Genomic DNA, 121,221 nt, shown 5'->3' with positions numbered 1-121,221 from the left:
AGGAATTGCGCGCCCTCCTTGTCCTCACAAACAAAGAGGCCATTAACCGTCAGATGACGGGACCGAGAGAATCACCGAAGGACTGACCAGCCGCGGCTTCCCTCCCACGTCACTGTTTATGTCACACGCTGAGCTACATGTGCCCTGAAAAAGGCACATTCTGTATAAACAAAAGTAGGTAGGCGGCATTTTGCTGCACTCCCTGATTTTGTTTTTATACTGCCAATGCTGATTTGCACAATTCCTGTTTAAAAAGGGCTTTTCCGTACCGTTTCATATCATATCATATCATATGAAGCAGCTTCCTTCATTCATGCTTCTGATGATGTCACTTGTAATTAACAGCCCCGTCTCTTCCACATGACCTCACTCGTGGCTGATAGGAAAACCCAGAGTTGACTGAACTAGTTGATAACCAGCTTTGTAGGAGCAGTTATCCAGACAGCCAATGTTAGATAACGAGCAAATATCCTGGGTAAGTTGAACTGGCTTTATAGTGCAGGCCTCTATACTCACAGAAATATAGAAAATGACCACGACCTCTAAACGCAGCATTATGTGGTGCTGCTCAGGATCGCTTCCTTCTTTGCAGCCATCAGCACACTGATCACGTGATTACTGCCATCCAGAACACATGGGTTACACAGGAATGGCTCATCATTATGTGGGATATGCACAAATTCTGTAGGAATACATGGTGCATGAGAACACGTTTATCTGCAGGAACTCACATTTCGTACGATGCGGCAGGACCTGATGCTGTCATTGTAGCCCATCCAGCGCTGGTAGTTCGCGTACTCCCCCTTGGTCAGGATGTACTGGTAACCCAGGTAGTTGGGCCTCTCGAACAGAACCCAGGCGCCGCTGTCCACACGAATGGAGTTGCAGTGGCTGATGTGGGTGTTGAGCTCGGGACAGTCAGCGGTGCACTCGTAAAATCGACCTTCGAAGTTACTTTCTTCGTAAAACACGATCTGGAAGAGGACGAAGGGTGATCTGAGTTTACGTTCAGTGTTTTATTTGAAGATAAAACAGAAAAAGTAAAACCAACTACAAGCTTTACTAAAAACTCTTCTTATCAAGTTATTCGTCTCTAGACTCTGGATATTGATATGAACATGGATAATAACACACCAAAATAATACCTATTATTTTCTTTATGTAAGGCTGCTGAGTGATATTCTAAACCAATATATATGATTTATTGCATAATATACCCAAAATAATGTAAATGCAAATACAAATTACGCAGCTGCGGCAATTTCAGGTACAACTTGAGTGTAAAGAGGCCAAAAACGACTGTAAATATCCACAAGAGCTTTTTTTACTCACAGTTCCAAGCTGAACAATCCACAGATATATGTAACTTTATCACAACTAGGCAGCTTTTACCACTGACTTCTACTGAAACTTAATTACAGGTATCTATAATTCAATCTTGGCACGTTAGACTCCCAAACCATCATGTCTATAATGTAATTTTGACAAATATCAGTTCTAATTAAAGATATCTATGATTCAGTTCAGTCAAAATGTGTTTTCTTAGGGCCTGTCCCATTTCTACGCCTTAAATCTTCCACTTGGTATTGAGTGCCCTCGTTTTCGAGATAACCCTTGATGAGGGAAGTGAGAAATATTAAGGTAGAGATCTTTCCCTAAGAAATGGGACACCACTTCATCCTGCAGGCATATGTCACGCGTAGTAGCGACGCAATGAAACTGCCAGCTCCAGCACTTGTGTTGTGGCGTGTGCTATGTTTATTCTTCTCCGTCTGATGAATCAACGGAGAAGAAATGCTGAAAACAGGAGGCTCCTCGACGTCTTCTAGTTCTGATCGATTTTGTTCGGGTAAGTCGATTTGTGTAAATACTTTGACGAGTTGCTGATGAGTTTACGCTAGTCCAACCATCTGCTGTTTGTATAGCCTACATTCCGATCATACAGCAACAAATTGTTTCCCAAAACTTGCTGAAGTTGCTGACGTCATCTTCCACTTCATTGAAAGTGTGGGTCGGGGCCCCCTTGGAATCTAGGGCGGGTTTTAAGTGTTGGAAACCACTTCCACTACCTCAATTCTGTTTTGGGACACCACTAGCCTAAACGTGAACGCGCACAACCAAGTGCAAGTGTTTGTAGGGGAGGTGTGGGTGTTGGGACAGGCCCTTAATATCAATTAATTTCTTACTAGAAGAAATGTTCATGGCAGATGCAGCAATTTTACTCATAGAAATCTACAGTTCATTTCACACGAGTCAAAATGTTAATTCTTGATATCAACAATTAATATGTGGAAATGTTCATCACTTTTTTTTACTTAATTCAATCTATAATTCAATTCTGACATGATATAATTCCAAACCAACACATCCATAATGTCATATTGACTTGTCAAAACTGATTTATTGATATCTTCGTTTTAATCATAGATATCGGTCATTTGTTTTGTAGTTATAAGAACAACGATTGCAGATATTAACAACTGAATTACGACATGCTGAAAAAGGACTGCAAATAGAAATATGATGATCTATTTCACATTTCAACAACTGCATGTTCGATATGTCAGACATCAACATACCACTTTGTTACTGCTACAGAATAAGACTGAGGGTTGGGGTGACTCAGCGGTCTGAGCTCGCAGGTTAGATCATCAGTTAATCACATGAGGGCAGCTGCAAACAAGTGCTCCAGGTTTCAACTGCCAGCCAAACCCAGCCTGCACGCCAGGTAAGATGCTACATGCTAACAACTACGCTCTACTCAACGACTTCATGGTGGAAGCAGAAAATGGCGTCCGACAGCAGAGAGGGCGAGTAATGATGAAGAAGATGAAGATCTGTGAGAGGTAATGACACGGTGACCGCTCTGCTGCCGTGTGTCAGTCCTGGATCGTCAGAGGTTTTCTTTAAATACTTAGATTTGTGGAGACGACCTTGTTTAATGTTCAGTCTGTTTTTAAGATGGTGCATTTACTTGCACTATTACTTACAATACTTCATTACATTTAATATAATACAGTTTCTTTTGTTACTTAGCACAGTTAATCTCAGACACTTTATGACTCAAGCAAGGTGACTTTAACGTCTACCAAAGTCATTTTCTGGTAAGAAATCTGTTCTTTGCTTTCAGGCACCGACCAGTGACGACTAAACTTGTCAGCCCTAGTTATTAAATCTTAAAAGAAGAAAACTTTATTGCGACTGACGCTGGAGTTTCGACCTCGACAGTCGGTCACATGCTTCATCTGCTCGTCTGCTTACCTTTCCCACACGTTCCATGTTTGGGCCTCACACCTACTTTTGATGTCTGTTTGTTAATCCCACCTTTCACATACACAATATTGTCTACCGGTCTGGTCCAGATTTATATATACAGTGTATGTGTGCACACTGAAACGCACTGCCAGGACCATCATTGTCATTTTAATTGCCTCAGCATTTATATGTGTGCAAAGGCTGATGCTGCAAGTGTTTAAAAAAATGCTGTGCTTTATACAGTGTTTATTCACAGCAGCTGACCTTTTGATCGGCCGATGCCTGATTCCAGAAAACATTTATTGATCCAATTAAATTGTCTCCTCTGCAGCTGAAGCTGAGGCTGATGCTCTGAAGTTGGCTTATGGCCACACGCTGCTCTGGTGCAGGCTTTAACATCTGTGTTACATGTGTATCCATCCACACCTCAGCACACGGTCAGCTGAGCTCTGACTGGACGGCTCATTATTCTGTATTCAGCCATCAAGCTGCAGGATTCGTCACCAGAGACTGAAGACGTTATTCTCGCTACTTCAGTCCTGTCAGATTGTGATCGATGATTCAGAGTTGGCTTACTTCATTGTGCAAGTAGAGCACAATCAGTGCGCTTCATTAATCCACAGCTCAGCCCACAATAACATGCATCAACAACTATGATGAGAAATGTTTTGTTTGTACAAACAGTACAGAAGACATTTGATATTTCCAGCTCCTCAAATGTGAGGATTTGCTGCCTTTCATTAAACTAACAGCCAGTCATGTATCAGTGTAAAATCTGACAAGTTGATCTAACTTTAAAAAGAAAAGAAAAAAAATTGCCTTGAAAAAGTGATCACACATAACTATCAGTTTAGACTAACATAGCTTTTGAGTTAGTTTTCTCTACGAGTAAATGTAAGTAAGTAAAGACAAAAAAAATGTTTACTGCCAGTGAAATAAGAAATAATTATGACTGAAGACTAAATTAAAAGAAGAAGCAATTTGGTCAATCTGCTTATTTCCTGTCGTCACCTGCAGCACGTCATGAGGACTGACATCACTGCACGGAACATGTGCTTTTGAATGAGATTAAAAATATTTATGTGCACTTTATAAGTAAGCATAAGTGAGTAAAGACAAAAAACAATAGCTTACTCTATAAGTAATTATAACTGAAGGCTAATTGGTATCTTTACTTTATTGGTAAACCTAACTTCAAACTAATTATGTTGACTTCACAAGTCAACTAAACTAAATGTTATGTTGTGCATGGTTATGTCGACTTCACAAGTAAACAGGTAAATAAAGACAAAAAACATCACAGTTGTGATTACTTTATCGGTACATAAGTAATTAGATACAAAAAAAACAGTTAAGTTAGGTTAACTCATAAAGTAATCTGAAGACTAATTGTTTTATTCACTTATGAAGTAAACATAATTTAAGACTAACAGATATATGTACATATATACTAACCTTTTTCAAAGCAGTTGGTTTTCTAGATTATTTAAGTGAGATGATGCATCACAGTAAATTCAGTCTCTTTGGGTTTTGGTCAAACAAAAGACATCATGGCATTTTACATGGCTTCTCTGACCAAATGATTATTTGAGAGAGTATTTAGCAGATTTTGTTGCAGCTTTGTGCACAAGTAGTTCATAAGTTGTACCACTACTCAGGCAGGAATCCTTCAGCTTTGTGAGAACTTGTAAAACAAAACCAGGGCTGACTGTGTGTGTTGATGTGTTGAAGAAATTTAATTCATTTATCTTGTCAGGGTGAATCCACTGGTTTGAGACAAACGCTTCAGTATTTGTAGTCGGGCAGAAATCTGCCAGTTTTCCTCGATCTGTGTGCAGACATTTCTTTTCAATATTTGTGTCTCACAAACTGCATCCTGCACAGTGACCCTGAAGCTGACTCAACATCTGTCAGATAGTTTCAGTACAAACTGAACATCATAATCTGGCTATAAGGAGGGTTTATTGCAGGGTTGTTGTATTAAACTGTGTTATTTTGGCTTCAGTGTGGCTATACATATATACATGATATACATTTTCCTTAAATCTTTAGCATACAGAATAATATACACTGAATAATGATGCACTGTATGGCCAACATTGATATGTATTGTTATTTCTTTACATTATGGATCAGAGCAGATCTGAATTAAACTTCACACAGACACAAACTTTAGCATCAGATACATTTATTGCATTTATTATAAGAAACTTGAGCTGGTTGAGATCACAGCTCCATGATCCTTCTGATGGAGCCCACCAATGATTTCAGAGCTCCCCACTCCGAGTGGTGTCGGTACTCTCCTTTCTCCAGCAGGTACTGCCGACCACAGAAGTTGGGGTGTTCATAGAAAATCCAGGAGCCCTCCAGGACTTTGCAGGACTGAACTTCTTGCCTGACCCATTTGTCCTGGATAGACTTTGAGTTTTCTGTCAGCTCCAAGGACTCCCCGCTGAAGTCTGGCCGATCGTACAGCCTCAGCTTGCACGGCCCTTTGGCCTGAAACCACAGCAGTCAAAGACGTGATGCATGACGAAGAACAACAGGTTTATTTTTATTTGTTTTCATCATGGCACTGTGAGGACTTACATTTTTGATGATCCTGCAGGATCTGACACAGTCATTGAAGCCCATCCAGCGCTGGTAGTCATTGTACTCCCCTGGCCCGATGACATACTGGTAGCCCGTGTAGTTGTTACGCTCGTACAGAACCCACCAGCCACCCTCCACCTTCACCGAGTTGCATCGGTGGATGAAGGCCTGCAGGTCGGCTGAGTCTCCTTTGCAGTCGTAGGACTTCCCTGCGAAGTCCCGGTCCTCGTAGAATACAATCTAAACAGAACAGATACGTGCAAGATTATTCATGTGTAAATACAAAGTGAGTTTCATCTGCATTAAATTCTCACAGACAACATCTGACGTCTACGCTCCTTGCGCCAAATCTGGAGAGTTATCAGCTCGTGCAGCCACAAGACCACATTCAGGACCCTGCACTCACCTTCTCCATCTGTAGCTCTTAAAAAACTAGATGGCGTAACAAACGCAGTACTCTTTATACATGGCAGAGACAATACTACCAAATGCATGGTTAGCAGTGCCTGTAACAGTTATTACAATTGAAATATTCATCTAGAGTCTGCCCATTGTTCTTACTCACTGAATTGCCTGTCCACACACAATGCTTGTTTAGCAGTGCCAAGTACCAAACCTCAGTCCCGGCTCAGTCCAAGCTGATCTGGACCGCTGCAATAAATGTCTTTTGTTTATGCAATTTGATGTAAAGCTTTATGTGAGCTGTCGACTCGGAGCTGCTGTCTATTAACAGAAGGTGCTGGGCAAATAAATACGATCAACCTTAGCCTTTATTTATTTTCTACATCACTGAGTGTGAGATATCGCCAAACAAGCAGTGAGATATTACTGACATGAATTAAACATGCAGGAATACACATGGCTCATAAGATGTTTATTAACACAATAATTGTTTAAACTGCAGACACTGGTAACAAATCAACCCAACTGGGCTTTCCTCATGCACTGTTTACCTATGAAACATAACGCACCAACATTTGTACATATCCCACGTAATCATGAGCCAGTAATGAGCGTATAATCCACATATTTGGGAAGGCTGCAGTCACGTGACCAAAAGAAGGAAGGCTGGGGCGGTGGATGAGTCACAAAACATGGGACGTTCCCAAGCGTTCAGAAACTAACTGAACTTTGAGTGATTTTAAGCGTCTCTTTTCATAAACCTGACTGATGCAACTTTATGTTAAATGCATAATTTATGTAAAGTACATAAGGTCAACTGTGGGGCGCTAATTCTTCAGATAACAAACTCCTGCAAACCTGCAGGCCTACATACACTGTTGTATGAGAATACGTTGAACCAAACGCCCGAAAAAAAATGTTGCTGAATGAATGAATGAATGAATGAAATCTTATTTTCACAACAATACATTTTCAGGTGCCATCACACCAACATAAAATAGTAAACATGACATATACGCAAGCTGCAAGTAAAGATCAATAAAAATAAATAAAACAAAATAAAATAAAAAGGACAATCTTTAGAGCCACGATCTATCTGTGTGCATAAGTTGCTTGCTTTCTTCTATTCCACGCTTTATGGATATAATTGGATATTGCAAATATATGATTATCAAATAACCATTTAATTATTTGGTAATCCTGGGACAGACCTACATGTGTTGATACTTTGTTACCCCCCACATCCACTCTCTATCTGTGGCTATAGAGATGTTGAAGCCCATGCTCCTGAAGCAGATCATACATCTCTGACGCCCATTCTCCTTCCACTGAGAGATCCCACATGAAAATCTTCTTCGCCATTCTATCATCCGGTAGATCAAGCATTCTGTTCCACAAGTTAATCATATTTACCTTCCACCTGACTTCACACGGTACCCATCCCATGTCACCGTTAACGGCAGATATAGGGACAAATTTATGGACACCTAGAAAGTATCTTTGTGCCCTATTGTGCACACTTACACTTTTATTATAGTGTCTAAACCCCCACACTCCAGAGGAGTAGTCCAGAATAGGACAGACACATGCTTGATACAACTGGCTATATGTAGCATAACCCATATTTCTTATGTCTTAGTTTTCCCAATGATACCTCCTAAAGCTCTGCTACTGTGCATTTATGCAAACTCTGGATACATTACATTTTCACGTACATTTTTCATGTTTTGGGTTAAAATACCAGGTAAACGCAGCAATGTCTTGGTAAAGAAACACAACTGCTTTCCCAGCAGGAAACACAGTGATGTCTCAACTGCTCTTCATGGAACTGTCCCCAGTGGAAACACAGCAACACATCACCTAGTAACAACCAGGTTGGTTATTCTTATAGTCTCAAACTGTGTCTGCAGCTAACATGCCAACATCTTCTTATGGTGACTGGGCTGAACATAAACTGATCCTTTTTTCCCTTTTGGTCATATTAAAGCCGCTACAAGGAACTTTTAACTGGATATGCAAAAGTCTCTGGTTTCTGCTGATGTCTGTGTGTGACCTACAACAGCAAATGAGACCATCGGTGTGAAGATAAGCTATTTCTATATAGTGTATATCCATACCTTTAGGAAACTGTCTCCGGGTCCGCCCCAGGTCGCTTCCAGGATGAAACGATTTACGGCACTCAGACGGCACACGTCATCTTACCTAGCTGCTTACATTTATAGTGACTCTTATAAATAGTCGCTATTCCTCCTCCTCGACCCAACATCCGCGGGGAGTTAAAATAGCAGCAATCATCAGGTAAAAGTTCTGTGAAAGCACTGGACTCACCAACAGTCAGCCACGTCTCAGTCACACAGAGAAAAGTTTTCCATCTTGTTGTTTCATTCATCCCTAAAACAAACACAGGTGCGAGCCAGGTAAGCATCTTTACGACAGTACGTGCTAGAGCTCATGGGAAATGTAAGCTTCATTCCGGCAAAACACTACCGCTTTTGTCAACAGGGTCGGCAAAATCAACTCAAAATGAAAGTTCCTATAGGGGGCTTCAAACAATTTTGGAATCGATAAAACTAAAATGCTTTCCAGTAGAAAAATAAAATCAATTATAAAATTGAAAGTTCTTAAACGGTGTCAGAAATTGACACAATTTATTTTATTTTGTTCTTTTGTGCAGCCATTTATTTCTGTGCTCAGTTTGGGGTTGTGAACAGGTTTGATAGTTCTGTGTTGATGGGACGATTTGGAACGCAGAAACATCTGAAACTGTCGTCTTCTACTTTGCAGAAATAATATGCAGCAGGAATTCTCAATCCGCTGCATACAGTTTTATTAAACAAAGATTCACATAAACACAGTAAATACTGTCTCTGGTCTGTGAACTATTTAAACGAGTTTTGACCCTGCCAAATTTATAAAGTGTTTAATCATAAAACATCAGCCCACCTTTTTGGGCAACTGAAAATATGTCTAAATGTCACTGATATAAAATTAAATATGAATCCTTACTCACAGACAAAATGAGCATCTCTGCCAGTCAGCCTGGATTCGTCCCAGTAAGCAGTGAATTGGTTGTAGTGGTTGCGATGATACTATCAAATTATATATAATAAACAGGTAAACAATAATCATCATTTTTATTCTACTGTGTGTTAAACAAGGTCTTTTCTGTACCTGAATGTGGAACATTGTGAAGTAAGTCAGGACCTGCACCAACATCCTCACTGTCAACGTGTTGATGTTGAAATGTTTTACCTGTTAATGTTGCAATCGTCTCAGCTGTGGGAGGAATGAAGGATTATCTCTATCTCTTAATGTCTAATTTTCATTAGTTGTCTCGTCCTGTCAAAGTTTCTTACTGTATAACACAGCTGATGTTCAAAGGTGGGTAAGTCTTCGACTGAATGTATTAGTGAGTATTTTGTAATAAATATTTTGCCACAAAAAGGATGTAATTCGTGACAAAGTAATTTAACAGCTTGTGTTTGTGTGTTTAAAATACTTAAAATACAATGCTGACTTTGACTGAGAGAGACCACTCTGCAGGCGCCCCTGAAGTCGCAACCTTCCACCTCCAAGATCTCCTGATTGATCCACTCCACATTTATGATGTGGGAATTTGGCAGAGCTCCTCATTTGGGGGATTAAAGTCAGATTCATATTGATTATATGAGTTTGAACACATGAACACTTTTTCTCATGCCAGTATTTTGTGTTTTAAAGTCACGTGCACTGAAATTTTAGAATTAACTTTATTCAGAAAATATTTAGTGACGGGAGCGGGGTTATAATTTAAGAGGAGAATTTAATTTTAAAAAACAGTGTGGTCATACAACAAAGAGGAGTGTGTGTGTTTCAGTGTGTGGGGTGGACGTGAGGAAGGAGTTGAAACAAAGCACAGATATAAGTCAATTTGAAAAACTATACTAAAAGATATTTTTGGCAGATATATAGACGAGGAAAGGTGTGTTAGAGTGGAGCATATTTATTCTGTAACACAGGGTGGCACTTGGACTGTGAATAAACTGGGCTTATTACTTATGTATTGAACTGGGTGGCAAACAGACTGGGGATAGTCGTATGTTAGTTGGCAATAAAAAAATCAGGAATTTGTTGAAGTAATAAATGTGTTAAAAGAAGAAATGTAAGAAAGGGGCAGGGACATATAAGTTTTACCTCTACCTACTCCTTTTTGGTTCTAAATAAAGTTCATTCATTTTATTTTGAAACATTTGATGAGAAAGTATTTTAAATTCTATAAACTTTATAGAAAGTTTGTGCCCATCTCTGCTGATCTAACGTCAGTCTGTCATGAGATGTAAACTGTACTGAACAATGTTTACTGGAGGACGCTAGAGGACAAACTAAAAGCCGTTAAGTAACGTAATGAGACAGAGCACAGGCAGCACTGCTGTGGGTAAGAAATACTTTTATTTATTTGAGTGCAGCGCTCAGGGTTCTGGGGAGAAGGACAGATGTCTGAATGGAAGAAGCAAGTGGGAGGCTGAAGGGCTCTGGAATCGTAGCCTTCCTGAACTCCGAACTTTTGGAGGGGTTCTTGAACTTCCTCAAGATTCTGGAACGTTAGGACTCTGGAACGTTGGTTGCCTTTGGGCTGCTGTGGAACCTTGTGTTACATTTCTGGAGCATTCAGGTGACTGTGTTAGGGGCTGCAGAACCCTGCGTGGTTGCTGCTGTTCTAGAACTCTGTGATCATGCGGAAGGATCCAACAGCAGGGGAGGTGGCGCCCCAGTCTGTATAGTTGCGGTACTCGCCACGTTCCAGGAAGTACTGGTGTCCGTGGTAGTTGGGCTGATCGTAGAGGACCCACGCACCATCCATAACCACAGAGGAGTGGACTTCCCGGAACTTGAAGGCCTCGTAAATCGATGGGCAATCCTCAACGCACTCTGCCGCCTGTCCTTGGAAATCCTTCTTTTCGTAGAACAGGATCTTCCAGGACTTTCCATACACCTTGAAAGAGTCAGAGAATAAAAAGTTGATGAAATCATGTCAGTGTTTGGTGTCTGAATCCTCTGACCTATTTCTGTTCCCTCAGTCACTTTGAGCTCACATCTACAAATGGGCTTCTTGGCTGTTTTCCTAGTTTCCTTCAATAACTGATGTGCAAGGGCACGGACATAAAGCACCCTGCTGCCAAATCATGAGCCTTTTATCTCCTTTTTCTCTGTTGGCCTTTGACTGATTATTGCTTGGTTGGCGCACTCTGTGGTATTTGACTGGAGCTGGGCACTGCCTCGCAAAACATTAACCCAAAAAGTTTTAAAATCATGCTGTGTCCTCAATTTTATGTAAACTACTAAATAATGAGACGTAATGTTTTAGCTAATCTGCAGCTTGGTGCAGTGAGTTTATCCCAGCTCGATGAAACTGGTGCTTTGATAATATCATGATATAAATACAACAGTGATTGCCAAAGGATGATTTTCAAATCTTTGCTACCTGTTGGTTACGTTCTTAAAAGCATCTAAGGAGCTTACGTTGTTGATACAGCGACATGACTTGATGCTATCATTGAATCCCATCCACTGCTGGTGATCAGGGTATTCCCCGGGGCTCAGGACGTACTGGTTGCCAGTGTAGTTGGGATGCTCGTACAGTACCCAGCAGCCACTTTCCACCTTAATGGAGTTGCAACGGCTGAAGTAAGAGCGCAGGTCCGGACAGTCCGCGCTGCACGTGTGGCATCGCCCTTGGAAATTCTTATCCTCGAAGAACGCAATCTGGACGGAAGGAAACAGACACATCCTGGTAAACTCAACAACAGCATATTGTCGCGCCTGGCTGCCATTAAAATGACAACAAACTAGACAGAAGACGGTTTGCATGCGCTGCAGTTACTGCCTGACAGATCTTGAAACCCTTTAGAGGACAGCGTTTGCTCCTTACCTTCCCCATTGTTAATGATATTGCTTGCCTCCCACCCAGCTGCAGCTGTGTTGTGGTTTATATCGAAATGCAGAATGTGCAGACGAGGGAAAGCTTTTGTCATCTAAATGAGCCTGATTTGCATATCAGCAAAATGGTTTGGTCAAGTTTGATTTCCCCTTGTCCACATGTGATAGCCTCTTAGCAAAGAATTGCTAAAACTAACATGTCCAACTTATAAAGTCCAACAGCCATCATGATGATTGTGTGAATCGTCTCCATTGAGTTCTTCCCTGTAAAATGGCTGTTTACTTGGTTTTTATCTGCAGTTATTTTTTTGTTTGACAGGAAATTATCTGGTGAATTGTCTTCGTTTTGTTGCCTTACAGGATAAGATCAGAGGGTATCATCATTACTCTTGGATGATGGGTGGCAGCAGCAAACTTTACAACTGTGATATCTTGTCTCGTCTTTTACTTTCTTCAGGAGACCAGTCGGCTGAACAAGTCGTTGGTTGCACTGTCAGTTAAGTAATAGCATGCATGACATGACAGGACTCCTGGGTCGAAACGAATTCTGAAAACATATGAAATGCAATTACGTAACATCTCTTCCATCACACCAACAATCCTTTTCCACACTGACGGTGACACTTCCTCCTCAGACATGAACTCACAGCTCAGATCTTACAGCAGGAGCAGCACAGGCGCAGCTAATGACGATAACGATGGCCTCGTCAGCTGGAGCGCAGCCATGATTACTGTTTTCAGTTACGCCTGTGTTTGACACGTCCAGAAGTCTGCAGTGAACCAATCTAGTTTAGACGAGTCATTCAAAAAAGATTTATTGTTTCTAGGGAATTTTGTTTGGTTGACAGCGAAGGAAACGTGACGTAGAGTGAGAGGCGATGTCATGATTTTAACATAGTGCTACTGTATGTTGTGGTTTAACTGGAAGACCTGGAAGTCCACTGGGACTCCAGGATGCACCATAAAGCTTTTGCACGTTAGTTAGTAGGCACATTAAACCCCAGCCAGCTTCAGTCCCATTTATGTTACTGAGTTGTGCCCACTGCACATGAACTCATGGCTTCACAGGATTAGCTGGATGCATTTTTGTGTATTTCTTTCAACAGGCCAAGTTCATCACAGCTGGAAGTATTCTGAGTATTAGGATCTAAATTAACATCGTAGTGTAAATCTATACGACCAGTTTGACATAAAATGCCTCGTCATTCTTTGCCTCACTTTTAAAGTCTTATCTTTGGTCTCATCTCCTATCTTTTATCTCTCGTGTTTAAAAATTTTACTTTTTATTGTTGTAACTCGTGATTTTTTTCTGCACTGTTTTAATGCTGCTCTGTGAATCACTTTGGGCAGCGTGACTGTATGAATGGTGTCATATAAATAAAGTTGGATTGGACTGAAAAACTTTATACGTGTTGTTATTTAAGTCGTCACATTTGATTTGGTTCATTTCAGATCCATTCAATTCAAAACACACTCCACAGAAAAGTGTTTTACAGTCATGACAAAAGGTTTTAACACAATAAACATAATGTTCATTTTAAAATGCTGAATAAAGCCAAACAGTGACACTGACCGTATAGTAAGTTCCTTCAAACCTGGCTCCTAAACTCAGAGTAAATGAAGACGTACATGCAGATATTCGTTACTGTTTAGTGATGAAATGAGTGTTGGCTGAATTCCACTCAGCTGCTTCAGTTTCAGGGTGCTGGTTTTGTGCGTGCTGGCTCACTGTCCTCACTGGGCCAGCTGAACTCAGTAGAGCCATCGTTAATGTTTATTAGTAACAACTGCTTTCACAAGTCAAAATGTCTGATTTAAAAAAGCGTACAAAAGAAGTAAAAGAAATAATAAATATATATATATATATATATATATATATATATATATATATATATATAATAAGCCCCACTATAAAACGACTGTGTTAAAATTACTCCTAACAGCCTGCTGCAGATTTTATGAGTCGCTTTAGATACATGTCACAGGCATTAAAATGAACAAACACAGATATTACTGAGATTAAAAAAATATATTTCTGGGCATCCCTTTGGGATGAGTGTTTGTATCAGGGGATCAGAAATAAACAAAAACTGTTCACTAAAATATTTAAATTTTTCCAAACAGGCTTGAGCACAAAGCTCTGGAACATTCACAAAAACACAACATTCCAAATGTGTATTAAATGTGACTTGTAGTTATTTGTAAAGTGTCATCTCTGTTCTTAAGACATCCGTAATCTGAGCTCGTGACGCATTCAAGCAAAGCATGAAAAACCCATCCAGACATTCGGCTCAAGCTGCGATCTAACGCCGTTTTTTTTCCTCGTCACTCTGATCGTCTCCTGTCTGAGAAATGTATAAACTGCAGCCCAGTTCTTCCCCCTCCTCTCCTGCCTTGTGTCTTCCACCCATTTCCCCTCCCTTTGTTCTGGATCATGATGGCACAAATGAAATTAACAGCGATCGCAGAGCTGCTTATTCATCAGCTTCCAGATAATTTGAATAACAAAACCCTGTTACAGCGCGTTTAAAGTATAAAAGCCGCCTGGCAGCCACAGGTTGTTGGACAGATTCCCACAAACACAGATCATCAAACATGGGCAAGGTATGTGGAGAGTAGAGCAGGAAACAAACACGTTTTAGTTTGGGCAGAGTGAACAAGTGGACAAACAGATAAAAGAGGGGGACAGTGCAATGGTATATTTATAAAAGTTAAACTTCAGGCCTGCTCTAAATCGGTTTGTGCTGTTTCTCTTTCCCACAGATCATCTTCTACGAGGACAGGAACTTCCAGGGTCGCTCCTATGAGTGCATGAGCGACTGCTCTGACATGTCCTCCTACCTGAGCAGGTGTACTTCCTGCAGGGTGGAGAGCGGCTGCTTCATGGTCTACGACCGCCCCAACTACATGGGAAACCAGTACTTCCTGAGGAGAGGAGAGTACTCTGACTACATGTCTATGGGCATGAGTGACTCGATCCGCTCCTGCCGTTTGATTCCTCAGGTATGCATAGATTTGGAAAAGATAAACATGATTCTAAAGGAGTAATCTTTCATGTTGGATTGAGTCAGAGTTGTCTGGTGAGCTGCTAGCTTGATTTATTCTCCTGCTGTGCTGTTAGAAAGTGAGTATCTGATGTGACTGTGAGTTCTGGCATGGTAAAGTCCTTCAGTGCTGACACGTCCTCCTCTCTGTGTCCCCCAACAGCACAGAGGCTCTTACAGGATGAGGATCTACGAGAGGGAGAACTTCCAGGGCCTGAGTCATGAGCTGATGGACGACTGCGAAAACTTCCAGGACCGCTACCGCATGTCCGACTGCCAGTCCTGCAACGTGATGGACGGCCACTGGCTGATGTACGAGCAGCCCCACTACAGAGGCAGGATGATATACCTGAGGCCTGGAGAGTACAGGAGCATGAGAGATGTGGGATACAGCGGCATGAGGCTCAGCTCCGCCAGGCGTATAATGGATTCCTGTTGAAGCAGAGAAACAGAAAAATGTGGTTGAATAAAATCAGAGAGGAATCAAACGTCAGCTGGTCGTCGTTGTCTTTTATCAAAAAGAGGGTGGGCTTTGTGTTAGGTGTGTGTGTGCGTGTGCGTGTGTGTGTGTGTGTGTGTGTGTGTGTGTGCGTGAGGGTTAAAGCTGCATGACTGGTGTTTAAAGTGCATCATTCATCCAGCTCAGTCACACACTGTACGGCAGTATTACAGCTTTAATGTGCACACACCAAATTACACATCTGCTGAACAGCATGCCAGAGAGGTACAGATATACAACTACAGAAAAGATGCAAACATACATGCAAGTATTTTTATCGTTTCAGTTACTCTGCAGTGATCGTAACTCAGATGATCGTACATTCTATAACTGATGTAAATTTTGTTTTATATCCTTTTCATTCTCATACCATACAGTGACATATTAGTGCAAAACAACATACGATCTGTTCTTTTAATCCACATCCAAACACAGATGAATGTTCAGCTCATTGCACTGACCACACGTACTACACAGGCAGCTGCTGTCTATACTGTACCACGCTGTCACTGTGCAGTCACGCTGCTCTGATCTGCAGGGAAGTTTCTAGAGTAACACAAAAAAACTCTCAAAGGGGACCTCCACCAGTGTTACACAAAGTCCCGTTCACGTACTTTCCTTTGTGGCCCTGAAAATAACTCCCAGGGTTCCACAGTCCAGGACAACCTGGAAGAGTCTTGGAATTAGTAAAAACTCACTGAAAGTTTTGGAATTTTGCTGTGAAATAAATCCTCTGTGGATAATCTTCCACATAATGTAACATCACAGCAAATTCATGTTACAGACGCAACACGTTCTCACTGCGACCTCATCGAGATACAGTGAGGTCAAGACTTTCCACGTCCACATATGACGTCCAAGGTACCCTGGGTGTGTTGGTTGTTGACGTTCTGGGACGCCTTGTCAACTTCAGCCTGTTACATGCATTGTCTGTCTTCAAAATACACTTCTGTTTTCACAGGAAATGTACAGTTTGCATACAGTCTCTTTCAAAATAAAAGCACTACGTCGCTACAACACCACCACAACACATGCACATGGTTGGGTTTAGGACAAAAGAGCAGGGTTTGGCTTCATAGTCTTACAGGAAGTAAACACCGGCCTCCTGGGTGAAAGCTGATGGTTGTTGGACCCATCCACCTCCCCCCCCCTCCTGCTCTCCATACTCTGACTTCTGCCACCTTGATTTTTGTTATTGTCCCACACATTTCCTCCTGACGCCACTGTTGAATAATAACGGCGCCTGGTGGTGTATCATGCTGACATGAAAAAAAGGCATTTTTTTCATCTGTGTTTGACGCTGGAAGTCACGACCAAGTGCTGGATTTCGACGACTTCAGAGTGAGACCGGGTTGGCCAGTGTAATGTAGCTCCAATACGTGTCAATGTGTGACATTTTATTCTCAAATATTTCTTTATTATTTTTTCCCTCCATGTTCGCAAGCTAGCTGAAATTATGTTTAAATGGAGTTTGAATCTGATATGTCTGAAAAACGTCAGGCGAGTAGAGGTAAAGGTCCTTGAAAAGTCACGGAGAAGTCTTGAAATTCTGTCCATTAAAATGTGTGGGAACCCTGAACCCCTGACCATGTCATCAGGATATACATGTAGATTTCGAGGGGGGTGCATGGGACACGCCCCCCTCAGTATCTAGAACATGTTCATTTCCCCCACAAAAAAAACATAGAATAATAAAGTTTATTAGTGGATAGCTCCTTGAGATGAACCATCTTGTTTTCAAGGGGGTCCTACAAATGTAGTGGAGGACTTTTATTCTGACACACATTTGCATAAAAAAATTGTTGCATAAAAATTGACCAGAATGCAAAAAAAAATTCTGTCAGAAGGACCCCAACCCCCCGTTTCATTTGTATAACTTGCATAACTTGTATTGAAACCTACGTGTTTACAGGACATCATCAGCTAGGGATCAGGGGTCAGAGGTTCGGACATGCATGACTCATTATGGGGACTAAAAGTCAGACTATTTCAGCCTTGTGAACTTTGATGTTGACCTGTCTTATAACCTGCGTGTTGTGTGTCCTCCTTTAAAGTAAAAAAATAAAATAAACTGCTGGACTCCACCTTCATGACGAGGGTTTCAATATCTGACAAAACACTTCTGCACTAAATGTACACTCACTTTATTTGTGACATTTTTCTAAATACACGTCATTGCTACAATTCATGTTTGGTGAGCACAGGCGTAGATGTAAAGGCAGGGCAGGAAACACATCCACATTAATATCTAGAACATGTGCAGACGCCCTCGCCCTGAATAAAAACCTGAAAGTAAAGAGGACGTTTGTTTTGACAATAAACTGATGCAAAAAAAAAATAAAAAATGTGCAAACTGCATAAACTTCACCAGAATGTAGGACGCTATGTTACTCTTCCATGCCACGACTGCATCTGCCCACCCCCTCCACTGCCAGCTGTTGAGACCTACACCCTTCATCAGTACATCATCAGTCCAGGATTACGGCTCACTCACCAAGAAATGTGTGACCAGGCAATTTTTTAGGCTTGACTCATGTTAGGGACCAAAACTTGTGCACTGATTCTAGTGAATCATTCACCTTTGAAAAACCAAACACCAAGGGGTTTGTCTGTGAAAATACTTCCATACTAGTTTTACACTTGTTTTATTTTTCTCAATACACTTTGTTGTTGTGTTTGGTGTTTTATTTTTTTCTGTCTGCAGTGCCAAACCTAGCAAGCCCCGCTCAGGCCCGTACCCCCCCAAATTATTACTATTATTTAACATTAATATTAATATTAGTCGTAGTAGCTAATGACAAATTAACACAAACAACTTAGCTAACAAACAATGATTATAAATAATCAAAGAATACAAAAATGTGCAAATTTGCTCTTCTTCTTCTTTTTTCTTTCTTTCTTTAATTTTGTCCTGAGCCCCCGATTGCTTTTTTCTTTTTTAAAATTTTCTCTTACTATAATTCTCTCCACATACGCTCCATCGCCTCCCTGATTTCCAATCTTTTAATGTATAAAAAAAAAAAAAACATTAAAAAAATAAAAAACAATGGGTCACTGGGCGGCTGTCTGTGTTGCCAATAGGAAGATTTGCCACTGTCTGTCTGCTGTATATATATATATATATATATATATATATATATATATATATATATATGTATGTATGTATATATATATATATATATATATATATATATATATATATATATATATATATATATATATATGTATGTATGTATGTATATATATATATATATATATATATATACATACATACATACATACATATATATCAGGGTCGTTTATTCTCTTTGGATTACCATCACTATGTACATAAACAGCACACATTCAGATCGCATCCCATTTTCATGTCCAGTACTTCCAGTGGAAATTGGACATTGATTAATTAAATTAATTATTAAATAAGAGATAAGATAAGATAAGATAAGATAAGATAAGATAAGATAAGGTAAGATAAGATACACCTTTATTGATCCCACAATTGAGAAATTCCAGTGTTACAGCAGTCAAGGGGAAAGAGTCAGAATAAAGATTTCAAAATTTAAAAACGTAAAACGACGTAAAACAAACTAGGCATGCAAAGTACAAAAAATACAAGAAACAGCAATAAATAATAATAATAATAATGAGCAGTGAATAAAAAGTGAGCAATGGATTAAAGTGAACATATTTAGTGCAAAGTGTGTATTGTATGTGCAAATAAACAACAACAACATGGGGGACAGTTATGCTTATAGTGGTGTTTATAAGGTGTCCATAGTGTCCCTAAAGTGTCCATGGTGCAGTTTACTGTGAGCAGTGCTGGTTATGTAGCCTGACAGCAGCAGGCAGGAAGGACCTGCGATAGCGTTCCTTCACACACTTTGGGTGAATCAGTCTATCGCTGAAGGAGCTCTCCAGAGCTTTTATCTCCTCCTGCAGAGGATGGGAGTCATTAGTCCTCCTTTCTCCCACCACCTGCACAGAGTCCAGAGAGCATCCCAGGACAGAGCTGGCCTTCTTGATCAGCTTGTCCAGTCTCTTCCTATCTGCAGCCGAGACGCTGCTGCCCCAGCAGACCACTCCGTAAAAGATGGCTGATGCCACCACAGTGTCAAAGAAGGTCTTCAGGAGCCCCCCCTGCACTCCAAAAGACCTGAGCTGCCTCAGCAGGTAGAGTCTGCTTTGGCCTTTCCAGTACAGTGCTGTTATGTGATCAGTCCAGTCCAGTTTATTGTTAAGATGAACACCCAGGTACTTATAAGATGTCACCATCTCAATGTCCTTTCCCTGGATGTTCACCGGTGTTGGGGGGAGGAGTCTGCGCCTGCGGAAATCCACCACCAGCTCTTTGGTTTTCCCCGCGTTGATCTGAATGTGGTTCCTCAGGCACCAGTCCACAAAGTCCTGGTTCAGTTCTCTGTACTCCCTGTTGTCCCCATCTGTGATGAGGCCGACTATGGCAGAGTCATCAGAGAACTTCTGCAGATGACAGGTGGGGGTGTCGTATGAAAAGTCTGCAGTGTAGAGGGTGAAGAGGAACGGTGCCAGCACCGTCCCCTGTGGGGCCCCCGTACTGCAGACAACCAAGTCCGATACACAATCCTGGGTCCTGACATACTGCGGCCGGTCCGTGAGATAGTCCAGGATCCAGGATGTGAGGTGATTAGCCACCCCTATGTGCTTCAGTTTGTCCCTCAGAAGCGCAGGCTGTATGGTGTTGAAAGCGCTGGAGAAATCAAAGAACATGATTCTCACAGAGCTTCCAGGCTTCTCCAGGTGATGAAGAGCTCTATGCAGGAGGAAGATGACGGCGTCGTCCACCCCAATGCCAGGCTGGTAGGCAAACTGCAGCGGGTCCATTGAAGGGCCTACTGCGGGGCAGAGATGAGACAGGACCAGGCGCTCCAGAGTCTTCATGAGGTGCGATGTTAATGCCACCGGTCTGAAGCTGCTGAAGTCCTTGGGGTGCGGAGTCTTGGGCACAGGTACCACGCAGGATGTCTTCCACAGCTGTGGTTCTCTCCCCAGCCTCAGGCTCAGGTTGAAGATGGTTTCAACTATCCTGCAGAGTTGGTCTGCGCAGGACTTCAGGAGCCTGGAGCTGATGCCGTCTGGACCCGCAGCCTTCCTCGTCTTTATCCTCCTCAGCTGATCTCTCACCTGACAGGTAGTGAAGGACAAGCTGGAGCAGGGGGGCTGTGTGCTGGGGGATGAGGTGATGAGGTGGGGGGAGGAGTGGGGGTTGGTGAGATGTCCAGGGGAGTAATGAATCATGCGAACATACCAAAAACCACCTGATTCCTTAAAAATATAGATTTTGTTGTCCGATAATATGATCCTGTACAAATACATTTTAATGACAGATAATGTTAACATTAATAAGTCCATATTTTCCTGTTGCATTATTTCAAAATAACAGTCTAATAGAAAAACAGAAATGCAGGAAATATTCAGATCCTTTAAGTAAAAGTAGCAAAACAACAGTGTAAAAATACAAGTATGATTCCTGCAATATGAATGAAACATATATATAGCATATAAAATATCTGACTGTACATTTACAGTAAATTACTGGCTGCTAGCATCATTTTCACAGTAATTTACTGTGAACTGACAGCAGTGTACTGTGATCTCACAGCATGTTACTGTGATGTAGCTGTATGCTCCTGGAAAATAACTGTATTTACCTGCGTGAATTTCACAGTAAAATTCTGTATTTAGTTAAATATCACAGTAAAAGCCTGTGAGGTGATGATAATGCATTTTATTGTGAAATATTACAGTTACATGTTGTAACTTCCTGGAAATGATTTGCGGTAGACTTAAGTGAAAGTATTAAAGCTAAAATTAAGTAAACTTTATTTCTGTAGCGCCTGTCAAAACCAAAGTTACAAGGTGGTACAGAAAATTATTAAATAATCCATTATAATAATATTAATATATTTATTTATGTAGCAAATGTCAAGCAAATATGCTCAAAGTGCGTTACAAGACAGGATCATATAAAAAGAGCTTTATATCTGATGTATTAATGTCTACGTAGCATTTTACTGTTGTAGCTGGTCAAAGTGAAGCTAATTAACTATTCTATACAGTTTGTTTGTTTAATCAATACAAATGTTTCATATTTAAAGTAACACATACATTTCCCTGCAGAGCAGAGGTCTAAAGTAGCAGAAAATGTAAATACTGTGTGTATGTGCGCCTCTACTTTAACTGCTGTCGCCACACACTGAACACTGACAGCACAAAGAGTCCCAGCTGACACATTTGCTGCTGTCACCCACTTGTATCCCATAGGAGAGCTGCTGCACTTGGCACTGCATCAGATGCACATTCTGGAATGATAACCATTTACAGAGCGATTTAACAAACATCATAGCCCTGTATGCTACGCTGCTGAGTAAGACGTTCAAAACAATGGCTCCATAGATCATTTAGCTATCATGATGGGTATAAAAGTGACACAGAGTTTGGCTGGGCGACGTACCAGTGCAATCAGGGATAGGACTGAACACCAAAATGGGCAGAGTAAGGGAGTATTTTTATTCTGTGGTAAAGGTTGATTAATTCTGTAATTAGATAATGTACCTGAGGTTTAAAATGTGCTGATTTGTTTTCAGATCATTTTCTACGAGGACAAGAACTTCCAGGGTCGCTCTTATGAGACCAGCAGCGACTGTCCTGAGTTGACCTCCTACCTGAGCCGCTGCAACTCCTGCAGGGTGGAGAGCGGCTGCTTCATGGTCTACGAACGTCCAAACTTCATGGGCCACCAGATGCTGGCCAGGAGGGGAGAGTACCCCGACAACCAGCGCCTGATGGGAATGAGCATGAGTGACTGCATCCGTTCATGTCGCATGATCCCCATGGTAGGAAGCTTTGGTTTGAATAATGATAGAAGCAGACTCTCCAACACAGCACGGACGGAGCCATTCTTAATCATAAAGTCTGTCTCCTTATACTTTACAGCACAGAGGTCCATTCAGGATGAGGATCTACGAGAGGGAGAACTTTGGTGGTCAGATGCATGAGCTGATGGACGACTGCGACAACATCATGGATCGTTACCATATGAACGACTGCCTGTCTGCTCATGTGATGGACGGCCACTGGCTGATGTACGAGCAGCCCCACTACAGAGGCAGGATGCTGTACCTGAGGCCCGGAGAGTACAGGAGCATGAGAGACATGGGAATGGGTCCCATGGACATGAGGATCGGATCCATGCGGCGTATCATGGACTCCTGCTAGAGAACAGCACAGGCTGGAGGCTTAAAAAACAAAATCAACAAATATCAATAAATCAATTTAGCGTTGAGTTTGGTACCAGTGAGCCGGGAGGAAAATTTGGCCACAAAATTAGAATCTAAAAAAATTTTTTTTGCATGAATCATCAGCATCCAACTGATCCGGTACGTCAGAGGACAGTTCAGGCTGTAGTGACTGCTGCTATTTTAATAACTGTACCCCATAGCCAGGTCAAGACTTCTTCTTCTTCTACCTATGGAATGTGTTATGTCATATATGATGCACGTGACAATAAAGATGAATTTCAAATGATGGAAATGGTCACTGTGAGACTGTGCATGATTTCCTGGGAACTACCTATTGGTCCGACAACCCATTATCCCGACAACCCATTGGTCCGACGACATCCCATTGTTCTGACCATATTAAACCCGTTGTTCCAAAGTCCCATTGTTCCGAAATCATCACGATGCCCTGTGGTTAAGGTCTGGTTAGGTTTAGGCACAAAAAACACTTGGTTAGGGTCAGGAAAAGATCATGGTGTGGGTTAAAATAAAAAAGAAAGTGGCAAACACATATCGGAACAACGGGATGTCAGACTAATGGGCTGTCAGACAAATAACATGGACCTGATTTTCTACATGTTTCCTGAAATTACTGCAACAAATACAAGACACGCTGTAGTTTATTTGACTGTTTAAAAAATACTATTCAGTCTTCAAGTGCTGACATTCAATTATCTCTCAGTTAACATTATTGACCCTTTTTACAGCACACATTATTGACATATAGCACTGAAATTACAGGTGTAAGAAGAAACGTTACCATGATGTTGTGTTCACTGGCTCAGTGAGACACTACAGTGAATAAGTGTTTTAAAAAGTGGTAAATTTGTACTAAAAAAAAACATAACTTGTAAAAAGAAATTTGGATTTCTTTGTCATTACAGCGAGCCCACACTGTTTCAACATACGGAAAAGGCAGGATAATGTTATCTAAAATTGACAAAACCTATTCTTAAATGGACATATTAATTACGTTAATGTTCCCCAAGTACAAGAAGTCAGTTTGTGAACTCTGAATGAGGCCTTCTGTCAGATCGACGCAATTCAGCTTGTGACCTTTTTAAGGATCATCAGACCAAACACTTTCAACACAAAAAACATTAACTGACTCTTCTCATTAAACCATATTTGTTAAATTGATCATTACATGAATGCACACTTTGATCAGTGCTGTTTAAAGTGGGCATTCATATGATAAGTAATGAGTTATTATAGTTTTGTATTTTTCATTTTTCATCGTAATTTCATTTAGTTTAAGTTTAAGTTTTAAGTTTTATTAACACATTCTTAAAGAAAATTCAAATATAAAAGCAACAAATACATCACATGTGCAGGTGAGGTAGAAACCCATTACGGGCTTATCTAAAAACCCCACCTAGGAAAATTAAAATACAATTAAAATAATAACAGTAATAATACTAACAATGCAGTGTGAAGCATCAACAAAATATCTTCTACCTAATTAATATTAAATTCAAACATTGAGAAAAAACATAAAATCACAAAACAGCAAAAAAACTTCCTTGAGTTTCATTTTATATCTAGATAGAGACATAGAATCGGTTAATAAATGCAAATTTGTATTCCATAATTGGACTCCACGGTATCTTAATGAAAACTGTCCTCGAGATGTATGATACATTGGTAGGTACAAGTTATTGATTTGTCTGGTTGAATAATAATTGACTTGAGAATAACAAATGAAAAGTGTTTGGAAACTTTGTGGCAAGTCTGTACCCATGTACTTCAAACCTCTTTTATTAGCTTAAGTTTTTGTATCTTACTATATAATGACAAAAACTCTGTGTGTGTGTCTGTTCCACGTTTTTCTCCGTCACAGTTTCAGCACAGTGGTAGAGGGTCATGGGAGGATGTGAATGAAGCAATATTACATCAAAGGGGGCGCTATAGCAACCGATTGAAATGTCAAACTTTGAATGGGCATATCTCATGCCCCGTATGTCGTAGAGACATGAAACTTTGCACAGAGATGCCTCTCCTCATGAGGAACACATTTGCCTCAAGAACCCATAACTTCCGCTTATATAGATTTTCCGCCGTTTGAATTTTTTGAAAAACACTTCAAATGGATCTCTTCCTAGGAAGTTTGAGCGATCTGCATGAAACTGGGTGAACATAATCTAGGGACCAATATCTAAAGTTCCCTCTTGGCAAAAGTTGGAAAATTTACTAAAACTGGCTTCTATAAGGCAATGAATATTGCGGAGGGCGTGGCTCATCACATAAAGGTGTATAACATCTCAAGGGTTTCACCCATCACCACACAACTTTGTAGGCATATGACCACACATAATCTGAGGGGACCCCTCCATTATTGACCCCATCAAACAAAATGGGGGCGCTAGAGAGCTCATTTCTTATCTAGGCCTAACCGCCATATGGATTTTTACTAAACTTGGTAGATATGTAGAACAGGACGCCTCAAGGTGACTGGAGAAATTTAACTCTAATTGGCAACTGGGTGGCGCTATAACAACAGAAAAATGCTTCAAAATGGCTAAAATGTGACCGATCGCTGTGGCTCCCCCTGTGGACCAATGTTGGTGTTTTCTAATGTTTGGTATGACTAAGTCATGGTATGGTATGCTGCTGCAACAAGGGCTAGCTGCACCTTTCCCATGTGAACTACCAGTGCGCCCCACTTTTAAGTCAATACAATATATAAACACTTTAACTATCTGCCTTTCAACGTGCTGCCTCAACTACTAATGTACAGTTTTAGCCCACTAACTATCCCACTACTGGCAATGGTACTACTGTACTTTCAATAAAGCAGTCGCACTATCAAATTCACAAACACTCTGTCTGAATACATTGCTCTTCTTAATGGGTTCACTTGACTATTTAATCTGCAATTTCCTATGACCTGTATCCCAAACACACACCATGTGAAACTGCACGCGGGCAACTGTGTACTCAATGGGTATGGACTAGTTATTATTATTGTACTTGTTAGTGGCAAGATTTAAGATGTTCAGAACAGGTATTACAATACAAACACACCTGCTGAATGTCACATCTCACAGTCATGTCGATATCCCAGTCTCAATAAACATATGAACCAGTGTCTCCTGATGTTTGTTGAAAAACTTGACCAAACTGTCAAAGACTAAAACTGAAGACATCTCCTGTGCACTTTTATTTTAGTAAGTTTTGTAAGTTTAGAGACAGAGAAATAAATGGTTGTGATACTTATCTGTGAGAATCTGAATAAATAATAATAATAAAAACATGGATGTCAGAAAAGTGGGCTTGTTCACTCATTTAATTTTGCGTTGGCACTGCCAAGGGCAAAGGTCAAGTCAGATGGCAATGAGGCTAATTTGTGTCATCGATCAGGGGTGGATACATGGACTTATATGAAATTATAAATACTTAATTTCCATCACAGTGAAACAGAATCATCTCACAACAAAACTATTTATAGTTCAAATCATGCAAGAATATCAACGTTATCAAATACGTTGATCTACGTGCTACATTTAATTAACTAAAGCCAAGTGGTAATAAGTTCATACAAGCACCGATGACTAAAACTCAAAGTCTGTAACACAACACATTCTCACTCCGATCTCGTCACATGTTCAACTTTGGTCCTGGACTTTACATGTTGAGATACAAAATGTAAGTACATCAAGTATGGCAGATGTGTCTGGTCTCCCTCCTGTTCAGACAAATTTCCAGCTGACCTGACCCTGGTTGGGCCAATCACAACTGTTTGTCAGATATGAGGCGAGTTTGAGACTACAACTGAAAACTTGCAGAGCCTTTGCGCCTTGCACAACATATGTGATGACGTCATTTTTGGCTCATGCACCCTCGTGCCAAGAACACTACTGCGAGTATAAGCCAACCCATCCTCACTATGACCTCGTCACATGTCCACGTTTGGTCATGGACTTTCCACGTCCACATATGACGTCCAAGGTACCCTGGGTGTGTTGGTTGTTGACGTTCTGGGACGCCGTGTCAACTTCAGCCTGTTACATGCATTGTCTGTTTTCAAAATACACTTCTGTTTTCACAGGAAATGTACAGTTTGCATACAGTCTCTTTCAAAATAAAAGCACTATGTTGGTTCAACACCGATAATTAATTTTTTTTTTTTTCCTTCAACAACACACACGTGGTTGGGTTTAGGAAAACAGAACAGGGTTTGGCTTTACAGTATTACAGGAAGTGAACAGCAGCTTCCTGGGTGAAAGTCGGTGGTTGTTGGACCCATCCACCCCCAGTCTTATTTGCTTTTTGATAGGTCAAAGTGAATCAACCAGTTGAGAACTTTTCAACTATGTTACACTATCATCAGGTTTCAATGGCTGTTAAAATATAATAACAGTCATACTAATTATATATATTCATTAAGATCAGTCTAACAAATATAATTTAATCTTTATCAGCAAAAAGTTTTGTACAAACGTTCTTTGTTTCAGAACATTCTCTAAACCTAAAGTGCAATAAAAGTGTGCTTTGCAAAATAAACCTGATGAGTGTGAAATCAGATTTATGTAACTGTTTTCTGATGCACCACATTTAAAGTTAATGTTTGGTTAACTCAAACTATTTTGTTAACAATGAACTAAATGATCACAATTATAAAAGTCCTGTCTCTATAAACTGCAGTTATCACACATTAAGCCACGATGAAAGGGTCACCTTTAGAGTATGAGGCAAATATCCAGCACACAGTGAAAGACAGAGGTGTCATATTGCAGTTGGAACCTTCTCTTTATATGTTAACAATAATGCATGTGTACAGTACATGCATTTCCACCAGAGTGGTATAGTGCGAGATAATAACCCTTTAGCGCCCTGACTGCTCAGTAGGCTTCTCTTGCATGTTGCTGGCTCAGGGATTTGCACAATAGAAGCCCTACATACTTTTTCCACATTGAGCACGTATAAAAGTAACGGTTACCCCTGCCAGGGATACACAGCTGCCACGACTCAGTCCTGAGGACAGACCAAATACAATCATGAACATGGGCAGGGTAGGTACTGGGGATGAGCCCTCCATTAAAATAATCCACTTCAGGCTCAAATTTAAACTTGATTAATTGTCACTGCATTGTTATTGTGGTGCTGATGAAGCATTGTTGTGTCTCAGATCATCTTCTACGAGGACAGGAACTTCCAGGGTCGTCACTATGAGACCAGCAGCGACTGTCCTGAGCTGACCTCCTACCTGAGCAGGTGTCACTCCTGCAGGGTTGAGAGCGGCTGCTTCATGGTCTACGACCGCCCCAACTACATGGGAAACCAGTACTTCATGAGGAGGGGCGAGTACGCTGACTACATGAGCATGATGGGAATGTCAGACTGCATCAGGTCTTGCCGTATGATCCCCATGGTACTGACGGTTATTTATTCATATCATAGTATTTCCTTCAGATATCTTTGAGTGGTTTTCTGACCTTTCTTTTTCCCATTACAGCACAGAGGATCCTACAAGATGAGGATCTATGAGAGGGAGAACTTCGGTGGTCAGATGCATGAGCTGATGGACGACTGCGACAACATCATGGACCGTTACCGTATGAACGACTGCATGTCCTGTCACGTGATGGACGGCCAGTGGCTGATGTACGAGCAGCCCCAGTACAGAGGCAGGATGATGTACCTGAGGCCCGGAGAGTACAGGAGCTTCAGGGACATGGGCATGAGCGGCATGAGGTTCATGAGCATGAGGCGTATCATGGATTCCTGCATGTAAATGGTCATTAAATAAAAAAAATTCCATTCCTCTATTTTGACTTTCTGTTTCACTGGTTGTTTTGAGGCCTGGGTGGTTCAGGAGGGGACGTTAATGGGGATGAGGTGGGCATCAGAGGGTGTAAATGATGTTGAGAAAATCCCTGTATGTGGTAAACTTTCATGCATAAAAGAACTGCATAATAACAGAAAATAAATATTATAATCTGTTATTAATTTAAGGTTAACACTGCACATTTGCAGTTAGATGGAATTCAGATTTATTTGGTTTCACAAACAAATTCTAATTCCCACACATTTAATTTACATTTAGAGGATTGTTTCTGCAGCACATGCCACCCTATAGTGTACACCGTCATCCAGAACATGTAGATGCAAGTGCTTCTAGCAGTCACACATTACAAATATTGTATTTGTAGTTTGATTACAATGCTTAAGTGTCTTGGTTCAAAGAATAGGGCACCATCCCATCTCATGTCTACCTTTGAATCAGTTATAATTTCTTTAAATTTGTTCTGAGCTCTTGAAATTTGGCTTCTCAGACAATACTGGACATGTGTTTTTCTTTATGTTATCTGACAGTGGGTTTAAATCAATGTATTCTCATAGGACGGTTCATATGATATCCAATGAACAATGCATGCACAACAATTTGCATGATATCCTACAAATTAGTGCCCCACCAATGACATTACATCCTTAACGTACCGTTACATAATTAACGTAAAGTTACAGAGGTTAGGTTTAGGAAAATAAACATGGTGAAGACGTATCTTAAAATGATTCACACGGTTCCAAACACGTGTCTCCAGGGGAAAGTTGTGAGGGAAAGTCTGGGTTCAGTGACCCATCCGCAACCCAGCCTAACTCCTTATAAGACCACTCGGGACTGCTTTCTTGTTAACTCCCGTCAGTGCATTGGTCACATGATCGCAGCCTGTCAAATATGTGGGATACGTAAAAATTTGAGTGCATGACAGTCCGTAGAAAAACCATTTGTGAGAGCAGCATGTTTTAAATATATTTTGCTGAAGCTGTGTGATCTACAAAGTCAACAATGTCTCGTCAGTTTATGAGGTATGGGCAGTAAGCATTAGGGTTATCTTGTGCAGGCATAGAGAATTCCTTGTTGAAACAGTCCAAGAATGGCTGCCACACATAATTCTTTTTTAGTACAGCCTTGAGAGGAGTATCTCAATTTCGCTAGCTTTAAATGGGCCAATACTTTCTCAAGCCAGCGTTTATGTATTGGAGCCTAAGCGCTCTTCCAATTAACAAGAATTAATTTTCTGGCAAGGGAGTATAACGAAAGCAACCACACTTGCTTGCTTTGTTGAAAGTGTAATGTAATGTACAGTGTAATGTACACTGTAAACAGTGTAGACAAATGTGTCAATCACAACATCCCAAGCCCATCATACGTTGGCGTCAACCTTTGCATTCTGCCATCCATTATTTCTATTTTGGAGACAATGTTAAAAACGACCCTCTCGCCCACCTTTCTACTTTTTCACCCATGACCGTGCACTTCAGAGGATTCTGAGGAGTTCAACTCATGCTGCATATGCAGATTTCGAAGAAGACCAGCCACTTTGAGAAATGTCTTTTCAATAGAGGTGCTCACGGGTCTACCCAGACCTGAATCTGACCCAGGATCTGTAAAGAATCAGGTGCACGTTTCATCAAATGGGTCCAGGTTGTGTCCCATTCTATTACTTCAGGTCCTTAGATCTGTTTATCATGATGGGTCACACTTGAGTGAATCCAAGAAGACCTGTAAGTAAGGTAAGGTAAAAAAGAACTTGATCAGCAGGGGCCAGTGAGTTGGAGGCAGAGTGGATATTATACACATATCTTGGGCTTAGGTAATTCATTTTTCCGTAATCGCTTTTCCTGTGAGAGGTCACGGGTGTGCTGGAGCCTCTCCCAGCTGACTATTTTTTTTCCAATTATCTAACTGCTACTCTGTTTAGCAACAGTCCACTTCCATGTTTGGTACAACCGGTGTCTACACCTGATGCGAATCATTCCCAACTGTGCCCAAGTATGATACACTGTGTTCACACTAATCAAACAAACTGGACTTTGGAGTTAAGTGTACTCGACTCCAGGCCTGAGTACCTGATGTGGAAGCCTCCTTACAAATTTCCAGCACTTGAGAGGAACTAGACTCAGGCAGAGTCTGCAGGTGGATGCTGGGCGGAGGTAGGATGGATTAAATATTTGTCCAATTTGTATATATCTTGAGCTAGTAATTTGTGTATAGCCCCCGAAATTATGAAGGAATGCATCAAGATAGAAAGTTTGTGGACTACCAGCTTTTAACTGTGGAAATACAGCAGTTATAGCAGCAGGCAGCGCTGCAGCAGCAACGCACAGTAGTTTAACAAGGTGGCTGCCATGCACTGCTCACGCGGGCAGTGTGGCCTGGGGGTGAGGAAAGAAGTTGCTCTGTAATCTGATGACATGACATGCAGAATAATGAGTATGTTGAGTGGAGCAGCACAATTTGAGTCTTCTCCCTAAACTGGCTCACAGTATTCTGTAGACTCTGTAATAAATAAATATCTTAATCAAGATATTGATTTCTATTATTTATTATTATATTAAATACTCTGTATTTCAGATCAGCTTTTTCAATTTATGTATGCAATATGCAAATAAATCCTACAGTAAAAAATAATTATAAAACCATAACCACAATCATGACCATCCATATTATTATTTCTATCAAGAGCAGTGTGTGCTATTAGTTGATAGTGGATATTCCCAGTATGACAGCGTCTCTTTGTCTATTTACCACTCTTTAGTTCTCTGCAGTTCTGTGTCTTCCAGGAGTGCCAGTAGGTCCCTGGGAGTTGGTTGGCTTCACCTGAAGAGAGAAGGGCCTAAGGATGTAATTGTCATCCTAGGAGACCCCCTTTACTTGTACTGAGCAGCCAGGATGCCTTCCACATCACCACCTCTTTAGATTGTTTAGCTTTACTTTTACCATCCTCACTTCACTCATCTACACACAATTCACACCACTGATGGCAGTCTGATTGGTCATTGTGTGTTTTTAATCTTAATTTAATAAGTACCCTTTTCACTCTTTTATTAGTGTGTGGACTCTGCCATTTGTTGCAAGCCCTAAGTCAGGTTTGTAACACCAGCATATTACCATTCCCATTTCAGATGACAATAAAGTAATGTGCTTTTGTTTGAAAACCCCTCTGTCGACAGATTGTGCTCCTGCTGTTTCAGGGAAATCAAAAGCGAGATCAAGCTACAATTTAAGTAACTGTGGCTTTTGATGAGTCTATTAATGGAATCAGGAGTTAAATCGTGCAGCATCCAGCAACAATTTTCATACTGTTCACAGAATACACGCACGTGATCATTTTGTGAAAGAAATATGTTCTATTATTGTTAAAGGAAAATTCTGTTTAGAGGTTGTGACCCTGTTGGTATATTGGTAAGCAACTCAAAACTATAGGCTTCTATAGTAGGTTGCTGGGTCAGGACTTTGAACAATAGAGGGGCACACAGTCTTTGTCTCTGGCCAGGTATAAATGTAACTTGTTCAGACAGGCAGAGTATCAGTTCAAACACAGTTCTCTGAGAGATCTGGGAAACCACCACAATCATCATGGGCAAGGTAGGAAAAAAATAATAATAATGTAAATAATATTAGATCAAAGTTAATTTGACTCCAGATATGTCAGGAATATAAGTAAATACTTTGATATGTAATTATGACTTCTGTCATTAAATGGCTTAATTTTTTTTTTTTTTTTTTTTTTCAGATCATCTTCTACGAGGACAGGAACTTCCAGGGCCGCTCCTATGAGTGCATGAGCGACTGCGCCGACATGTCCTCCTACCTGAGCAGGTGCCACTCCTGCAGGGTGGAGAGCGGCTGCTTCATGGTCTACGACCGCCCCAACTTCATGGGAAACCAGTACTTCATGAGGAGGGGCGAGTACGCTGACTACATGAGCATGATGGGAATGAGCGGTGGAATCAGGTCTTGCCGTATGATCCCCATGGTAGGTAGAAAACACACTAAAAAAGGTGATCTTTGAGTGTTAATAGCTTTGTAACTCTGGAAGAAAAAAACATGTCTTGTTTCTGCAAAACAGCACAGAGGCCAGTTCAGGATGAGGATCTATGAGAGGGAGAACTTCGGTGGTCAGATGCATGAGCTGATGGACGACTGCGACAACATCATGGACCGTTACCGTATGTCCGACTGCCAGTCCTGCCATGTGATGGACGGCCACTGGCTGATGTACGAGCAGCCCCACTACAGAGGCAGGATGATGTACCTGAGGCCTGGAGAGTACAGGAGCTTCAGGGACATGGGCATGAGCGGCATGAGGTTCATGAGCATGAGGCGTATCATGGACATGTGCTAATTGTACATTCTGACTTCAATAAATAATGCAACTTTCTAAATTTTGGTGTCCAAGTATTTAATTCAATTACTGGCCTTTAACTTTACTGGAAATGTAAGTTTTCAGTAATTACAAAGTTTTAAGCATTATTTTAAAAATATTATTGTAAAATTGGCATTTAAATCTTCTACCATAACATAAATCAGTCATAGTTCTTTTTGTTGTTGTTGATTGTTTTTTGTTTGTTTTTTTGTCACAGCAAATATTCAGCCCAACTTAAGTGTGTATATAATATACTGTATATACATCTACAAAATTTTAGAAAACGTAAACATATGATTATGTATGAAATTTTAAATATATTAATACAAAACAAAAAATAATTTACTATATTTTCTAGCCTGGCGATCCCCATGGATCTGGGGATGGCAGTGTCTGTCTGTTTGTCTGTTGGTACACCACTTTGGTCCATATACACATATATATATATATATATATATACATATATATGTGTGTGTGTGTGTGTGTGTGTGTGTGTGTGTGTGTGTGTGAATACGGTGTATTATTTTTCATAGGTTTACATACAGTGCATGAGAACAGCCTGTATTCCCCTGACTTCTCATTTAGCACCACCATCAACCCAAGTTTGTCAAATACTTTGTTTTATGATCAAATAATTGTAACATTAATGACATTTCCATCAGCCCTAGCTGAACTTTGCCGATTGTGGCAAATGGTACACCACTTTGGTCCAGACTGAAATATCTTAACAACATTTGATGAACTATTGATCCCCAAGCATATCCTCATACAACAAATTGTATAATACAAACGATGTTGAATGAATTTGCATCCCAGGAATGACGTTACATAATTAATATAAAGTTACTTAGGTAAGGTTAAAGCAAGTAAAGTTGCTGTGGTTAGGTTTCGGGAAAGAATCATGGTTGGGTCTTCAGTTATGTGGGTTAGGTTTTGGAAAGGAAACATGGTGACTGCATACCTTGAAATTATAATATAATTAGGGATGTCTATCGGCCGCCGATATTAGCAAAAAACGGGCATTGGCATCGGATCGGACTGCATGGAAAAATGCCGATCCATGAACTCCGATCCAGTTTTTCACGGAGTCTGTGCCAGGTTTTCCGGCCAGTCCAGCGCTCCGCGATTCAAGCAGTCCATTCCAGTGATCCGCTCCAGCTCTTACTATCAATCCACCAGGCCAGCATGCAGACGGCAGACACACAGAGGGTAGGAAGAGTAGCCGTCAACTTAGTTAACTGACTGTTTGTTTTCTGCTCTGGTTTTTTGAGAGTGATATTTTTATATGGTTTACACTCTTACTGTTTAAGTAAAGAGCACTGATGGCACTGTTTTAGGCACAATTAGTGAAATTGGAGCCATGGATGGACTACAAAAACACTTCAAAAATAACTGAAAAGGAAAGGCTGCATTGTTTGTTAAATGCCAACAATGTCTTGTGGTGTTAATCTGTTTTTTATTTATTAGGGGGCCAAAGCACAAGTGTGTGGAGTCTTGCTGCTATTTTAATTTCATTGTTAGACATTTTAAAGATTTCTTGTGTTGATTCATTTTCTATTTATTAAGGGGCCAAAGCAGCCAAAGCAAACCAGCTATATTTTTTATTTAATGTTAATGTTCAAGTTTAAAGTTTGTTTATTTAACCCTGTTAACAATAAACAGGTCAGTTTCTTATACCAACTGTTGTGGATCATTCTAACTAACCTGATTATGTAGTTGTTCTTTGCTTGATCAAACCTTTTCTAACATGACCGACAACAAAATAAGTGAATATGTATAATACGCGCTTGGATTGGATCGGTATCGGTATTGGACAAAACTCAAGGCTGTAATATTGGTATCGGATCGGAAGTGAAAAAGCTGGATCGGGACATCCCTAAATATAATACAGTATTTATGAAAAATATCAATCCGGTCTTCGGACTAATCACAGTACAGAGACTGCACTGGTTGAAATTGTTAATGAACTCAGGTGCAATATGGGTATGAAAAGTCCTTCCATATTAGTACTACTTGACTTAAGTGCAGCATTCAATACAGTAGACCACTCAGTCCTTCTAGACAGACTCTGCAGTGTGATTGGCATCTCTGGTACTGTTTTTAACTGGTTTAAATCTTATCTTAGCGACAGAGTATTTTTTGTAAATACTGACGAATGTTCATCAAAAAGCTACAAAATGAACTGTGGGATTCCTCAAGGTTCCACTTTAGGTCCTACTCTTTTTCATCTTTATATGTTACCACTGGGAAACATCATCAGAAGGCACAGCATCAATTTATACAACTATGCTGATGACACACAGCTTTACACTGCCGTGTCTCTGAGTGACCCAGGTCCAATAGATGCCCTTATTAACTGTATCTTAGATATTAAATCATGGATGGCTAAGAATTTTCTACAGCTCAACCAGGACAAATCTGAAATTTTGGTCATTGGCAATGAAGCCCAGAGAGAGAAACTCAGTGAGAGATTGCATGCACTGGCACTGAACCCTTGTCAACAGGTGAATATGGTGCATTATTTTTAGCAGGTTTATGTTTGAACAGTGCATTAGAACAGCCTGTGATCCCCTGACCTCTCATCTAGCATCACCACCAGTCCCAAGTTTCAATTTGTCCAGCCTCAGCTGTACTTTATGGTTTGTGGTAATTCACAAATGTTGGCATGTAAAATTGTTAAACTAGGGTTAGGGTTACTAGAGGTTTAAAATTGGACATGGAGCTTCATTCTTCCATATTCCTGCAATACTTGTTGCAATGAATTAAAGTTAGCTTCTCACTGAGAAGGATTACTGAGGTCTGATAATTTGAGTTACCTTTGATCGATATGGAGATTGGTGCAGAGTACATCACATCTGGTGGTCCTGGCATCAGGACAAAAGTCAGTCCTCATTCTGATACATCATTTTCTTAATTAGTTATGGTGAAGCCAGAATAAAGATTTATGATGATGGATATAAAGGGAGTTCCAGTCGGGAGCTGCTCCCCCTCGACATGTTTAACTGATCAAGCTACAACTTTAAGGTCTGCTGTATCTCTGGTCCATTGGATGGGATCCCAAGGTTCTGTCTTGATCTCAGGAAGGGCATCGTTTTTCTTACTTATTAGCTGATTCAGGGTTTCCAATGAAGCTTTCTTTTCTCTATCAGGTCTGAAAAATGAGAATGTACTATGCGGCATGGTGGTTTTGATATTGTGTTTTCTCTCAGCAGGTCTGCAGACCTGGAGGTTAATCAACGGCAAGGGACACACCTGGCCCCAGTGTGCTCCATACATATAAACATAAGCAGCAGGTAGTCAGGGGGCAGATCTCCTCTCACCACATTTAATTTCGTCATTGTTTTTGGTTTCTTCTCCCTGTTTTTACAGCACAACACTCATGTATCACTTTGTCACTCATCTAGTCAGTACTGTAGGAAAAACAGCCTTTTGAACTCTCCCAAAACCTAGATTGTAAGTAAATGGACAGGTGAGATGGGCTACTCTGAGGGTCAAATGTTTATAACTTCGTGCGTCTAATGTCAAAGTTGATGAACTCTTTCACCGTCATCCTGGCATCCAGAGTGGTAAAGGTGTCAATTGGAAACCATCCAGATCCCAGTTTGCTGGTTACCATTGTAGGGGAAATACCTTTTTGATAATGTTTGCACTTGTAATAAAGTTTTGGGCACCACCCTCCTAATGAGAGAAGCGACTAATCAAATTAATAACTCCATAAACCAATTATTAATTCGTCAGCACACTTATCAATAATGAATCAATCTCAATATCTGGGTTATGAATTCTCCATACAGTGATCTTAATTCCTGCTCAAAAGAAATCTGGAAATCTCTGTCACCTGATGCAGCCGCTGTGCTGTGATAAGAGTTGATGTCGAATAGGACACTTAGTTATCCTGATCTTAATTTAGGTTTCGTTAGGTAAATGGTTTTGCGCATCCCTGCCTCCCCAATTTATCTATAGTCACATTCTCTCTCACTATCACCAAACTAAATAACTGACAAAAGTGTCACCTCTTGTCTTAATCCATTTATACAGACTGTTGATTTTGTGTCATTTCATATCATCCTCATTTACCATTCATTTACTCAATTGTTAAACATTTAGCCCTAAATAAATCTTCATTTATCACCAAGTCGTTGTCTGTGGATATTTCTTTTGAGCAGGAACTAAGATCACTGTATAGACAATTCATAACCCAGGTATTGAGATTGATTCATTATTTATAAGTGTACTGACGAATCAGTAATTGGTTTCTGGAGTTATCAGTTTGATTAGTCGCTTCCCTTCCCTTCATTGGAGGGTGGTGCCTCTAAATTTATGACAAGTGCAAACATTTCCTAAAGGTATTGCTCCTACAGTACTAACTTTACAAATTCTTCTTATCTATTTGCCTTGTTTCGATTAGTTTGTTGTCCAAACCAGTCCAAAGTCTCATGGACTGGACAACCTAGCACCCATGGATAAGCAAATTTTCTCGAGCGTCTGAGGTGAAACAGTATCTGCTTTGCTTTTTTCACCACTGAGTCAGTATGTAGCACCGAGGTCAGGCCAATAGTGATGTTGACACCAACTACTCGAAGCTGTCCGCCCTCTCCAGGTAAGGACCCACTGATATTAAGGGGGGCACAGTTCCCTCACTGCGTCCTCTTGAAGTCCATTATCGGCTCCTCAGTCTTGCGGATGTTCAGGAGTAGGTTGCTGTCCTGACACCAACAGGTCAAATCCTTTACTTCCTTCAGATGGTCTTGCTTGTTTGTCGATGTGGTAGCGATCATAGCTGGTGTTGATCTCCACCATTACATTAATGTTAATTCCAGTGTTTGCGTTTGAAAAACTCGACTGGCCAGGTAGCAGAGTTGGCAGAGGGAGAATTTTAAACTGGTGAGTTGACTTTGGTATCCTGATGAGTGACTCATAGTCATATGTTATCATGGTCTAATACTATTCACAAAAATCACAACTAATATTTGTAACAATACCTCTGTAAGCTAACTGTAAGCTTGCCAACCAACTATCTACCTATTGGTAGGCCTGTGACAATAATTACATTATCAACTTACCGTACGATACATGGGCAAGACGTCAGTCATTTTGCTGACCTCTATATTGCTGTTGTGTTTACACTTGTGTTTGCTTACATGAAAATGTCACCAACATTTTAGCCAACATGATGCCAGAATAAACAGCAGGGTTTTACCAACCATCGTGATTCTCCCTTTTTCTCTCCAACCCTGCCTACTTGCATTAAGCATAAAACAACTCTTCAGAGACAAGACAGTGTAGCTTACCAGTATCCTGCAGCTGCACTTTTGGAACAGAATAGGCGCAGTCTTGACATTCGTTAGCTTGCCAACCCCTGGCAATGAGCCAAAGAGTTGGTTGTTGTTTTACCCTGCTACAACTTCATCCTGCACTCAGTAAACCCACCAGCAAACTGCAGTATACCAACTGGATTACGGAGGCATCCAGTTAGCCAAGATGTATCCAGGGACAGATCTATTACGCAACAGATGTAGATCAGTTACAGGACCCCTCATTCATACTTTTTCAACTTGTCCAAATCTTAATAATTATTGGATATTTAATACATTTTCTGTGGGTTTTGGAGCCAAATTTTTGCATTTTTTGCAGTAGTTCCAGACAAACTATTAGAATGCTATTGTCCTTACTTTCTTAACTGCTAGACACCTTATACTTATAAAGCAGAAGCAGGAGCCCTCTCCCACACATGTCCAGTGGGCTGGAGATCTCATGAGTTTTGTACACCTGGAGAAAATAAAGTGTTCGCTGGGTGGCTCTACAGATAAATTTTATAGGACAAGACAACCATTTCTGACACGTGAAAATGCTACAACTGTTTACTGAGTCAAATTACAATGTAGATTGGCTATAGACAACTGTGACTGATGTATACATCTATTTAGGTATGCTTGTGTATTTATGTTTACATTTTGATTTATTTTGCTGTCTGCTCATGTATGATCTGAAATGCATATCTGCACATGTATGCATACATACATACATATCTGCACATGTATGTATGTATACTATCATTTCTAATTTTCAATGGACAACATGCAAGGTTTTGTATTTCGGTATTCCACTCTGAATGTATTACAGTTGTTATGTTGTTAAAAACAAGGGAAAGAAAATAATAAAAAAAAAAAAATCCAGCCTCACACAGAGTATTTGGTATCTTAGGAATCTTTGCCATCTCCCATAGAATATAAAATTAAGTTAATGTGGTTTGACAAAAAATCCATGTGATGATGATTATCCACAGTTGTATCTTATTAACTTGGATAGACGGCCTTTTAATTATCTCCCTTCATGAGGGTTCATCTTTCCACTTTACATCCCACTGTTTGGCATTTTTCTGTGGTCTATAAACTTACAATTAATAATTTTATTTTAATTTATTAATAAACACTTCAATGTAAGCAGGTGCAAATCTTTATTAATCTATTTATCAACAACTTATAACTCCGTCTTTGTGCTGCTGTGTAAACAGATAAAGGATGACAATAAAATAAATAATTTGTAATGTATTCAATATTTCTTTATAGGAAAAGTTGCTTTTTACAAATATTGTAAACTTAAATTTTTCTTATTATTTTTTCCTGATTAAACAGCAGGTAAATACTGTACACTGAATAATCTATAGAGTTTACGTTTGTTAGTTATTTTTTATGTTTACCATATACAGTATATGTCTCTACAAAGAGCTGGATGAACAAGTTTTGTTCATACAAATGTGCATTATAGATCGGCATGTCAGACTTTTGTTGTCACACAAAAGGACACTCGTGTCTATAAATTGTCCACTTACCGATCAGAGGGCCGCACAGTATGTTTTTGAAATGTGTAAGAGAGTCTATTGTTTGTTGTTCTGTATTGTAACAGCAAAAATGCTCATTGTATTGACTTCCCTATGGAAAAATCCATTCTAAAGTCTTCTAGGGCATCCAGTCACATGGAAATGCACCCCTGAGCACTCTATAGGCCTCTATACCATGTTGCTTGCTCAGGGCTTTACACAATGGGAGCCACAGATTCTGTGGGTTTGGTCAGGTATAAAAGTAACAGTTAAAACAGGAGCGACATCAGTGTTCCAGCAACATAGTTCTCTGAACTACTCACACCACAATCATGAACATGGGCAAGGTAAGCTCACTCACCTAAACAACTATTTTTTCTTTACTTTTTTTAATCAGTGTTTTATTTTTCAGCTTAAATCAGCTTAAATCCTTATTCCTTACAATTTATGTCCTTTACCAGATCATCTTCTACGAGGAGAGGAACTTCCAGGGTCGCTCCTATGAGTGCATGAGCGACTGCTCTGACATGTCCTCCTACCTGAGCAGGTGCCACTCCTGCAGGGTGGAGAGCGGCTGCTTCATGGTCTACGACCGCCCCAACTACATGGGAAACCAGTACTTCATGAGGAGGGGCGAGTACTCCGACTACATGAGCATGATGGGAATGAGGGACTGCATCAGGTCCTGCCGTATGATCCCCATGGTAGGTAGAAAAACAGCATTTTAAGGCTCTTCTCGGGGTGATGACCCCCACAAAACTTAAATTAATCTAATTTTATTCTCTACAAAAACAGCACAGAGGCCAGTTCAGGATGAGGATCTACGAGAGGGAGAACTTTGGTGGTCAGATGCATGAGCTGATGGACGACTGCGACAACATCATGGACCGTTACCGTATGAACGACTGCATGTCCTGTCACGTGATGGACGGCCACTGGCTGATGTACGAGCAGCCCCACTACAGAGGCAGGATGATGTACCTGAGGCCCGGAGAGTACAGGAGCTTCAGGGACATGGGCATGAGCGGCATGAGGTTCATGAGCATGAGGCGTATCATGGACATGTAAAAACTACTGTGTAGAATATGTCTAAATAATAAAACTTTTTTGACAAAATATTTCCAAATGTTGTGTCCTTCAGTATCACATGAATACAGTTAGGCAGCCATTCTTATATCTTTGGACTAGGGCTTAATTTTCAGGGCACACCACAAACATACCAGGAATGTTTTTTTTAATATATTTTCACATCATTAACAATCCTTTAAATATGTGAATCATTACAGAAAGACTGTTGTAATTGGTGCATGCAGTATATACGCAAATTAACAGAGGTTTGCATATTTGCTGGATACTAAAGTTCCACAAACTATAAATAACATCCAAGTACAATTTGTGGTTTGAACAATGTCAGCCCTACTTTTGTTTTTAAATTACTTTTATAAAACATTGCTAATTACTATTAAAAATGAGATAAATGATGACACTGAAAGCCGTGTTATAATGGGATTATTTGTGTTTTAGTAACAGTAAGGTAGAGTTATACCTAAGTGATTCTTTACAACAAATATTTTAGTTACCTAGGACTTTGTAAGGAAGGAAATAGACCCAACACACGATAATGAATGAAGGTATATCAACATATGACTTTACCCTTTACCCTGGTAAAAACTAAAAATAAATAAAAAATAGAAAAAAACAAACATTCCGTCATTTGTGTTGTAACCTAAGTCATATTTAAGACCATAATAAAAAAAAAAACTTACATATTATTTCACCACAAGATACACAGATTAATTCTTTTAAAGATCCAAACCACTGTTTTGGGGAGGATTAAGTCAGAATAGGAAAGTAGGAATATACTCAGGACCTCTTGACCTTTACCCCAGTGCCATTGTCAGTTCAGAAATGCACCTCACCTCTCTTTATTCTATTGTCTGCTGTGTGAATCTAAAGGCTTTTGTGACCCTGACCTTTACTGACCTTTTCTTTGGCACCACCATCAGTCCACACAAATTATCAAGATCTAATTGGCTGAGCATGATTATGCAAAGCTCAAGAATGAACTCTTTACAAGCTTCTATATAAGTCATGTAAACAAGTTGGCTGGTTGCTATGAAACTTGTTGAGCACAATTATGCTCCAATGGACAGTTTAATGTAGAAATTCTAGCACCACCTTCAGGAAAACATTTACACAAATTAAGGCCAGAGCATATCTTTACATTTTTACAAGTCCATACTAATGAAATAAATTGCTGAAAAGTCATTTTTTTCACCCACTTCCCAATGTCCTAGAAGGTCGGGGGTGGGCTCTGTCAATGCGGAAGGGCCTAAAATGGGGGAGTAGAGCTTAGTTTCAAGTCTATACCACCTTCGTGGTACAGGCAACCAATGAAGGGAAGCTAAAATAGGTGAGATGTGATCATGTTTTCGTGCTCTAGTTAAAAGTCTGGCTGCAGCATTTTGGACACCCTGAAGTAATTGAATCAAGTTTTGTCCCAGGCAAGTAAATACAGCATTACAACAGTCCAGATGAGACGTTATCCAAAATAACTCCAAGGCTCTTAACAGTGGGATCGACCCGTTGAGCTAAAGAGCCAAGAGCAGGCAAAACTTGGCTTTGAGAGTGCTCAGGGCTTATAATAAGGACATCTGTTTTAGAAGCGTTAAGCTGGAGAAAATTCACTGCCATCCAGTCCTTAACCGCAGCTAAGCAATTATGCAGGGCAGATAATTTAGCTGATTCTGATGGTTTGCAGAAGAAGTACAGCTGAGTATCATCAGCGTAACAATGAAATGAAATATCATACTGCCTAATAATGTGGCCCAAGGGAAGCAAATACCACCTCAAGGGGATTAATAAAGTATGTAAAACTAAACAAAATAATAAAAAAATAAAATACAGAGAGAATAAAATTGGACCAAGAATGGATCCCTGTGGCACCCCAAACATAGACCGGGCTTGAGATGATGTGAAACCATTGACAGACACAGAAAATTTTCTTTCTGAAAAATATGAAATGAACCACTGGAGGGCAGTTCCAGAGATACCAACCCAAGTTCTCAATCTTTCAATAATGATGCTATGGTAAAAAGCCTGTCTCATGGGCAGACGTGGAGTAGTGAGGAGGTGCAGGCGCTTATTGATATATAGTCAGAGGACAATATATTGAAGTTGCTTGTTACTCCACACAGTGGATTTCCGTTTTCAGTCCTGGCCAGTCAATGAGCCAGGTTTTCTTCTTCCTCGTGCTTTTTTTCTTCGTGGTCAGTGGTCGTTTCAGGGAATACCGCCCCCAAACGAGCAGCTGTTGTAACTGCGTGACATTGTCCAGGCAGTGTAGTCCGCTTTAAAAAGTGCAGTGTGAAAGTGAACCGAACCAAATGAAGGTGTGAAATTTTTCGGCATTCCCCGCCCAATTGAACCAAGTCCCCCGGGCTATCCTGGTGTGAATGCGCCCTAAGTCATTACCTTAGATCCTCAAGTCTACCCTCACTAGTCAGTCAAGGTTGGTAACCAAAGATGATCAGGCTTTTGTCATCGAGGCCTCTGGAATTCTCTGCCTGAGGTGATCAGGCTGGCTAGCACATTACCTGTTTTTAAATCATTGGTTACAACATATTTTTACAGGAAAACTTTCCCCTTCAATGCCTGATTTGTACTTTTTGATTTGTAACTTTTATGTTCATTTTCTTTTGTATTATTTTTACCTTCGTGCACACTATTTTTCTCAACTCTTAAACATTTTTTTAAAAAATGTATTGTTATTGTCTTATTTTCATGTACTTTGTGAAGCACTTTGTAACCTTGTTTATCTAAGTACAAATAAAAATTATTAAATTATTATTATTATTTATTATTATTCCTGGCCCACAGTGCCAACAGCCAAGAGTCACTGTTTGCATGATTTCATTTCTCAAATATATCAAACCCACAAAATATAAACATTACATAACAAGAAAGCATAAACTTACAAAAGCCACACCACAAACAAAAAAGCCCATTACTTAAAGCAATAATTTCATATTTTCGGAAATATGTTTTTGATTTCTGGTTCCCAAGAACAAATACGTAGATTTTCAAAAACAATTCCTTCAATATCTTGTTAGCTTAATCATTGTATGTATTGACAAATTTTTGATTCATATTTTTGGAAATCAGTGTTTCTAAATTAAGGAGGACGTGACTATATGAAATATTATTTATATCAGTGTTAAACAGTATGTAGTATACAGTTTCTTTGCATTTTTGTATTTTAAGTTTGTTTCATAACAGGAATCATACGGCTTGTACTAGATGCATCTCTGGTGTATAATTCAGACATTTTTAAAACTGTTACATAACAGCAAAATGTTCAATCATAGAATATCTCCCATTGTTCAAATTTAAAGTCCAAAATTGTTTTTGTTTTTTTTATGTTTAATTGAAGAACAAAAAGATACTTTTGTGTGTGAAACCTACATTCACTTTCTGTTCATGCAGTTATTCAAATTTTGGAGAACCACCACAGTTAAAGTTACTATGCACACTTCTATCACAACTTTAATACCTCTTTGATGGGCTGTTTAACAGAGCCATGTAAAGCATATTTTCACTAACCAAACACAGAAAATGTTTTTTACCAGTCACATGGGCCAACCTATTCACGTAACACGAGCACTGTTGGGAATGTGTTCTGTGAATGAGAGAAAAGGCCTCTCTAAAGACTGAGGTCCCCAGTCCCTGAAAAAATGGACATAACATCTGCATTCTGTTGGTTTCAATAGTAAGCTGCTGAGTAAGGGGGTCCTCTGAGGGGGAGGGGTCACTGGTTCTTTACGTTGGGTCAGGTATAAAAGGAAAGGGTTAAACCAGGTAGGAAGGCAGTTCAGGAGCAGCACAGCACATCTACAGCTAATATGAGCAACACCAGCATGAACATGAGGGGCAAGGTATACAGAAATTACTTTTTACAACACTAGATCACCACATTCAGCTTTCTAATTTGTTTTCTAACCATTACGATTCACTGTTTTCAGATCATCTTCTACGAGGACAGGAACTTCCAGGGTCGTTCCTATGAGTGCATGAGCGACTGCTCTGACATGACCTCCTACCTGAGCAGGTGTCACTCCTGCAGGGTGGAGAGCGGCTGCTTCATGGTCTACGACCGCCCCAACTACATGGGAAACCAGTACTTCATGAGGAGGGGCGAGTACGCTGACTACATGAGCATGATGGGAATGAGGGACTGCATCAGGTCTTGCCGTATGATCCCCATGGTAGGTAGAAAACAGCATCCGTCATACTATGTTTCTACTACGGGTAACAGCCCCTAAAAAACTTGATATTAAGATATCTCTTTCAATTCTCTACAAAAACAGCACAGGGGCCAGTTCAGGATGAAGATCTACGAGAGGGAGAACTTTGGTGGTCAGATGCATGAGCTGATGGACGACTGCGACAACATCATGGACCGTTACCGTATGAACGACTGCATGTCCTGTCACGTGATGGACGGCCACTGGCTGATGTACGAGCAGCCCCACTACAGAGGCAGGATGATGTACCTGAGGCCCGGAGAGTACAGGAGCTTCAGGGAGATGGGCATGAGCGGCATGAGGTTCATGAGCATGAGGCGTATCATGGATTCCTGCATGTAAATGTTCACTGAATGTTCACTGAATGTATCAAATGCCACTAAATAAATAATTTCTGCACTATTTTAAATGTTGCCAGGCTTATTGTCCACCTGTCACAATGAAATATTATGCAGTATTACACCAAACATTTATATATAAAGACTCATTAATTTAATGCATTTTTAAACCTTTAAAATCTGATGAGAAATTTGGCTCTATAATTCCAGGTAAATCCAACAGACAACGGTTCACCACTGTTACTGAAAGCAGGATGAATATTCTGGACAGACATTACATATGTGCTAAGGATTATCCAAAACTGGGCAATAAAATGTAAATTGCGATTCAAACCAAGATAAGAAATGTTTTAGTATTTACTTATTCCACTCTATACAAATTAGCACGTTCATTAATTAGCTGAATGCAGGTGTTGGTGATAAGTACAAGTCACTCCAAAGTACCATTACAATATTTACAGTTTCAAACCTTGAGTCACTACCTGCTACTCTGTCAAGATGAGAGCCAGCAGTGATCACAGTGTCACTAACTGCACTCCCTGATAAAATATCTAATTTTTGGAAAAACAAAAAAGCAATTTAACTCAAAAGGCCAAAACACACGGCAAACACCACACATCCAAAAATACTTCCCTATCATTTTCAATGTACAACCCCACACCGGCAGAAGCAAGACACGCTCCTGGACACGCCACCCCACAGCACTTCACGCCACTGTCCTATTTCCAGCCTCACCAACCCAGAATTAAATCCTTTTTGTCCCCCACTTTCTCTCCGCTTGTACAGACCAGCTCCCATAGAAGCTCTTTTCTCTGCTCCTGTTGCAGCTCCACTCCTCTTCTCACCATAGGAATGTAAAGAGAAGTCTGTAGCTGTTGCTGTGTCTGGTGTGTGACTCGTTGAGGTCGAGAAATATCTCGAGCTAAAGGACCCACAATCCTCTTATTATAAAGACAATGGCCAAAAAGATGGCCATTCCTAGCGAGTCATAGCACTGGAGGCCAGAAATCACAGGTGCCATTGTTTTCAGCTTAAGTAATTTCTTGCCTTTTCAAGGTTTTATTTGATGATTTGTGATATGTAAACAACTGCTGTATTTTCTGTGTTTAAATTATTTACTCATACAACCTTTCATTAGAAAGCTACAGTCCTCGTGGTTTAACTGATGCTGTCCATTTCAAGAAACAGCCAACACAACAGGCTCAATAAACTCTTCTGCTGAAGAAAAAACAGTTAAAACTTACCTATGAAGCTTTGTTATAATCCACAGATTGATATTATGCCAACAAAAAAATGCTGCTCAAGCAGTCCTCGCACAAGAGGTCCAGATGATCTATATTTAATCCAAATACATGATTACATCCACAGATATCCACAAACAGCTGTTGGATTGTTTTGTTCATATTTCTCCACATATTAACCATAGTCTTTTCTGTTTTCATGTAAATATGCTGACTCATTGTCGCCAAATGGTAGCGAACTCCTGACCTTTTGATTGACACCTCACTTGAGCCAAGGAGCTTCCACACCAACAGTCTGGGCTTCAATAGACAATGAGGGCCTGTGTTGAAGGAAGTGCCTCCTCTGTGTCTGTGGCCTTACAGCCAATCAGTAACTAGCAATTGGCCTGATGGCTCATGGGTCTTGTAGTTAATGACACTTGTCACCTCCAAAGGACTTTTAAACCCTTTATTGTCATCATAGACTGTTATGAATGTACATATGATAAACACATGGCCCTCTGTTGTCTTAATGGAAGAGCAGTCTCTTTGATTTAGGTCTGTAGAAGTATTTTTTATTTACAGTAAGCTCCTCAATAGATATTTCTGTCTGTTATCAGTTTTTCACTCATAATCACACATTCAGTTCATTGTTTTACCCTCTTTTTTTTTAAAAAAAAAGTGCCTTGACAAAACCTCAGAAAAACATGTGGAAAATGTTTGTTTTCTATATTGTTACTTTGAATTTGGACCATGTAAGGTTTCATGCTATGGTCCCGTTGTGTTTTCCAATTAATACCCCCCAGTTCTAGTCATCTGTACCATCTTTTTTCAAGAAAATATTTGGACGAAAATAAAACAATCTTTAATTTCAGTGTGTTGAAACATCCATCCATCCATCCATCCATTTTCAACCGCTTATCCGCAGCTGGTCTGTGGTGGCAGCAGGCTGAGCAAAGTATTCCAGACGTCCCTCTCCCCAGCAATGCTTTTCAGCTCCTCCTGGGGGACCTTGAGGTGTTTCCAGCCCGGATGAGATAAATAATCCCTTCAGCGTGTTCTGGGTCTGCCCCGTGGCCTCCTACCAATGGGACATGCCCTGATCACCTCCAATGGGAGGTACCCAGGAGGATCCTGATCAGATGCCAGAACCATGTCAACTGGCCCTTTTTCTATGCAAAGGAGCAGCGGCTCTACTCTGAGCTCGCTCCAGATGTTCGAGTTCCTTACCCAATCTCTAAGGCTTTATGCAGGGTAGAGAAACGCCTGCAATGTGTTCAGATGAACAAACTACTCTTTGCATGGCTTTGTAGTCCTGTTCAAAACTGTTTCTGTACCAGGCAGTCTCTCTCATTGGTGCAGGAGTACTTTACGGGATACCCAGAACTGAGGTAAAACAGTTTCTGCCTTGCCGTTCTCACCACTTCGTCAATATGCAGCGCCTAGGTCAGGCCCACAGTGATACTGACGCCAAGGTATCTGAAGCTGTCCACTCTTTCCTTTGAGGTAAAAGGAAGAATCATTTTCATTATCCTCATCCGACACCAGGAATTCTTTGCCTGGTGACTCCTCCTCATCATCATTATCCAAAAGGATGGATGCCCATTTTGCGGGTTTAGCATGTCTGATGATTGGCACTGCTTCCGCATAATTGGGCCAATAGAACAAGTGCACTAGAGACTTCTGTCTTCTTGTGGTTAGGCATTTTAATGATTTCATCTTGCAGCTCTTCTTTTTTTTTTAAGATATTTTTTGGGCATTTTGCCTTTAATGGACAGGACAGGTAAGCGTGAAAGGGGGAGAGAGAGAAGGGGGGATGACATGCAGCAAAGGGCCACAGGCTGGATTTGAACCCGGGCCGCTGCGGCAACAGCCTTATACATGGGGCGCCTGCTCTACCACTAAGCCACTGACGCCCCCATCTTGCAGCTCTTCTGGATGTTCCACCGTTATCGGACCAAATGGATCAAATCTTGATAGTGAAAGTCATTTCGCAGGGGTTGTGACACTAAAAAAATATATCCACTGATTTACATGTTTTTTCACAATGTAAGTCCATGGGATAAAGTCTTTTGGAGTCCAATGGCATCACGTAATGCACGCGAGAGGTGTAATTTCCACTGTGTGGCCACTATGAGAATTGGCTTCAAAGCCCATCGCGCTTCCTGGGGGCCTGGATTATATTTATAAGTTCTTATCATTACTTGACAGAGACAGCTGACTACAGTTTGGTCACTCTGGTCATAGTTTGCTGTCTTGTCGTCTCATGACCTGCATGATGTCACCAGGAAAGAGGTGCTGGGGACTGACTTCCAGGAACAACACTGTAAATAAACAATGGAACCCAAATCAATATATTTGATACTGGCTATCTTGCCTTCAGAAAAGCCCAATAGTGAAAAGGATGGATCTTTCCTCCATTTCCCAGAGCATTACCAAAAACATCATTCCTCTTCACCATGTTAGCAGTTTTGTGTTCCTATTGATCAACATCACAAAACACATAGAGTTTGTCATTCTCAGCGAGAGAAGTCAAAAAAGCCAGTCTTTATGCCAGGACAACTTCAGGACTCACAGGTGCAGCGTCAGTCATCGTCCATTACTGTACATGGTAACAGAGTCCACAGTCCCTGAAAAACTGGACAAAACCTCTGCATTTTGTTGGCTTCTATAGTAAATTGCTGAATAAGGGGGTCCCCTGAGGGGGAGGAGTCACTGGTCCTTTACATTTGTTCAGGTATAAAAGAAAAGGGTTAAACCAGGTAGGGAGGCAGTCAGGAGCAACAGCATATCCACAGCCAACACGGGAAACACCAGCATGAACATGAGGGGCAAGGTACTTTTAAATATCTTTTTGTAAAAAGCAAAAATAACTGTGATCATAATAACTACTACAATTCACTTTCTTTTTCAGATCACCTTCTACGAGGAGAGGAACTTCCAGGGTCGCTCCTATGAGTGCATGAGCGACTGCTCTGACATGACCTCCTACCTGAGCAGGTGTCACTCCTGCAGGGTGGAGAGTGGCTGCTTCATGGTCTACGACCGCCCCAACTACATGGGAAACCAGTACTTCATGAGGAGGGGCGAGTACTCCGACTACATGAGCATGATGGGAATGAGCAGTGGTATCAGGTCTTGCCGTATGATCCCCATGGTAGGTAGAAAACGCCTAAAAAGGTGATCTTTGAGTGTTAATACCTTTGTAACTCTGGAAGAAAATAATGATTTGTGTCTTGTTTCATCAAAACAGCACAGGGGCCAGTTCAGGATGAGGATCTACGAGAGGGAGAACTTTGGTGGTCAGATGTACGATCTGCAGGACGACTGTGACAACATCATGGACCGTTACCGTATGAACGACTGCATGTCCTGTCACGTGATGGACGGCCACTGGCTGATGTATGAGCAGCCCCAGTACAGAGGCAGGATGATGTACCTGAGGCCCGGAGAGTACAGGAGCTTCAGGGAGATGGGCATGAGCGGCATGAGGTTCATGAGCATGAGGCGTATCATGGATTCCTGCATGTAAATGTTCACTGAATGTATCCAATGCCACTAAATAAATCATTTCTGTGCCACTGACTTTTTTCAAGCTCTTTGTAAGTTTCATAATGAAATATTATACAGTAGTATACAGTATTATATCAAAAGAAAAATAATATACCATAAAACTTCAGATAGTAGCCCGGGCTATTAGTTGCTTATATTATTGAAATCAACAGGCCTATGTTTGAGACAGGCCTTTAATTCCTTTAACATAAAACTGTTGCTCTGCAAAGATCAGGAAATACAATCAAATTCTTTATTTAAACCAGTATTAAAATTACTTGTATAAAAATTAGGCTTCAAATAACATCAATTATGCTATGACACTTATTTCATGGCACTGGGCACACTGACACAACACCACTGTATCCTGTTAAAACAATATTCATAACTTGGATTCATTTTTATAAATACACTTCTGATTCTTTTGATTGGTCAACCCTCACGGACCAAAGGAATATGAATAACTTACTGGTTATTAGAGAAATGGACACATATTCTGACTTAATGACATCATCAGAGGAAGGGCGGCATCACTTGTTTTTCATCCTGCCAGTAAATTTAAATAAATTACATTCTTCTCTGGTGCTCATGGTTTCAGTAAAATGAAATGAGCAAGCTAACAATGTGTCGCATCTCCGTATTGACAAAGGTTTAAACATTTATATTTATATGCATGATCTAAGCAGCCAACCAATGTTAGCTCAAGTAGGTCGTCAATTATATGGTTTTATACATTCAAAGAACTTCTATAAAAATGTCCTGCTTGGCAGCCAGACAGGGCCTCTGATTGAGACAGGCCTTTATTTGTCAAAATGTGTAGCTTCAGCAGGCTAGTAAAAAAGACTGGGCTTGTAATTGGGACAAGGCTTTTAATTGACCTATGGCTAAGCCACGCCCCCTCCACTCACTCAGACAAACTATCAACATTCAGTGCCCGGCGCTATGGCAGGTGTCACAGTACACGGCATTTCACAGGAGGCAATTGATGATTTTTGGAGACATAACGATCAGATGTCATTGATAATGTAACCAAAAGGGCCTAAACTACGCATTGGAGGGATATATTCATCATTTTATTGTTGAGAAGGTCGATGAAAAGCTTAAATTACAAGCCAAAATTTACAGGTCACAGTGTACGCTTGTGAACCGCATCTGGTTGCCGTCACCATCAAAGACAACAAGTTAAAGTGCCACTGAAGTTAAGGTTTTTGGCTCAGAATATGAGAAAAGGATAACGGCCTTTTTACCATCTTTACCAAGAGTGTCTCTCCGTTAGTTTGGTGCTACAGTATTTACACTGAATCATTCAGCATAACGTTTGCCAACCTTTGTTATCTCTGCCATTACAGATAAGTTAATGAAGCTAAGCTCCAGAAGTTAACGTTAGCTTAACTAGAGCCCTTTGGACAACAGCTAACAATGATGTACGATCACCAAAGTACAAAACTAGAACAAAATAGGCTAATGAACTCCCAGCAAACAAGGTGACATGATGAACAACGCAGCTAGGAGCTAACGTTAGGCTAACTTTAGCTAACGTTAGCTAGAGATGTTAAAGATAACTTTATATTTCTTTCCAGCAAAGTGACAATATGTTGCCTCAAACACAATGTTGACTTACCTTAGAACAGATGTAGACATCATTGTTAATCTTATTCACGTTGAGTTGATGTTGTGGTCTAACGTTACCACACAACTTTATCCAAAGGAGACACTTTTCTTGGTTGAGATGTGGTTTAAAGTGTAAAAAATACACCTGGTTGCCCAGCCTCTCAGGATACCTTGTGTCAGAGGGGGTCATCCCTATGTTCCCTGGGTTCTATGTTCCCCATTTAACCCTGCAAAAAAGGTTCTATGTTTCTCGGGTTCTATGTTTCCCTCTTACTAAAAAAAAGGTTCTATGTTTCCCGGGTTCTATGTTTCCCTCTTACTAAAAAAAAGGTTCTATGTTTCCCGGGTTCTATGTTTCCCTCTTACTAAAAAAAAGGTTCTATGTTCCCCGCTTATCCAAAAAAGGCAGGAAAAATAGCAGTTGCATTAATATGTTGTTTAACAAACAACTGGTAAGAAAAGAATAATTATCATGGCCGAAATAAAGACAAATATGCTGTTAAGTGCAGCGTTTTTTCGGGAACTCTGTTCAGTAAATCCACCATGATTATTTATTAGTTTTGTGATAAAAAATAAATGCGTCTATGTTGTTGATCACGGATGTTCATATCACCTGTTCAGTTCGGTCCTTCGACCAATCAGATACTCAGATTTCTTCCTCTCTTGTTTTTATGACGGTAGCCAGGAGCAGCCAAAGACCACCTGGTGGCAAGATAGTTATCTACCAGTGTTCGTAAACAAAAGAATAATTAGATATAACGATTTTTTAAAAATGCCTTACTCATTTCAAAGACAAATTTTATTTTTTCAAAAAAAATATGCAATCACTGTGCTCTGCTCAACTGGCACATAATAAAAATATTATTATGAAATAATATTATGAACATTAACATTACAAAAATAATTATAACAGTGATACAAAAATAGTCTCACAATAATAACCGCAGCAGCAGCAACAACATAGGCCTGGCGCACCATAAAAAACACTCCTCTACCCTCTTTGAATGGTGTAATGTGTCGTACAGCCCATCAAGACACGAGGGTGTAGTTTGAGAAGTTTGACTTGTTTCATGGCCGCGATGTTGAACTTCCGGTTGTGAGAGTAGCATCACTTCCTGTTTTTGTCCCGTCTCATATTAACGTCCATGCCTGTAAGTTCTGCTTTAAATAAACTAAACTATGTAAACTATGTGTTTCATACATGTTTCCCTGTACCCATAAGCAAACGGGGAAACGCATTAACTGTACATAATTATTTATCTTTATTTCGGCCATCAATATTCTTTTGTTTACAAACACTGGTAGATAACTATCTTGCCACCAGGGGCCTGTATCACGAAGCAGGATTAATGTCTTAGCGAGGTAACTTCAGGGTTAACCCTGGGTTTTCGATCTCACGAAGCCAGTTCAGTTCTTATCGGGGTAGATCACCATGGCAACTTACTCTGAACGGCTATCCTGCTCTGGAGCAGGGTAAGTTCAGGGTTGAATCTGATCCTATAAAAAGCACCACCCACTGGCCAATCAGCTGTTCGGAAAAAAATGACTCTGCTGACAGAAATGCAGCCCAGTCATGACGGGAAGTTTAATTCATTTGATTGATTTTGATTTGAAAGTTTATTTTGAACATTAAAAAAGAAAAGAAAGCACCAACAACAGACAATGAAAAGATTGTTCAAAAAGGAGTGGAAAGAAGTCGAAATTTCATCCCACCCCTTCATAAGAAAGAAACTGATTATTTGCGGACACTTAATAGCACCATTAATTAGTGCCAACATTTTTTGTTGTTGGAGGAAATGATCCCTGACTAACCTAGTCAGGGTTTACACGGGAGCAACTAAATGTTCATATTTACAAACGATAACTTTGTTCTTGAGAAAAATGTAAAGGCTCCGGTAATGCTGAGAACAAACCTTTAACACGTAGTACATTCTTTCATTATCTAAATATCCTGCTGTTGCTAATAGATTTAAGTCAAATCTTGTATCAAGTGGAGGCTAAGGTATTTTCGTTTTTCAAAACCCAAGCGAACATGCGTACAGAGAACGAAACCGTGAAAGGGGCTTTGGGCTTTAAGCTAACAGTACGCTCTCAGAATAAAATGGTTCTTTATGGAACCTTTAAGGGTTCTGTAGCTTGGTTCATGTTTGACACCCTCAAAAGGCTCTATATACCATAAAACCACTTTGGTTGTGCAGTTCAAACTTAGGACCAAAATGCAAACACAACCAGGAAACTGAATGGTTAGAGGCAGTTTATTGTAGGTTGAAGATGTGGGGCTGAAGGCTTGCGTGAAATGATGGTTGAGGTGGGCAGGGAATGGCGAAGCACAGCAGACAGAGGGCCTGAAGATTGAACAGTCGAAATGAGAACGAGGCTTGACCTGGCTGGTTGTGGTTGAAGCAGGTGTGGTGAAGCTGAGGCACCGAATAGAGTGTGAGTAAAGGTCCAAGAAGCACAAAAAGAAGTGTCAAAAAACAGAAACCGGCATTGACGTCCGTACCACAGAGGAGACTGAACAATCTGACAGAAGCTATGTTTCCATCCAAAAGCGATTCGAATCATTGGGAAATGCACATTAAAAGAAATATGAATGTGTGTTTCCATTAAATGTACAGACTTTGGTGAAAACTACGAACTCACGTGAGTTTTCCGCAGAACCGGAAACAAAACAAGTCTCGCATTCTTCTTCTTCTACGTTTTCTGACGGTTGGCAACCAGCTTGTAAATGCATTACCGCCTTCCCGACCCGGAGTGTGGATATCACCATGGAGAGAGGTGTGCTACGTCAGACTTAATTCAAACATAACTGTTTCGATCCCTCGTTCTGCGAATCAGCAATTTTTCGAATCAACCAAAACCCGGCTAAAGCGAGCATATTTTAGTTTGTGTGAATCAGGGGATTTTAATTCAAATTTTGGCATTTCCATCATAATTTTCTGATGCGATACTTCTAGATGCGCATCTAAACAGGCTGATGGAAACATGGCTAGAGTCTGGATGTCTGAGCCGTGGTTTTACACTGCAGTGGACTTATTGTCGATGAGGTTCAAGTGTGCAGGTTCAGCAGCTGCTGGCACTCAGGAGGATCAGCAGGAGGAGGGAACCAGAAGGCAACGCCCAGCAAACACGTGCGTCCCAAGTCTCTTATTTTTATAGTGCTACTGCTAGCTCCTCGCTCGAACCGGAAGTCGTTCGAGGTCCGCCATCTTCTAGGCCGTCCCAAGTCTCTTATTTGTGCAGCGAGGAGCTAGCGCTAGGAGCTAGCAGCAAGCTTTAAGCAGCTATGAGCTAGGATGGTCGAGAGCTTCCTATCTGGAAGAGTTTTTCATCGGAACGCCATGACGTATAAATACCGGCCCCCTACATCTGGCTCATTTGAACGAGATGGCGGAGAAACAGCGCAAGTGTACCCATTACATGCATTCTTTGCAATGAAACGCTGTAATCCACATGCCTACGTGACTACAAAGAGTAACATTAATGATATTTTGTGCAAGACTGTCATGTTGTAATTGTTTATTTCATTCACAACCCGTTGCGTTGTTCAGCGGACTGTCTGTGATGTGTGGCTGTTAAATGTGCAGCTGCTCATGTCCAGAACCACACGTGTTATTATAACACCAGGCACACACACACACACACACACACACACGAACACACACACACACACACACTTAGCTTGTAGATAATATTAATTAGCCTATTAATATTAATATTAATATAAATATTAATTAATATTATTACTTTCATTAATGTTGTTGTAAGCTACTGTCATTACCGTCTGTCCTGCATTTCTCTCTCTGTCTCTCTCATTGTGTCATACGGATTACTGTTACTGGGGGTTACGGCTTTGATCAGCGAATATAATGTGACTTGGGATGTACGCCAAACGCTGGCTCCGTTATGCAGCAGATCCAGCTGCACGTGGCGCTTCAGAGTAAGGCCGTCTCATGTCTCTTAAACTGACAATGCTTGCTCATCACATTTTTTCGTTTGTGGTGAGAAGGTGTTCCGACCTGGATGTGAAGCAACTGCAGTCACATGACACATTGTTTGGGTTAAACATGAGCATGTTACAGTCCTGGAGGATTATTAATGTGCACCTCCTCCTGTACTGCCTTAATATGCACATTCAGCACATCCAATGCATCAAAACATTGTTTTCTAGTTGGAGCCGCGCCTCGTTTTCAAACTGTATGGTTTGACTAAAATGAACAATGACAGCAATATAGTCCACGATGAGCAGCGCTAAAATCAACCTGCGTAGTTGTCCCTCCATTGTGACATTAGAAAGTGTCACATTTATCTTTCAAGTGTACTCTTCTTCAACGTTTGCTTTACTTCCTGGATTTTTCCCACATGGAAATTCTGACCAATCAAGAGCAGCTTTCTCACACAAGGCATTTGATCTGGTCCTCTTGTAAATGCTGCCGTGAGAACATGAACCAACTGGCAACAGGCAATTATACAACTTTGTGACAACATGAGTCCCTGATTCAGACCAAAGGAGATGACTCTAGGTCTGAGCTCCCTAAAAGTGAATTATTTTAACAGCATTTGTATAGGAATGATTCTGTCCCAAGCTTTTTTTATCCATATAAGAAATTCATCACTATAAACATGATAACTGTAAGCTGTTTCCACTGTAGTCCTAAATTCTTACCATGATTTAGCCATGAGACATGACAGACGATACGTTGGTCCCTGACCAGTCAACCTGTGTGATATCACTGAGAAGGAAGTTCTAGGGTCCAACTTCTGGGAACAAGAACAGTCCATGACATCTAAAGCATTATGTGGCTCTCATTCCTTTTGAAAAGCCTAAAGAAAGAAAGACAAAATTACTGCGTGTTCCTCTGTGTCACAGTTGATACCATCGACACCAACATAATTGTGTGATCCTGTTGGTCAACGCCACGAAACATGTGGAATTTGTCATACTTGTGAGAGAAGTAGATGTCTTTTTGTCGGGACAACGTGAGGTGTCACAGATGCAGCGTCAGGTGTTGTCCACTACAAGGTCCCCAGTCCCTGAAAAATGGACATAACCTCTGTATTCTGTTGGTTTCAATAGTAAGCTGCTGAGTAAGGGGGTCCTCTGAGGGGGAGGGGTCACCGATCCTTTACGTTTGGTCAGGTATAAAAGGAAAGGGTTAAACAGGGAAGGAAGGCAGTTCAGGAGCAGCACAGCACATCTACAGCTAACATGAGCAACACCAGCATGAACATGAGGGGCAAGGTATACAGAAATATCTTTTTATAATGAGCAGAAATGAGATGTTCATCCTGCTGCTTTTTTTTTTTTACTAACAAATTCACTTTTTTCAGATCATCTTCTACGAGGAGAGGAACTTCCAGGGCCGCTCCTATGAGTGCATGAGCGACTGCTCTGACATGACCTCCTACCTGAGCAGGTGTCACTCCTGCAGGGTGGATAGTGGCTGCTTCATGGTCTACGACCGCCCCAACTACATGGGAAACCAGTACTTCATGAGGAGGGGCGAGTACGCTGACTACATGAGCATGATGGGAATGAGGGACTGCATCAGGTCCTGCCGTATGATCCCCATGGTAGGTAGAAAACAGCATCCGTCATACTATAGTTTTACTGCAGGTAATAACGCCCACAAACTTGATACTAACGTATTCATTTGTTCTCTACAAAAACAGCACAGAGGCCAGTTCAGGATGAGGATCTACGAGAGGGAGAACTTCGGAGGTCAGATGCATGAGCTGATGGACGACTGTGACAACATCATGGACCGCTATCGTATGAACGACTGCATGTCCTGTCACGTGATGGACGGCCACTGGCTGATGTACGAGCAGCCCCACTACAGAGGCAGGATGATGTACCTGAGGCCCGGAGAGTACAGGAGCTTCAGGGAGATGGGCATGAGCGGCATGAGGTTCATGAGCATGAGGCGTATCATGGATTCCTGCATGTAAATGTTCACTGAATGTTTCACTAAATAAACACTTTCTACGGTACTTCAACTCTTGTCAAGCTCATTACCTATCTGCCACAGTGAAGTATTTTCTGTATTATACCAGATATATGCACTGGGTCATGAAGTTACATTTTTGAAAATTTTCTTGATAGCACATGACTGTTACCTGCACATTTGAACCCAAAACTGTTTTAAATACGATGAGGAATTTGGCTCTACATTTTACTGAAAACCCATCAAACAAAGGCTGAGCATTGTTCTGGAAAGTAGTTAATATTCTGGGTGTAACGAGTTGTAAACATTACAAACTATGGATAATCAAACATTGAACAATGAAATCCAAAGTCGGCTGATATATTTTCAAAGCAAAGTACAAACTGTATTTACTATTCTATACACAAAAGGCATTTAAATCGTCATTGTCTACAACTGAAAGGTTACTAGGGATGCATGATACTGGACTTTTTTGCCGATGAATAACAACTCATTTGACCGACGATCAATACCAATATCAATATATCCACTTTTTCACACCTAGTTGTAGTGATTATCAAGTCAATACTTTTCAGCGTATGTGATATTCATTCATTGTGCAAAATTAAAAAAAGAAAAAAAGAAGCATGTTGGCTGATTCTGATCATTCATTTTAAAGCCAATATCGGCCGATACCGATGATGTGCCATTATTATCCTGCATCCCTACAGGTTATAAAGGAAGATTCAAAATTTCTTGTAATTTAAAAAACAATCTTAAACAAACAGCGGATTCAGTAGCTAAATAGCCTACTTACAAGTGTTGCTGATCAATGCCAGAAGGTCTGGAACCCATTGTGACCATCTAGAGTATGAAACATGAAGGACATTCGGACTTTAAAACACATCTAATCAGAGATGCAATTGCAGTGATATAGCTAACAGTAGTCACTTGAGCTAGCTTGTATTAGCTAATGTTTGCTCATGCATGCTAAATAGTATCATGTTAGACATGAAATATTGCTCTAATTATGCCTTGTTTGGCTGGATAGTGTTGGTCGACTCCCGAAGGACCACTTTGGTAAAACAAATTGTGGTCTGGCGTAGTCAGACCTGTCTCCACAGCGCTGTGTCATCTCGAGAGAAAAGTCCGAAAGCAGCCATCATAATTCTGGTACAGATGAAAACAACAAACAAATCCAATCACTGAGCTTAAATTTTGTTTCATCCCAGATAGCACACATACATCTGGCTGACGTTGGCCTGAGGATGACACATCGACCCTGAATTTATAAAGTTTAACAAGCATCGGCCGCATGGGCAGATATCTTTAAATTTGATACTCTTTTGTCCCAGCTCATCAAACATCTCTGTTACATCAGCTTTGGAATTTCTTCCCCGTGGTCTTCGTTTGGAACTGAGCTCGCAGGTTGCAGCATCTCATCGCAGTTGCTTTCAGGTAAGCTAATTGGAATAAATTGGAAGAAAATAGCTATGTTGTTTATTCTGTGACCGTTAAAAGAGGTTCGTGGCGAGGCACAACTGGATGTATATAGTACATGTCCCCACCAGCTAACGTTATCTTTCGTTAGCTGTTAGCTAGTTTAGCTCATGTTAGCTAACTCGCTACAACTGTGGTGTTTTCATTTTATTTTCCCTAGTGGATGTTATCTGCTTATCTGGTTATCGTGAGCACTCGTTTTGGGTTAAAGTGGAAGTGCCTGGAGCTGCCACCCGTGGTCCCGGGAAGGGCTCGAGACTTGGGATCCACTCACCTATGGTCCCGCCTGGCCTGACCTCCACAGCCCTGGACGGATGCTCAAGTGTGGGTGAGAGGAGCGGAGAGGAGCGCGGAGGTGAAATAGTGAAGTTTAAGGATGCCTTCGGTATGTTGTTAATGTGATTTTATGGGCAATTTATCAGTCGAGGTCTCCTCCTCTGCAAAGCAAACTGACCCGGTGGCTACAGGTAATAGAGCAAACCACAGTTTTTCCGAGATGAAGGACTGATTGTTGAGCTGCTGTTAACAGTTAATGGAGTTAACGCCGGATCCCGTTATTTAACAGTTTCAACACTAAATGAAGCAGAGTGACGGACCCAAAGCCTTCAATCTGGCTAAAAGACAGCTGAAATGCTTAAAAAAAATACAGTGGTGAAGTTGGGATTTGTGTCTTGAAGTTACGTGCTCATCGTCGTTTCTGTCTCTTGCTGACTGCCAGGAGAAGCGGGCTGGCCATCAGATATTGTTTGTGGAAATTTGAAAATAAAGTTTCTCAAATTGACTTTTGTCTCTTCATTGTGCACACTTACACACGAAATAGGGTAACAGTCAGCTATTTTTGAATGTTAGCATTGATTTCTCACATTGACTGGTGAAATATTTGTAGTTTGAAAGGTCCGACCTAAATGAATAGAGGTCGTAGATAACAAAGCATTTGAATATTGATGAAGGAGCGACCACTGAGCGCAGCTTCTTTAATTGATCGTTTGAACGTCGTGTGGTGGTCATTTTTGATTAAAGGCTCAGCGACATATTGGCAATGAACAAACGCTCTCCCTGCTATGTCTTAACAATCGAAACTTGATACATCGGGCCGATGTCGGCCAGATGTATGTGTGCTATCTGGGATACACCACCAACAGCAAGTGCAAGCTTAAGATTACTTTGCAGTTAAAGTCACTTAATTTAAATCCTGGTTAAATACTGATGGATTCAGCAGTTATGGTGCGGTGTTTTGTTCGACAATGATGAAGCATTGTGAATTTCCTATCACGTTACCTCTTAGTCACGTCTCTGACGGGGTCCTTTAATGTCTGCTGAGGCTTATGTCCACAAGAATGAAGAAACAATGGTGTCCACAGCAGTGTGTGTGTGTGTGAGATATTCTGGAGTTCAGAACAGCCTTAAAAGAGAGGAAATAACATCTGTGACTTTTCCTGTTTCACAGTTCACAGCATCAGCATCACTCCTCTTTTGCTTTGCACTTCTGGGCAACGACACGGAACACATCATGGAATTAGCCCAAAAAATTCTGATGCTTGTCTTTTTGTCGTGACGTTGTAAGGCATCCTAGATGTGGCATCAGTAACTATGATACACTACACAATTCAATACCATCAGTTGTTGCGCCTGACACCATTTACACTCCACGTCTTTCAAGTCGGACTTTATTATCATGCTGATGTCATGCAGTCTGAATAATAAGTCTTAATTATTTTCTTTTATATGAACATCCACAGGGTTACTTTTTACACATCAGATGCTTATTTTTATGCATCATAAAGTACAGCAGCTACTGTTAGTATTACATTCAGTATTACAGGGTGACATTCACCAACTATTTAGGTTGTCAGTGTAACTCTAATTGAACTGCCCCTGGCATAATGGTGACACACTGAAACAGACATAACCTTAGAGGTGAAAAAAAGGGCTTTGTGCCATCTGGTCAAAAGGGTAAAATTTCTAAAGTCTTCGAGTGCCGGGTCATATGATTATTCACACTGTAACACAGGCCTGTACAGCGCTCTATACCATGTTGCTGGGTCAGGGGTTTAAACAATGGGGGCCCACTGACTGTAGGGTTTGGTAAGGTATAAAAGCAAGGGTTAACCCAAACAGGACAGCAGTGCAGCAGTAGCAACAGCAGCAGCTCATCTACAAGTATGTCCACCACTGATATGAGCATGGGCAAGGTAAGCTTCAGGATCATATTACAAATGTTGTACTTCATACAGAATATACAGTAGACTTGTTAGATAAAATTATGTCAGTGCTTTTACTGTCAACTCAAAGTGTACCGCTTGTTTTCAGATCATCTTCTACGAGGACAGGAACTTCCAGGGTCGCTCCTATGAGTGCATGAGCGACTGCGCCGACATGTCCTCCTACCTGAGCAGGTGCCAGTCCTGCAGGGTGGAGAGCGGCTGCTTCATGGTCTACGACCGCCCCAACTACATGGGAAACCAGTACTTCATGAGGAGGGGCGAGTACGCTGACTACATGAGCATGATGGGAATGAGCGGTGGTATCAGGTCTTGCCGTATGATCCCCATGGTAGGTAGAAAACACACTTCAAAACTGTGATCTTTGAGTAACAAAACATTTCAAATAAGATAAAACATTGGTCTCTTGTTTCTGCTAAACAGCACAGAGGCCAGTTCAGGATGAGGATCTACGAGAGGGAGAACTTCGGTGGTCAGATGCATGAGCTGATGGACGACTGCGACAACATCATGGACCGTTATCGTATGAACGACTGCATGTCCTGCAACGTGATGGACGGACACTGGCTGATGTACGAGCAGCCCCACTACAGAGGCAGGATGATGTACCTGAGGCCCGGAGAGTACAGGAGCTTCAGGGACATGGGCATGAGCGGCATGAGGTTCATGAGCATGAGGCGTATCATCGACATGTGCTAGACATTTTCATTTTGAAATTAAAAAAATAAAAACATGAAATAAGATCTTTGTTCCTGGTCTTCCATTGTTTACAAAAAAATGTTGATTCTGTGTGATACACTAAATATACCATGAGGATTACTAAACAACATTAAAATGTGAAGAGGTGCCTGACAAAGCATGTTCACATTACAGATGGGTTTTTTTTATTTTTTGTCACTTTCAGCTGTTTATAAAAAGAATGAAAAATAAATGACACACACATTACATACATTACCACATCAACATTAATGAGCACAGTCTGAAACAAAAAATGTAAAAAAATAAAAATTTAAAAAAAAAAGGGTGCTGTGCATAAAACACAATTTAGAATTATAGCTGCTGCGCAGCGATGGGTCAGGTCCGGGCATTTTTAGGCAATTCTGAGCAACAAGCAGAAGAACTGGAATCAATTTCTATCTCACAGAGCTAATTAGTCAGTGACAATTCACGTGTAGCTTCAAAATTGACTAAGCCAGACGTGCAGGTTTAGCAGCCGTCCATGCATGGAAAAGCAGATTTCAAACCACTGTAAAAAAAATTCAGTTATCGAAACAAAAATCTGAAAATACACATATTGCATCTAGACAGCATGGAGATGTTGGTAATTTGTTTGTAACAATGACTGATTTGTTCCATAAGTGAAAAACTGATGTTTAAAATTGCCATTTTTACATTGACTCCAATTGTTCACATTAGAGCAAAATTCAAAATTCTGTCAAAAATTCAGTTATTGAGATAAAATTCTGAAATTTGCCACACATCATCTACCATGACTCTAGAATTTTTTTTTTTTTTTCATGAACATTGAAGATTTATTTAGCAAGAATTTGCATGTATATGTTTACAGTACCATTCACAGTCAAACATTTTGATGCACTGTAGGCTCAATTTTTGATAAATCAAAAATCTGAGAAACATAGTTTTTGTAGGACAGTCTGAAGATGCTCTGTAGCAAGTTTGGTGTCAATTGAGCAAAAATTGTGGGAGGAGATAGGTTTAAGAAGTTTTACAGTTTTTGAAAAAAACAAAGTGATGAACTTCATAATTTTAATAGGTTTAAATGTACAAAAGTTTCTTCAGTATTGGGGCTACAGTTTGATGAAAGTTGTGAAGCTGTAGCACGTATGGTTGATTTGTTATGAATTTTCAAAGTTTTGAACTTTAGACGCTTGCTGTAGCGCCACCATCAGGACTATTGGCTTGAGTTTACTGCTGAGGATATCTGGCATGAGACTGGACCTTTGTGCAAAGTTTGGTGAGTTTTCACCCATGGGAAGTATGATTTCCTCAGAAGAAGAAAGAAGAAGAATACCTAGGATTACAATAGTGTCCTGGCAGCTTAGCTGCCCGGACCCTAATTATTTTACAGAAGCATCAGACATGTCATTTTTATTCTTATGGACCATCATGTCATCATGTCAAATTTCACATGGATTGACCAAGTCAGTGAGGAGAAAAATGTGGAACAGACAGACAGTTTTCATCATTATATAGTAAGATAAAATAAATAGTGAAGGTTGCCATAAGTCAAACAGGTGTTCGCTGCAGCCTTCATAGAATTCATGCACACGTTCAGCAAATTTATGAACACTTTAGATCACTGACGTTCAAGGTTACATTATTGTTACCAGCTGAAACAGCAGAGGGTCTATGTGTGTGGTCACGCCAAAATGTGGTCCTGGGGACACGCAGGATGCGTTCTGATCACTAACACCGGAGCGCACTCTGGCACAAACTGGACCATTTGTAAATTCGGAGCAGTATTGGAATGTACGGTTCAGTTATCCCAGGGGTCAGCAACTTTTATTACCAGAAACAAATCAGTTAAATCTGTCTCAGTGTAAAAGTCCATGGTACAGGCAGGCAATCCAAAAATATATCCGAGGCTCTTTGACTGTAGTTAAAAATCCTTTACTAATACATGGACAAGCCAACATGTTTTTTAAATTTCTTGTAGGCCTATTAGGTTACACATTTTTACAGCTGTATAAAGTATAAAGACTCACTTTAGGCCGACAACAATGGTAAAAAATAAAAAAAATAAAAAATGTTCAAAAATAACCGTGATTCAATTCCATGGAGCCAAATTCATGGTCAAAGCCACGGGTAACTGGAGGAGGGGTCAAAGAGCCACATGTGGCTCCAGAGACGCAGGTCGCCGACCCCTGGGTTATCCAGAGCAGCGCACTCTCAGAGTGGCAGAGCGCACTCTGGACACTCGGTCTGTGGAGACGGAGCAACAGAGCGCCGAGCGGAGTGAATGCGTGATTAACTTAACCATTCGTTAATACATGTACAAACAGAACGCTCTGTTTCTCTGGGCTCTCATTTTAGTGTAGAGCGTCAGATTGGGTTAATGAACACACTTGTACTGTAGCGTGAACTACCACAGAAGCTAGTAGAGCAGTTTGCTGAGTGTTTACACACAGACTTTGTCACTGTGATAGCGTCACAACTGTGTAAGATGCAGTCACCAAACTCTACAGGTGTGTCGCTGAGATCACAAAATGGCTGCGTTTGAAAATAGGTGTTGGCTGAGCGACAAAGTTAGAAGTGGGGGGGAATAGGGTGTCACCACTGGTCCCCCCTCTTTACACCCCTGGCTCACATTTTGTTTTAAGAGCAGATCACCGTATCTCAGCTGGTGTGATCCTAATGCAAGATGGTCTGTAGTTTGAAACAGTTTTTAGTGCCAGTCCAGCATGAACATTTATGACAGAAAAAAATCACAGTAAAACCATAAAGATGATTCAAATGTACTTTATATCTTATTTAAAGGATGTCGTGTCTGAACTGAAAAGAGTTTAATCACCCTGATGATGCTCAAAATGATCACAAAGACACAGACGCCATTTGATCTAGAACGATAGAGCCCGAGAGAGGATGCATAATAACCCTTTCCCATCAGCATTCACAAACAGAGGAGCCAACATTGCATGCTGCTGACTCATGGCTTCCATACAATGGTGCCATCGATTGTTTGGATGTCACGTTAGGTATAAAAAAGGCTTAAATCCGGGATAGGATTGCTATAGCATCACTCAATGTATCAGCCACCATGCACGGCAAGGTGAGTGTATCATGGGCATTTTACAACCAGTGTATCTTTTGCTTTCACACATTCAGTTCTTTGCTTGATTGTGATTATATGAAGTACAGTGTTGTGCAAAGACAGGCTGCATTGGTGCATCTTTTTTTAGATTCTGTAATGATAACCAGTCATCAGGATGTGTGGGACTGAACTCTGGCTGCTCTGTTGGATTCTAGATCATCTTCTACGAGGACAAGAACTTCCAGGGTCGCTCCTATGAGACCAGCAGCGACTGCGCTGACATGGCCTCCCACCTGAGCAGGTGTCACTCCTGCAGGGTGGAGAGCGGCTGCTTCATGGTCTACGACCAGCCCAACTACATGGGAAACCAGTACTTCATGAGGAGGGGCGAGTACTCTGACTACCAGAGGATGATGGGTTTCGGTGACTGCATCAGGTCCTGCCGTATGATCCCTATGGTATGACTTCTATATGATGAGATTCAGATGCTAATGAGAGCCAAGTTTCTTAAGAAATAACTAATTACATGTCTGTTAACAGCACAAAGGAGCCTACAGAGTGAGGCTCTATGAGAGGGAGAACTTCGGTGGTCAGATGTATGAGCTGATGGACGACTGCGACAACATCCAGGACCGCTACCACATGTCCGACTGCCAGTCTTGCAACGTGATGGACGGCCACTGGCTGATGTACGAGCAGCCCCACTACAGAGGCAGGATGATGTACCTGAGGCCCGGAGAGTACAGGAGCTTCAGGGAGATGGGATACGATGGAAGTAGATTCAGCTCCATCAGACGCATCACTGACTCCTGTTAACCTCCACGATGAATCAGTTTTAAAACAAAACTAAAATAAAACTTTTTCCATATTCAACATGGTGTACAGGATTGTTATTGTTGCTCATCTATTCATTTGTGTTATTTGAATACAATCTTTTAATAGGCAACAGAAAAAGGTAATAGATCAGGTTAAAGATAATAGATAGTTTTTGTTGCTCATTGACTGGTTCTGTTATTGACTGCTCTATATGATGATTTATCAGAGGACAAAATGGGAAAATACCTCTATTTTTCTTCTGTAGATTAAAGTTAAAATATAATGCATTTTAAAACTTACTATTAAATTAAAGTACTAGTTTAAGTAGATTAAAAAATGCACTTGTGGAAACACTAGTGAAAAATGTACTGCACATATTGTTACTGACTTTAAAAAGTTTAAAAGTGTAGCTTTCAGTATGACAGTACTGGGTCAGAGATGTCAGAGGTTGTTTTCCCACTTATCATATCACATGCAGTGTGACAGTACCACTCAGGGAGAAGTAAATAAGTCGGTGCACAGTTTCCTTTGTCGTGTAGCATTTTTTTATTTCTGCTGATGCTGTTGTTGAAGGCACAGTCCATGAGCGGTGTGCAGCACACATTCCATTATAACATCAGAGAGCACGCAGACGTGTGGATTAACGATTGAATGAAGACCGTGTGTACTCCATTCAAATGGTGATGTGCACTTTACATGAACTGGGGGTTTAAATTGACGTCAATATCAAAGAGGCGGGCACGTATAGTACAGTATTCAGTCACCTCTCACTCACTGTTATCCTTACCATAATCATCATTTTGGGGGAATGTCAATAGAAATCAAACTGGACAGTCTTGGAGGCTTCACAGTTACTAATCTATTGTTGTTTCAGATCCTTTGACTTATGAACTCATTATTATTATTCCAAGCATCATTTAGCCAAACAAGAAATCTGATTACATTTGTCAGTTTTCTGGGTTTTACCACATCACATGCAGTTCTGAATAATAACAGCTGCTGTTATCGACCACCTCTTCACTGAGCCTGTCAGGTATAGCTGCTCGGTCAGCGGACTTTGACGTCTGGCTTTGTCTGTTATTGACATTCTGTTTCACAGGAGATGTACAGTTTGCATACAGTCTCTTTCAAAATAAAAGCTCTAAGTCGGTACAACACCGCATATTGACTTTTTTTTCCTTCAACAACACACACACACACACACACACATGGTTATGTTTAGCCAAGAAAAGCACATGTTTGGGTTTAGGAAAAAAGAACAGGGTTTGGTAAAAATCCACCACCCCTCCTACCTGCCCTACTCGGACCTCTTGTTGTTTTCCCGTTGCATTTACCCCTGAAAGTAAATATTAAATAATGGTGACCGGCCGCATTTCATGAACATGAAAAGATGGCTTTTTCATCTGTAAGTGCGTTTCCATTAACCCTAGAAATGCGCAAAACCTAAATATCACAATAAAAAACAGGTAATGGAAACACCTCCATTTAAAAAAAAACTCTGAAATATTGAGAAAAGGTTTTTACGCTCTCATGAGGTGGTTTTTCAGACGTGTCGATATATTAGTATATCGCAAAAGAGTAATGGAAACACTTTTTTCGCAAATATACGTCACTGGACTTGACATTGGTGAATTCCTCGTTCACGATCCTCTCCCAGAAATCCTTTATCCGTGGTCGCTGCCACACATAAGGACTTTGCCTTTAGAATACCACTCGCTCTCTTCGTCTTCGGTTGTAGACTACTGCGGCAGCAGCAGTGGAAATCGAGATGATTGTTCCAGCTCGCAAGAGATTTGGAATGTTCACCTTACTTCCGCAAACAAAGTGGAGTCTCGCAGGACGATATTTTACCTGAATTACGGCTCATACGCAAAACACCTTTTAATGGAAACACCTGCAAGTCGCAATTGTACTTTGTCAAAACTTTAGAAATATCACATTTATTTTGCGACTTGTGTCTGACACCAGAAGTCACTGACCAAGTGCCAGACAGCCCACAATAACACAGTGTTTACCAGGCTTTATGTCTTGTATGTTTCCCTTTGCAGGTGTGTCTGCAGGTAGAGACTGGCAGAGCTAATTAACCTGATGTCTTGCACCTGTGCAGGGTGGGTCACAGTTATTTAGGCTGGTTCCTCTTTTTCTCTCACATCACTATCTCCCCCCTTGGTTTGGGCTTCCTGTCACACCTGGGCTCACACCTGTGTAGTAATGATGCTGTTTAATCAGCAGCTTGATACGTCACACCTGTCAGGTGGATGGATTACCTTGTAAAAGGAGAAGTGCTCACTAACATGGATTTTAACAAATTTGGGACCAAAATTTGAGAGAAATACATTTATTGAGGTCACTTAAAAAAACAAATTAAATATTTAACTTAAAACTGTGAAAAATTACAGCCAAAAAAACAGTGTTGCATTTAAATTTTTGATCAATGTACATTGAACACTGCCTCTGGCTTACAGACTACAGATTAATTTATCATGATGCTTCTGTTTTAGGCCTTGTTTACACGGATACAGATACAAATAAAAATGGATTTTTATTGATCCTGTATAAAAAAAAAATTCCGAGTTTACATGATCAGTTGTGAAAACGATGTCCCTGTTTACATGAAAACGCAAAAGCTTTTTGCTGCAGTTAGCAAGCCAGGCCAGTAGGTGGCAATACGCCATATGTCAAACACCAAAGAAGAACGTTGATTTGCTTTCCTCTTGACGCTAGTGATAAAAACAATGATAAACTACATTTCAACGTTATGTAGCATAGTTAGCTGCTGTGCACTTACTAATATTGGGCACAGCAGACGTCTTTGTGCGCCGATGTAGCGGTGATGTTGATGCAGCAGTGCTAAGTTCATTTGTTAGCTCGTAAGTAGTCCCAAAAGTGCTAACAAAACGTAAACAACCCGGCATATATCTGCCATTGTTGTTGTGGTTACCGAGCGCCTAACTGGGTTGCAACGTCATCGTTTTCCAAAATCTCCATAGGAATGGATATTTTTAAAAACATTCACTTTGGAAGCCGTTTTTGAAAATCTCCACTTTCATCGAGAAAAACGCCGGTTACGTGTAAATGATAGGTGCAAACGCAAAGATAAATACCTGTTTTCAGAAATATACAGAAGCGTATAAAGAGGCCCTTAGTGTCAAATAAAATGTTGTTTAAGTTACTTTAAATCTTGTGTGGCCTCCATCTTTGTTCAGTTCACTGAGCTTGGGCCGCGACGATAGCAACTAGAGGCCTTCTTAATCCATAGAGGTTCATTCTGTCTAAGTGTTAAATTGGTGTTTTTGTTTTCTTTTATATCGGACATGATAAGGTTTGTTTTACCTTGACATGTTTCGACAGGTGTCTTCCTTCTTCTTCAGACACGTCACCAGATGTCATTGGTGACGTGCCTTATGTCAGCTGATGTTTCGGAGCCGCAGTCGCCCTGTCAAATTTAACAGGGGCACTGCGCGTCCTGCTGTCAGGTCGCTCCTCGTGGACGGCGCTCCAGGTATGTGACAGCGTATATGCTCCCTCATCCTGGTTCATCGTCCTGTGGGCCTGCTTCCTTATCTCCACTGCCTCCATGATCCAGCATTGGAAAAGATTATCTTCTGTGCGGATGACTCTGGCTTCCTCCCAGTTCATTATGTGGTTCTCTCTTTTGCAGTAATCGGTAATGGCTGATTTCAGAGGCCATCTTGAGGGATCACACAGTGACATGAGATTAGTTTGGTGAAGTGGGTGAACGGTGCCTGATTTATTTGTAAATTATGCCATGGATTGCACAGAATCAGACTGGGATTGAGTGATCCGTGACTTAAAAAAATTGTGGGTCAATGTGGGCATAAAGTACTAATCCCCACCCCCGACATAAGGCCCGTTTCCACCGCAGGAACTTCGGGGTAATTTTACGGGGCCGGGGCCGTTGGTGCGTGTCTCCACCGCAGGAACCACCCCCGAAGGACAGAGTTCCAGAACTTTTACAGGGGCTACACAAGTCCCTGCCTCAGAGTAGGTACTCAGAACGCTCCGAGAAACTCCTGGCTGGGGCTTGGGATTTACTTGGTGCTGATTGGATATACTCAAGGAGGGATGTGACGTCAACAGAAAGCAACAAAATAGCCGGCATTTTTAAAACTCAGCAGACGAGGGTTAGCTCGTTCATATAGCTTCCGCCGCCATGTAAAAAAACTCACTAAATGGTCCGTCAAAAAAATATTTTTTCCAGCGGATATCTTAGTTACAACATGATTGAGCTAGCAAAGCAGTTTTGTGTTGCTGTGTGTGGTATTTATTCAGTTTTGGAAAATCACAATGTCTAGAAAGCATCAGCTGACAGGGACAGCTAACAGCAGCATCAAAGCTAACATCAGGACGTCATCTGTTAAAAGCCTCCCGTTGTCGGATACGACATGAAACTACTCCAGTTAGCTCAATCATGTTGTAACTAAGACATCCGCTGGAAAAAATATTTTTTTCACGGGCCATTTAGTGAGTTATTACAGACACCGCTATCGGCTAACAGCTAACGGCGTCCCTACGTCGCCCCGGTCAAACTGGTCGCGCAATGATTACATCACATCCAGAGCCCAGTAACTTTACAGGAACCTTCCTCCTACTCCGCTCTCAGTGGAGACACAGCGGTTGAGAGGGCCGAGCGAGGGGACGTTCCTGTAGTAGCTCCTGCCCCCCAAATAGTACCAGGAACTTCTTCAGTGGAAACGGACCTATACAGAACCTGAGCTTGGATCACACCCATCCTCCAACTCGGCCTTCATTGTGATCTGAACTACACACCTGTGTAGTTTCTTGACTGCATCTTGCACAGTTGTGACACTATCGCAGCAACAAAATCTGTCCACAGGCAGATAAAAATATACGTCTGGCAAAATACTCAAAAACTTTTATGTGGTAGTTCCACTACAACAGGTGTCTCCAGGACCAAATGTATCCATGATGGCACACACACAATCACAAACAAAAAGTTGCCTGTCAACTCACAATTGCGTTAGAGAGACACAATATTTTCGACAAGTTTCAGTCAGGGTTTAGGGAACAGCACTCGACTGAAACTGTACTTCTGAGAGTTTCAAGTGATATTTTAATGTCCTCTGACGGAGGTGACTGTTTTGCATTCGTACCTCTGGACCTCAGATCTTCATTAACAGGTTGTGTGATTGCGTTGGCATATCAGCTGAAGCATTAGACTGGTTTCCTTCATATCTCTCTGACAGGAGTTTCTCACTCTGTATTGGTGACTTTGTATTTGATTCCTCCCCACTGTCCTGTGGTGTCCAGCAGGGCTCACTTCTTGGGCCTCTGTTATTCTCTCTATAACTTGTGTGCACCAGATCTGTATTTTATTCATGTTTTGCATTGGGGGGGGGGGGGCGCTTTCTTACTTACGCAAGTCAGGTTTCCAACCATATGTAGCACAAATCTTAATTTTCAGTTTTAGAGAAAATCAGCAAAAGAAAATAGGAATTTATGTGCTTTCCGTCCACTACTAGTATGCAAATATTAAGAGCTGGTATATTAAGATAAGCAGGAGGTGGTGCTAATTCTCCAGTCAGGGATCTGCAGACGAGGAGCAACAAAATGACACATGACAGCACACTGGACAGTGGAAATAGAGAGTTTAGTTTTTAGCAAGTGGTGTTACAGCTCTGTCCTCTTGAAAGAATTGTACAAACAACTCTGTGTGCGTACAGGGTTGTGCATAAGGGTCGAAACTGTCCAGTGTTTTAATGAAAGCAATGAATAACGGCTTTTTAACTTAATTCCAGTGCATTTGTTCCTGCTCCACGCATGAGTGCCTAAAGTTCTTTTTTCTTCCCATGTGCTGACACTTTTCTTCAAGAGTTTCATATGATAGAGACAGTCCTCCAACACAACACCACCTCACTCTCCATGTTAAAAGTGAGCCGGAGACGTCATTATTTAGACACTTCATTAGTTTGTTGGGTGACACAGTGGTGCAGCTGTTTGCACTGTCACCTCACGCAAGAGGGTTGTGGGTACAAATCCATGGGCCAGCTGGGGCCCTTCTGTGTGGAGTTTGCATGTTCTCTCTTCTTTAGTTCAACAGGTGACTCTAAATTGTCTGTAGGTGTGAGTGTAAGTGTGAACTGTTGTCTGTCTCTGTGTGTGTCAGCCCTGTGATCCAGGGTGAACGCTGCCTCTCGCCCAGTGACAGTTGGGACAGGCTCCAGCACACCTGGGACCCCTAACATGAATGAATTAATGAAAGAATGAATAAATGAATGAATGCATTTAATTGCATTTGAGATTTTCAAAATTATTGCATTCCCACTTAATAGTTTTTATGCACATATTGAAAATGCAGATAAAAACAGGTGGATGGAATCACACTGACATTTGACAGCTTCTGAACTCAACATAGTTTCAGGGTCACAGCCATGACCCCGGGGTCTTTTACTTGTGTCAACCTGTGTGTTCCTGTGTGTGTCTGTGGTCCTCCTCTCCTCCTCTGCTCCCTCCTGGCTCCTGATTACTGCTGATTACCCACACCTGCCCCTCATCAAGCTCCAGTAGATCTACTCCAGTCATTTATCCACTCATCACCAAATCACTCACTCAGCTGCAGCAGTACTAACTTGTTCAAGTCTACATGTTGTTTTTCCCATCTGGCCTAATCCTGTTCCCCTCTGCTCCAGGATCATCTTCTCTGGTGGGCCTTCTTATTTGCCTGCCTGTGCCCCCTCTGCAAATCCCTCAGCCCCTCTAAGTAACCACCCTGCTCCCCCCAGGCCACGTCTCAACCTCTTCAGCCATCACGCAACACTCCCTGCCCTCTGACCTCCACCATCTCCTCCTCATCCTCACCTCCACTCTGTGACCAAATAATAAATCCTGTCATTTCTGAACATTACCTGAGTCTGTCTCCAGGTCTGTCCATGCCACATCAGAACACACACACACTGGATGACCACTCATTTATCACATCTCTAGTATTACATGTTTTTTTTTTTAGCTGAGATAAAAATAAGAGTGTTATTGTGGTTCTTTGTCAGCACAGGATTGTTTGGTGATTTCAAATACATGTCCCTCATATGTGAGAGGTATCTTGTGATGAAAGTTGTACCTGTGGCCAGTGGGGTTTTAGGGCAGTGGTTCCCAACTGGTGGGTCATGGTCCAAAAGTGGGACTGTGTCAAGTTTGTAAAAAACACACATTATTTTTAAGTACAGTGAATTTCTGTCACAGAGCATGAAGCGCATGTAGATTTCTTTCAGATAAAAAGTATTTATCCTTTTGTCAGATCTTTGTACTAAAGTTTTACAGAGATGGCAAACTGGAAATCATTTTACTGAACAAGAGTAGAACAGTAAAATTAGGTGAGGTGGTACAATAAATAAATATATGTCTCTCAAAATAAAAACATGCACAAACAAACGAGTGCAAAAGGAGATAAAGTAGTAAGATCTGAAAATAACATATGAAAGATAAAACAGAATCCTTAAGAACAATCAAAGGCCTTAGAAAACATGTCAGTCTTCAGCTCAGATTTAAACGTGTCTACAGAGGAGGAGCACTTCACTGAAATTTGGGGCGACTACTGGAAACACACGATCGCCTTCCCCCTTAGTCTGGATCTTGGGACTACCAGGAGCAGCAGGTCTGAGGATCTGAGAGGTCTTGGGTTGGAAAAGAGGCGAAGGAGATGGATTTGGGTACCAGGCCATGTTAGGCTTTAAAGACAAACAGAAGGCCTTAAACTCAGACCTTTACTTTACTGGTAACCAGTGCAGGGACGTTAGGGCACTGCTGATGAAAAAAAGATAAACAAAAAATATCATAAAATATCATAAAAATAGATAAATAAATATAATAATAATAAAATCAGTAAAAACATAAACACTAAATAAATAGGAACACAAACAGCACCAATAAATAAATAAATAAAAAAAATAATGAATATAATTAAAAAATAAATACAATAAAGTTACAGAAAACCTAATAAAAATAATGAAACAAAATATAATAAAATAATGATTAAAAAAATGAATAAATAGGAACACAACCAGCAATAAATAATTAAAAAATAATAATAAAATATAATTAAAAAATAAATACAATAAAAATAATGAAAAAATTTAAATATAATAAAATATGATTTAAAAAAATGAATAAATAGGAACACAACCAGCAACAATAAATAAATAAAAATAACATAAATAGAAAGGAAAAAGACATTAGAAAAACATAATTTACATTGGGGGAACTGTACAACAGACACGTTATGTTAAGTCTTTCATTGCATACTGTAGATTACATTCACTTTGTCAGGTTGTAATTAAGTTATGTCCAACATATAACATAAATCCTCGCCCCTAAGTTATGTCATTTTTTCTAAAGTCAACTTTTATTCTGCCTCAGCAGGTCGTGCATTTGTTCACAGCCATGAACCCTATCTTTAGGGGGGAAAACCTTGTGCTGTGTTGTGTCAGCCACGAGATTAAAGGTAACCTGTGTAATGAGCCTTTAGAGGCAGGTGTGTTTGTGGTAAACACGCTCAGCAGCACAGACAATGCAAAGTGGGGCCTCCTGTCACAAATGCAACCACCGCAATTCACGATCTGTTGAAGGTCACTTTGAATTGAACCGAACACGGGGGCCTCTGCTCCATGTTGCTCTGTCAGGAGTTTGAACAATGGGGTCATGTATCCTGTGTGTGGGAGGTCAGGTATAAAAGCAACAGGGGGATATCGAGAAAAGTGTGCAGTCCCCTTGAGCCAAAACAGTAGTAACTGTAACCATGACCATGGGCAAGGTGTGTACAGCTTTGGATTTCTATTATTTATAACATAATTATGACCATGTTTAAAAAAAAAAAAAAAAACTTATTCAGTATGATGGTTTCTTTTCCAGATCATCTTCTACGAGGACAGGAACTTCCAGGGTCGTTCCTATGAGACCAGCAGCGACTGCGCTGACATGACCTCCTACCTGAGCAGGTGTCACTCCTGCAGGGTGGAGAGCGGCTGCTTCATGGTCTACGACCGCCCCAACTACATGGGAAACCAGTACTTTGTCAGGAGGGGAGAGTACTCTGACTACCAGCGCATGGGCATGAGTGATTGCATCAGGTCTTGCCGCATGATCCCCATGGTACACTAACTCCTGTTAAATTTAAATCAAAACTTTCATAAAAATCATTCCAGTATTTTAATGTAATAATCTAAATCACTCATTTCACGTTACAGCACAGAGGCCAGTTCAGGATGAGGATCTACGAGAGGGAGAACTTCGGTGGTCAGATGCATGAGCTGATGGACGACTGCGACAACATGCAGGACCGTTACCGTATGAACGACTGCATGTCCTGCAACGTGATGGACGGCCACTGGCTGATGTACGAGCAGCCCCAGTACAGAGGCAGGATGATGTACCTGAGGCCTGGAGAGTACAGGAGCTTCAGGGACATGGGCATGAGCGGCATGAGGTTCATGAGCATGAGGCGTATCATGGATTCCTGTTATTAGAGCACCAGTGTATAAAAGCAAGATTTTGAATAAAACCTAGTGATTCTCTTTTAAATGAATTCCTCTGTTACTTATTACTGAGTGAAGTTAAACTCACACAACAAAGTACAACTTGACCTCGTGTTTAAGAGGTCGACACACGTGCAGGATCTTTGTGTTCAAAAGATTTAATTGAGGTGTTACAGTCACCATCAGATGGCAGCCCTTCTCCATCTTTGAAATATCTCTCAGTGCCATGTTGGGTCTGACAAAACCATTATTTAATAACCCTAATACATATTTAATGCAGAACAGTGCAACATATCCCAACAGGGACGACTAAGAATGCCTAAAAGTTTATCTGTTGAGACAATACAGATGTTGTGTTTGTCATCATTCACTTCAGTTTTAATATGAATCAATATGATCAATGTTATCAGGGGAAATTAATTCATAAAACACAAAGTTTCATGAATGATAAGTGCACCCTCACTGGCACTTGGTATCCTCTCTGTGTTCTAAAGTCAGTCCATATCTAAAACATTTAACACTCGCACATCAATTAGAAAAATAAGCATAAAAATTGTGTAAATACTTTTGATAAATTAACCAGTTTCATACATTTGACACAAAACACATCGTATTGTTTTGAGTGTTCAAGGCAGACCATGAGCCTCACTGCACAACTGTGAGGTGCTCACAGCTAAATATTATTAATCAATCAATCATTTCATATAATTGTAACAATATTTGTTCAGAATAAATCATATCATAGAGAGGCGGCAGTAGCTCAGTCCACAGGGACCTGGGTCGGGAACTGGACGACGGCTTACGTCTGGACCAAATATGCAGTGTGGACAGGTGGCTGGAGAGGTGCCAGTTCACCTCCTGGGCACTGCTGAGGTGCCCTTGAGCAAGGCACTGAACCCCAAACTGCTTGGGGTGCCTGTCCATGGGCAGCCCCCTCACTCTGACAGCTCTCCATTTAATGCATGTTTGTATAAGTCCAGTTAATACATGCGAGCCTGAGTGTGTTTGACAACAGAGTGAAAATTTCCCCCCAAGTGTACCTTCTTCTTCCTCCTCTTATCATCATCATCATCATCAGATGGGCCTGATGATCTGTAAGTGCACCAGACTCATGGCAGCAACAAATGAGCAACAGATGAGTTCTCGTCTCCTCACAATGTTGTGTATTTGGTGAAGTGTAAGGACTCACACATGCTTTGACTTAGGTGGCCATAGAGCAGTTTTCCAGTGTCTGCAACAGAACTGTGAGTATTGCATGATATAATAATAATGTTGCACAGATGGAATTAATATTAGGGAACTGTAGGTTATGCTGAGTTTACTATATGTCATCCATTAGAATATTTTCCCCAGCCTTTACACAATATATAAGCTCATTTATTTTGATATCAGAGAAAAATGTATGCATCCTCAGATATGTGTCATGATATTTATTATTTTATTGACTGTATATGAACAACGTCACTAGTTATGTTTCCATCCAAAAGTGATTCGAATCATTGGGAAATGTGCATTAAAAGAAATACGAATCCTGTGTGCGGACTTTGGTGAAAACTACGAACTTGTGCGAGTTTTCCGCAGAACCGGAAACAAAACAAGTCTCGCATTCTTCTTCTTCTACGTTTTTTGGCGGTTGGCAACCAGCTTGTAAATGTATTACCGCCTTCCTGACCCAGAGTGTGGGTATCACCATGGAGAGAGGTGCGCTACGGACTTTCCACGTCCACATATGACGTCCAAGGTGCTCTGGGCATGTTGGTTGTTGACATTGATGATTAAGTTTATTTTATTAGGATAAACCCCTTGAGGTGAATCACCTCGTTTCTGAGGGGGTCCTAACGTTCTGGGACGCCGTGTCAACTTCAGCCTGTTACATGCATTGTTTGTTTTCAAAATACACTTCTGTTTTCACAGGAAATGTACAGTTTGCATACAGTCTCTTTCAAAGTAAAAGCACTACAATTTAATTCTTGAGCCTGTCTTTTTATTTAACAGCCATTATTGTTTTGAATTTAATATTTATTTTTGTATTCATCTATACTAATGTTTCCTATCTGTGCTACTTTATACTGTCTGATATCTATTTACTGTTTTAATCAGTTATATTTTATAATGTATATGATAACTGTGCAAAGCTCTCAAATCATCGTGATATATCACTGATTAAAGAGCTTGTGGTTTGGCATGTTTACATTTCTCGCCTTGTTTACTTTAAAGATGCTGCAGCGTCGCTAGAGTGGTGAGTCCAGTCTCATTATAACAATAGAAACAAAGCTGCAAATGTGAGCAGCTAAATTAATTAATTATTATTTTTTGATGTAAACAAGCAATATTAGAAAATACTATGAAGTAAGTTTGACCTGTTTTTGAGTTTTTTTTAACATTTTAAGGACGAACCACACAAAGAAAGCAAATGCTCGACAAACATGTTTATGAATTACACATCGTTTTTATTCACTGGAGTCAAATACAGAAGTCTAGCACACGTCGGTGATACGCCTCATGCTCATGAACCTCATGCCGCTCATGCCCATGTCCCTGAAGCTCCTGTACTCTCCGGGCCTCAGGTACATCATCCTGCCTCTGTAGTGGGGCTGCTCGTACATCAGCCAGTGTCCGTCCATCACGTGACAGGACATGCAGTCGTTCATACGGTAACGGTCCATGATGTTGTCGCAGTCGTCCATCAGCTCGTTCATCTGACCACTGAAGTTCTCCCTCTCGTAGATCCTCATCCTGAATGGACCTCTGTGCTGTAAGACAGAACAGGGAACATGTGAGTACAGCCACATATGTTAAAGTATACGAGAATTAAAGGGATGTACAGCTGAGATTTCTTACATAGGGGATCATTCTGCAGGATCTGATGTTGTCGAACATCATGCCCATGCTCATCATACGCTGCATGTCATGGTACTCTCCTCTCCTCAGGAAGTACTGGTTTCCCATGTAGTTGGGACGCTCGTAGACCATGAAGCAGCCGCTCTCCACCCTGCAGGACTGGCACCTGCTCAGGTAGGAGGACATGTCAGAGCAGTCGCTCATGCACTCATAGGAGCGACCCTGGAAGTTCCTGTCCTCGTAGAAGACGATCTGAAACAGACATTTACGAATCAAACATCAGTGCAAACCTTAACTGTTAGATGTATTTGGCAGTGTAAAAATTATTTGTAGATATGTAACAACACAAGTAAACATCCCATTACCTTGCCCATGATGGTGGTTTAGGTGGTTACCAGTGGATGGTTCAACTTGCTCTGCCAACTCATTGACTCTGGAGCCCTTTTATACAAAAGCCCAGGGGCCATGATGTGTTGTTATTCAAATGTGCAAAGCTGATGAATTAGCAGTATGACTTTTGCTGAACGGGGTCTATAAATGTGTTAACAATGGTTCTCCATCCATCCTTTTCTGGCAGCCGTCATCTGCATTGTCTATTATAAGCATAAGCTTTGTGTGTGTTCTATTCTCAGTCAGAACGTTCTCCACATTATGGTCTGACCATCAAAGAACGTGACAGCAGGCAGCGTCCCCGACAAACCCATGAGAAACCCAGAACCTGGACAAATATTCACTAAGTATAAAGAAATAAACAGAGTGACTTTGTATTTTTGTATTTTTCACAGCAGTCTCCCCTCGACTGATAAAAAAATCCTGTCGTGTTAATTGACAGAATGTTGATTATGCAATCTCACGTAAATCATTTTTTATTTAAAAGGCCGTTTGTAGCAACATGTCACATTTAACTTGAGCATAACCACTATTTTAAAAGAAACACAGACTGCAGCCAAACAAGACTCAGCAACTGAACTGCTCATTTCATAGGATTTATAAATCTCCAAAAAGTTAATGAAAAAATAGGGTGTTAAAACAGTAATTAATGAAGTGCAGTTAGTTATACTATAGATTGTTTGAGAGTAGCGTTAAAGTCTGTTTGACAGTTAACTCTTTTTCTAAAGGCTGGTCGACACATTAAAAGTCGTCACGTATAAAGTCTTTCAAGTAATTTAAAGTTTATTTATAGAAGAAGTTTGACAACCAAGATGAGATGAAGTAGCCCTGAGTTTGTGTTAATGTCTCGGTTGATGAAGAATTAAATTATGAATTTATTAAGAATTGTGATTTTAACACATGGAGTATGAAGGATTTATGAACAAGGAGAGAAACTTCTACAAATCAAATGATAAAAATTGATGTGTTAATTATATATAACGTACCTTAACTCAGCACTGGACGAGGCTGATGTCATAAGCCAAGGCAACTTGATCTGTACAGTACATTTCATACAGCAGGGAAATTCAAACTGCTTTACAGAGCAATGAAATATCAAAAACATAATGAAGGATACAGATTTATAGAGTACAGAGACAAAAGATATGATTTACAATTTAAAAAAACCTGAGTGAGATTCAGAAAAATATTGCAAACAGTTGGTGTATGGCTGCAACAAGGTGCAAAGAAAACAGACTTAGATAAACAAATCACAACATACGTGACGCATGACTCAAATGTCCAATGAGGAGATGAAAAATTCCACTCGTTTCTTTTTCTGCAGTCGTTTAATTGCACCTGAATTTTTTTACCTCAATGTGCCCGACTGCTAATATTCACACACGAGTACAGAGTGGACAGAAAGGTGCATTAATTAGCATTTTCTTTTGCTGATTTTCTGGAAATTCATTTTAAACTTTGCAGTTACTTCAGATAAAACACTGGCCAATGAACTGGTTTATTTGGACACTGATCTGATGTTGTCACTGAAATCGTTTGACCAGCCAATAAGTGGACTCAACAACTGGATTATCAAACTGACTTGTGCAGGTTTGGCTAAATGATGAAACACACTAATGCAAATACTGACTGATATGGATGATACCACCAAACTTAAGCTTTGAAATAACTGTTTGTTGTTTTGTTTTTGTTATTTTCTTTTTAATAAAAATCACAAAAATAAGATTCAGAGCGAAGCTTTGCTCAAGTGTGACCATCTGACACACATGAGTGGGAAGCCAGTGAGGGATCATGCACCAGCAGCTCTAATTGGACACTTGCATGGAGGGTGAGAAAGTATAAATGTTCTCAAAGAAGTTCCTCAGCCTGCAAGGTGAAAAAAGAAGTCGGTGGTGACACCACTGTTCTGCAGGATTTCTAGCGTAGTGAAGTCGTCTCTCACTAATGAGACATTGACTCTCTCCTGCTTTCACCTGCTTTATTTACTAAAGTATGGACGAGTGATTCCAGCTTTCATTACTTGAGTTACAGTCTTCAATGTGTAATGTTATTTTTCTGTCATTTGTCAGATAAACAGTCCAAACTTAATTTTATAACTGCTCCTAAAAGTAATGGAGTCTGGAATAAAGCGTTGATATGATATGTATCTCTTTCTCTTCCCCTTCAATCATGATGGGGTACAAACTGGACCGTTCATGAATTCACAGCGCTGTCGGACTGTACTGTCGTTATTCAGAGCACCACACTCTCAGAGCAGCAGAGCGCAAAGCCGAGTGAGTGTGTGATTAATTTAACCATTTGTTAATTCACTTGGAAATATATTTAGAAACATTTCTTTGAACAACAGCGCTCTTATTCTAGTGTAGAGCGTCAGATTGGATTTACAAACACACCCTCTGTCTCCCTCCCTCCACAAATAAAAACATTTCTAATGGTAATACATTTGGTAGAGAGCACATAATGACATCATAGAGTCAGGTTTATGTTGATTTAGCATATTTTCGACCCACAAAAAAATCATAAAACTCCCACTCTACTTTTAGATACAAGAAAATAAATTAAGTCTGAATAATAATGATGCTAAATGATGTTTTTCACGACCAATAAAATATGGGGGGGCTGTGTGTAAATGTGTGTAAACTATGTATCAATTTAGTGGTGTATAATATAATGATTTATAATTAATATTGTAAAAGTGCGTGAGTCAAAACAAGAATCACAGAAGAAAGGATTTTACAAATGTTGCCCTCTTTGATGGGTAGTTTATCACCTCTTTAGCACCTCTTACTACTCAGTCATTTTAACCCTCATGTTTTTATTTTTTATCATTTTTATTTAACCCTTTTTCAACCAGGTAAATCCTGTTGAGATCAATGATCTCTTTTTCAAGGGAGACCTGGCCGAGACAGCAGCGTACATAAAAGTCACAAACTGAGCATCAGATCTGCAGTCCACACAGTTAAAGTCTTGGCAGCCATTTTATTGTCTTTCTACGGCTCCTTGTATGTCCTCACAGTCGAAGAACGAGGTCACACATCAATCAAAACACATTCACGAAGGAGATTAAAAATTCAACATCTTTAATAAACAAAGTGTTTGATATTTACAGCAAGGCTTCGCTCAATGGCTAAAATTCGGTGACCCTCCTGAAGGAGCCGACGATGGCGCAGGTGGCGCACCAGTCGCGGTACCTCCTGTACTCTCCGGGTCTCAGGAAGTACTGTCTGCCTCTGTAGTTGGGGTACTCGTAGAAGATCCAGAAGCCATTCATAACATTACTGGAGTAGACGTGGCGGTGATGGAAACGATCAGACACACAGGGACAGTCATCCATGAACTCCATCATGTGACCGCTGAAGTCGGGCTTCTCGTAGATACGCAATCTGTAGGAGCCTCGATACTGTGGGACCAAAGGAGAAGATAAGTCGTCTGTTACCACAAGCTCATAAAACTTGAGAAGTGTTTACTGACTTACTGAGTCTTTACTGATTAGAAACTTCAAAGCCAAATTCAAAGTGAATCATTTCTTCGGCGATCTTTCATCGTCTTCTTTGTCACTTACCAGCGGAATCATCCTGCACGAGCGGATACAGCTACTGAAGCCCATCCACCTCTGGTAGTCGGAATACTCCCCCCTCCTCATGAAGTACTGGTGGCCCATGAAGTTGGGTCGCTCATAGATCATGAAGCAGCCGCTCTCCACCCTGATGGAGTTACAGCGGCTGAAGTACGAGTGAAGGTCCGTGCAGTCATTGCTGCACTCATAGCTCCGACCCTGGAAGTTCTTGTCCTCGTAAAAGATAATCTGGTGGAGGGTGAGAGGAAACAGAATTCAGCACAACATAAAACAAACTGGGAGCAGATTAAAAAAGCTGTGTGGCAACTTTCATTGAATGTGAGCAGAGAGGAAAAACAGTACTTACCTTGCCCATGGTCTCCGTTGGAGAGATTCCCCATGTTTTCAGGGCTTTTTATACTACCTCCTCACAAACAAAGTATTGTTATTCAAATTCTAGCATAGTTATAATTGCAGGCTACTGGCACATGTTTACCTTTTTGTTGGAGCACAACATTGGGTCAGAAATATGGATTTGTATTTGAAAAAAAGGATAAATAATTAACTGGTTTGGTGTTTTGACACGCATGGACAAAGGAAAGGACTAGTATGGTATCCACACATCCAGCGGACAATGGCTGCAGAACAATATGGAACAGCCCTTTCGCATTAAATATGTTGCATAACAGAGCAGGAAGCCATTCAGTCTCCCTCTACCTGCTCTACCTGAGCAGCCCCACTGTATGCAAATAAGTAAGTGTGTACGGAGCTGTTGGTCTGTGAGCTGCACTGGACAGAAGGATTTTATCAGGATTTGAACATTGTTAGGATGTAACCTGTATGTGTGTGTGTGTGGGGGATGCTTTTTACTTCATGTACTAACACCACATTTACCTCCAGCTTCAGGTGTAGTACAGCGTGTTTCCTCAACTGGCAGTTTTGACTTAATGGACTACAATTCCCCTGATGTATCACAGCCATATTTGACTCTTTGAAGGCTTCCAAAAAATATTACAAGGCAAAAGGAGTATGTGGTCTTGAGTTTTGGTTGTGTGTATTGTTTGTGTTTATATACATCTATAATGGAAGATATTCTCCATCATGGTGTCACAGAAAATATTGGTGGTATGGTGCCACACGAGTAAAAACAGAATACATTTATATATGAACAAAGACAAAGATATCACAACCTTGATATCTGAGGTTCATCTGTGTATTTATTTAATTTATAACTTCAGACTATAGACATTAAATGTATGGACACACACCTGTATTAGTTATAAAAATCTTAAAATGTTATGTTGAAATGTTGTTAGGGTTGTCACGGATGTTTGATATTAATGCAACATATTATTTAGTTAGAAAATAAATAATTGTGATTATTAATTTTCATTATGAAAGTGACATACAGAGAAAACTTTTATGTACAGAGAGAAAAGAAAATGTAGAAATTTGTATGATTTCTTTAAAAAAAAAAGTTTTTGGACTGTTATGCTAAGGATCTTTTTTAAATATATATATATATTTAATATTAGGTCTTTTTTTTTAAATCATTAAGACAACTTGTAACTTTAAGGTTCACTCTGACATTTTTGTCAAAATTGAGTTATTCATACATTAACGTAACATAATGTTACATTACAACATAACATACGATTCATTTTTAATCTTTTTATTTGGAAAACAAAAAGGTTCATATTAGTAACTTTGAAGCTCAATATCTCAAAACTGCTCAGACTGCAGAGCGGACCTGACAAATCAAGGGTGGCAAACTGTAAACAGAATATATGACAAAGTATGAATATATAAGAATGATTGTTAGAATGTTATAGGTGTATTTTATGGTATATTAAAGTTTTGGTAATTACATGTCAGTCATGATATTAAATTATAATTAATCAAATATGACAATCATCATCTTGAGTTTACTCATTCATTTATTATTTGATGAAACTGTAAGAGTGGGGCTGAACATGTTTTTATGTTGTGCCTCGACAAATATGTGCTCATTCATTTTGTTACATGTCACTCTGAGACAGCGCCTGCATGTTTCCTGCTTCACCAGATCCATCCTGATCTTTTTCTGTTTGTCTCACACTCCGACGTCAGTTTACCGTCCCACACTCTCCAGTCTGTGTTGCTACTCTCTGATCATATGGATAAATCCTGCCCGTATACAGACCGGCTTATCCCATCAGGGGCGAAAAGTGGGAGAGGGCAACTCATGTATTGTTTGGTATGGAAGCCTAGCATAGAGGAGATTAAACTACACTGTAGGAGCTGACCAGAAGCTGCGGTACATACATTGTTTAGCCAGACAGTAGATTAAAGTCACAGCTGTAACAACCAGCAGCAAGAAAAACTCTGCACTCTCATATTCAAGAGGTGTTTTACAAACTGTCAATAAATCTTTGTTCAGTCATGAGGCTGAGAGGTGTCAGATACACAGAATGAAATGTGAATGTTTTTCATGAAGCAGTTGACGTTTATTGGTAAAACAGACAATTAAACTCAAGGAAAGATGCACTGAAGCGAACTTCAGAAGTCTGTGATTCTTCTGATGGAGCCAACTCTTGGGCTGACTCCTCCCCAGTCGCTGTATCTCCGGTACTCTCCCGGCCTCAGGTAGTACGCTCTGCCCTTGTAGTTGGGTTGGTCGTACAGCAGCCAGTGGCCGTCCATCACATTACAGGAGTTGAATTCAGACATGCTAAGGCGGTCCTGGATGTCTGGGCAGTCTTCCATCAGCTCGTACATCTGGCCAGACATGTCGAAGTTTTCGTAAAGTCTCATCCTGAAGGAGCCTCGGTGCTGTCACAGGAAGGAAACATCTGTTACAATGTGCAGCACAATAATAATATGTAATATGGTATTTTATTTGGTTTTAAGTGCCGAAATAATCAGGTACATCGCTATGGTTAATTTGCAAAAATAAAGCATTTAACAGTGTCTATTTTTACAGCACCATTGAACAAAATCTCAGCCTGTCTGACCAACCTGGGGAATCATACGGCAAGATCGGACACAGTCACTCATGCCAAGCATGCGCTGGTTATCACTGTACTCCCCCCTCTTCAGGTAGTACTGGTTGCCCATGTAGTTGGGCCTCTCGTACACCATGAAGCAGCCGCTCTCCACCCTGATGGAGTTGCATCTGTTGAAGTAGGAGTGAAGGTCTGCAGAGTCGCTGCTGCACTCGTGAGAGCGCCCCTGGAAGTTCCTGTCTTCGTAAAATATGATCTGCAAAAGCAATCATTGCACAGGCATAAAGATCGTTTCCGTGGATGTCTAGTGGTGCAGAGGTACGAAAACTTAAAATTGTGTACAGGAAATATAGGAGTGTGGAAAATGTGTGTTAAACTGTGGTTAATTTTCTTTACCTTTCCCATGGTTATGTTGGCATCAGACTGTATAAGCCCTCAATGCTGTCTCTGAGCCAAGCCACTGTGCTTTATAAAAAAAAGACAGAAAGGGCAGCTGTGTGATTGCACAGCATAAAGCATTGTCATTCAAATATATCCCACACTGTGATGATGGATCAGGGGTGGGGGTGTGCGCGTGGGTTCGAAAAATCTGTTTATGTATAGATGACTCTTGGTGTGTGATGAGTTATTGTTCTTTCCTCCATGTTCATCACAATTTACCCCCAGAAAATGCCACTGTACAAAAGACGTGCACTGCACAGCATCAGCAAGATTAAATTGATATTTAATGAGGCAGACACATGATAATCTGTATATCTAACAACTAAAGAGATATTTGGAGATATTTTTTATTCTTTAATCGGGAACAGACATGGGTCAACATAATTCCTGAGGTAGAATATGATGTTTATAGGATTTACATTCATCTCTGACTCATCATAGATAAGATAAAATCATTGCAGTTGTACAATAGCCCGAAAGTTTACAGTGTTCACAACTCATGCAAATGTCTAAAGGCCCACAACTGAATGGACTATTAAGACTCCATTTTGCAATTACTTTATTACGATGGTGAGTGTTTGATCAACAGCAGGTCCAAAAGTGTTGTTGGTGTTCTTGATGTGTGGTTGGTGATTAGCAATAATTTTGAATCCATCCTAAAATCAGAGCATTCTTATAACCATTTGTTTTTCAAGTTTTGACCCAATCCTTGAAGAAAAATGACCAAATTTTACCCAAGAACAGTCAAACTGAGCCTCACGTACAGTATGTTGTACTTTCTATAGTCTCGTAGGTCCTTATCTGAGCATGAAGCCTTCCCAAAACCTCCATTCAGCTGTGGGATCCCCCAAAACTGTTCAATAGTCCAGGATGCGTCTGATGGAGCCGACCCTAGCGCTCCTGCCGCCCCACTCGCTAAACCTCTTGTACTCTCCAGGCCTGATCAGGTACATCCTGCCCCGGTAGTTTGGCTGCTCGTAGAAGAGCCAGTTGCCCTCAGTCACGTTGCAGGAGAAGATGTCATTTACGTGGAAGCGGTCCATGACGCTGGGACAGTCCTCCATCAGGTCCATCATCTGGCCTCCAAACTCAAGGCGCTCATACAGGCGCATGTTGAATGACCCAGGTTTCTGGTTAGAACAGAAGAATGTCATCAATTAGTAAAGTGCTCAGAAACACATGTCATCAATTAGTAAAGTGCTCAGAAACACATCCAGCCATAGTTATAAATATATTTACACCAATCAGCCAAAACATTAAAGCCACAGACAGGTGAAATGATTAACTGCTGGGAAACCTTGGGTCATGGCATTCATGTGGATGCCACTTGATGCACCATTGGAGACCAAGTACACCCCCTCATGGCAACGGCACTCCCCGGTGGCAGTGGTACCCTCTACAGGACAATGCACCATGTCGCACCGCAAAAACTTTTCAAGTATGGCCCAAAGAACGTGACAAAGAGCTCAAGGTGTCAACATGGCCTCCTAATTTCCCCAAATCCCGATCTGATCAAGCATCCGTGGGATGTTCTTGTACCTCACCTCATAACCTACAGCTGAAAAGATCTGTCACCAACGCCCTGGTGCCAGACACAACAGGATACCCCACGAGGTCCTGTGTCCATGCCTCCAAAGATCAGGGCCAAGTCTGATCCAAGGAGGCCCCAACATTGATCGGGGGTACCTCAGGGGTACCGGCATATCCCACAGATGCTCGATCAGATCGGGACCTGGGGACTTTGGAGGCCAGGTCGATGTCACGTTCATCGGGTCATGTGTAACATGGTGCATTGTCCTGATGGGGAGCCACTTCCATCGTGAAGTGCTGTTGCCATGAGGGGGTGTACTTGCTCTGCAACAGTGTTTGGGTGGAGCGTATAAAGTGGCATCCACATGAATGCCAGAACCCAAAGTTTGCATTTGAAACATGATCAATGTTATTCACTTCACCTGCCACCCAGGAGGCCTTTTCATGACCTCATGTCATTGCATCCTTTTCCTCTGCAACTGTACATTGGCACCTGAATTAGCACCACCTATCAATTTTAGTTCATGGGCAACATACATCCCAATTTGAGCTCAAGTGGGCGGGACCAGTAAAACCATTGCGTTATAACATATGAACAACAACAGCTCCAAATGTTTCCCTTCCTTTAGGGTAAAGAAGTACATTCTGAAAATGTTAATCCATCTACAAAACAGATTAACAGCCTGGTACGTCTTAAGAAAAATAAGTGCAATTTTAACAAAATGTTTGGCGCATTCAGTCAGTTCACTGCTCACTGTCATTACATGTACAGTTTTCCATACATTTCCACTCTTGTGTTAGCCTGGAAATCCAGACCAAATCTAGAAAGATTTAGGATCTGGCCATGAGTAATGAAAATGGCCCAACTCGAGGGGCGGCACCAAGCATGCATTTGTAGATATCACTGCACGCAATTGGATAACACTACGACCAATCAGAACAATACACGGGGTGACGTATCCAGAGCTTAGCTACCAGCGGAGCTAACTGGTAGATTAGACTCTTGCTGTATCCGGTCAGCAAAACAGCAAAAACGTCCTTCTTGCAAAGGAAAGACTCGAGCGCCATCTTCTGTTCCTCTTTTAGAGAAAAAGCCAAGTCTAACTCGTTCATTGTAGCGGCCAAAGCCGTTTCAAACAACTGGTGTTCATCCGTAGCCATCTTGCAATGTTTACTGACTGATTCTGGACTTTGTTGTCGCAGCACTGTCGTCATCTGTTTAGCTCGCCTCTGGCCCGCCTATATCAGATACACCGATGTGATTGGTGCAGCTCAGCTTCAACGGCATGGGTAATGAGCATCATTACTGATTGCCAGAGTGACTCACTGAGCAAATTGAAATTGTGCTCTCGCGAGAACTCTGGATTTCCAGGGTACACTTGTGTAGTAACGCTGGCATCATCACACCAAACTGAAGTAAAAGCTATCGAGGACGCACATTTTTCCCCTTTGTTTCCCCCGTTTTCCCCTGCCTTTTAAACCATTTGCAGAAGTCTGGCAGTGCCTCAGACCTGTCTCCACTGCACTAGAGAAAGGTCTGGAATCACTGATTATCTTTTTGCTACATGGGGAAAAAACGCTCCAGCTTGTTTGTGTTTCTTTAAACCAATCACAGTCATCTTGGGCGGTACTAAGCCCAGGAGGCAGCAACAGTGCCCTTGCAAAATAGTGTCAGGGTGAACTTGTTTTGGTGGAACATTTAAATGTGGGGAGGTGACCACTGTCAATAAATGGCTCCAAAAAATAAAATGATACAAAATAACATAAACAGTTGTTTGTCACTGTGTGATTAAACTTTTACTGATAAAAGAATCAAACATAATTTGATAATCGGTGCCCTAGATGTAAAGTCTGCCTATGCTTTAGCTCTGGAGGAGCCCACTGGATGCATTAAAACCATAGGCGATTTGCTGGCTGGCCTGCCTCACTGCTCAATTGACACTTCTTCAAAACTTGCCATTTTCAGCATGTAGGTCGGGCGGGGGGGGGGGGGGGGGGGTTGTCCTGTTTTCTGTGGCATGTAAGTAAGTAAGCCACCCAATGGTAGGCTCATAGCCACAATCTACATGAGTCAGACTAGCAGTGCCTTAAAGGGAAATTTCGGTTTATTTCAACCTGTCTCCTATCGTCCTAAATTTGTTTCAAGTGACTAGTGACATAAAAATAATAGTTAGCATGTTAGCCGTTAGCCTAGATACAGCCGGGGCGCATAGTAGCGTCAGACCTGTTAAAACGTAAGTGAACGGGCAACCTTCAAGTGCAAAGTTAGTCCACTAAACAAGCTTTTTCTCCACAAAGACCGCCTCATATCGTTAGGATAAATGTCAGAGAACATATAGAAAACGACATGTAAACATGTTGTCTTACCTTACCGGTGTGCTGCCATGTTTGTTTACCATTTAGCTCTGCTTTCCAAAGCGCGGCCGTATATCGTGAGAACAAGCAGCGATCTCATACCGTGCCTGAAATTTTGTGAGCTCTAGATAAACGACAGATTTATAGAATAATGGCTGACTTTTTGCCAGACTTCAACTTTGTGGAGGAGGAATTTGATTTTGCAGAGTTTGATAGCCGCTCTTATTTATTTGAGCCAGAATACACTGACGAAGAGCTTCGTGAAATTGAAGAACGGAGGAGGAGAGCGAGAGAGGCGCAACAGGTAGAGGACGAGAGAGGAGGAATGGCTGCTGCAAGGCTGCGTAGCTCTGGACATTGGTGGTGTACCTGTGAATGCTGTGCCCCAGTGCCCACAGAAGAGGAATGCCTCTGTTGCAAGGAATGGGACCGGTTGCAGCCTTATTTTCAATGTCTGGATGTGACCGAGGACGAGACACCTCCACCTGGAGTAGTATCCAGCTGGGCTTTATCTAGAGCTCACGAAATTTCATGAGATCGCTGCTTGTTCTCACAATATACTAGTGACATACTAGTGACATATTTTTATGTCACTAGTCACTTGAAACAAATTTAGGACGATAGGAGACAGGTTGAAATAGGCTGTTCTTACGAACTGTTTGTACGTTTTCCTATGAAAAATAAAGCACCAAATTTCGTACACATCCCATGCAATCATGAGCCAGTAAATCGTGCATAACCCACGTCTTTTGGAAGGTTGCTATCATGTGACCAATGCAGGCACGGGAGTAAACAAGGAAGCGGTCCTGAGCAATCTTATAAGGAGGCAGGTTGAAGTGGTGCATGGGTCACAAAACACAGGACTCTCCCCAGAAGATGAGCATTCGGAACCGGGTGAGTTTTGAGTGAACTTTAAGTCACTTTAAGGTACGCCCTCACCACGTTTCTGTTGCTAAACCTAACCACAGTAACTTTACTTGCCAAACCTAACCTCCGCAACCAGTGGCGTGAGTTAGTTACAACGGGCCCCAGTGCACGCTAGTTAGTAGTTATAAGGCACACACACACACACACCACTGGCAACTGTCTATGAAAATGCCAAAGGATCTTTATTTGTCTATTTTTTTCAGAGAACTGTATTCTGGTGGAAGAGCCTCAGATTCTGAAGCCTGGCACCTCTTGGCCTTCACAAGTGTGTCATCTGGGCTGGATTGGACCCGTTGGTGGCCCATAGACCGTATGTTTGACACCCCAGACCTAATGAAGCTCTAGCAAAACTTCACTCAGGAAGAGAAAACATTTCATACTCAGGCTGTAAGTTTTCTTCTCTCTTCCTACCATTCACTCCTTGCTCTCTAGCTGTCATTGTCTGTCAGCTGTTTTTCAGCTGATGACTCAATCTTTCAATCTTCTGTCAGCCTATCATCTTACTGCTCCTCATTTTAAATATGGTTCTTCAGCCATGTGTGCCCTCCACCTCCTCATCACCACCTAGTCTTTACGGTTTCATCAGCCTCATCCGCCTCAGCAGCCACCAGCCTCAGAGTCATCAGCCACCTCCACCAGTGTCTGGACTCCACAGAGGGATTTATCCTGCTGCTGCTCAGATGTCCCTTGATTACAAAATATCTCGCCCTGGTGTCCGAGCGCCAAAGACTTCTGTTAAATCTTAATCAGCACAAATCATCTGTTAATCTGTTCACTCATATTCTGCATTAAATATTATCTTTACTCTTCTGTCTCTCCTGACTGAACTGTATATCTTGCTGAGCAAACTCCTTATATTCACATCACAGTCAGGGGTGGAAACTATCATAAACTGACATTTCCTTTGGTCAGTTTTCTAAAAATTCAGTTAAAAGTTGTGCTTCATTTAGATGGACACCTGGTTAATGTAAGGATGAATTGTTCTGGTGCATCAAATCAAGTGTAGCAACATCATCAGACAATGAAAACCACGGACGTTATCCCCCTCCAAGTAATTAATAAAGCTTTATCTTATTTTATCTCATCTTATATTTAATAGAATTATACGGCTCAATATATGATGCAACAAATGGTGAGTGTTGGTGTACATGTTCCCAAAAACAGGAGCTCACCATGGTGATGAGGCGACAGGAGCAGACCGAGTCGTTGGCACCCATCCAGTAATAAAAGTCAGGATAGTCTCCTCTCCTCAGGTAGTACTGGTTCCCAGTGTAGTTGGGTTTCTCGTAGATCATGAAGCAGCCGCCCTCCACCTTGATGGAGTTGCAGCGTTTGATGAGACACATCAGGTCTGCACAGTCACTGCTGCACTCAAAATGGCGCCCAGAGAAGTTTTTGTCCTCATAGAAGATAATCTAGACACAAATAATGCACTGGTTTTAATTTTTGTTGCTGATCATGCTGCAAAATCTGATAAACATAAAGAAATATGTAGTAAAATTTGCATTACTGACAATTTTCTGTGTATTTTAATGTTTTCAATCTACATTTTCCTCCTTTAGTTTGGAACCAGTAACCAGTAATGAAGCTCAAGAGTTCAAAACAAAAGCCTGGAGGCCTGTTTGCACTCTGTGTACTTCACAATAAGAGCATGTCTTCCATCCCGTATCCACATGAACATGTCCTGCCATCCCTTTCCTGCCCTCCTGAGAGCTGTCATGTTTACCTTCCCCATGTTGGCCCGATTGCCTGCCATGTGCCTTGCCCTGTGTGATCCATCCAGCTTTTTGAAGACTCCCACCTGTCACATATATAGTGAATGTGAAATGCAGACTCTGCACGTGTCATTCATATTGTAATAGCCAGGAATCTTTGGCGTTTGTGCCGCAGTGTTGCCCTGAAGAGATGTTTAGGAGTTGTATTTGTACAGGTGAGAGCTGACAGGTTGTTTGGGGTCGGTGTGGTGTTGTGGCAGGAGGGTTTTGTAATGAAACCGTCCTGAGCTCTTTGTCGTCACTGAATGGGTGGTATGTGTTTTGTACCACACCCGAAATTAGACACTCTTTTATTTTATAGTTTATGCTTTCATCAGAGTTGCTCATGGGCGGATGAGTTCTGGCATCAGTGACATTCTTGGCATGATGTTTTTTCCTGTTGCCTCTTCAGTTTTGAGCAGAGACTTCAATCATCTTTATTATGAAAACAAAATATTTCCAAAGTTCTGTTTTACCCCTGTTAACGTCATATTAAACCACTTTTTCCTCTGTCTGAATTCCGTTTTAGGATTTAGGCTAAAATGTATTATTCCCAGATAACAATATTATATAGCTCTTACATATTTGTTGATGATGTCTTTAACAGTGACCACACCTGTAACATATCATCTGTAGGTGTGTTATAAGATATGGTTTTAAAAAGAATTGAAATTCTCTCATTACTTTGATGAGACTATTTGTCTCTTTAATGTCCACAGCATGTGAGATTGAACTTGTGTCATCTAAATCCCAACTCTACCACTGCCCTCTGGTGGAGAAGTTCATTTCTGTGCAAATAAAGGAACACACAGTAACTTCATTGTGCTTAAACAATAAATACAACTGCACTGAAATCTCTAAACTGAAGAAAACATATCCTTGTATAAATTTGCAAATCTTCAAAACAACAACGTAAATATTTTCTAGACCTGGGGAGAAATTAAAGGAACACTTTACCCACAATATGACCATTTGTGAATCAGTTTGCTGTGTTATCTTAAATTCATGAGGAAATGTTGGTGTTTCTCTCATGCCTTCATGGAAATCAGCAAACATATTAAGTTACTGATTGATTGGAGACAACATTTAACAACAGCAACACTATTTTAAATCATCCGTTTACAAGCTCTCAAACAACTTATTCATTCATCTTCTAACCGCTTCATCCTCTTGAGGGTCACGGGGGGCTGGAGCCTATCCCAGCTGACATCGGGCGAGAGGCAGGGTTCACCCTGGACAGGTCGCCAGACTATCGCAGGGCTGACACATAGAGACAGACAACCATTCACACTCACATTCACACCTACGGACAATTTAGAGTTATCAATTAACCTAGTCCCCAATCTGCATGTCTTTGGACTGTGGGAGGAAGCTGGAGTGCCCGGAGAGAACCCACGCTGACACGGGGAGAACATGCAAACTCCGCACAGAAGGGCTCCCACACCCGGGATCGAACCGGCAACCCTCTTGCTGTGAAGCGACAGTGCTAACCACCACACCACCGTGCCGCCCCTCTCGAACAACTCGTCCAGTATAATCCAAGTCCTGTTTATCCAGTCGTGTGATCAGTTCTTCCCAAACATGCATTTTCACTAAAATAAATCATAAATGTAGTATTGCAGTCTGGCTTTGAAGAGATCACAATGAAGTTTCACTTTCAGTTAAGTTTTAAATTCTAAGGCTTTAGCAAAAATGTTAACGTGTCTGGGAAGTGGAACTGAATTCACTGCACAGCTGTGTGAGTTTGTAAACACATGTTTTGATATAGTTGGTCCCTGATCGATCAGTAAATCAATATGCTCCATTTTCCGTGGCGGCGTGCGAGAATATAGCAGCTGTTCTGGAGCTTTCAATCACGTCATATGATCTTCATCAACACCTGGAGTTTTTCCAGTTGTCAGAGGAAATTTTACGTTAAAATTTCCATTTTTTTGGATCACTTGAAGGACTTCTCAAAGTTCACTCTTGACCTTCCATGACAACTGGGCAAACTCTATCTGCTGTTGAAAACCAAAACGGCTGCTAACTGGAGCTTGTAGTGAGACTGTCTAAAGACACGTTTCAGTTTTATAATTAATTTTACTCTTTTAAAGGTCCAGTGTGGAGGATTTAGGGGGGTATATTGGCAGATATTAATGATATGAATGTAATAACTATGTTTTCTTTAGTGTATAATCACCTGAAAATAAGAAGCATTGTGTTTTTGTTACCCCAGAATGAGCTGTTATATATATGATATACAGAGAGCAGGTCCTCGTCCATGGGGATCGCCATGTTGCTACAGCAGCCCAGAGCCGACAAACCAAACACTGACTCTGGATAGGGGCATTTTGTTTATGCGTTGGCAGCCATAGTTAGCAGCACCTCCATGACAAGCGGTGTCGGCAAAACACTTTTTTTGTAACGGGAAATTCCTTATTCTGTGTTCATCTGGTCCCTTGAGCTTCCAGTTAAAATCTCCTGAACATCTGGATCTTAAGTTATCACAGATGAGCAAAATTCAGATTGAGTGGTTTTACTGGTTTAAACCACTGGGTCCGTTTGTTTAGGAGAGGAGGAGACCTCTGTGAATAATTCGGCTCCTGGTAAAAACCTCCCGAACGTCTGGATCTTAAATTATCAAAGAAAAAAGCAGGTCCTGGGCTAACAGCCCATCTCCGACATGCCAAACAGCATCGGAGAAACACTGATTTGTAACATGAAACTGTTTTACTCAGTGTTTTTAACTGATTTAATCAACTGGTCTGTTTGTTTTGGAGAGGAAGAGACCTCTGTAGATAATTCAGCTCCCTGTAAAAACCTCCTGACCACTGAACACTGAAGGAATTCTAACCTTGAGTTCACACGTGGCGCACAGAAGTTTCAGCTGGTTGCAATCTGCAGTCGTCACCACTAGATGCCACTAAATCCTCCACACTGTAACTTTAATTATATTTTCTATGTGTCAGTGAAAACAGAGGGGCAGGCAGACAGATCTTCCTTCCGCTCTACAATAGATAACGCTTGAGTCTGGGTGTGGTAAGTGTCAGTGCTCGCAGGATTTTATTCAAGCCTCTCATGAGAGTCAGGACGTCGGGCCATGACCCCGTCACATCCTCATGAGAAAACATGCCCTCCAAACGCAGAGAGCAAGAACAAAACTGAATACAACTGAGCACTGACGCCATTTTATTCAGCGTGTGAAACAAGGCAAAGAGCAGACATTTGACAAGAACCGTTTCTCCGTCTTTAGAGATCCATGAGCCGCCTGATGGAGCCGATCCTGGAGTTGTTGCCACTCCACTCATTGTAGCTCTTGTACTGGCCGGGCCTCAGGTAGTAATGGCGCCCCCTGTAGTTGGGCTGCTCATACACCAGCCAGTGTCCTTCCATCACGTTGCAGGAGTTGAAGTTGGACATGCGGAAACGGTCCATGAGGTTGGGGCAGTTGTCGGTCAGCTCCATCATCTCACCGCCCATGTCGAAATGCTCATACAGCCTCATCTTGAAGCTGCCGCTGTGCTGCAGAGGGCAGAGGGGTCAAAGGTCACAACCCCGCACAAGTCAAATGTTCTTTCTCATACATCACAAATTCTAAATCTTAAACCCAATATGATCATAATATAACTATAATTATGCTCAATCCTTCCCAAACAGACTGTGTGTAAAATTCCCTGCTGAACGATGAGTGACGTCATTGCACGGCCTCTCATTCTGCCTCAGAGACTTTGTGCACATGCTCAGTCAGTTACAGAGTTTACTGTGTGAATAGTTAAGTCCCCTCACTTGGCTTATCTGTTCTTCAGTCCTTGTTGTCTATATCCTTTGTTACAGCAGTGTGACAATGTGTCTTTAGCCCTTTTTAAACAGGAGTTGTGCAAATTTGCAGGAAAGTCCAATCAGTCTTTTTTCAGCATTGGCAGTATAAAAACAAAATCGGGGAGTGCAGCAAAATGCCGCCTACCTACTTTTGTTTATACAGAATGTGCCTTTTTCGGGGCAATGGGGGGCGTGAGCAAGTAACAAAACGTGTAGCTCAGCGTGTGACGTAAACAGTGACGTGGGAGGGAAGCCGCGACTGGTCAGTCCTTCAGTGATTCTCTCGTAAGTCGGCCCGTTCTTCACCGTCCCCGTCATCTGACGGTTAATGGCCTCTTCGTTTGCGAGGACAAGGAGGGCGCACAATTCCTTGTCTCCCCAGTTGCTCATCTTTACAGTGTCTGTCAGGTTTGTGTTTCCCTCTTGCTACTAGCTGCTCGCTAATTCCTGCTATCAGCTGTTTCCTGTTTATCCACCGCCAGTGGCTCGCATGTGCGGCGTCATCAACAGCTCCTCCCACAAGTCATCAACAGCCCCTCCCGTTGCAGAAGGCCGCCTCGTTCTTTTTAAACCAAAAAGGTTCCACCAATATGTCTACCCTACGAGGCGGATAATTGGGCACCTCGGATCAACTCGCCAATCCGGCTCTGTGTGTCTAAACGCTCGCAGCTTGCGGGCAAAACGGCCCAACATTCGCAGAAAATCTGGCAGTGTAAAAGGAGCTAATGTAAAGCCCTGTTTCCACCACACAGTCCGGCACAGTTCAGTTCAGTACACTTTTTTTTCTGTCTCCACAGTGTAAAGTTGTGGATGGTCCCAACAGAAGCGTTCCTTAGCGTCCCCATGTTTGGTCCCCCCTCTGTTGGGGTACCTAGCACACAGATCTGGTACTAAAAGGTGGAGCTAGAAACCCTGCAGTCTGATTGGTCAGTAGAGGACGCTCACTCTGGTTTTATGTAACCTCTGTTCATACATCAGTAAACTACAACTATAAAATGAAAGAGAAAAAAATAACTTCATTCACTGGGCCGACTGCCGGCAACTTTTAAGGTGGAACGTTAACTTGTAATGTTACTCAATGCATGAGTTGATGACGTGAATCCATCAGCACACCTTAAATTTCACTGTGACAACTTTGACCATCACTTTAGTTTTTATATGACACACACTTTTAGTAATGACTTTAAAAATATAGATTAATTTGGAGCGGATTATGTGAAGGTCATATATTCTAATCCTAAGCTTAATTCTAAGCTTGCCTGAGAAGGACTAAATGCACAAAGCTGCTATTTTTAAATATCCCATGGAGAGAGACTCTCACTGCAGCCTGTTCTAGCGGTAGAATTAAGTGTCTAAATGAGCTCAGAGCTGCTGCTCATCCTCATGAGAAGGCTGTGTTTTTTGTTTTGTAATGAAGACTGAAATAAGGCCATTGGTTGTGAACGGCACCCTAATGCCCTCTTTTCTTCCTTCTGCAGAGTGGTCCGGACTGCTGGAAGCAAGAAGCTAGTTACCATCTCATAACGAGCTAATTTAATGTTAATGATGCTGCATTCCAGGCAAGTTTCTGAGCCCGCAAGTCACCACTTTAAGTCACAACACAAAGGTGCCAGTTCCTTGCTCATTTGAGCAAAACGGAGGAGGTGAAACGGCGCATAAGGTCACAGATGCTATTATACTTTTTATTTTATGTTATCTGTGTGTTTGGAATTTATTTATTCTTGGTCTGGAAACTAGGTGTTAGAGCGGCTGCCAATAATGCGTTAACATTAGCAGATTTAACATTAACGTTAGAGCAATACCTTGCTTGACGTCAGAGAGTGTAACTGGGAGTACATGGATCTGGTACGAGTTGACGGGTGGTAAGTTACGCTCCAGTGCACTTTCACAGGTAGAAGGTTGTAAAAGCACGGGGTACGGGTTGCCTGGAACGCGCCATAAGCCAGCATGTTCCCATTTTCGGTTCAGAGCTGGAAAGCTGCCACTGAGAGAGGCAACGGAGGATGTGAATGACATATCGTGTTTGGGGGTGACTGGAATGTAAGGAAGGAGCTCTGCTGCCTAAAACTAATGCCTCAAACAACAAAAGGTGAGGACACAGCCAAAGTGTTTTGGAGCATTTTGAGGATCGAGGGATTGACATTAACTGACTAACCACTAACTACCAATCTCCTCATTTAACTCTCGACTAGAAAGCGTAAAAGCACATTTTCAGAAGATTTCTGGATTGTACTGACAAAGATAATATTTCCCAGGAGGCCTTACCGTGGGGATCATGCGACACGACTTGACGCAGTGATTCATGCCGGTCATGCCCATGTAGTCCGAGTACTCTCCCCTCTTCATGAAGTACTGGGTCCCCATGTAGCTGGGACGGTCGTAGATCATGAACATGCCGCTCTCCACCCTGATGGAGTGGCAGCGGTCGAACATGGAGTGCAGGTCGGCGCAGTCGCCCATGCACTCATAGTGCCGGCCTCCAAAGTTCCTGTCCTCGTAGAAGATGATCTGATGGAGCAGAGTAAACCACAGTGACTCACAGAGAGCCTGGTGCACAACTCTTGGACACTGTCTTCATTTGTAAAACACAACTGGACACAAACCTTTCCCATGATGTTGGTCTCACCACTTCCTGTGTCTTTGCCCACCAAAGGTGGAGTCCATCTTTATACACGTCAGTGGGAACAGGTGCTGCCATGTGGTGTTATTCACATGAGGCCCGGTGTCAGCAGAGACTCTACAGGAGTCTTCCTCTTCCTATTTGCCACGTCCTCCTCTGTTAGACGCAACAGACACTGTGCAGCTTCTAGTACGAGCCGCAGTGTGGGCAGGTGCTGGAACAGTCAATGCTTTTACCATCCTCTGTTTGTTTTACATGGGCTGGATTTAATGTGTTCATACAGTGTGTAAGAAACTGAAAATCTATGTAAAGATGAGCAGATAGAAATATGAATGAATAACCATAAACAATGTGTTGTGTAAATATGTTCTGTACTACAGCCGGGAACACATGAATGAGTGTGAATAGTAGCCCCATTGTCTCTGTTGAAGCTTCCTGTCATTCAGTGTGGAGGAACGTGACTGAAATACAGGAAAATAAACTTATTTGAGTGCCCCACAATGTGAATCTCATAAACACAAAATGCCTCTTAAAGATAAATAAATACTAAATTAACAAGTAAACAAGAAATTAACGTATTCATGATCAGATTTAAATGATGGAAATAATTATGAAGCATCAAAGAATGGTAGTTTGATTCTGTTATGGCCGTTTATTTCTGCCCATTCTCCTTTTTTAATGAGCCAGGTAGTTAAACCAGTCAATACCAAAATATTTAACAAGCACAGAGAAGATAGTTTACAATAGATTCATTTATTTTGTTATTTAAAACCATATCATATTTCTGTATGGGAGCCCAATGAAAACATTCCACTCCTTATTGTACCACATATTTTATTAACATTACCACAAATAGATGCCATTCAGAGGAGGAAATGAGTGTTTTTGGTGAAACTGAAAATAAAATCAATAGCATCAAGAGAGATTCCTGATTAAAACTCTGTGATTCTGCGGAAGGACCCAGTGGCGGCGCACGTGGCCCCCCAGTCACTGAACTTGCGGTACTCTCCGGGCCTCATGAAGTACTGGCGGCCGCGGTAGTTGGGGTGCTCGTACAGGGTCCAGTAGCCGTCCATGACGTTGCAGGAGTAGATGTCCCGGCTGCGGAAATGGTCCTGCACTGACTCGCAGTCGTCGCTGAACTCCATCATCTGACCCTGGAAGTTGGGACGCTCGTAGATGCGCATGCAGTAGGGCCCCTCGCTGGTCTGGACACACACAGTGGGGTGAAATACAAAGTTAGAGGAGGAAGTTTCTTCTCCACAGCCCTCCATGTGTGTCTCAAGTGTTTCTTTAACCAGAACGTTCTTCTAGTTTATTTTGTCCTGAATCTACTGACTGTATCAGGTCTGGGTTAGGACATAAGGTCCAAATTTAAATGTTAACCTAAAACGAAAGAATATAAAGAAAATTATAATGTTCATTCCAAATTTAAATGTTAATCTAATGCTTATGATTATATCCATTCCAAATTTAACTGTTAATGTTAGATGAAAGAATGAAGGATACAGTCATCAATAGATCATATCCTTCATTCCACATTTAATTGTTAGTCATAAGCAAAGAATAAACTGATGACTGTATCCGTCTTTCCAAATTTAAATGCTTATTTTAGGCAAAGAAATGAAGTATATAATCATTTGTAGATTATATCCTTCATTCCAAATTTAAATGTTAATCTTAAACAAAAAAATAAAGGATGTAATGATTTCTTCCCAAATTGAAATATTCATTTCAATTCAATCCACTAAAACTATGTCCTTCATTCCAAATTTAAATGTTAACCTGAAACAAAAGGATAAAGAATATAAAGAAAAGTAGATTATATTGTTCATTCCAAATTTAAACGTTAATCTCATGCAGAAGAATGAAGGATAAAATCTGCTAAAACTATATCTGTCATATCAAAAATCAAATTTAAATGTTAATGTTAGAGAATTCCATATTTAAATGTCAACATGAAACAAAAAAATAAAGGTTATAAGAGAGTAGTAGACTATATCCTTCATTCCAAATTTAGAAGTTAATTTTAGGCAAAAGATTGAAGGATATAATCTTCTAATGATAATATCCTTCAATCGTTTGCCTAAAATTAACATTTAAATTTGGAATTTCAAGCTTTTTCAACACCTGACCATCAATCAGTGGATTTCATTATTTATTCTACAAATGAAATGCAGACAAATCACTTATCTCCACTTAGTTTAGTATCTCGTGGAAGTTTATTTTTGGTAGGAAGATGAGCAAAAAACTAAATAAACTATATATTGCTGTTCTTTTTCTTATGCCCACAGAAAAGTACAGAGAACAGACTGAAGCACAAACTGAGGCACTCAGAAACAAACAACATAAAACACATACAGCAAGTTGCTGCTCAGTCACTGAATATTGTTTTCTTGCATCTTTAATCTGTAACAGAACATATCTAAAGTTAAAAAAGGGGCCCCACACACTTCACAGAAACAAAAACTTGAAGACAAAACAAAATATGTGAAATGAAATATTCACTCACATAGGAGAAGGTACGGCAGGAGCGGATGGTGTCATTGTAGCCCATCCAGCGTTGGTAGTCTGGGTACTCTCCTCTGGTCAGAACGTACTGGTAGCCGGTGTAGTTGGGCTTCTCGTACAGCACCCAACAGCCGCTCTCCACCTTTATGGAGTTGCAGCGGCTGAAGTGGGGGTGCATGTCAGGGCAGTCGGTGTCGCACTCATAGGAGCGGCCCTGGAAGTTTCTGTCCTCATAAAATGTGATCTGAGTTCAGAAGAGAAGCAGGGCGAGATTAAAGCTCAAAATAATCTGAAGTATTCTAAATATATAGCTGTTGCAGGATGTATCATGCCCCTGCTGTGTGAGCTAGACATTATGTGATTTAAATTATTATTAAATCCAGTTTTTCTGTTCCTGTTTGCACATTTTCTCCAACATGAAGCCAATTAAATAAGTTTAAGAGAGCTTTAACTGTTGGTCAGTTAATACCAGTTTTAATAAATCCTTACAGCAGCCTTCCTCTTACTTTTGCACAATTCATTTCACACCCAGGACCTGCCTTTTCTGAAGAAATCTGAATTTTTAGAGACTATTTGTCCCCAGTATGCCCCGCACTGCACTGACCTACAGGTTCAAATTTGTTCCCAGGCTTATGAAGATGATTCTAAACAGAATACATACCTTACTACTCATCCTGCAAAGAGTGCTGGAGCCAGTCACCCACTGAAAAATGGTGGTCTCACAAAGCAGCGCCCGAGCCCCGCTTTATAAACCTCAATCAAAGGGTTAGCAGATCCCTCTTTAGCTGTATTTTCAATGAGCAGGGATTTAACACGCTGGCATCTCTGCCAAAAGTCTTGATCCTGGGCATAGAACAAAAATCCCTGAATCATCAATGCAAAAGTCCTAGCAGGCAAATTACTGACCCACTGTGCCCTCTTTATTGATATGGACATCAGAGAGACGTTTCATCCACTAATCCTTCATCAGGTGGATTAATCTTTGCATGCAGAATGTCAGAGGTCATCACAAAACAACACGCTCTCTAACTGTTTGTTGAAGTTGGAAACAGATGTAGCTGAAAAATCTCAATAGAATATGTGAATATCCATTTATATTAACATAATAAATAATCCAGCTTTATTATTATTTATTATCAATCATGTGGTTTGGCTTGAATTTGAACAAAGAGCTCTTCCAAAGCTCTTGGTAACTACTAACTAGTTTCACACCACCAAGTTACTAAATCAGCTCCCACTGGTTGGAAGGAGACATCTGCAGCACGGTCCAATCAGAAGCAATCAAATATGTAAACAGGAAGTTGCTGACCAACCTAGCATAACATTCCCACCATTACTTGAAACACAAAGACTGTCATATACATAATCAAATGTCCTTGTGGCTCAGAGTACAGGAAAAACAACATGTGCTCTCAAGACCCGACCAGAAGAACTCTGTGGCTGTGTATTTTAACTCATTCAAACACAACCTGTCCACACTGAGACACACTGGCATCGAACATGTGAGAACACGCAGAGGAGGAGGTGACATCAGCAACATGCTTTTACAGAGAGGCATTCTACATTTTCACAAATAATAACTTCAAACCTGTTTGTTGTGAAATTAAACCACTATTAAAATATCTCAATACAGCCAGTCTAACTTAGGCAACAACCCAGCATTAATCTCAACAACAGGTAAGATAGTCTGGCGTAGAATCACTCCATCTCCCTCCAACTCTCTGCCAGATTTGTGTCTCCCACGTTACGTCTCTGATAATTAATTTAAATAATAATAATAAAAATGTCATGCAGTTTGGAGCTGTGCTGTGTAAAGAGCGCAGAGGAGGAGAGGAGGAGCGCTAGTGCTGCTTGTTTCTGTTCTCTGAGATTCTTTAACAACGTGTAAAGCGGATTTAGAAGATAGTTTCAGCATGTGACTAGAAAGGAAAAAGAAAGGAGGAGGGGAGGGGAGAGGAGAGGAGAGGAGAGGAGAGGAGAGGAGAGGAGAGGAGACAAGACTTAGCCTTAACGATGCAGCTGAACACAGGCCTGCTTTAAAGTTTGGAAGGTTGATTGGTTGGCTTATTATTTTATTTATTCCAGCAACAGCATTTTCCAATTTTCCAGGATGTGTTGATGTTATTTATTTTACAGATCATTAAAGCATGCACAGTGTGACACTGGTCATGATAAATGTAGAAAGTGAATGTAGCAGCTGCTGAGTGTAAACAGTACAGATGTTTAAACACCTCATATGTAAGTTGGACAGACATTTCCCTGCTCAGCTCTGTGAACAAATGTTCTGTATGTCCTTCGGCCTCAAACTCAAGAAATCCTCTGGTGCTGACAGATAGAAACTTTGTGTGCGCACGTTTTTTTGTGCATGCAAAATAAAATTGTGGAAGGGATGTGCTTTTATTCCAACTGAGCACCTGCCCTGCAAAATGTCTGTGCACGGCACTGCTAGTAACTGAAACTGTCGTATAAAAGTAGTGAAATAAAAAGTACAATACTTCTTTATGAAATGTAGAGTACAAATGTAAAGTGTCAGAAAATGTCTTTATTGAATCAGTTTGATGACTGAAGTTTAAAGATGGTCAGAGTGACAGTATAGAGCGAGAAGCTCCAGCAGTCAGACACTTCACTCCTCAATAAAATACTGTAGATATAAAGTCTATGATGAGGTTGACGTCAGTCGCGCAGAGACTCCAGTGAGCCCTCATAATGCTCAGTTCTCTCCCCTCTGCAGCCATTGCTGTCCTGAGAGAGACACAGAGGAGAGGAGGCATTAAAGAAACATGTTGTCTGTTCATCCACAGGGGGGCAGCAGAGGCCTGTCTCACACATGCACAGCTCTGAAATCTGTCATGGCTTTTATCACAAAGGAAACCAGATTAAGTCTCATCCTGTTTTCCCATTATTGTTCAGATTTTCCTCTGAAATATTCTGGATTAAAATAATATTAGCGATTATTACTGCAGACAGGAGGAGGCTGTCTGTGGCTACTCACACTGAGGAAGGAGTGAGACGAGGAGGAAGACGTTGATGCTGACGCTCGTCCAGACGGTGCACTCACCTTCGCCCTCTCAGACAGCCATCTTTTCAACTTTTGATCTGTGAGACATGACTTTGAATTAATGTACACATGTATGACATCAGTGGTTCCAACAGAGGTCCAGTTCATCTGCTGTTTCCAAAGCTTTGAAGCACATCGAGTTGTAAAGCTGCTGCTCAGCTCCTCAGCTTTAAATTTTTCTGATTTTCTTTCACTATTGTACACAACGTGTCTTGAGGTGTTGGATTTAATGTTAATCATTTTGTTCTTTCTTTGCAAAGCTTACACCACACACACAAACACAGACAAAGAGACAAAGATATTTAAAAATAAATAAATAAATAAAACCACTATCTTACTATACAGTGGTGGAAAAAAATTTTTGGACACCCTTATAATTTTACACAATCTCAAATATTATCATGAAATATTTGTGGAAAAATCTTTTTTGTGTTTCAAAAGGTGTGGCTGCATTAGACAGATACAAACAAATACAAATTATATTTTTTTGTTTATTGTTCAAGAAAAACTAACAAAACTAACAAAACTAAATTCTTGACAGTTTCAATATGTCGGTTCTCAACATTGTCGGTATCAATAACAGAGAATGTGTTCAAAACTGAACAAAAAATAAATAAACCATCACATCATCAAATTAATATTTAGTAGTCCTGCCATTGGCACGTAGTAGAGCTCTAATCCTGGCTGGCATGTTCCCCACGAGCCCTTCACACTGTTGAGGAGTAATCTTGTCCCATTCTTCTTGAATTACTGCTTTTAATTCTTCTAAATTCTTTGGTTTATGCTTTGAAACAGACCTTTTGATAATCCACCACAGATTTTCAATGGGGCTCATGTCCGGGGATTGAGCTGGCCACTCTAAGACCTGGATACTGTGCTCCTGCAGCCAAGTTCTACTGGCCTTGGATGTGTGGCAAGGGCCATTATCTTGTTGAAACATCCAGTTTTCACCTTGACGGAACAGTGCACGCGCAGAAGGGAGCATGTGGGTTTCGAGAATGGTACAATACTTGGTAGAGTTCAATGTGCCATCACAGACAGTGAGATGACCAACACCAGCAGCACTCATGCATCCCCAAACCATGATACTGCCTCCACCATGCTTGACAGTAGGTACTGTACATGCTGGAGATAATGCTTCGCCTGACATTCTGCATCCCCTCACATTAGTAGGAGGAAGATAAAGCTGGAAACTGGACTCATCTGACCACAAAATCTTCTTCCAGTTCCTGGCTGTCCAGTTCTTGTGTGCCTGGGCCCAACGACACCGGGCTAACCTCTGTCTCTCATTGATCAGGGGCTTCTTGATAGCCTTGTAGGACCTTAAGCCATGATCTAAAAGTCGGCCACGTACAGTGTGGGTGGAACACTGGACACCAGTTTGGTTTGACCACTGCTGCTGAAGCTCCTGTGATGTCATTCGGCGGTTTTGCCTGCACATGCGGATCAGGATGCGGTCATTTCTTGCTGAAGAAACCTTTGGACGCCCAGATCTTGGTTTGTCTTCCAAGCTGTTGGTTCGTCTGTATTTCTGCAGAGTGTATCCAACTGCTGAAGGACTGCATCTGCACTTCCTGGCTATCTGGCGGCAGCTGTACCCTTCCTGGCTGAGAAGCTTTATCTTCAGGCGTGTTTCCTGCGTTAGGTTCCTTGTTTTAGCCATTTTTGTGTCTGAAGAACTTTCAAATGTGCTGGCTTTATGTAGACACGAAGCTTGGCAACAAAAATTGTGTCTTTTAGTAAAAAGAACGACCTTCATCACTGGTACCAAAATGACCCAATACTCAAAATTTCTTATGTATTTTTATGGAACCAATCAATTTTAAGTTTTTAATGGCTTTTTTAGGATTTATTTAGTATTTTGGCTGTGACTGTACTAAAAGAAATTGCACTTGAAGACCTAAGAGTGATTCTTAATGCAATATTTCACAAATGCATGGGGTGTCCGAAAACTTTTTTCCACCACTGTATAATGATGAAACCTCTGTGTGTGTGTCTGTTCCACGTTTTTCTCCTCACTGACTTGGTCAATCCATGTGAAATTTGGCACAGTGGTAGAGGGTCATGGGAGGATGCCAATGAAGCAATATTACATCAATTGGCCAAAGGGGGGCGCTATAGCAACCCATTGAAATGTCAAACTTTGAATGGGCATATCTCATGCCCCGTATGTGGTAGAGACATGAAACTTTGCACAGAGATGCCTCTCCTCATGAGGAACACATTTGCCTCAAGAACCCATAACTTCCGCTTATATAGATTTTCTGCCATTTTGAATTTTTTGAAAAACACTTCAAATGGATCTCTTCCTAGGAAGTTTGAGCGATCTGCATGAAACTGGGTGAACATAATCTAGGGACCAATATCTAAAGTTCCCTCTTGGCAAAAGTTGGAAAACTTACTAAAACTGAGCTTCTATAAGGCAATGAATATTGCGGAGGGCGTGGCTCATCACATAAAGGTGTATAACATCTCAAGGGTTTCACCCATCACCACGCAACTTTGTAGGCATATGACCACACATAATCTGAGGGGACCCCTCCATTATTGACCCCATCAAACAAAATGGGGGCGCTAGAGAGCGACCGATCGCTGTGGCTCCCCCTGTGGACCAATGTTGGTGTTGTTTCTAATGTTTGGTATGACTAAGTCATGGTATGGTATGCTGTACATAATCACAGAAACTGTCAGTGTGTCATTCTGTCAGTCAGTCATTCTGTCTGTCCCACGTTTTTCTACTCACTGATGTGGTCAATCTACTGTACTTTCAATAAAGCAATCGTACTATCAAATTCACAAAAGCTCTGTCTGAATACATTGCTCTTCTTAAAGGAGCTATATGTAAGAAATCTAAAGCAAATAGTCATAAAATCCTCCTAATATGTCACAGAGACTAAGGAATAATGTTCATATAACATACTGATCTCACCGACAACAATAGTACAGCCAGAATATTCGCATTTAAAAAATTTTTTACAGTCTGCAAATCATGTTTATGTTTTGAATTTGTGTTTTGGCCTGTTGCGCCACCCACCGCCGTCTACCAGTCACGCAGTCAGTAGAGTCTCAGCATCAGTTACAGTTACGACTGAGCTACAGCAGCACGCAAGCAGCATTAGCAGTGTCCTGGTACATAGCATTAGCAGCCGGCTCCTCCTCAGCTGTATCCCGGCAGCAGTGTTAGCAGCAGAGAAGCCAGACTTGCTCGAATGGTCCGCTGGAAAACCGAAGATCAAGGAAGCGACGACGCGGCCCTGCCACGGCAGCCGCCCGTGAGCAAACAAATCAGTCAACCTCGAATCTGTAGGGGAGGGGGGGCGGACACGACTCGCGGCAGTATTTTGAATTTGAGTGCAGTAACCGTTTTGGCCACATTCTTACATACAGCGCCTTTAATGGGTTCAGTTGACTATTTAATCTGCAATTTCCTATGACCTGTATCCCAAACACACACCATGTGAAACTGTACGTGGGCAACAGTGCACTCAATGGGTATGGACTAGTTATTTTAACCGTGGATTCGTGCCTCATCTGTGAGTCTCTCAGACACACTCAGCCCAACCCATTTCAGAAGGCACCATCACACACCAGATGACACCAGACAACATGTCTACACACTTACTGTGCTTCTTGGAGTGGTGCACAGCCTTGTAAGAGCCAAGCATGGCGAAGGGATGGTAGGACAGAGTGAAGGGGTACACAATCATGCCCTGCGGTTAAAAAAAGTTCCTATTACCAAAATGATGTACTACAAATATGTACCAAAAAATTAAGACGCATAGTGTATCTGTTACATCTGAGTATGAGACTAAAATTTGAGCCAGGATATTCTGATACCTTGGACTGCTGGTTGGGATACGAAGCAGCTGGTTTACACCTGTACAGAGCCAAGATCTCCTCCACTGGGAGGCTGTTCTGAAACAAAGAAACACTGCAGAGGTTAGAAACAAGCAACTAAAAAACAATGGACAGATTCTCATGTTTGACTTCCCCAGCTGAGCCCATACCCAAATATAGATGCTCCTTCTTTGGCCTTAGGTAACTCAAACTTAACTGGGTCATCAGGCTTTAATCAAAGCTGCATTCTTGTACCGATGACACCTACCATGATTATCCCAGCGAAGGACGACAGGATCATGGCCTCCCGCTCTAAGCGATTTGGGTACTTGGCACTTCCTGCGCTGCTTGTTGTTCCGCTGTGGTAAAGAGGAAAGTTTCATTTAGAGCAACTCCACAGCCAAAGAACCCAGATGAGTATTTCTACCCAGGTCAGGGGCCTCCAGGAGATGGTCACCTGCCACGGGTCAGCCATCATCCCTCTCAGTGTCTAAATATAAACCTGTCAAGTGCTGTTTAACCTCTTACATTTTTAATGTCACCTTGTTTCCTCACACAGTGTGACAGCACAGCTAGTTCCAACACAAGTGACACCATTCTGACATTTAGAGACACAAATGAACCCAGTCACCAGAACAAATGTACGTCTCTGCAAACCATGGATATGTTTGAATAGTACGTTTTATAAGAAGCTGGTTTGTTGAAACTTTACGCCTCTTTACATTTCAGGTTTCAGTTTTATGTTGTGACAGCTCTGTGGGAACATGTGGTTATGTTTAGGCACAAAAACAACTTGGATCAGGTTTGGACAGATCATGTTTGGCTGCTACAAACACATCTGGAAATGTCCAGTCCATTCGTTAAAAAGGACTAGATTTGTTGTTTGTTGGTGATCACAGTGATCTGCTGCTGTCACATCTAGGTCTCACGCCGTCCACCATCCTCTCCACCTCCTGATGAGAACTCAGCTCATATACATGTAATCAGAGCTACGTCACTTTAGAAATGTTGATATGATGGAGCTTTAACTATATTTTGCTGCAAATACTTTTGTACTTTTACTACAGTAAAATCTTGACATGATTTGTTGTTGAAAAGTGGCCCCTAGGGGGCGACTCAATAAGCTATAATTATTCTGCATGAGTAATTTTACTTTTAGAACTGTAAGTGCATTTTGATGGCAACACCTGTGAACTTTAAGATAATAAGATTTTGAATGCAGGATATTTACGTATAACACTGTACTACTTTTACTATAACAACAGATTCAAGTTTGTCTTCCACCTCTACTAAAAGACAAGTAGCTTACATGATGTCTCTGTCCAGCATGTCCCGTCCCTCTTCTCTGTCCAACCACCACAGGGCAACACTGATGGCCAGGTCATAGTGAGCCTGTAACATTAGTTACAAACATTATTTTGTTTGTACACCTCTGCTGCTTCATTGTGTCATCTATCCACTGATGTTCACAGTTTCAGGTCCAGTGTGAAGCATTCAGAGGCATCTGTTGTCAGAAATAAGATATAACATTCATGACTTTCATTAGCTTAGAATGAGAGTTTATATCTACATATGGAGCGGGTCCACAGAGTCCGCTATGTTCCTAGCCCATAATGCACAAACCAAACATTGGTTCTTGACAGGGTAATTCACATTTTTTGCGTCAGCCATTGTAGTTCCCGTCACACTTTGCACAAAGGAGAAGTCTCAGTTGGTTGTGATCTGCAACCTGACCACTAGATGTCACTAAATCCTTCACACTAGACCTTTAACACAGACTCATCGTAGCTCCAGAGCAGGGGCGTAAATACAGAGTGCGGTCGCAGGGCCCGTAAGGTGGGGGCCCATAGAGAGAACAATGTGTTGGGTGGAGAATGAGCCCTTATGAGTTATTGCCACCTTTGAAATATGTGTTCAAAGAAGAACTGTCATTAAATTAAAAACAGGCCATTTGCCAGGATGATGACTGGAGGTTCCCACGCCTTCTTGAACATCAAATTCAAGGACTCAGCACGGCATCTATGGCACGTCTGTCCATCCTGAGAGAGGGATCCCTCCTCAGTTGCTCTTCCTGATGTTTCCACCACTTTTTTGCCCCATTAAAGACATATGTCAGATTAGATTAGAATAAAATTGAATCTAATTTAATATATGCCCTTCAAAAAGGGAAACGTCTCCACCAACATCTATCACAAAATTATATGCTTATTCAAAATAACCTTGGAATTGTTAAATGAATAATTTCTAATTTTCTTTGGTATTTTTTTGTGATACAGATATGCAACGATGATTGCAGTATGTTAATGTTATCCACTGTCAGGTCTCTGATCATGTGACAAGATGACAGATGCACGATAGCGTGCACTAAAGGGCCTTTCATGACTACCTTACGCCACTGCTCTAGACACAAACTATCTCATGTTGTTACCAGGTCATCCAGCATCGTGGAGGTCCCCTTCCCTTTTGGATCAAAAGAATTTTCTCTGAGTTTCTGTCCAATGTAATCACCACTGTTCAGATCAGAGAGAAAAATCAATGAGTTGTGATTGTAATGTGTTTTTTTTTTCCCCAACAGGCTGCAGATATTCACTTACATAAGAGCCTGAACGTCTCTTTTCAGCTGCCGTGCCTCCATTTTCTGAATGAATCTCGCTTTTTTAAATGTAGGACCCCTGAAAAAAAAAAAAAAAGAACATCTTAATATTTTTCTCAGTTGCTCTTCCTGAGGTTTCCATCACTTTTTTGCCCCATTAAAAGGATTTTTGGAGAGTTTTTCCTGATCAGCTGTGAGGGTCCAAAGGATGGAGGGATGTCATATGCTGTAAAGCCCTCTGAGGCAAATTGTGATTTGTGATATTGAGCTTTATATATATATATATATTTTTTAATCTTTATTTCGAACATAGATAAAATAGAACAAAATGTAGGTGATCAATAAGGTAATCAGTCATACAAGAAAAACAAAAAACAACAAAAAATCAATCATAGTAACAGAGGTAAATATTTAGCGTTTGAAAAGGAGTAGGTAGAAGTGATGCACTTATCTTGACCTACCCCTTATTTCAAGTAATGTTGCTACAGATAAATATAGATTCAGAGATGCATGATAGTATGCATACATACATAATCAAAGAAATACAATCACAAATGCGAGTTGGAATACAATAAGGTTGAACTGAATAGTTTGAGACACTGATCAGGGTTAGTTCAATTTTTTATTCTTGTACAAAATACATAAATTCAAGCACTTTCAATGACCTGTCTCTTTATCTTTTTGTAACTTTCAAGGCCATGATTTTTTCCCTTTAAATTCACAAACTTTAAAGGATTCCAAAGACCTGTGGGGACCCTGTGAGTAACAGGCAAATCCAGTAAAAACAAATGCACTGGTGGGAAGGAAGGCTACTTTCACACACCATAACAAAACTAAACAATAAAGGGGTTGATTTACTGCTGCGACATAGACAGGACATGAACCTGACACTTTGTTGTTCCCACATGGAGAGTTACCAACAAATATGTCGACTGTCCAGTAAAACAAGTCCACTTTAAAAACTCAAGTGCAACACATCCGAAGCTGAATCCATCTCTCCTGTGCAGACATAAATTTTAATGTGCAGAGAAATAAAGAACAGTTAGTAGTATATTTTATGAAGATCCAACAGTCAAGTACTCACCACACAACTCTGTCTGACGGTCAACACACTCACAGACCTTCAGTTCACATGATGATACATAATCCTACACATGGTTGGCTGCAGTGACACTATGTGGTAACCTTCCTGGGCAACACAAGCCTTTGACAGCGATGTGGAACAGACGTCTCAGGTGAACAGCCTGGGATGAATCATTCATGACCAACCCCCTGTCAATCTCTCATACCATTACCAACCACACACAGTGAATGAGAGCAGCAGTGGTTATCAGAACAGATTAGTTTCAGTGTTTGTGATGTGAAAGGTGAATCCTGCAGAGGAACACACACATCTGTCTGCTTTAATCTGCAAAACATGGCTGCCGGAGAACATGTTTGTGTCTTTGCATGCCTTTATTAAGAAACCAACTTAAAATAAATCAAGATAAAAGAAAAGAAAAAGAATAATCAGTCCATCAAAACGGATGATCCAGTTTGGGGGTCGCTGCAGTTTTCTTTTGCTTCTTTTTCTTTTTGTCCTTGAACACTGGAGAACTCAGAAACTCGCTGTCGGTGAATTTATCTCCACGCCTCATTTTGCTGTTGCAGAAGAAAAAAAAAAGATATAGAACCAATTATTTCCTGCTGTTTTCCGGTATAATCAGGACTGAAACAGTGTCGTAGGTACAGATGATGAACATGATGTCCTCACCTGTTGAGGGACGGCTCCTTGTAGCTGATGGCAGCTTTTCGTCTCCTGGTTCTGCCTCCGTTCTCACTGTCTGGGGTTGTAATGGTGTTGGTCAGTGACATTAACGCTCTTCCTGCTGTAACACAATAAATCTGATTCAGTTAATGAAGGAATAAAGACTTAAAACACATTTACAGAGACACTAACTGCAGGTTTCTCTTTACTACAACACAAAAACTAGAAATAAAATCAGCCATTCCAACACTTAAGTGTCAGTTCACTCACATTATAAGACAACATGTGCTCACTTATATGTTTGGGTATCCAGCTGTGCTGATTTTTGCCATTTTAGAATATATATCTCTCTGAGATTTCTGCCTTGACAACCATTAAATGTGGGTAAATTTGATTCACTTCACATCTGGTTCTCACAGCACTGAACAGTGGTATTTAATAAAAAAAATCAACAGCCACATCTGTTACTCTGAATAACACACAGTCCATCCTGTCAACCTCTTTAAACTGTGTGTTAAAATAAATCCCTTCACTTCCTTTTTATTGCCGTGGAAGCAGAAATGTCTCAAAAAACGAGTTTATACCACCAAACTATCTGTGAGCTAGTACTTCAAGTACTTTACTTTTTTCTTCCACTGAAATGTATTCAAGAAGCAGATCATTAAAAACTGTCAAGTACCAACAGCTGACCGTGAATGTCTGGTCAGATCTGTAATCTTGTGTCCTTAGTCTCTGATTAGATAGTTCCTGATTTAGGACAAAATGTTCCCAATTTTAGACCTTAATTTTTTTTTTTTTTTTTTTTTTTTTTACAATGTTCTGGTCTCCACACATTTAACATTTAGAATTTTAGCAGCTTTCTTTAATGAATCAAAGGGTTTTTGAGGATGTGGGAGCTATTTGTTGTCAGTGTTTACTAAGGGTGGGGGAAAAAATCAATATAGCAAAGTAACGTTATATTTTTGTGTGTTAATATCGTATCCTCACACAGTGCCAAGTATTGATATTTTTATTATATAAATTATTAACTACTAGAATAATAAAATCAATTGCTTTTTCAGTCCACTTCAGACATTTTGCTGAAACCTTTAATTTATTAGATAAAACTGATAGCGACACAGTTTTCCTTCGTGGACATAATTTACAGTTGAAAAAAAAAAAAAAAGGTAATATATTACAATACATTTTTTGCAATACTCAGCACATCGAACATATTTAAGCTCGCAATAATATTGTACCATCATGAGTATGGTGATAATATCATATCGTGGAGCCTCTGGAGATCCCCACCCCTAATATTTAGCTGTTTTTTTTTAAATCAATAATAGATAGTGTTGTTTGATTATAGATGTTTGCTATATTAAGATTAGACATTTGACAGTATTGTCTTTCGCTGGTTATTTCCTTAGTTTGATTATTATTATTATTTTATGGTGGATATTAAGGTTGTAATGTATCACCTAACTTCATTACTTGATGTTGTCACTGCAGAACTATGGAAGCGTGATGATTTTCCTTAAAAATAAATAAATTAAATAAAATTGTTTTTCTGTATTAACAAGATTTTTATCTCAGAATTATGTAAAAAGTTTCCATTAAAGTTTTCTGCTCAGGTTCTGAATGTATGAGATTATTAGCCCTCCTCAGAATTACGACAAAAGCTTTTATGGAGAAAAAATTCTGCCTGTTTTTCTGAATAAGATAATAATCTTGTTCACGCAGAAAACAACAATTTACAGGATTATGTCGGTAATTCAGAAAAACAAGAACAGAATTTTTTCCATGAAGACTTCTCTCATAATTGTGAGATAATAATCTAATTGATTCAGAAAAACTGACTCACTCACTAACACTCTCAGGTGAATCCATAATGCTTCCATACAGAAAAACTGAACAAATGTGACAATAGAAGACTTCGCAGGAGTCTGACTGTCTATCGAGACATTTAGTAAGAGTAAAAAAAGACACATCAAAGGAAACCTCACCTGGAGAGGCTTCAGTTGTGACAGCAGCAGGCTCCTCGATCACTGCCGCCCTGCTTGACGCCGTCCTCCTGGGAGTGGCGAGTAAAGAGCCCACTTCAGTGTCGGCAACGCTGACATCCATGTCCAGCCATGGTGGTATCTCATCGGTCAGCAGGTCGCCTAGATTCTGATGAAGCACCTCCTCACTGATGTCCACCGTGTGACTGTGTGACACACTGGATGTCCTCGTGTTATTTAGTGAAACACTGTCTTGAGTTTTCCGCCTGCAGACGACAAACGTCTCTCTTGGGGTTCTAGTTTCTGTGGGTGTCTGCAGCTTGGACGCCTTCCTACATCTTTTTGGATTCTGAGCCGTCTTGGACTTTGACTCATATAAATGTTCAAAGATGTTGTGCTCTTCAGTGATGTCAGAGTGTGACTCTGCTACTCGTAAATCATCTAATTGTTCGTTTCTTTCAGTGCCATCAAAACCACAGAGAGGTGAGGCATCACCGTGGTCCTCCAGATAACCTGCTTCATCCTCAGATCTAACTCTTCTGTTGCTACGGGTGCTTTTATTCTTCTTTTTCCTGTCACTTAAATGATCAACACACTCGGCTTTCTTCTTACTGGATCGACTCGTTTCCTCTCTCCTGGCTTTTTTAGGTTTTTGAAACGCAGTTTCTAAAGTGCAGTCTTGGTCCAGCGGCAGTGCTTCATGGTTATCGTTGCTGCTCAAATCCTCCTGAGGGCTTCCTGAATCCAGGGTGGCGAGCCAGGGACGCTTACAGGAGCTCGGTGTCTGTGGGTTTGATTCTGATGGTTTCAAAGGGACATCCTTTGCTTCTGCCTCACAGGTGGAGGAACCTGTAGGAGACATTAAGTCCTGCTCTACAGCGCTCACTTCCACTGATGCACTGTTTGATAAGGTGCTGTCCCTGGGAACTGAGACGACAAATGTCCCTCTGCATCTCGACTTCTGACCAGAGTTGTTCAGTTTGCTCTGTGGTGTTTTGCCCACATGCTCCGACTCTGGATGTGTGACCTCATCTGCACAAAACAGGAACTCTTCAGGTGGTTCTTGGTCTCTGCATGCTTCATATATTCCCTTATCTCCCTCATCCACTTCACTGTGGACCTGCTCCATGTTGGACGGACTGCTCTCACTTTCATGCGACAGCGGAGACAAACTGACAAACGTTTTCCTGCTGACTGAAGACATGTTCCTGCTCTTAGTCCTCCTGCATGTGATTTTGGACTGTGCCTCTTCTGCTGTATCGTTCTCTCGTGGTGATTTTACACCTTTGCCGGATTTTGAGAATTTATTTTCAGGATCCATGAAATAATCGTCCAGATCCTGCGTCTCACGGGACTCTGTCTTTGACTTGGTATGGTCACGGGATACAACTTTGTCCTTTGCTGTTTTTTGATGGTTGCTAGCTACAGACTTGTTAAATTTCGGGATACGTGAGGTGAGGACACTCCCACTCTTTGTTTTGGGTGCCTGAATAACCTCAGTAACCTCTGGGTGTGTAACATCATCTAGCACACTGCTTTCTGTCTGTAACAAAGTGTCAGCAGGAGAAACTTCAGAGTTCTTCACTTGTGGATTTTCAGCCTCACTCGACCCACAGGCTTGTTCCTTATTCTTCTTACCCTTCGGCTTGCCAAAGCGGCCTGTTTTTTTGGCCTTGGTTTCCACGGTGACTATCTCAGCAGCATTACTTAGTGTCATTTCCATAGTTGTATTCAGAAGCACAGTCTTCTCGTGTTTGTTCCTATGTTCTGGTTCCACAACTGAGCTGCTCGGAAGGTGAACGTCACTGGAAACAGATGGCTCGGGTCTTTCACATGTGCTCTCAGCTGAGGGGGTTTGACTGTTCTGAAGCAGGGGGATTGAATTCATGTCAAAACCAGACTGAGAGAACATCATTGACAGCCTCTCTACTTCTTCCCTGAGTCTGCTGGACGGACGGGATGCTCCTGCCAGGGGGGCTTGTACGAGCTGGCTCGATCGCCTTTTCTCTGCATCTGTGAAAAATAAACAAATAACTAATTTCCTGGGAATTCTACGTCAATATCTCAGGGCAGTGAACAACAAATATGATGACGTATGATGAGTAACACAAAAAATTCTAAAGCTCCCTACCACTGCAAATATCAGTGGCCTTTTGGGGTCTGTTCTGAGTGTTGAAGACATCTGCACCAAATTTTATTTCAGGCAAGTCTGCTGCTTCTTTTTCAAGGGGACACATCAAACGCCCTGCAACGTCTGGTTGAGGAGGTAACTGATCTGTTAGACTGATAATGGGAGTTAGAGAGGGGAAAGGGGGAGCGAGACAAAGACAAAGATGTCACTCACAGGTACCTAAAACCAAGTTCATAGCACTTATCAATCTGTGTACAGTATTTACTTACCTTCCCACTACAAGATGTTCTGTGTCAATGTCACCAGATGAGGTCTCGTTGTCTGCAGATAGTCTGGGAAGATCCTGCAGGTAATAAATACAGTCACAATCGCAGATGATAGTTGGGTTTCCATTCAAATGTAGTACAAAATTTAACAGGATCTTAAGAAAATCTGCAAATCAAAGTGCAAATTTAGCTGGTTTGTCAAGATAAGCAGTGGGTGGGTCTAATTCTCCAGTCAGAAGTCTGCAGTAGATGGTGCAACCAGTTGATGTAATTAAATGATCGCCTGTCAAACCTCAAATGAAGGAAAACAATGAATGTAGACGAACAGAGAGCACATTGGAAAATTAAAATAGAAAGTTTTGAACACCTATTATTACAGCTGTGTGCTCTTGGAAACGTTATGTTTATGTTCTAGGCGTAACTTTTTACTTTATGTTCAGTATGATTTGATATTGCCAGGTATTTTCTACCACTATCTTTCAGTCTTATGAATATGTGTGAATTTGGTAAGACTGCAGTCTGACTTTTACAACCTGTGTGAAATGATTAACACAAAAACCAGTGTGAAAATGAGGTGTTAGACTTTGAAGATATCCCATTCTCATATGCTGCTCATATTGCTTTAAAACAACATGCTGCAGATAACTACTGTGCCCTGCTTTTCATTACAGCAAATGAATATTGATAATAAATATCAAAAGCAGGCTGGTCCTTATTAGCAACAAGAAAAGAACTACACACGAGCATTTACACAAAGCTGCCATCACTTCTGTTCTCAAATATGAAGCATCTGTTCATCAGACCAGGTGCCTGACTCTTCACATGACATAATTAATATATGATAATCATATTATTTTGCATCAAACAAAGTGAATGACTTACAAAGGACTTTAAAACTTTAGAGTGTGATCCCACTGGATGAATTAATAATAATAATAATAATAATAATTCCAATCTTTAATTTTGGACTTTTCTTTTTGGATGCCAATGTTGTTTGTATGCATTTGCTCGTGTGTGATTGGCTCTGTTATGTGTGTTTCCTCTCCTCTGTAACCAGTTCAAAAGAGATCTTGTAACAATGAGATCACCTGGTTAAACAAAGCTTACATACATATTTACGCCTCAGATGTCACAGAGGAGATGGGCAATCCTTCAATAAAATATTATCCCAAAACAATTTTTCTGTGAGCTATCATGGTCCACAGTTCTCGTTTCCTTGGGACAAACATTCATTTGACTTTTTGATGAATGAAATTGTCGATATTTCACTTAAATACTGTAAAATTTTCAAATCAAGATGTTGGATGTAATGTAATTTTTGTCTTTTCAAATTATTTTTTATGTTTATATAATACAGGTGACCATATGCATGTATATGTAGTTTTTGTGTTCAAACACTGGGTGTAGCATTAGCAGAGGAAGTGCATATAGGTAAGCTCCAGGTCAGGAGCTGGAGGTGTGTGTGAAGGGGAAGCAAACAGTTTTTTGACTGTGTCAGTGTGTCAGTGTGGCAGCGTGGCAGCTTGGCAGTGTTACCTGTGATCATATGGACTAAGCTGTTTTTTTCTACCTGTGCTAAGGTGAGCAAGTGCACCGACTGCGTATTGGACACTGGTTTATTGTTTTGCCCAGAACATGTGTCCGAACAAGTTCTCCCCGTTTACTCCTCAGTGGCTTAAATAAATGTATGCGTTCTTGATTGAAAGGCTCTACACAAGATGATGCGGTGCTATTTTTGAGTATAACTTTGATCATATCCACCCCCTACATCTCAAACTTGCCATACGAAACAAAAGTTGTTAATACGTCTTGAGAGGAATCCTTACACTGTCAGGGAACAGGTCGGCCACCATGTCCAGGTGCTGCAGCGTGCTGCTGTGGAGGGTTTTCAAGATGACCAGCTGTGAGAGAAAAACAGCATCAGCTCAAACAACAATTCTGAGATAGTTTGTGAAAAACAAATATTTAATATGATCAGAAATTGTGGTCTTGATGTCAGCTACTGTCACGCTACATAAATCTGAGCAAATAACAAACCTACCAATTTCCTGTGCTTGTATTTCTTGGTGGCCAACTCGAAGCACAGAGCCTCCACTTGTTTCTGAAGGTACACCACGTGCATCTCCAGCTGCCTGCTCCTCTCCTTCTGGGCCTCCAAAGCCAGAGCTAAGGCCTTGTTGTTGGTCTTCAAAGAGACCTTGAAGAAGGAGGAGGTGTCTGGTGTGGTCAAGAAGAAACATCACAGTATTAATTTAACATATTCTCATGGCATAATGCAGTTGTGCAACACAAACGCACATATATATATATGTTTGTAAATGCGCTCAAATGAGGGACAGACTCACTGAGGATCTTATTTTTGATCTTTGATGCTGCAGCTGACGTCTGCTTGGCAGGCTTTGAAGGCCTCATCACACTCAAAGGTAACATGACTAGATGAATATGTAGAGCCGCACCAGTGATGAAATTAATAATCTGAAAGAAAACAAAACATGTTTGCTTTTGTACACTAACACTCACACGTGCGGCAGCGTGTGACAGTTGGCCAACACTGGTTCTGATGAGTGATGTGCGGTGGTGGAAGAAGTATTCAGATCCTTTAGTGAAGTAAAAGTATTATTAGCTCACAGTGAAAATTCTGAACCACACTTAGGAGTTCTGTATTCAAAGTCTCTCAGATTAAAAGTTATGAAAGTAAATTAAAACCAAATCTGGAGCTACACTGCCTTCAATGGACGGGAGCAGGGTGAAGAACTGTAACGTAAAAAGTAACTAAAGCTGTCAGACAAATGTAGTGGAGTAAAAAGAACAATATTTCCCTTTTGAGATGTAGTAGAGTAGAAGTACACAGCTGCATAAAATGTTAATAGTCCAGTAGAGGACATGTACCTGAAATTTGTACAGTAACGTTACTTGAGTAAATGTACTTACAGCTAATATTAGTTACACTCCACTAAATACGCCTAGTTACACACATTATCCACATAATGCCTACGTTACTGACCTAAATGACAACCCGAACGTTACATTTGAACAATAAACATTAAGTTAGCGTTAACGTAACTTAACCAACGGTGATGACCGTTTGCTACGTTAACGTTACCCGACCAACACTTTCCCCATCAGCAGCTGAACATGTTAAAGCGACGGTTTGTAATTGAATTTGCTAACAAACTCAAAAAACTGCGTATTTCCTCGTCCTAACGTTAACTGTAGCTGACGTTAACTTTAGCGTTAGCTAGCTTAACATATAAAATGGTAAACCTGCTAACATGATGCTCACCCGGTGTAACGTAACTCTTAATTTAAACAAAACTTACCGATATTAAACGTAAACCAGCGGCAGATATTTGTTTGTCACTTGCAAACAAACATCCTCGTTAAATGATCAAATTAAGCTCATGATGGCCGTAATAATTCATCTTAACGAGTTAAATTCACCTCAGGAAACGCTGCTGATTTCATTTAAACATAAACAAGAAGTCCGCGATTTCTCTGCGCATGCGCCCGAAGGCGTGTCATAGATGCTCGGGTCCAATCAGAAGCGAGATTACGCGAGTGTAAATTGAGTTTAGAGTAGATTTTATTTTTATTCTTTTTTAATTTTAATTTTTTTTAATTCTCATTTTTTACTCTAAATCTTTTTCTTATTTTTATTCTTATTCCTGTGTTTTTATTCTTATTTTTATTGTAATTTTTATTCTATCTTTATTTTTTATTCTATTCTTATTATTCTTACTGTTATCCTTATTTTCATTCTATTCTATTTTTTTCTCATTCTTATTTTTATTTTAATTACATTTTTTATTCTAATTTTTGTCCTTATTCTTATTCTTATTATTCTTACTGTTATCCTTATTTTATTCTATTCTATTTTTTCTCATTCTTATTATTAATTAAATTTTGATTTTTTTATTCTAGTTCTTGTCCTTATTTTTATTCTTTTAATTTCTATCATTATTCAATTTTTTATTCTTATTCTGATTTTTTTTATTCGTGTTTTTGTCACTATTCTTATTTTTGTATACGTATTTTATTTTTAATGGTCATTTGTAGACCATCATTTTGTAGAGTATGTTCCTTCTATAATAAGACGAGGAAAAAAATAGATCAGTAAACAAAATAAATAAAC

At 40.8% G+C, this 121,221-nt stretch overlaps 20 protein-coding genes and 2 pseudogenes across 24 annotated transcripts; 11 read left to right on the top strand and 11 right to left on the bottom strand.

Annotated features, from left to right (window-relative positions):
- LOC117249734 (gamma-crystallin B-like) overlaps positions 1-2,665 on the bottom strand; it is a 5,032-nt pseudogene extending 2,367 nt beyond the window's left edge.
- Positions 2,666-5,481: 2,816 nt separating this feature from the next.
- On the bottom strand, positions 5,482-7,232 carry LOC117251823 (gamma-crystallin S-1-like). 2 transcript variants are annotated; one of them, XM_033618384.1, is made up of 3 exons: positions 7,218-7,232; positions 5,845-6,087; positions 5,482-5,754 (listed from the first exon to the last, which is right to left on the bottom strand). In XM_033618384.1, exons 1-3 carry the CDS (start codon positions 7,230-7,232, stop codon positions 5,482-5,484), a joined length of 531 nt encoding a protein of 176 aa, XP_033474275.1. The 2 variants fall into 2 exon arrangements, with proteins under 2 accessions (XP_033474275.1, XP_033474276.1); XM_033618385.1 differs by lacking the exon at positions 7,218-7,232 and adding an exon at positions 6,254-6,262.
- A 3,441-nt stretch (positions 7,233-10,673) lies between these two features.
- LOC117251713 (gamma-crystallin B-like) lies at positions 10,674-12,015 on the bottom strand. The gene is made up of 2 exons (XM_033618229.2): positions 11,749-12,015; positions 10,674-11,221 (listed from the first exon to the last, which is right to left on the bottom strand). The coding sequence occupies exons 1-2, from the start codon at positions 12,013-12,015 to the stop codon at positions 10,946-10,948; spliced, it is 543 nt and encodes a 180-aa protein (XP_033474120.2). The 3' UTR covers positions 10,674-10,945.
- Positions 12,016-14,631: 2,616 nt separating this feature from the next.
- On the top strand, positions 14,632-15,648 carry LOC117251388 (gamma-crystallin M3-like). The gene is made up of 3 exons (XM_033617647.2): positions 14,632-14,769; positions 14,929-15,168; positions 15,373-15,648. Exons 1-3 carry the CDS (start codon positions 14,761-14,763, stop codon positions 15,646-15,648), a joined length of 525 nt encoding a protein of 174 aa, XP_033473538.1. The 5' UTR covers positions 14,632-14,760.
- Positions 15,649-22,127: 6,479 nt separating this feature from the next.
- Positions 22,128-23,243, top strand: LOC117251385 (gamma-crystallin M3-like). The gene is made up of 3 exons (XM_033617645.2): positions 22,128-22,239; positions 22,332-22,580; positions 22,681-23,243. Exons 1-3 carry the CDS (start codon positions 22,231-22,233, stop codon positions 22,960-22,962), a joined length of 540 nt encoding a protein of 179 aa, XP_033473536.1. The 5' UTR covers positions 22,128-22,230; the 3' UTR covers positions 22,963-23,243.
- A 4,732-nt stretch (positions 23,244-27,975) lies between these two features.
- Positions 27,976-28,792, top strand: LOC117251386 (gamma-crystallin M3-like). Its single transcript, XM_033617646.1, has 3 exons — positions 27,976-28,036; positions 28,153-28,395; positions 28,480-28,792. The coding sequence occupies exons 1-3, from the start codon at positions 28,022-28,024 to the stop codon at positions 28,756-28,758; spliced, it is 537 nt and encodes a 178-aa protein (XP_033473537.1). The 5' UTR covers positions 27,976-28,021; the 3' UTR covers positions 28,759-28,792.
- A 3,553-nt stretch (positions 28,793-32,345) lies between these two features.
- Positions 32,346-33,197, top strand: LOC117251387 (gamma-crystallin M3-like). The gene is made up of 3 exons (XM_078174741.1): positions 32,346-32,397; positions 32,546-32,788; positions 32,882-33,197. Exons 1-3 carry the CDS (start codon positions 32,389-32,391, stop codon positions 33,155-33,157), a joined length of 528 nt encoding a protein of 175 aa, XP_078030867.1. The 5' UTR covers positions 32,346-32,388; the 3' UTR covers positions 33,158-33,197.
- Positions 33,198-40,257: 7,060 nt separating this feature from the next.
- On the top strand, positions 40,258-41,116 carry LOC117251520 (gamma-crystallin M3-like). The gene is made up of 3 exons (XM_033617919.2): positions 40,258-40,345; positions 40,460-40,702; positions 40,794-41,116. Exons 1-3 carry the CDS (start codon positions 40,331-40,333, stop codon positions 41,064-41,066), a joined length of 531 nt encoding a protein of 176 aa, XP_033473810.2. The 5' UTR covers positions 40,258-40,330; the 3' UTR covers positions 41,067-41,116.
- Positions 41,117-44,867: 3,751 nt separating this feature from the next.
- Positions 44,868-45,710, top strand: LOC117249900 (gamma-crystallin M3-like). The gene is made up of 3 exons (XM_033615721.1): positions 44,868-44,932; positions 45,020-45,262; positions 45,365-45,710. The coding sequence occupies exons 1-3, from the start codon at positions 44,900-44,902 to the stop codon at positions 45,641-45,643; spliced, it is 555 nt and encodes a 184-aa protein (XP_033471612.1). The 5' UTR covers positions 44,868-44,899; the 3' UTR covers positions 45,644-45,710.
- Positions 45,711-49,631: 3,921 nt separating this feature from the next.
- On the top strand, positions 49,632-50,444 carry LOC144458291 (gamma-crystallin M3-like). Its single transcript, XM_033615750.2, has 3 exons — positions 49,632-49,695; positions 49,774-50,016; positions 50,113-50,444. The coding sequence occupies exons 1-3, from the start codon at positions 49,678-49,680 to the stop codon at positions 50,389-50,391; spliced, it is 540 nt and encodes a 179-aa protein (XP_033471641.2). The 5' UTR covers positions 49,632-49,677; the 3' UTR covers positions 50,392-50,444.
- A 6,754-nt stretch (positions 50,445-57,198) lies between these two features.
- Positions 57,199-58,022, top strand: LOC117249920 (gamma-crystallin M3-like). Its single transcript, XM_033615789.2, has 3 exons — positions 57,199-57,264; positions 57,354-57,596; positions 57,696-58,022. Exons 1-3 carry the CDS (start codon positions 57,232-57,234, stop codon positions 57,972-57,974), a joined length of 555 nt encoding a protein of 184 aa, XP_033471680.2. The 5' UTR covers positions 57,199-57,231; the 3' UTR covers positions 57,975-58,022.
- Positions 58,023-61,577: 3,555 nt separating this feature from the next.
- LOC117249905 (gamma-crystallin M3-like) lies at positions 61,578-62,414 on the top strand. The gene is made up of 3 exons (XM_033615734.1): positions 61,578-61,641; positions 61,760-62,002; positions 62,095-62,414. The coding sequence occupies exons 1-3, from the start codon at positions 61,612-61,614 to the stop codon at positions 62,368-62,370; spliced, it is 549 nt and encodes a 182-aa protein (XP_033471625.1). The 5' UTR covers positions 61,578-61,611; the 3' UTR covers positions 62,371-62,414.
- Positions 62,415-65,436: 3,022 nt separating this feature from the next.
- On the top strand, positions 65,437-66,316 carry LOC144458281 (gamma-crystallin M3-like). The gene is made up of 3 exons (XM_033615779.2): positions 65,437-65,461; positions 65,659-65,901; positions 65,984-66,316. Exons 1-3 carry the CDS (start codon positions 65,450-65,452, stop codon positions 66,257-66,259), a joined length of 531 nt encoding a protein of 176 aa, XP_033471670.2. The 5' UTR covers positions 65,437-65,449; the 3' UTR covers positions 66,260-66,316.
- An 8,641-nt stretch (positions 66,317-74,957) lies between these two features.
- LOC117249908 (gamma-crystallin M3-like) lies at positions 74,958-75,814 on the top strand. The gene is made up of 3 exons (XM_033615769.2): positions 74,958-75,047; positions 75,146-75,385; positions 75,481-75,814. Exons 1-3 carry the CDS (start codon positions 75,033-75,035, stop codon positions 75,757-75,759), a joined length of 534 nt encoding a protein of 177 aa, XP_033471660.1. The 5' UTR covers positions 74,958-75,032; the 3' UTR covers positions 75,760-75,814.
- Positions 75,815-78,197: 2,383 nt separating this feature from the next.
- Positions 78,198-79,030, bottom strand: LOC117251496 (gamma-crystallin M1). The gene is made up of 3 exons (XM_033617829.2): positions 78,975-79,030; positions 78,610-78,861; positions 78,198-78,521 (listed from the first exon to the last, which is right to left on the bottom strand). The coding sequence occupies exons 1-3, from the start codon at positions 78,981-78,983 to the stop codon at positions 78,246-78,248; spliced, it is 537 nt and encodes a 178-aa protein (XP_033473720.1). The 5' UTR covers positions 78,984-79,030; the 3' UTR covers positions 78,198-78,245.
- Positions 79,031-82,062: 3,032 nt separating this feature from the next.
- Positions 82,063-82,932, bottom strand: LOC117249742 (gamma-crystallin M2). The gene is made up of 3 exons (XM_033615441.2): positions 82,923-82,932; positions 82,562-82,804; positions 82,063-82,399 (listed from the first exon to the last, which is right to left on the bottom strand). The coding sequence occupies exons 1-3, from the start codon at positions 82,929-82,931 to the stop codon at positions 82,127-82,129; spliced, it is 525 nt and encodes a 174-aa protein (XP_033471332.2). The 5' UTR covers position 82,932; the 3' UTR covers positions 82,063-82,126.
- Positions 82,933-85,073: 2,141 nt separating this feature from the next.
- LOC117248799 (gamma-crystallin M2 pseudogene) lies at positions 85,074-85,801 on the bottom strand (annotated as a pseudogene). The gene is made up of 2 exons (XR_013493300.1): positions 85,553-85,801; positions 85,074-85,366 (listed from the first exon to the last, which is right to left on the bottom strand). The product of XR_013493300.1 is annotated as a gamma-crystallin M2 pseudogene (transcript).
- Positions 85,802-86,246: 445 nt separating this feature from the next.
- On the bottom strand, positions 86,247-92,564 carry LOC117248791 (gamma-crystallin M2). The gene is made up of 3 exons (XM_033614054.2): positions 92,519-92,564; positions 91,965-92,207; positions 86,247-87,110 (listed from the first exon to the last, which is right to left on the bottom strand). The coding sequence occupies exons 1-3, from the start codon at positions 92,546-92,548 to the stop codon at positions 86,838-86,840; spliced, it is 546 nt and encodes a 181-aa protein (XP_033469945.2). The 5' UTR covers positions 92,549-92,564; the 3' UTR covers positions 86,247-86,837.
- A 3,133-nt stretch (positions 92,565-95,697) lies between these two features.
- On the bottom strand, positions 95,698-99,010 carry crygm7 (crystallin, gamma M7). Its single transcript, XM_033617938.2, has 3 exons — positions 98,948-99,010; positions 98,610-98,852; positions 95,698-96,047 (listed from the first exon to the last, which is right to left on the bottom strand). The coding sequence occupies exons 1-3, from the start codon at positions 98,954-98,956 to the stop codon at positions 95,775-95,777; spliced, it is 525 nt and encodes a 174-aa protein (XP_033473829.1). The 5' UTR covers positions 98,957-99,010; the 3' UTR covers positions 95,698-95,774.
- Positions 99,011-99,896: 886 nt separating this feature from the next.
- Positions 99,897-111,105, bottom strand: LOC117251597 (gamma-crystallin M2-like). Of its 2 annotated transcripts, none has more exons than XM_078174742.1 (3): positions 111,088-111,105; positions 101,477-101,719; positions 99,897-100,172 (listed from the first exon to the last, which is right to left on the bottom strand). In XM_078174742.1, the coding sequence occupies exons 1-3, from the start codon at positions 111,103-111,105 to the stop codon at positions 99,897-99,899; spliced, it is 537 nt and encodes a 178-aa protein (XP_078030868.1). The 2 variants fall into 2 exon arrangements, with proteins under 2 accessions (XP_078030868.1, XP_033473949.1); XM_033618058.1 differs by lacking the exon at positions 111,088-111,105 and adding an exon at positions 102,137-102,148.
- c9h2orf80 (chromosome 9 C2orf80 homolog) lies at positions 103,998-112,167 on the bottom strand. Its single transcript, XM_033614887.2, has 9 exons — positions 112,048-112,167; positions 110,965-111,042; positions 110,799-110,880; positions 109,680-109,762; positions 108,639-108,729; positions 108,371-108,448; positions 108,156-108,243; positions 104,468-104,571; positions 103,998-104,217 (listed from the first exon to the last, which is right to left on the bottom strand). The coding sequence occupies exons 2-9, from the start codon at positions 111,003-111,005 to the stop codon at positions 104,149-104,151; spliced, it is 636 nt and encodes a 211-aa protein (XP_033470778.1). The 5' UTR covers positions 111,006-111,042; positions 112,048-112,167; the 3' UTR covers positions 103,998-104,148.
- Positions 111,567-120,863, bottom strand: sgo2 (shugoshin 2). Of its 2 annotated transcripts, none has more exons than XM_033614867.2 (9): positions 120,410-120,863; positions 119,435-119,564; positions 119,131-119,306; positions 118,916-118,990; positions 117,093-117,166; positions 116,824-116,975; positions 114,696-116,705; positions 112,717-112,828; positions 111,567-112,604 (listed from the first exon to the last, which is right to left on the bottom strand). In XM_033614867.2, exons 2-9 carry the CDS (start codon positions 119,517-119,519, stop codon positions 112,481-112,483), a joined length of 2,808 nt encoding a protein of 935 aa, XP_033470758.1. In that variant the 5' UTR covers positions 119,520-119,564; positions 120,410-120,863; the 3' UTR covers positions 111,567-112,480. The 2 variants fall into 2 exon arrangements, with proteins under 2 accessions (XP_033470758.1, XP_033470750.1); XM_033614859.2 differs by having other exon boundaries at positions 112,717-112,831; positions 120,410-120,860.
- Between the last annotated feature and the right edge of the window lie 358 nt (positions 120,864-121,221).

The sequence above is a fragment of the Epinephelus lanceolatus genome, chromosome 14 (genome assembly GCF_041903045.1).
Source record: "Epinephelus lanceolatus isolate andai-2023 chromosome 14, ASM4190304v1, whole genome shotgun sequence".
NCBI lineage: Eukaryota > Metazoa > Chordata > Actinopteri > Perciformes > Serranidae > Epinephelus > Epinephelus lanceolatus.
This window is presented reverse-complemented; position numbering and strand designations above follow the sequence as displayed.

What these genes read in the sequence shown, in the direction of transcription:
- LOC117251823 (XM_033618384.1), bottom strand. An exon ending in CCTGCAGGATCATCAAAAAT is followed by an intron (nt 5,755 to 5,844) that starts GTAAGTCCTCAC and finishes CTGTGGTTTCAG; the next exon opens with GCCAAAGGGCCGTGCAAGCT.
- LOC117251713 (XM_033618229.2), bottom strand. Translation starts at nt 12,015, where the DNA reads ATGTGTCTGTTTCCTTCCGTCCAGATTGCGTTCTTCGAGGATAAGAAT. An exon ending in CATGTCGCTGTATCAACAAC is followed by an intron (nt 11,222 to 11,748) that starts GTAAGCTCCTTA and finishes GACTCTTTCAAG; the next exon opens with GTGTATGGAAAGTCCTGGAA.
- LOC117251388 (XM_033617647.2), top strand. An exon ending in CCTGCCGTTTGATTCCTCAG is followed by an intron (nt 15,169 to 15,372) that starts GTATGCATAGAT and finishes GTCCCCCAACAG; the next exon opens with CACAGAGGCTCTTACAGGAT.
- LOC117251385 (XM_033617645.2), top strand. An exon ending in CATGTCGCATGATCCCCATG is followed by an intron (nt 22,581 to 22,680) that starts GTAGGAAGCTTT and finishes TATACTTTACAG; the next exon opens with CACAGAGGTCCATTCAGGAT.
- LOC117251386 (XM_033617646.1), top strand. An exon ending in CTTGCCGTATGATCCCCATG is followed by an intron (nt 28,396 to 28,479) that starts GTACTGACGGTT and finishes TTCCCATTACAG; the next exon opens with CACAGAGGATCCTACAAGAT.
- LOC117251387 (XM_078174741.1), top strand. An exon ending in CTTGCCGTATGATCCCCATG is followed by an intron (nt 32,789 to 32,881) that starts GTAGGTAGAAAA and finishes TCTGCAAAACAG; the next exon opens with CACAGAGGCCAGTTCAGGAT.
- LOC117251520 (XM_033617919.2), top strand. An exon ending in CCTGCCGTATGATCCCCATG is followed by an intron (nt 40,703 to 40,793) that starts GTAGGTAGAAAA and finishes CTACAAAAACAG; the next exon opens with CACAGAGGCCAGTTCAGGAT.
- LOC117249900 (XM_033615721.1), top strand. Translation starts at nt 44,900, where the DNA reads ATGAGCAACACCAGCATGAACATGAGGGGCAAG. An exon ending in GCATGAACATGAGGGGCAAG is followed by an intron (nt 44,933 to 45,019) that starts GTATACAGAAAT and finishes CACTGTTTTCAG; the next exon opens with ATCATCTTCTACGAGGACAG. An exon ending in CTTGCCGTATGATCCCCATG is followed by an intron (nt 45,263 to 45,364) that starts GTAGGTAGAAAA and finishes CTACAAAAACAG; the next exon opens with CACAGGGGCCAGTTCAGGAT.
- LOC144458291 (XM_033615750.2), top strand. An exon ending in CTTGCCGTATGATCCCCATG is followed by an intron (nt 50,017 to 50,112) that starts GTAGGTAGAAAA and finishes TCATCAAAACAG; the next exon opens with CACAGGGGCCAGTTCAGGAT.
- LOC117249920 (XM_033615789.2), top strand. Translation starts at nt 57,232, where the DNA reads ATGAGCAACACCAGCATGAACATGAGGGGCAAG. An exon ending in GCATGAACATGAGGGGCAAG is followed by an intron (nt 57,265 to 57,353) that starts GTATACAGAAAT and finishes CACTTTTTTCAG; the next exon opens with ATCATCTTCTACGAGGAGAG. An exon ending in CCTGCCGTATGATCCCCATG is followed by an intron (nt 57,597 to 57,695) that starts GTAGGTAGAAAA and finishes CTACAAAAACAG; the next exon opens with CACAGAGGCCAGTTCAGGAT.
- LOC117249905 (XM_033615734.1), top strand. Translation starts at nt 61,612, where the DNA reads ATGTCCACCACTGATATGAGCATGGGCAAG. An exon ending in CTGATATGAGCATGGGCAAG is followed by an intron (nt 61,642 to 61,759) that starts GTAAGCTTCAGG and finishes GCTTGTTTTCAG; the next exon opens with ATCATCTTCTACGAGGACAG. An exon ending in CTTGCCGTATGATCCCCATG is followed by an intron (nt 62,003 to 62,094) that starts GTAGGTAGAAAA and finishes TCTGCTAAACAG; the next exon opens with CACAGAGGCCAGTTCAGGAT.
- LOC144458281 (XM_033615779.2), top strand. An exon ending in CCTGCCGTATGATCCCTATG is followed by an intron (nt 65,902 to 65,983) that starts GTATGACTTCTA and finishes GTCTGTTAACAG; the next exon opens with CACAAAGGAGCCTACAGAGT.
- LOC117249908 (XM_033615769.2), top strand. An exon ending in CTTGCCGCATGATCCCCATG is followed by an intron (nt 75,386 to 75,480) that starts GTACACTAACTC and finishes TTCACGTTACAG; the next exon opens with CACAGAGGCCAGTTCAGGAT.
- LOC117251496 (XM_033617829.2), bottom strand. An exon ending in CCTGCAGAATGATCCCCTAT is followed by an intron (nt 78,522 to 78,609) that starts GTAAGAAATCTC and finishes TCTGTCTTACAG; the next exon opens with CACAGAGGTCCATTCAGGAT.
- LOC117249742 (XM_033615441.2), bottom strand. An exon ending in CGTGCAGGATGATTCCGCTG is followed by an intron (nt 82,400 to 82,561) that starts GTAAGTGACAAA and finishes TTGGTCCCACAG; the next exon opens with TATCGAGGCTCCTACAGATT.
- LOC117248791 (XM_033614054.2), bottom strand. Translation starts at nt 92,548, where the DNA reads ATGGCAGGCAATCGGGCCAACATGGGGAAG. An exon ending in ATCGGGCCAACATGGGGAAG is followed by an intron (nt 92,208 to 92,518) that starts GTAAACATGACA and finishes ATTTGTGTCTAG; the next exon opens with ATTATCTTCTATGAGGACAA. An exon ending in CCTGTCGCCTCATCACCATG is followed by an intron (nt 87,111 to 91,964) that starts GTGAGCTCCTGT and finishes TGTTCTAACCAG; the next exon opens with AAACCTGGGTCATTCAACAT.
- crygm7 (XM_033617938.2), bottom strand. An exon ending in CGTGTCGCATGATCCCCACG is followed by an intron (nt 96,048 to 98,609) that starts GTAAGGCCTCCT and finishes TGCCCTCTGCAG; the next exon opens with CACAGCGGCAGCTTCAAGAT.
- c9h2orf80 (XM_033614887.2), bottom strand. Translation starts at nt 111,005, where the DNA reads ATGGAGGCACGGCAGCTGAAAAGAGACGTTCAGGCTCTTAT. An exon ending in CCACGATGCTGGATGACCTG is followed by an intron (nt 109,763 to 110,798) that starts GTAACAACATGA and finishes CTAATGTTACAG; the next exon opens with GCTCACTATGACCTGGCCAT. An exon ending in ATCCCAACCAGCAGTCCAAG is followed by an intron (nt 108,244 to 108,370) that starts GTATCAGAATAT and finishes TTTTAACCGCAG; the next exon opens with GGCATGATTGTGTACCCCTT.
- LOC117251597 (XM_078174742.1), bottom strand. An exon ending in CCTGCCGTACCTTCTCCTAT is followed by an intron (nt 100,173 to 101,476) that starts GTGAGTGAATAT and finishes GTGTGTGTCCAG; the next exon opens with ACCAGCGAGGGGCCCTACTG.
- sgo2 (XM_033614859.2), bottom strand. Translation starts at nt 119,519, where the DNA reads ATGTTACCTTTGAGTGTGATGAGGCCTTCAAAGCCTGCCAAGCAGACG. An exon ending in CCGACCTGTTCCCTGACAGT is followed by an intron (nt 117,167 to 118,915) that starts GTAAGGATTCCT and finishes TATTACCTGCAG; the next exon opens with GATCTTCCCAGACTATCTGC. An exon ending in CACAACTGAAGCCTCTCCAG is followed by an intron (nt 112,832 to 114,695) that starts GTGAGGTTTCCT and finishes ATTGTGTTACAG; the next exon opens with CAGGAAGAGCGTTAATGTCA.